Raw genomic sequence first — 106,280 nt, forward strand, 5'->3', positions numbered from 1 at the left:
GATGCTGATGGCACAGGCACGGTGGCAGTGCGGAGAGAAGTGGTTCTGGCTAACAGAGGCCGGTCCATGGGGTGAGGTCCACTGAACTTGTTCCATCCTCGAGAGCAGGAAGTGCTTTCCTAGGACCCTCTCCCCGCCTTCACATTCCTTTGCCCTTCACTGCATACCTTGGTTCTTTCTAATTCTCCACCGAAGTCCTGTCTCCAGCACGTGCTGTCCTGTCCTTCTCAGTTTTATCCAGTTTCTGCGACTGCTCTGGTGGTGACAGGGGGCGGGCACTAAGGTCCTCAAGGGGAGGGGAGGAGCAGAGCCCTCATGGGGTCTAGCCCAATAGTGGCACTTATGAAAAAACAACCAGGGCTTCCCTGGTGGCGCAGTGGTTGAGAGTCCGCCTGCCGATGCAGGGGACGCGGGTTCGTGCCCCGGTCCGGCAAGATCCCACAGGCCGCATAGCGGCTGGGCCCGTGAGCCATGGCCGCTGAGCCTGCGCGTCCGGAGCCTGTGCTCCGCAACGGGAGAAGCCACAACAGTGAGAGGCCCGCGTACCGCAAAAAAAGAAAAAACAACCAGACCTTTCACACTGCAGAGATTAACCTTCGGCTAAGGGTGTTCCTTATCCCATACCTTATTATCTAATGCTAAGAGTGGCTGTCACCTTCTCAGCCTTGAGCCGCTTTCAAAAAGTCTCCCTTCTATGACCTGAGCCTGGATGATACCCAGAAAAGGATGCAGCACTGTGAATGAAGGAAAAGCCACACAGTGGGAAAATATATTTGCAAGTAAGACTTCGTTACAAATCAATGAGAGAAAAGGAGATAACCTAATAGAAAAATGACAAATGACTTGAACAGGCATTTCACAACAGAGGATATCCAAAGGGTCAGTAAAGATATAAAAAAGTGCCCAACTTTATTTACTCAGGGAAATGCAAATTAAACTCGCAGTGATTACCAATTCATACACCCACCAGAGGGGCCAAAATGAAATCACTAGACCGCATCAAGGGTTGGTAAGGACTTCCACATACAGTTGGGGGACTTGTAAATTGGTGCAAGTACTTCAGCAGCTCTTTGGTCATATCTAGTAAAACTGATCATACACACACCCCCTACGGCAGAATGATCTAGTCCCAGGTACACACCCACCAGGAGGGAGTACAGATGCCACCGAAAGATGTGTGAAAGAATGTTCATACCAGCTTCATTCATCACAGTGCCAGACTGGAAACCACCCAAATGTCCGTCAACAGGAGAATGAGTAAAGAAATTAGAGTATATTGCACAGCAAGGGGAACAAACTATTGTGACACTCAACAGCATGAATGACTCTCACAGACACACCACTGAGGGAAAGAAGACAGACGTGAATGAACGAATGCATATATACAGACATACACACTGTGTGATTCCGTTTATATGAAGTTCAAAACAGGTTAGCCTCCAGGAGACGCATTATCCTTGCAGGGCAGCGAGAGACTGGAAGGGGACATGAGGGGCCTCGTGGAATGCTGGTCATTTTCTTGGTGTTCATCTGGGGTGTCTGTGTCATGGGTGTGTTCACTTGGTGAAAAATCCATCATTGTCGTCTATGTACTTTGTGTGTGTGTACATATATATGTTAACTTTAATTACGGTTAACTTCAAATATATTAACTTTAAATAACTCTGCAGAAGGATTTAGAGTGAGGAGTATATTCACTCCCTACCCCACCTGACTTTGGAGTGTGACCTCCATAAATTTAGTTGGAATTTTAACGCATATGGGATTCCACTGTATCTTACTGGGTTGTTGTTTTTCATTTCATTACGGGGGTCCTCAGCCTTGGCACCATTGACGCCTTAGGCTGGATCCTGCTTTGTGGGGAGGGCTGTCCTGTGCCCTGTGGGATGTTTGGCCGCATCCTTGGCCTCTACCCACTAGTGCCCTCCTGCCAGTCGTGATAACCAGAAAAGTCTCCAGACACTGTCAAAGCCCCAAGGGTAGGGTTGCCAGATAAAATACAGTACATCCAGTTAATATGCACGATCTGGGACTTTTTTATATACAAAAATTATCCACTGTTTACCTGAGATTCATAGTTAACTGGGCATCCTGCATTTTTACTTACTTAATCTGGCAAGCTACCTGGGGACAGAATCATCCCTGGTTGAGAACCAGAAGTATCCCCTGTGGCTGGTTCCCTTCCTGGGTGTGAGGATCCCCTTCTTCTTTACAACGGCTCTACTGTGTTCCATAGCACAGAAGTGCCCTGATTTGTTAAGCCTTCCCTTCTGATAGACATTTTGCTTGTCCCTCTGAGGTTTCTTGCTGCAAGCAACAGAAACCCCTGCTCGATCTTGCTGTGACCACAAGTACATCCCTATTTCTGCGCAGCAGGAAGCCTGGAGTGAGCTTTGGGCTCCTGGACGCAGGAAGCAGCCTCTTCCCTCATTTTGCTGACCCCCATCTCATTGGCGTTGCAGATGTCACCCCCAAGCTGGCTGTGTCCATGGACTCCGCAGCAAGGTCCGCGCCACTTTCCCTGATGTTTCATTGGGTAGGGTTGGTCACCTGCCCACTCCTGACCTATCACCGGCAGAGGGTGTGGTCCCCCTTAGACCAATCAAGAGCACCAGTGGAGGTGGGAGGAGCCAGAATGGGCTTGGCTACCGCTAGGAAAAAGGCGGTATGGGGGCTGGTGGGCAGCAGAGGTCCCTCTGCTGATTCTGAGTTTGCCTTGCTGCCACTAATACTCCCATCCGCTCCCCGAGCGACAAGCAGAGGGCTCTTTCAAAGCAGATCGTGGTGCTCCCTGCTTGAAGTCCCTCAGTCCATCCCTCTGCTCTTTCTTTTTTTTTTTTTTTGCGGTACGCGGGCCTCTCACTGTTGTGGCCTCTCCCGTTGCGGAGCACAGGCTCCGGACGCGCAGGCTCAGCGGCCATGGCTCACGGGACCAGCCGCTCCGCGGCATGTGGGATCTTGCCGGACCGGGGCACGAACCCGTGTCCCCTGCATCGGCAGGCGGACTCTCAACCACTGCGCCACCAGGGAAGCCCATCCCTCTGCTCTTAGAAGCTAGAAAACCTTCACCAGGGCCTGCTCCCATCTCCCTGCCAGCCAGCTCTTGTGCTTTCTACCCCTGTGGCTCCTCCCCAAACAGGTCAAACGCCACGCAGCCTCAGGGCCTTTGAATCTGCTCTTCCCGATGCCTGGACCATGCGTCCTGGGCTCCTTCTCCTTGTCAGCTCTCTGCTCAGACATCTTCAGAGATGGGCCTCCCCGGAGCACCCCATCGTATGTAACCACCCTGGGATCTCCTTCCCCAGTGTTCCCAGAGGTCAGATCACCTTGTTTACCTACCTGTATTTATCGACTATTTCCTCCTGCTTGGATGTCAGCTCCTTGAGGGCAGGTCCTCAACGTGCTGGTCGCTGCTGTGTCCTCGGGGCCTTCTGAGAGCAGTCCATGGTCCCTGAACATTCTCCACTCACACTGACTGAACCGGGCACGAGAGGGCGCACCTTTGTGTACCAGGCAAGTACAGGCCGGTCCCTTATCCGCAGCCATAAACTCCCAGTGCTCGGCAAACCTTCCCTTTACCTATATGGCAGCAAACCTGAACCAAATTGATGTGAGACTATTTAGAGTCTTTGTTTATCCCACTTACTATGAATATGTAGGCAGCTTGCTGAAGAAATACTGTGTTTCATTAGGGGGTTATCCTGGGCTGGGCTCCCCAAAAGCAGAGACAGGACTTGGGTGCTGGTGGTTTATTTGGAAGGTGATGCCAGGAAGCAGGTGGTGAGGACTGGAGAGAGTGAGCTAGGGACAGGGAGATACCAAAACAAGGGTCATTGTCAAGGTCACTGCAGAGGGGAGGTCAAGTCTTCTGGGACCTCACGAGCAGCCTGGACCTCATGCTCGCCTGAAGGATGGAGGCTGCTGGGCACTTACCCACCTGCCCCTGGGCCCTAGCTGAGGGTTGCCCCAAGGAGCATTCGCTCCCCAGAACTTCCCAGCTGCACCTGAGGTGGGACCTTGTCTGCATGAGGCTGAAATCAAAAGTGGGCTGAAGACCCCAGCACGGGACACCCCCAGACCCTGCGGGAGAGTGACAAAGAATGTGGCATATGCACTAAATTACCTTCCTAAAATCTGGAACAAATCTGGCCCCAAGGATTTCAGGTTCCTAGAAGTAGAATTACTCCATTAGAGGGGACGCTTAGAAAGAGTCTTGCATGAACTTTTAAAGTTTTAATAGATACAACCAAGAGCCCTTTGGAATGGCTGTCTACATGTTACACTTCCTCCACCCAAGTCAACAGCAAATGTGATAGCTAAGGATCAATACTAAGGGCAGACACATTAGTGCCTGCTCTGTATCAGGCACTTTTCTAAGAATTTATTTCTCACGATGGCTCTACAGACTAGTACTGTTTTTTGACAATCATTTTTTTCAGGTAAGGAAACACCTGAAAAAGTCATGAGGCACAGAGGTTACATACTTCATCCAGGTTTCCATAGCTGGTAAGTCCAAGGCAGGAGCCCAACCCAGGTGCGATATTAACCACAGGGCTACACTGTCTCCAGTGACATAATAATCATTTAATTCTTACCCATCTCATAAGTGGAAAGGGACAGTTCATTTCTCATTTTGCATTTCTCTATTGTCATTTTATCAGTTAGGATTAGGCATGGGTACAAATAACAGAGACCTAAGCCAGAAATGTATTGCTCAAGGAAAATCTTGAAGTTGGTAGTCTAGAGCTGGCATGGCAGCTCTACTCCACGGTGTCAATCACTCAGGCTCCTTCTCTTGTTACTTTGCTGTGTGTGATCTCTGTTCCCAAGATCTCTTCACAGTCCAATATGGCTGCTGGAGCCCCAACCATCATGTCCCGTCTTCCAGCCACAGGAAGAAAGAAGGGATAAAGAAAAAAGAGACAAAAAGCACCTACCAGCTGTCTTTTCAGGAAGGTTCCCAGAATCTGCTACTTCTCATTGGCCAGAACTTGGGCACATGGCCTCACCTAGATGGGAGACAGGGGAATGCCTTTTTTTTTTTTTTTTAAATTAATTAATTTATTTATTTTTGGCTGTGTTGGGTCTTCATTTCTGTGCGAGGGCTTTCTCTAGTTGTGGCAAGCGGGGGCCCCTCTTCATCGCGGTACGCGGGCCTCTCACTATCGCGGCCTCTCTTGTTGTGGAGCACAGGCTCCAGACGCGCAGGCTCAGTAGTTGTGGCTCACGGGCTTAGTTGCTCTGCGGCATGTGGGATCTTCCCAGACCAGGGCTCGAACTCGTGTCCCCTGCATTGGCAGGCAGATTCTCAACCACTGCGCCACCAGGGAAGCCCAGGGGGGAATGTCTTTATTCTAGATGATCACGTGCCCAGCCAAAAACCAAAAGTTCTTCTCCTATGGAAGAAGGGAAGGTAGACTGGAGAACAGCCTGTGATCTCTGCCACACTGGAGGAGTATTTTTGCACGGGTTTCTTGGCCATTTTTAGTTCTTCACCTGAGAATTATCTTTTCATCCTCTTCTTTCTCTATTGCATTGGTCGTTATTTTTAGTGATGCTTCTTGTGGGGAACTCACTACTGTAACAACGATGCTTGGCTCTAAGGATCTGTGTCCAACTCAAATGGGAGACACAGTGACGGGCCGAGCTCAGCACCTGACTCATCTTAGGCACCCCACAAATAGCGTCCTTCCCCTAAGTCAGGGGTCGCCCATGTTGGCGTGTATCACAGGCCCCTGGAGGGCTAAGAACACAGAGGCCGGGACTCATGAAAGAAGACAGGGACTGGACCTTGTGGCTTTACCAAGTTCCCCAGGTGAGAATGACACCTGCCAAAGTTTGAGTTTGCCCTAAATGGTTAGCAAACCTCTTTCTGCTGTCATTCACTTCCTCTTCATGGTCCGGAGCAGCACAAACAGGGCCGGTGTCTCCTCCCTTCAGCAGCCCCGCACACATCTTGAACAGAGTAATGAGGCATCCCCGAGCCTTCTCTTTGCCAGGCTAAAACCCCAATTTGCTCACGTGTCCCTTGTCTGACAGGATTTCCAAACCCTTCCAAATGGTATTATTCTCAGGAGATGGACCCCAGTGGGTCCTGGAATTGACCACAGCCTCTCCAGATGGGTTCTGGGCAGTACAGAAGAGCAGAGAACCCTCACTTCCCCCAGCCTGGACCCTATGTTTCTACGAATGTGGCCCGTGGCCGCATCAGCCCTAGAAGCAGCTCTGTCACTCTGCGACTGACACGGAGCCCAAATCTACCACAACCTCCGGAAGCAGGAGCTACACGTTGATGGTGTCTATCTGCAAACGGCGGCAAGTCACACAAAATCCCTGCTCAAGCAAGTTCAGGCTAAAGAGACGTCATCTCACGTGAGAAGCAGAGGCAGGCAGGTCCAGGCCCAGTGCGATCCTCAGCTCCACCGTTTCTTCAAACATGACCTTTGTTCTCTTTCCATTTGGCCTTCCTAGTGTGTCAACTTTGCTCCCAGAGAAGGCCCTTGCGGCCACAAGGCTGCAGTGGTTCCCGTATCCGCAACCCAGTAAGATACAACAAGGGCATCCTGAGGAACACAGGAGACCCTTCCCCCCAAAGCTCCCTTATAGGTTTCCTTCCCTTGGTAGGAAGTGGGTCACGTGGCCATTCCTAAACCAATCACTGGCAAGGGGGGGGTAGGGCCACCATGATTGGCTCAGCCCAATCCAGATTGGCCTGGAGCTGGGGGCAGGGCCATGTCCAGTGGTGTGTGTATGTGGGGAAAGCTCTCCTGAACCTAATGAGGGTTCTTTCAGGGAAGGTAAAGGGGAGACATGGGGGTTCGGAGGGAAACCCCCAGCAGACAGAACAGCAGGTGCAAAGGCCCAGAGGCGTGATTGGATGAAGGGCTTTCTCAGCCTGGCTGAAGGAGGCGATGAGATTATTTAAACAGATGAGGAACACAACCACATGCATGCCCACCAAGGTTCCTTTGGCTGCTTCAAAGAGAGGGGCTGGGGGGCTTCCCTGGTGGCGCAGTGGTTGGGAGTCCGCTTGCCGATGCAGGGGACGCGGGTTCGTGCCCCGGTCCGGGAGGATCCCGCGTGCCGCGGAGCGGCTGAGCCTGTGAGCCATGGCCGCTGAACCTGCGCGTCTGGAGCCTGTTGCTCTGCAACGGGAGAGGCCACAGCGGTGAGAGGCCCGCGTATCGCAAAAAAAAAGGGCTTATGAGAAGGATTGCTGTGAATCCGAAATGCAATCTAGATGTTCTTCAAGAGAGCAGAGAGTGGCATTCCTCCTTCGTTGCTATTTGATGGTGGGGCTGTGCTGTTGGGAATGGTACTCACTTCAGAGACTGAGCCACATGAGGCCCCATTATCTACTAGGGTTACATTCCCAGTATTCACTCCTCACCTGAAGAATGTGAAAGGAACTTTATAAATAGTTAAGGGATAATCACATCCGGCAGCTCCCATGCCTGGCCCTGGCCAGTGTGCTCCTCCCAGGAGCCAGAGGCCATGTCTCCTTTAGGTTTCTCCACTGCAGATGCCAGCCAGGGCCAGGGCCCCAGACGGCACATAGAGCAAGGCTTGTGGGTCGGCCCTCAGAGTTAGAAACTAGGAAAACCACCTGTGCTGGGGATTCTGCGGAGCTGCAGAAGAAGGAAGAAAAAATAGGTGTTTTACTCAGCTGATAAAGGCAAAGGGAGGACACACCCCAAATGCAAATGGCCTTTCTGACCTCCCCTTATCCCTGCCATCGCTCCTCCCCCAGAAGCCAGTTCCTTCATCCCCCCTCTCCTCCAGGAGGTCAAAGTCCAGCACCCCCCAACTCCTGGGCCCGAGCTGTGCCGTCTCTGCTCCCATCTCCTCCCCTCTTTGCAGTGTCATCTCCTCCTCTGTGACTGGCCTTCAAGCCCACCCTGCTCCGGCCCGGACACAAAAAAGCAAAACCATTTCCTCATCCAAAGCCATTTATTGAGCTTTTTCCTCCAAACAGTGGGTCCCTCCCCCAACCCTTCCCCGAGGGCTCCCTTAATCCTGAAGCCCAGCCCCTCCCCGCCCCTCCCCCAGTGCTTGCAAGACCTGGGCAAGCTCAAAGGGAAGCTCAAGGGGAAGCTCAAATACTGTAAGTCTAAATATTTAAGGGCCACATCAAGCTAAGAAATCATTAGCACATCCTCCTGCTTTGACAAACATGCCTCATAATGACCTACAACAGATCTGAATTCAAATTCTTGGACTCGTTGAGTGCGGCAGCCCAGGGAAAGCAAGCCCCTGTTTTCTGGCCCACCGCACACCCCTTCTCTTCTCACTCCAGCGCTGTCCCACAACTTAAGGGGTCTCACGTGCATGCACGTAGCCCCCCAGCCCACACATCTAGGCTCTGCCCGCACTTCCCACACACGGCTACCCCTTGGCCATCTCTTGTGCCCACGTGGGTGGCCCTGTCTGCCCTTGGAAAGACAGATCCTGGAAGCAGACCTAAGGCCACCTGGGCAGACTGTCCCGGGGATCCCAGGTATTTTGAACAGGGTCTAGAAATGAGGAGGCCCTGGGCATGCACATGTCGCCCTTGCAGACTCATCGCCCTGCAGGGAGAAATGGGGGGCGGGGGCAGAAGCAGGTCAAAGTAGGCCCTCTGATGTGCACAGCCCAGGGCAGGGCCCCTCTTGACCCTGGTCCCGACCTCTGCCTCCTTTCCTTCCCATGTCTGGGGCCTAATCGAAATATTTTAAGGCCCGGCCTCCATCCTCCCAGGTCATGCCACGCTCCCTATGACCGGAAAGGCTCTCCCCATTCCCTGTTTTCTGGACTTCATTTGTCTCATCTTGAAGTGAGGAATTTGTAAGAGATAGCTTAGAAGTAGCCAGGATTTTAACAGCAAGAATCGGAATGCCGGGTCTGACAGAGCTTGGGACATCTTCACATGAGTCCGAGGCTCAGGACGGTCACAGGCCCTGGGCCTCTTTCAAAGCTGGCCTTCTGTCTGTTCTCTGCTGGACTACAGGTTGGGACATCCTGCCATGTCCTAAATGGGCCTCAGGCCTTTGGACGTTGGCCTGAGGGGATGTCTGGAAGAAACCATCTAGAGGAACAGGTAAAGCATGGGAGTCAAATGGGGTGGCATTCCCTCCCAGCTGCCCCTGGTGAGCAATGCCACTTCAGGGAAGTTCCTGTTGCTGACTCTGTTCCTCAAATGCAAAACAGAGCTAAATAAAGCACCTACTTCACAGGGTTGCTGTGGGAATTAGATGCAACTTGGTCTGTGTGATGGATACGTGGGATTGGCCCATCACCCTGCAGAGGTCCTCCTGGCACTGTGGATGCCAGAAAGCTAAAAATGGACCACCAAGCAAGACCCTCCTGAAGCTGAGTGTCACAGGCGGTTTCGGGTCTGCAGATCGGTTACTCTTTGGAGAGACGCGGAAGGAGGCAATGAGGCCGAGGGTATGCTTCTGTGACCAGCCCCTGCCTTAGCAGAGCAACCTTCAGCCCATCACCAGCTTCCACGGGCATCCACTGGGCTCCTGTGGTCCTGGCGCCAGCAGCCCGGGTCCTGCTAATGGACCAAGGGGCAGCAGCCTGCTAGGTGGTCCAGATCTGCGCTGTTACTTAGAAAGTGAGTCCACAAAGCACAAGCCTGAGTCTGGGTCTTCAGCCCTCCAGATGAGTCTGTATGACTCCAGTCTGGGTCTGGGTCTTCAGCCCTCCAGATGAGTCTGTATGACTCTTGGTCCCCTCTCTAATCCTTCCCCAGCTCAATTAGCTATAGAGAATTCTGTTGTCTGCAACAGAGCCCAGGGCAAAGTAGATCAGTTCACAGCTATTGTGCCTCACTAATAGAGGGGGGCCAGAAATATTGTTTGCAAGAGCGACTGGAGGAAGGGGAGGGTGGGCGGGTTCCTTACAGGTTCTGGTAGCTCTCCAAACGACAGGAAGGGGCAGTTGTTGGAGGAGGTCAGGAAAAGAGAAGGCAAGACTCTTGAGGACAAGGACTTTCAGAGGCTACAACTTCCCATGTCTCCACCCGTCACCATGACTCCCTCACACATGATCTTGCTTGGTTTGGCAAGAACCATGAGGACCCAAGACAAGCTGTCGGGGACTTTGGGGAGGGCCGTTTCAGCCCAAGAAAGGAGATTCGGGGCGGGGCTCCCAGTTCCCAGGGGAGCTAGGCAGGAATGGGTGTGGCAGACTTGGCACTGAGGAGAGAGGACAGACCAGCCGGGGTTCCAGGCCTAGCGGAAGAGAAACGGGACCCAGGCCAGGCAGAGAGGCAGCCCTGGACCTCATGTGGAGGATGGAGATCCAGTCACAAACCCCTCCAGACACCAGTGCGAGGGGACGCAGGTGAGCCCTGAGTTAACCAGAGACCCTGCCATCCAGACTCACACATCAGGATGTGTTGGTACCAAAGATAAGGGTGAAGGGGAGGACACGCCGAGAGCTAAGGGCCCGAGGAAGGAGACAGTAGCTGAGTTCCCCTAAGAGCAAGGCGGAAAGCAGAGCTAGGAATGGGGACCGGGTGAGCCACGGGAGGGCGAGGGGAGAACAATGAATGTGCACAGAACCTTTGCCTCTGACTTGCGTCAGGCACAAGGTCTCCTTTCTTGCAGGTAAAGAGCCCTGAGAAGGTGGCTCCTGGGGGCTGAGACCTTACCCCTGCAGGAGACTGCAAATGCAGAGGCTGAGAAGCTGACATTGGGACCTGTAACCCAGGGAAGCGGGGTGCGCTGGGGCCAAGAGAAAGTTCAGACTCAGAACTGGATTCTCCAACCCCACATTCTGGAAAACATTGAGGAAAACACCTCAGCTGCTGTGAAATCACCTTAAGTACCCTACTGTCAGGGAGGAGAATTTGAAGGCTATCCTGGAAGAAGGGGTAGCAGACCCCCATCCTCACAACAATGGCATGGGGAGGCCTCGTGGATGGCAAGGGGAAGGCAGCTGGGCTGGGTGATCCTGAGCCTGAGCCAGGCTGGGGGACCCTAGGCCAGTCCCAACTGCAGGCCTGAGATGACAGAACTTGTGAGATTCCAATACCTGCTCCTCTGAACCCTCCCCCACAAACCTGCCCCCCACCCCACCACGCTGCAAGTTCACAGCAAAACTTCCCTCAGGAAGCAGGACACGAGCTGCTTGGGAAGAGCCAGTGAGCAGAGGGAGACCACGGCCCAGGCTGCGGCCACCTTGGGACAGCAGCACTGAGGCGGCTTGAGGGCAGCTTGGAGGGGACAGGAGGCCAGCTGAGGCTCCAGCCTGGGCCCTTCCAAGGAGCCCCTCCCCCCAGTCCACACCAACTCCCAGGGAGGCAAAAGGTATCAGGAAGGCTCCATGGGCCGAGAGCCACCAGGGCCACAGGGACTGCTGACCCCGGGGCGGGGCCTGCCGAATGCCTCCGTGTGGCATCACTCGCGGGGGAAGAGCTCAGTGCCTGGGAGGCCACTCCAAGTGCCCCTGTAGCAATCCCGGCTGAACCCAGGGGCTGCCCAGAGGAGGGTTTGCAGCGGTTGGAGAGCAGGGGTCTGGGAAGAGAGGGGGAGGGGCTCTGCCTCCTGGGAAGTCACGGAGGCTGGGGCTTGGAGGTGGGCTCCGGGCTCCCCCGGCCCGAGCGAACGTTTGGCAGTTCAGCCTGAGGTCACTAGATGAGGGCCCGAGCTCCGTGCCTGCCCAGAGAGACATCTCTGGATCCCTGAGAAGGCGCAGGGGTGGTTGACAGCTGTGGAGAAAAGGGCAGCAGACTGGTGGCGCGGGGAGGGCGGGGGACAGGCAGGTAAGGGGGCCAGGTCAGGGGCCCAGCGAGGAAAGGACAGCAGACGGGTTGGAAGAGGCAGGCAGTCTGGAAGTTGTCCTCGGCAAGGCCAGGGGACCTGCTTAGGGTCCTCCCGCATCACCCCAACCCTCTGAGGGCAGTTAGAGGCAGGCGTATGAGAAACTGGGGCCCTCGGATACTGACTAGGTGGCGTAATCCCATGAATCAGCTGAGACTTAAGTGATGCCCCAATGCCCCTCCACCCCTAAGGTCTGGATACAGTGATGGAGGCCAGGACACCAGGAAGGGGAGCGGGGGCACATGGCATACGGGCTGCCAGGTTTCCAGCGGGGAGAGGCCACGAGGCCCCCCAGCCGGCTAGGCTTGGCGGTGAGAGGCACACTGACACTTCAGTTCCCTGCTGGCCCACCCTGTCTGGCGGACACACTTCTTTTTTCCTTGACCGGGGCGGGCATTACCATAACCCTGAGTGTGAGGCTCTGGTGAGAAAGGGAGACGGAAACCAGGCACCAGAAACTGGAGGCGCGGAGACTCCAACTCGCCGAGGGAGGGGTCGGCATTCAACAAAGACCTTGGCCCTGTTGTTTTAAATAAGAAATTTATTGCAAATATAGAAATTGATTCTCTCCATACAGGAATCTCCGAGTTGAGGAAAACAATTTCGTGCCATTCGGTTTAAAACAGGAAATCGGGAGGAAGGGGAGGCAGATATAGGGAAGAGAAAATAAATGAAGTTTCCCCCCCCCCGACCCCGAAAAGAAGAAAAGGACAGTTCAGGCCCCACCGAGGGAGGAAGGGTCCACACACAGCTAGGGTTCACAGGTTCGTAGCCCGGGGCCAGGAGCCCAACTCTGCAGACCCAAACCAGGTGCCAGGCGGCAGGGCAGGGCCGAGGGGCTGGCGGCTCCTTGGGGAGGGAGGAACCAAGAGTGGGCCCCTCGGCCCTCCCCAGCCCTGTGCTTGTTTGGCGAGAGGCAGGGGAAGGAGAGGCCGCCCAGACCCTCTCCCCCCACCCCATTCGACCCCCCTTCCTCTCCCTACTGCTGGGCAGCAGAGGTGTACCTTTAACAGGGGGGACTCTGGAGCAGGCGTGAGAACAGGAGTCTAAACACTGGTTCTGCCTTAAAGGTGGGAGGATGGACAGGTGGCCGTGGAGCAGAAGTCTTGGCAGAGAGGAGATCAGCGTTGCGGTCAGGCGAGCCCCAACCTTCACACTGGCCTGGCGGGCAAGCTTCAGCCCTGCCCCTTAAGCCCCATGGGGGCCGGACACCCCAGGGCTTCCCCATGCCTTGACCACCCAACCCCCCCCCCGGAAACAGAGCCCCGCTCCCTCAGGAATGGGGTGGGATGCTGCTAAGCCGTGGGGTCCTCGCAGGGCAGGGCCAGGGGAGTGGGGGGCACCCGAGGAGGTACTTGGGGACACCCAGCTCCTCCTACCCTACTCCCTCCCGCTCCCGTCTCATCCTCCCACAGCCGGCAGTCTAGTCCTCAGACTGTCGTTCAGAGAGCTCGGCTGCCGGCCACCCCTGCCCTGAGGGCTCCCCAAGGTCCTCGCCCTCCGTCGCCCTATTTTAATTCTCCGTGCAGTGCCCATCACTGGGGAACAGTTTGAGGTTGTCCCGTCACTGCATGTAGGCCCCTTATAAGCCAGGACCTGTCACTCTTGTCTCCCATGCCCGGGCCCCTTTCCTGGCCTCAGTCTGTCTTTAACTGGTTTCGAGACCTTAGAAGCTTTCTTTCCTTCCCCTTCCTGTGCCTCTGTTTCCCCCTCTGTTAAATGCCCAGGACGTGGAGTGGGGCAGGTGAGCGACTTCCTGCTGGGAACCATCAGAGCCCCTCGGCCAGGCCCAGCCTCTTCACCCTGCCTCTCTAGGGCTCTCCAGACCTACTCTCCCCAAGCGGGTCTTTCCACTCCCACTGCCCCGCACACAGTCCTTTCCTGGCCTGGACACACGCCACCACCGTCTTCCTGCTCTGTCCCCTAGGAGGGGTCAGAGGCGAGGGGCCTTCGGGTGGCCAATACAGGCCCCTCCTGCAGAGGGGAGAAACAAGCCTGGGACCCCCAAGGAGGCGGCCGCCCCAGACTAAGCTTTCTTCCTGCCAGACCTCCGCTTTTCACTTCTGGAAGGCCATTAGCTCCAACAGAGGGTTCGCAGCCCCTACCTGTGCTCTCCAGGACAGCATGGACCCACGGATGCCCCTTCCCAGGAACAGGCGCCCAGAAGGCTCGAGAGATTCTGTGATAAGGGATGGCAAGCCTGGGCACGACCCAAGGCAGGTCCCAGGAGGTCCAGGATGCGGCACTCACATCTCCTCCAGCTGGCTCGCCCCCTCCACTCCACCAGGTTCCTCGTTCCTCCTCCCCGGTACCTTCCCTTCTCTCCTGGTTACCTGCCCTCCTGGCCCGCCCAGGCCATGGCCCAGGTCCACCGTGCTCACCTCCATTGCAAACACAGGACCGGGGCCAGCCAGACTCCTTGACATAAATGTTCATTTGACTTTCGTGACTATTTCGCCCTGCCCGCCCCCCGAGGAAAAATTATCTTGAACAGGACACAAGACACAGATGCAGGAAGGCCTCCAGGGTGAGCTACAGTGCAGTGGCCCTCTCCCCAGAGCTACGGCCTGGCCTGGGCAGCTGGGGGACCGTCTTCTTCCTCAAAGATCTGTACGACCTGGGCTGTGAATGTCGGTTCACCTCCTGGGAGTGGAAGACCCTTGTGGTTAAGATGGAGATCTATCCTTTAGAGCGCCCTGAAGCCGGCCTGTCCGAGGTTTTTATAGGTCATCTTCAACCAGGAATGATGGGGGAACGAAGGCGGCTCTGTCTCCAGTGAGGCCAGGCCAACGTCACGGGGGGACCCCTCCGCCTATAGGTTCCTCCCTCAGGGCCCCAAACCTCCCCGTAGGGCCACCCATGAAGCCCCAAGCTCTGGGCTTCCTGTACTCAGCAGTGTGCCTGACCCTCCCCACCCGGCAGCCAAATCACCAGACCCCCTCCCTCTCCGGGGGCCCCGACTTCCTCATCTGCAAAATGGGAGCAAGTGGGACAGAGGAGAGGTCCCCCCACGCCCCCTTGCCCGGGGCTGTCCTTCCCGAGCAAGGAAGAGGCCAAGGGGCGAGGCCACGTGGGAGGAGAGGAGGCGGCACTTGTGGGCCCAACATCCGGAAAGATAGGAGGCGGGTGTGGGGCGGGGGCTGTGTTTCGCTGGTACCTGTTTTGGGTCTTTTGCAGAGCTGGCCCGTCCCCACGTTTCAAGAGCTGCTTGTCAGATCACAACAGAGGGACTGTGGGAATGGAGGGGTGCGGCGGGGAGGGGGGCAAGGGAGTCTGGACAAACTGGCACATACACGACAGATGTTTGCTCAGAAAAATACAGTAAAATCGTCATGCAAATATAACAGGGAATCTGCTTCCTCACATCACTGGCTTCTCGGCCTGCTTGCTTTTCTGTTTTCCCAATCCAGTCTGAGGAGGGGCTGGGGGGCAGGATTTGGGGAGCCGGGGGAGGTCTGCTCTGCACATCCATGCTGGCGCCCTCCCCTCCACTCCCCAGGAGAACAGTCCTTTCCTTGCAAACGTCACCCCCAAAGTGAGCCCCGGGCTTGGTCCGTGCCCCAAGTAGGTGTGAGAGGGGCTGGGTTGAGCCCTGAGGTCCCCTCGCCCTCCACGGTCCTCCCCCAGATCCTACGGGAACGGCACTATAGCTTCCCTGTCAGAATGCCCCCCGCAGTGCAGGTCTGGTCCCCTCCCAGCAACCACCCTCACCCCACGGTCACACTCCCCAAATCTCAAGAAACCCACTGGGTGACAGGCCAAAGGCAGGAGGGTGGGGAGAGCCAAGTGGGCTCCATCCCCGCCTGCGGTGGGTGAGGCACCAAGGGGCACACTGGCAGGTGGGCAAAGCTACAGTGTCTCCGCCCCCCACGGGCCCACCTCCCATCCACAGGGGAAGGGACAGCCGACTCCAGCCCCTCAGCACCCTGACAGTGTTCGAGACCCCACGGTCTCAGGAACCCAGACCCACCCCCTTACAGCGCCCCAGGAAGCCCCTAGCTCTTGAGAAATCCAGCCACCCCCTCTGGCCCTGCCCTCTCTCACCGCCCTCTACCACCCACACTGAGAGAGAGAACCCCCAAGAGGCCAACGGTCCCAACTGCCAGGCTCTGGGTTGCCATGGCGACAGAGGCTGGCCAGGGACGGGAGGGGCCCCGGGAATCCAGCCTGCTCCTTCCCAGCAGGGGTGAGGTGGGAGTGCTCACCATTTGTGCTTTGTTCGATGTAGGATGGGGGTCAGCAAGGGAGGAATGGCCATTTTCAGGGAAACATGGGAGCCCCTCAGGCCAGGAGGGTGGGGCAGGGATGGGCAGCCAAGAGGGGGTGAGTGGAAAAGCTCCGGAAAGCCCTCCTTCCTCTGGGCAGGCTGAGATGCTGCCCCGAGGGCCGTGGCGGGGAGGGGGAGGGGGGATCGGGCCGGTGGGAGGCCAGGATGCGGGGGCAGAGGCAGGAAGGCCCCCGTTAGATCCCACCTCCCCACTGCTCCCAGGCATCACAGTTTACTGCTGCCCTTCTGGGACGAGCAGGGCTCCTGGAGGCCCAGAGAGGCTGGGGGGCCAGGGCATGGGGCCTGCACCTGAGACGCGGTGGCTGCTGGCTCAGCCGCTCTCCTCAGACCCCATCGGCAGCTCTCAGGCTACTTGGAAGACACTTGAAGGGGGCCGGTGGACCGTCCCCGTATCTGCTCCTCCCCTGTCCACAGGACCTCCCACCTCTCCTGGGTGCTGGTGGCGGGGGTTGGGGGGGAGGGGGGAGTGTGTATGGTGCAGAGGCCCCTGTACGTGATGAATCACAGCTCCACGCTCGGGAAGGGGGGGACATGGCCATGGGGCTTTCTAGAAAGGAAAAGCACCCGCCTGATTCTCACATGCCACAGCCCCAGGAGACCACAGCTCTAGAACAGGTAGTGGGTGAACCGAGGGTGAGGCCCCGGGAGAGCTCCTGGGGCTGGGGGATTGCACTGGGCCGGGAAGTTGGGAGACTGACTCTCGCCTGCCACGTGACCCTGGGGTTAGCAATTCCCTTCTCTGGGCCTCGGTTTCCCCATCCACAAAGGACGGAAACGATGCCCACTGTCCATCTTCTACTAAATCTCCACGTGACCTGTCCCCCAGCCGGGGGGACCCGCTCCCTGCCCCAGGGGGGCTTCGGCCCATCCCCGCCCCGGGCTCCTTTGCCCCCAAACCTGTCCCTAGTCCCAGAGCCCCAGACCCCACACCCTCTTTTGGCTTCCTCGCCTGCCCGCCGGCCCCACCCAGCACGCACACCCCGGCAGAGTCCCTGGGCAGCACAGTAGAGACGACTGGTTTCAGTATCAGTGTGTAAACTTTAAGGTGAACATGTCTTTGTTTTCCCGTCCGGTATTGTCGGGTGGTGGTGGTTCACAGTCAGGTGGTGGTCAGGTGTGTGCGTGGGTGCGTGCGTGCGGGTGTGCGTGTACGTCCACTCCTTGGCCTCGGCCCCCAGCGCGCCCCGCCCGGGCCCTTCCCCGCGTGCCCCTGGCCCTCCCCCTCCAACCTCACCAGGGAGGAGAGGGTCACAGCTTCTGCTGGGCCGAGACCCCCTTCCAGTAATCGAGGATGTCGTGCAGGTCCTCGTCCTTGGCGAACTGGACCTTCTTGCGCAGGGCGTGGCCGGCGGCCATGTACACCTCCTCCCGGTGGTGCTTCTTGTAGGGCCGGAAGCGCTCCCAGATCTTGTGCGTGCTCTCGGATGAGTACTCAGGGCTGGAGGAGTAACCTGAGTAGTAGTGTCTGGGGGAGAGCTGCGAGTAGGTGGAGTCCCGCTTGGTGCGGGTCAGCGGCTTGAGGAAGGACACGCGCTGGCTCAGGCTGTCGGCGCCCTCCTCGTAGTACAGGGCCGGGAAGCTGTGCCGGTGCTCGCTGCAGTGGTAGGCGGGTTTCACCTCCAGGTGGTGGATGCCGCCGCCGCCGCCGCCGCCGCCCCCGCTGCTGCTCGCCGGCACCAGCGGGAGCCGGTCCAGCGGGCTGTTTAGGGGGCTGCCCTTCTCGATGTACTTGGAGTCGCCCTTGGCCAGCCCCGCGGCGGCCGGATGATCCGGCACGTCCAGGCTGAAGACCTTGGCGCTCTTGACGGAGCCGCTGGAGGAGACGCTGCAGGTCTTGCGGGCCACGGCGGCATCAGCGCTCAGCTGGCGCTGCAGCGGGTGATGGGAACTCTCCTTGTAGGGAGGTGAGAGGAAGCTGGGCCGCTCCAGCCCCCCAGGGGTGGCAGTCGAGGAGGTGGTGGAGGCCGCAGGGAGGGACTGGCATTCGAAGGCCATCTCAGGGTCCCCGCCGCCGCTGCCACTCCCCAGGAAAGAGGCCGAGTCCAACTTGAGGGCATCGATGCAATTGTTAATGATCTGGTTGACCTTGTCCACCTCCTTGGCGATGGTGGAGATCTCGGCGGCCGAGCCCTGGCCGTTCTCCAGCTCCGGGAGGTCATCCTCGGGCCGGGCCAGGCCATCGCCGCCCGTGCCCGTGCGCACCTCGATGTAGTTGCCCTTGGTGGCCACCTTGGGCGTGTCCAGCCCAGCTTCCAGCCCCTTGGAGGTGGTGGGCTTCTCCCCGATCATGGAGGGGATGGAGGACATTCGGGACACGGGCAGCACAGGGGGCTCGCCCAGCTTCTGGGCGGCGTGGACGACGGAGCCGGCATCCACGTCGGCCCCATAGCGCATCTCCAGGATGGTTTTCTTGACCTTGACCGACTTCTGCTTCTCCTCCTGCATGCGCCGCTTGCGCAGGCAGTAGTAGACGGCTCCCAGCACGATGACCATGCCGAAGAGGCAGCCCAGGATGGTCATGATGTAATGGGTGGTGGTGGAGGTGCTGGGCGCCAGGTCGCCCGGGACCGGGTCCCTGGTGGTGAAGGTCAGGCAGGTGTGGTTGAAGCGGCGGCTGTTGCGCAGCGAGGTCACGCAGAAGGTGTACTCGGTGTGCGCCCGCAGCTTGTCCAGCGTCACGATCTCCTTCTTGTTCTTGAGCGTCATGACGTCGGAGAAGTAGCTGTTGTTGTACTGAACCAAGACGTACATCTTGCTGTAGGGGTGCGGGATGATGACCACCAGGGTGGCCGAGGTGAAGGTGACGTGGTGCAGCTTGATGGCCGGCCCCGCCGAGGCGTCCGTGGTGGACGAGGCCGGTGGCTCCACCGAAAGGATCTCGTCGGGGCTGAAGCCCGAGTTCTCGTCGGGCTCCCTCTGGGTGTCGGTGGAGTAGGGCGTGGGGTGGCTGGCGGGCCGGGCGGGCAGCGAGCCGTTGCGGCACTTGGCCTGTAGCACGGTGATGGCGTTGAGGCTGTGGTAGGGCCGGGGCACCAGCAGCGGGTAGCCGGCGAACTCGCGCGGAGACTCGCACTGCAGGCGGTCGTAGTTCTTCGTGACGTTGTTGAAGACCACGAGCCAGGCCAGGAAGCCGAAGAGGTCGCACTCGCAGTTGAAGGGGTTGCCGGCCAGCTCGCACACCATGAGGCTGGCCAGGCTGGCGAAGGTGGCGCCGTCGAGGCGGCTGAGGCGGTTGGAGGACAGGTCGATGCTGATGAGGCTCGGGCACTCGGAGAAGGCGGCGGGCGTCACCACCTCGATGAGGTTGTGCTGCACGAAGAGGAACTGCAGGCGGCCCATGCCGCGCAGCATGCCCTCGGTCAGGTTGCTCAGCTTGTTGTAGCCCAGCTGCAGCACCTGCAGGCTCGACTGGCCCAGGAAGGCACCGTCCTCGATGTAGGAGATCTCGTTCTTGGTGAGGTTGAGGTCGGTGAGGTTCCCGAAGCGGTTGAGCGAGGAGTAGAGCACGGCCTTGAGCTTGTTCTCGTTGAGCCGCAGGTCGTGCACGGTGCTGTTGATGTGCTGCGGGATGGTCTCGTAGGGCGGCTGGTTCTGGCTGCAGATGGCCAGCCACACGTAGCCCTTGTCGCCCTCGATGAGCCAGCAGTCGGCGCGTACGGCGCCCGGCCGGCACACGCACAGCAGCGCGGCCGCGCACAGCCCCAGGCGCAGCATGGCTCCGGCCGCGGCCTCCTCACAGGCCGGGCTTGGGGTCGGGGGCCGGGGCGCAGGTGGCCTAGCGGCCAGAGGCTGGGGCCGGCAGCACAGTCCTCCCTGGGGCCGCCACCATCTTGGGGGCGACCCCCAGCTTGGGGGCCCCAAGCGAGGCAGGCAGAGCCGATGCCAACTGTTGGGGGCCTGCCGGAGTGCTACCCGCAGGAGCCGGGCGCCACGGCCAGGCCAGGGCCACGGGGGCTACAGGCCCCACAGTCTGCTTCCCCGAGGTGCTCCTCTCCTGCCGGGAGGGTGCCCGGGCTCTCAAGGCTTGCCTTCCTCTCCCTCCTCCTCCTCTTCCCCCTGGGGTTCTGGGCTCAGAACTTCAGACGATTCCCACGGGAGGCTGGAGACTGGAGCTCTGAGGGGGGAGCGCGAGAGACGGGGACAGGAAGGAAGAGACCCATCTGTCACCTGGTTCCTGAAAGGCAGCACCAAGAGGGGGTGAGAGATCAGTGTGAAGGCTCAGAGCAACCCCACTATGCTCCAGTGCAGGCCCCCAGTCCCTTTTCCACCCCCTCCCGGGGGTTCCTGCGCCAGCAGCACTCTGGGTCCCTGTTACATAAAAGAAGGGGGGTGGTGGGTGGCAAGAGGGGGAAGAGGGGGCCGCAGGACATGGAAGGAGGGAGACCAAAGAAACGGGAGGGGGAGGGAGGAGGGGATAGAGTCTGGAGCCAGTGGGCAAAGGAGACTGGAGAGTTAACAGGCCCGGTGCATACACACACATGCGCGCACACACACACAAACACGCCCCAGCACGCTACTGTCCACACTCGTCCACCTGCCTGCACAAAGACCCACAGGCCCCCACATGAGCCAGAACTCCACGGCACGCTCACGTCGACAGGTGTATACACACACGCACACCTAGTCTTGTGTACGACAACAGGCCCACAGACGCATGGCCACGTACCCAAGCAGCCACCCTCCAATCCAGAGAAGAATTAAGATGCCCAGCAAAATGCCTCCTCTCCTCCAGGCCCAAAGATAAATCATTCATTTGTTGTGTAACTGCTGCTGTTCCAAAAATAATTCCCTTGTCTCGGCTTCCATGGGGGAGGGGGAGCAGAGCAGCATGGCTGTGGGACCCCAGGCAGGGGGATGCATAGAGGCTGGGGTCTCCCGCAGTGGGAGGTCACAAGATGAGCTCATCCTGCAGGCGAGAGCAGAGCCAAGGGAAAGAGAGGCTGAGAGTCTGGGAATCCAGACACACCCTCCACAGCCCCTCCGCAAAGTGCTTTCCGGTAGGGGGTGCGGATCCTGCAGGGGACGCCTCAGGCAGAAGAAGCCAGAGGCCTCCGGAATCCTGTGACCGAAGCCCGGCAACCCCTCAGTGGCTGGGAGAGTCAGAGGCCCAGAGAGGAGCAGTGACTTGCCTAGAGACACACACCACAGCCTGGGCCAGGATGAAGGCTCCCGAGCCAGCAGGAATCCGGAGGCCTGGAGCCCCGCCCACCCTGCCTGATTGGCCAGGTGGAGCACACCACCCCTGAGTCTGTTTCCACAACTATAAAGTAGGGGACCAAGCCCCTGCCTGGCCATCTGATGGGGGGAGAAGTAAGGTGAGCCATGCTGCCCGTGCTCAAGATGAAGAGGGTCAGGGGAGGCAGTGCAGGGGTCCCAGCCCACAGACCCTCATTTTCCAAGTGGGGAAACTGAATCTCAGTCTGGGGTGGGCTTGCCCCGGTCACCCAGCAAGCCAGACACGGCCCCTCTTCCAGATCACTTTCTAACTCACACCCAGTGCTCTCCTGACCGCGAGAAGAGCTCGGTCCTCCCTCCCTCCGCCCTGGGCACTGGCCAGGGATGTGAAGATTAGGCCAGAGAAATCCATGTTTGGATAAAGAAAGCAGAAGACTGTTCACAAGGCCCACCTCTGCGTCCTGCTCCTCCTCCCGGGAAACTCCAGGAAAAAAAGCACTTTAAGAAAAAATGTGAAACCTCTGCTGTTAAAGCGAAACCAATTTACAGCCCTGAGTCCCAGAGGGCTGGAACAGAGGAAAGGGAAGTGCAGAGGGAGAAAAGTCCCCAAAGAAGCCCAGGCAGGCAGTTTTTGTTGAGGTGGCAAGTGAACAGGGCGTCCAGGTGACCCCTCAGGTGAAAGGCTGATGCAGCGTCAGAGGCTGTGATGATCAGGACCTCCGGGGGGGCCCGCCTCACACCTCCCCGTACCCTGCAGGACCAGCTTAGGCTGAGAGGCCGGACGGGGGCAGGGGAGGGGGCAACCACGAGGCTGTCGGCCAAGAAGGGGGCAAGGACAGGCAGCAGAGAGCGTTTCTGTCCTTGGCTGTGCCACGAAAATTCTCAGGGCTGCAGTCGGGAGACCAGGGCTCCCATCCGACGTGGCCGCTGGCTCCTAGGGGGCCTCAGGCCAGACCTACCCCTTCGGTGGCTTTAGTTCCCCTCCCCCTCAGGCAGCGAGGCTGTAATGGAAGAGGCTGAGTTGCCAAGTTTGCCCTATCAGAGAACCCTGTCTGCCCCTCCTCTGGCTGGGAATGTCTGGGGACCGCATTTGTTTGCAGGTGACGCGCAGGTGTGCGCTGGCTCAGAGCACTGGAGCAGGGGCGTGCTGACGTGTACGAGTAGACGGGTGTGCAGGCCGGCGGCTGTGCACACATATGTCCGTGTGCACAGGATGTGTGCCTGCCGGGCCAGCTACAGGAGTGAACATAGGAGTGAACGAGGGCGTGCCTGTGTGTGGAGGGGTGGGAAGGGATGCATGTGGAGCGTCTCTGGGGAACACAGGCCCGCACCTGCCTGTATGTCGACATGTTAAGCACATGTGTGGCCCACACGAGTGCGTATGTATGTAGACGCACATGAGTAACTTTAGCCGCATCGAGCCCCCTCACCCTCAGATCTGAGTTGCTCAAACCGTCACCTGCTTGGCCAGACCCAGCAGCTGTCAGGCTAAGCTGAGCTGGCCAGACTCTTGGAAAGCCCAGCCCATGCTGAGGGTGTAAGAAGAGGCGAAGGGGAAGGGAGGGGAGTAGGAGAAGGCGCCCAGACTTGGAGAGGCTGCACTAGTCCAGTCCTGCCTCTTCCCTTCCCAAACAGTTCAGGGGGTACAGTGGCCCCCAGGCCCTCTGAGCGCTGCCCAACTGGGCCCTCAAGGTGACCCCGCCCTCTCTCCGGCTCCCCCCACTCCCCCCCCATGACTCAGAGTGGGGAGGAGGCTCCCCCTCTCCCCATCCCGTGTGCGTCAGCCGCCTGTCCCTGTCCCTGGGCTGCCTGCCCACCACCTGTCGAGGCCTGACGCATCCAGGGACGGGGGACAGCAAGGCCGCAAAGGCGCTGACAGCAGCACTTGGCCCCCCGCCCGGCTGCACACCCACTCCAGGTGTGGGGAGGGGCGAGCCGGCCGCCGAGCTATCAGACCTGGGGCTGAGGGTCCTGGGGGTCAGGCCTTCCCCTGCTCCCACGGGGGTGATGCCCCAGCCCAGACAGCAGTGGCAAGAACAGGGCCCTACCCACCGCAGCACACCTGGGGGCTGGGGAGAGAGAGAAAGGAGGTGAGGGAGCTGCAGACAGGAGGCGAGGGCTGAGGAGGAGGGAAAAGCCAAAATCTGGAGAGAGCTGAGCAGGGAGAGGCAGAGGAACAGAGATAAACGGAGAGGGCGCGTCGGAGACAAAGGAATCGATCGGCAGAAAAGCACAGCAAAGCACAGTGAGATGACAAATACGGGGGGTGCGAGGGAGGGGACACAGTGCCTGCCGCCCCCCGCCCCATCCAGGGGTCAGATGAGCACTGGGTCTGGCTGAGCCACCGAAGTACGGCCTGTGAGCAGCCGAGGAAGGGGGTGGGGAGCGGCTGGGAGCAGGTGCTGGAAGCAGAGGCCTTTTCTGCCTAGGACCCAAACGGTGCTAAACCTGGGAGGGTGTGGCCACCCCGGAAGCAGGCTGTGGGCCAGTGGCCAGGGCACCAGGGCGTGAGGGGGCAAAGAGCAGTGCTCCCAGGGGACCTGACCTCAACGGACCCCTCCCCCAGGTGTCAGGTAATGAGTGAACTCTGGCCAGAGCGGGGGCCGGCCCAAAGTGCCCAACCAGCACCTTTCCAAGGGTCCCCCTCTCCTGCCACCACAGAGAGGAGGAATGTGGTGAAGTTGGGGGGCAGCGTGCCGTCGAGGGATCCCCGTCTAGCAGGCTACACACTGCATGATGTCCACTCTCATGGGGACACCCTTGGACAGAAAGGAGGGAGAAGAGTGGGCAAGACCATACGGGTCTGAGGGGCAGAGCTGACGGGAGGTCTCTGTTCAGAGCTCGGTACAGCCGAGGAAAGTCTGAGTCACTCTGGGCAAAGGCCCTCCCTCTCCGGGTTTCATACCCGCCCCCTGACATCACCGGTCGATCCTATTGGATTCTGCACCCTCCTCCAGGGGCCACGAGGTTCAGGGCCCCTCCGTGGACTCAGAATCCCAGAGCCTCAGAGCAGCAGGGACGAGGAGCCCTGGCTCTAGCCCAATCCCAGCCACTGTCAGAGGGGCAACCGAGGCCAGCACTGGGGAAGGGACACGTCCAGCTGGTGGGAGGTCAGCTCAGGGGCCAGGGTGGCAGCGAGAGATCCTGATCTGCCAAACTCGAGTGCCCTCTGGGAGCTGACTGCCCCTGGACACGGCCCACTCAGCCACCCCAGGACACTGGGCACAAGCCTCCTCCTTTGCCGAGGAAGTGGGCCAAACGATCCCTACCCGCGAGGCTGCAGTGAGCTGACGTGGCGGGTGCGGACGCAAGGCCTGGCACGTAGCAGGCAGCATCAGAAGACGTCAGCTACCACTGTTCATGAGGTTTTTCTCATTATTTCCTCACAACCCTCATCACCTAAGAGTAGGGCTCCCCGGGACTCAGGCTCCCTAACCCCCTGGGCCACAGACCCCTCCACTGCAGGCTGACCCCCAAGCTCCCCAGTCAGAGGGGAGCCTTGACCTCTCCGCCCCAGGCTGTGGGGCTGTGAGGGCCAGGGGGTCATGGGGCTGCTCCCCCTGCCTGGGCTGGGAGAGAGGATGGACAGGGTGAGGTCTGCCTGTGTGTCCCCCGGCTGAGGGCAGATGGGGTGGGGAGTGGGGAGGCAGAGGTCAGCAGGGAAGATGCGGGGCCGGCCGGCTCTGAGACCTTGGGTGAGTTGCAGGCCCCCTCCAAACCTCAGTTTCTCTACCTGTGTGGCAAGGTGAGTGCCTCCCATCGCCCGGGGCTCCCATGAAATCCCAGAACATAGTGGAGACAAACACGCTCTGTATAGGGCAGGAGGCCCGGCAAATGCACGGCTCCCGCTCATAAGGTCCTACTCCCGCAGGATGCTCCCAGGGTCCAGGGAGTGGATGGGGGAGGTGAGGCCCGTGTTCTGACCTCCCAGGAGTGGGACATGAGGCTTAGCCAGGGAAATCTCATTTGCAGCAGCTGATCAGCCCTGGCATGGGCTCCTCCCTGGGCCAGGCTGGCCAAGGCTCTCTAAGGTGCCATTGACCCTGTCCGCGTCAATGCCATTACCCAGGATTACGAGGACCGAGGACTCCTGGGTTCCAGCCAGAACTCGACAGGCGGGCAGCCACCTCACCTCTGCTGGAAGCGCAGCACCAGGCCAGGGGTTCCAGAGATGGGCTGCCACCACTCCACCCTCCGGGACAAAGCCCGCCACCCCCTGGGAACTGGATGCCGGGTCTTGTAGCTGCCTCCACCTCACCAGGGCTCCTCGGGCAGACTGCTCTGGGCCTCGGTTCCTCATCTGTAAAATGGGATAATTATACCTTCGCCACTGAACTACTGTATGGTAAGTGAACCATTTGGATTTCAGGTGCAAAGAGCTCCAGCTGCAGGACAGAGAGAAAAAAGCATGGATGTTGGAGATAAAGGGTCCTGGTATTGAATGCTGAGCTGTGTGACACAGAGCACATTAATTAACCTCTCAGGACTTCAGTCTCCTTGTCCGTAAGATAGTCGCAGCTACCCTTTACTCAATGGCTCCTTTGTGTCTGACATTTTACATTCCTTGAATCTTAGCCCTGCATGGTGAGTGCTGTTGGCTTCATTTTACAGATGAGAAAACTGAGGCCCCCTCCTTCCCCAGCTTCCTCCAAAGAGCTGGGTCCGTTGCAGGGACTGGACATGCACAGGCCATCTTGTGAGTTTCCTGCCCCTCGGGTAGGCACCTCCCTCCCTATCAGGAAAGTGTACAAGAGTGGACCATCCATAAACCGAGAGAGAATTCAATTCTACCATCAGTCAGGAAGTACTCAGTCCAGGTCAGCTGTGTTCCTCAAATATCCCCAGGCACACTCCTACCTCAGGGCCTTTGCACCCGCTATTGTCTCCTCTTGGAATGCTCTTCCCCCAGTATCTGCACAACCCACTACCTCACTTCATTCAGATCTCTGTTCAGCTGCTCCCCACAACCCCACCTTCCCTGACGCCAAATCTGAGAGGACTCACTGGTCACTCCACCCTGGCTTTGGTCCCTTCTGATCCCTCAACAATACTAGACATCACTTCGTTCCTTATGAGCCCCTCCCTGCCCCCATAATAAAGTCAAAACAGGCTTTATCTCGAGCTAAACTGCAACCTCCATACCTGGAACAGGCTCAGACATTTAGCAGGTGCCCAGAACATGATGGGTGGAATGAGAGCTCAGGGCTAGGGACAGGGATGGGGCACAGAGGGAGATCCTGGGGTCCGTGACTCCACCGAATCAGGACTTTATATAACTATCAGAGGGAGGGCCTCCACCACTGATGAGGTGCTCACGGTGTGCAAGAAATGTGCTGAGCCTTCTTCTTTTTAGCCCCATGACCCACACTTCCCATTTTTCAGATGAGGAAACTGAGGCTCAGAGAGGGGCTGTGATCTGCCCAAGACCACACAGCCAGGAACTTGAACTGGCCTGAGATCTTAGAACTACCAGACTTTCCAGGATCCCTGCAGATGTGACTTCCCCCAACTTGCATACCTCCAGTGACAGGGATCTCAGCACCCATCTGAGGCTTATTCCCTTCCTGAACAGCTCTGATTATTAGAGACTTCTTTATATTACAAAGCCAAACCTAGCTCCTGTACCCGTGTTCATTCACTGGTCCCAACCTGCCACTGGCCAGACACGGCCTGTCTGGAGCCACTGCAGCCAAGAGTCCTCCGCAAAGGTCCTTCTGATATTCATCAGTTATCTCATGCCCCTGCAATCCGCGTATCCAGGATGAACAGCCTCACGTCCTCTACTGCTCTTCCAAAGCCACGGTGTCAAGTCCCACACCCTTGGGTCCAGCTGCCCCGGGTCATGCTTGCTGTCAAGATCCCTCCTAAAAGGTGTCACCTGGAGCTGAGCCTCAGCGCCAACATGGTCCGAGCAGTGACCGGCACCGGGGGCCCTCTGCTTCCCTCGTTCGGGCGCCACACTTCCGTGAGAGCAGCGTGGATATGCAGAGCAGTGTGTCCTCACCTTGACCTAGATGTCAACCAAAGCCCCGGGCCCCTTCACATCCTGCCAGGCAGCCCCGATGCCCTCAGAACGTCCTCAGGCAGCTCTGGGAAGTATCTCTTTGGGTTTCACCCGAGGTGCTAGGTTTCCATCCACTCCCATTCCATCACGTCTTGTTAGTCTCAGCCCTCCGTGCCAGCTGCTCCACATCTCAGGGGAGCTGGCTCCTGCCCCTTGATACTACGGCACCCGCTCCCAGCTCTGTGCCATCCTGCGCTGGGTGAGCAGGCCGTGGCTGCATCCGTGTCACGGGCCTGCAGCTCACCACTGGGGCAGGTCGAGCACGCTGTGCCACCAACCACACGCTCACCTGCGCTCCTTACACATCCGCAGGTATTTACTGCACACCTACTGTGCGCCTATGATGTGCGGTATTGCAGACAGATGCACCCTGTCTTCACCGAGTTTCTGACTTACCCAAAAGAGCTTACTAAGAACATGGCCACATCGACAGCAGCAACAGCTGACAGTTATTGGGGGTTAATTGGGTTGGCAAGGCCCCGACGTACTGGGCATCTGTCTCCAAGCCAAGTAACCTTGGCCAGAGAAGGGGGCTGGGCTAGTCTGCTGTGCCACGAGCTGTTATGACACACAGAGGGCTGGCTCACTGTGTGACCTTGGGCAGGTCAGCACCTTGCCCCCTCTGGGCCTCAGTTTCCTCATCTATTTAGGGGGAGAACAGCTGAGCACCTGTGTCTCTCTGGTTTGCTGGGGCCCGCCCCAAGCCCTCTGTAACTGCTCACTGGGTCATCTCCCAGGAACTCAACTGATGCCTGGGCCTCCCCTGCTCCCAGGGGCGTTGGATCTGTCATTAGCACCTGCGCTGTGTCCAGGCCTCAGAGGAAGGAGGTAGGGAGGAGGACGGAAGGGTTTTTAGCAGAAGGTCTTGGCCCTGGGAAACCACCCAGCAGCCTGGCAGAAGAAGCCCCAACACTGGCTCTGGGGGCAGCTCTTCACAGACGGCCCCCTCACACGGCCCACTCCCTGGTACCCACTCCCCAGCCCTAAGCAGCCCAGCATCCACCCCACCCACCGCCGGTGCCGTGTAGAGCATGGGACCCTCCTGCTCATGGCCAAGAATGATCTGTATTAAAAGTCCATCTCCTAGTCCCACCCCAGGAGTTATCTCTGGCTTTCCCAGAATCCTCCAGGCTATTCAAGGGACTGCCTCCTCCATCTGACCCCTGACTTCTCCCACCTGACCCCTGCATCCCCACCTTGCCCCTCTCCCCCGACACGACCCCTGCCCTCCCCCACCTGGCTCTGCCTCCCCCACCTGACCCCTGCTGGTCCCTTGGCCTTGGCTTCGGCAGACCCCAGGCCCCACTCAGCTGCAGCCCCGGGCACTACTCACCAGTCTCCACGGGACCCGCTCTTTCACCAGTGCCTGCGCACGCGCGGCTGCCTCTGCCTGCATGGCCTCCATTCATTCATTCAATAAACATTTATGGAGCACCTACTATGTGCCAGGCGCCGGCTAGGCCTCCCTCCCAGCTCTGCTCCCTCTCCAGGGCCCCAAGGGGTGAACGTTTCCCTGCCTTCCCACACCCTCAGGGCTGGCCCAAGGCAGAGTGGTGTGTCTGGAGCCCACGGGGAGCCGTGGGGGCTCCCGGTGGCAAAGCGCACAGCCCACACGGAGGCAGCCTGGCAGGGGAGGGGCGGGCAGCGTGGGGCAAGGTGAAAACAGAGTCATGGGCTGACACGGGCTAGGCCTAAGCACTTCTCATGTTAACTCGCTGAATCCTCTGCACAACCTCACGAGTCGATGCTGCTGTTCCCACTTTACAGAGGAGGAAACTGAGGTCTCACAACTACTACATAGTGGTTTTGACCCTCCATGGCACCAGGCTCTGGGTCAAGAGATGCTGTGGGATCCTGTTTCATCTGGACAATCTTTTTTTAAAAAATTTTAATTAGTTGCCAATGATGATAACTCTGGAGATTTTATTTTTAAAATCCTCATTTCTGGAATCCACTGAAAAACCTGGAAGAACTGGCTGCCCAGGTTCTGCATCCCTGCAGAGACAGAGCAGGTGGCACAGGCCTAGGTGGACCCATCCTCCTCCCCGCCTCTCTGGCTGAGGCTCCCACTGACCCCTGGGCAACAGAGGGAACCCCAGAGTGGCGACAATTAGAATCCGGACCTGTGGGGGGAATCCCACGAGACTCCCGGTTGGGACCCGAGGGTGCTACAGTACCTGCCTCCCTGGTTCTGTGGCTCTGGGACACTCTAATGGCACGGGTCGTTTTCTTTGGGCGGGGGGAGGTCTCTAATTATGAATTTGGGATGCAGGAGTTCTACAGTGTTTCTACAAATCCCTTGATCCTAAAAGTCTACTGAGTCTTGGCCTCTGTGACACCAGTTCTACAGGACTTTTAGCTGCCCTGGCCCATCCACAACCCTGCTTGCCTCCAAGCAGGCCCACTGGAGTGGGGACCCCAAACCAGGAGAGCACCCATACAGCCTCCGAGACCTGCCTGTCAACCCGTGGGGTCCCTGGCTCTCCAACCATGCTGCTTGGGTTGCCGGGTCAAGTTTGGGGCTCCTGTTGGGGTTTGAGGGTTACTTGCTCCCAAACAGGATTCCCACTCCGTAAAACGCTGCCAGCCAGGCTGCGCTGAGGTTCCAACCAAGGCCGCTGTGAACACCAGGAGGCCTAAGGCCTTGGCGGCTGAAGCCACACCCCGGAGGACGGCCTGCGGCAAAGGGCTCCCTGGCCTTCTGGAATGGCCCCTTGCTCGTGCCCCTCCCCACAGACCTCAGGATCCCCTCACTCTGCTCACCTGGGACTCCTGCCCACCCTCCCCACTGCCTCTCCCAGGCCCCAGCACCCGGGGCCCCATAGCCAGCCAGCCAGGGCCAGGCTGAGACCCCTCCCAGGGCCGCAGCCCATCACAACCCCAAACCAGGCGGTCGTATGGGGTCCCTCTTCTGGCCCTGAGACTAGCTTCTCTGGTGCGGATGGCGGTGGGGGGGAGCTTGCAGGGGCCTGCAGCTGTGGCATCAGAGAACAAGGAAGCCCTGTTCGTGCAGAAGGAGCCCCGGAAATGCCCGGGGTGGGGGGTGGGGGCTACCCCATGGACTGCCGGCTGCACTGAGACCACAGCCCAGGACATGTGGCCACCAAGCCCGCATGGCCAACCCATGGGGACCGGCCCTCCCTAGCGTTCTCGTAGAAGGACAGGCCACATTCAACTCAAATCCTGGCTCTGCCACTGAACGAAGAGCATGGCCCTGGCAGGCAATTTCTTTCCTCTGAGTCTCAGTCTCCGCTTCTGTAAAATGGGACTAGAAGGGCACTACCTCAGAGGGTGGGAGAATGAAAGCTTCAGAGCAGGGTATGGCACATAGTAAGTGCTCAATAAAGTTAGCTGCCTCTAGAATGGTTATGGTGGCCTGGCTCACAGGCGTGGCACAGTGCCCGGCACACAGCGGGTCCCCGTCACCCACTGCTGCAACAGTGGTGGCAAGGAAGGGATGAGGCCTGGCCCCTGACAGTGTCTGCCTTCCTGCCTGTTCCTGCCCCCCAAAGGCTCCCACCCCTGCCTTTGGCCTGTTCCTCAGCCTCGGTTTCTCTCCCATTGCCAGAGCACAATGGCTGTTATAATTAACAGATTATCTCAGTGCGACAGCTGTGGTCCTTTGAAAATTGGGTTGAATGACAAGATCCCGGCGGATGGTAATTTCTTTTCATCCCCTGCTCCCTCTTTCTCTCTCCCTCGCTTCAGCCTTGCTCCACACGCAAATGTTTTTTCCCCTTTCCCTCCTTCCCAAACACCTTCCTCCTCAGAGCCTCCTCCTCGGGATGGCAGGGGACAGACTACGGTTCTGCTTCCCAGCGAAAGCCAGGTGGGAACTGACCCTCCTGGGCCCCTCTGTGAGCCTGGCACTGGGCAAAGTGCCCGCCACAGGTGACTTCTGTCATCTCCCGGCAGACCTAAGTCCCTATACCTCGGGATTCCTCCCACCTGCCAGGCCGCTCCCCCTTGGGCTACTTTGCAGTGACCTTCTCTGAAGTCCTGGTTCCGGTCCTCTGCTCTGCCCAAACCTGCTTCCCCACTCCCACCCCCCAGCATCTCCATCCCTCTCAGGGTCTCTGTCATCAGCTTGGTACTGACCGCCAGCTGCCTTTCGGACCCCTCCCTGGCACCTGAACCCCACAACTGGACTCGCCTCCCACTGCCCACATGCTCCCCAGCCCTGCTTCTCTGCCCGGTCCCTGAGCCGGCTCGAAGCGGCCCCAGCTGCCCACATCTGGAAGGCCTTTGTACCCTCCCACTGCTCCTGCCCTGCCTCAGCCTCCTTCCTCACCCCAAATGAGTTTCTCAATCAGCATCCTCACTGGGCTCCCGGCCTCCGATATTCCCGTGCTCAAAAGCCTTCCCTGGCTCCCTACTGATCTGGGAAATTTCCAACAGACATCTGAAGCCCAGGCCCTGGGGTCCTGCAGAGCTGGTTCCTGCTTTCCTATCCTGCCCTCCTGCCTGCCCTCACCAGTTTAAATGGTCTGCTTGGGGTCCCTCCTGTGGGTTCCCACAGCCCCCTGGGCTTCTTCCATCACAACCGAACGAAAACTGCTGCTCTTACTCCTGAACTGAGTCCTCCAAGGAAGGGACTGAGTCTCCATCAAAGCCCAGCACCAGGAACCCGGCAGGTGCTGAACGAACGTCTGTTAATGACTGAATGAAGGAGGTCTGCGCTCTCCCTTTATAGACAAGGAAACTGAGGCTCAGAGTAATTAATGACTTGCTCACAAAGATCACACTGTTTGTGCGAGACAAAAGCAGGATTTGAACCCAGGTCTGTGATTCCATGCCAGTCTTTTCCACTGCCTGGGGAGGGCTGTGTGGGTCAGCTTCGGCACAGATCTCGGAGGATTTGAACCTCCCTCCAGCCTCAGCTGGATGATAAGAAAATGGTGCTCCCTGCCCAGGCTGTCATTGCCTCGACCTTGGACCCCCAGGGCCTCAGTCTGCTCATCTGTAAAGTGGGAAGGAGCCCTGCCTCACCCCCATCTCAGAGGGTGGCCGCAGGGGCAGAAGCTCAGGCCTTGGAAAAAGCCGGTCCTGCTAACAACATCTGAGGGTTTGCCCACCCTCACCTCCAAACTCAACTGTGTTCCCCTTGGCAGGTACTCCTCAGAGCTTGGGGGTTCCTAGCATAGCAGGTGTAACACAGGACAGAGACCCGCCCCCCTCCCAACAGTGACAGCTAGTGGAAGAAGCATGGGGGAGCTGGGAGTCAGATCATAACAGGCAAAAGCTTCCCTCTCAGCCTCGGTGTCCTCATCTGTGAACTGGGCCCAGTAATGCCCACTTTACGGGGTTGCCATGGGGACTAATGTGTAACATGTCTAGGAAGGTACGGGCACCACCATGGCCACATGTTCTACGGGAACGTGATGGTCAAGTGTACCCAGGAGAGAGGGGAGGTGAAGAGGGTGGCACAAAGCAGGACCACTGTTCTTCACTCTCCATCCTCAACAGCTCACAGAACAGAGCTCACACCCCGACATGCAGCCCTTGGGCCCCTCCCTCCCTCTCTAAACTCATACCCCACGACACCCCTTCACAACCTATGGAGTTGCAGAGACACCCCTCTGCATGTCCCCTGGGCCTTTGCTCATGCTCTTCCTGAGCCTGGGGTACCATTTCCACCTTCCCCACCCCCTGCAGCCCAGACCTCATGCCTCCTCCTCCAAGAAGCCTTCAGAGATTTCCTTTCCACAGGGAGAGTGTGGGCCTCTCTACTCTGCCCCCGTGCCCTGATTCCATCCCCATGGACTCCTGGAAGGATCCTAGAGATTGTCTCACCCCACCTCCCTTCCCCCCATTTTACAGATGGGGAAACTGAGGCACAGGCGAGGGACAGCAGCTCTCCAGGGGTGTACTTGAACCTAGGTACCTCTGCTGCTTCCAGCCCTACAGGCAGCTTCTCTCCTGGAGCTGAGCTGTCATTGCTTAGCCCTGGCCTGTCTTCTCCACGCCCCCCAGCCTGGAGCTACCTGAGGATGGGACTCCGTCTTCCTCTCTGTGCCCCCACCCCCGTGCCTAGCCTAAGGCCTGGCGCATAGTAGGCACTCAGTAAATGTCTGTTGAATTGAATTGCGCTCAGGGCGGCCAGTCGTCTCTGCTCTGTAAGAGAAGCATAGAGTTAGTGGAGCCGTTCCCGTGGCGACAGGGGTGGGAACCAAGCTGGTGGGGTGAGGAGGCGGCCTGCCCCAAGGACCCTGAGGGGCTCTGGAAAGGATAAGGGGTCTGGGAAGCTGGAACGTTCGGACTTAGATGAGTCCGAAATCCTGCCCCAACAGGCAGTGTGGCCCTGGCAAATCACACCGCCCCTAGGGCCTCGGTGGCCTCATCTGTCCAATGCAGATGACAATCCAGTCCCTAGGAGCTCTGAGGACAGCTTGTGATGAGGACCAGAAGAGACGTGAGGAGGGTAAACAGTGACTCCAGCTCACAAGCATTGAGGGCTCAGTGCCTGAGACACCAAGTTGCGTGGGAATTATGGCCCATTCTACAGATGAGGAGACTGAGGCTCGGAGAGCAGGGCAGCTTCCCCGAGGTCACATAGCCCAAGTGCTTGAGCCCATGCTGTACTCACAGTCTCCCTGCAGAGGACGGAAGCGAGGAATAACAAACCCCAAAGACACAGAACCCACCAAAGGGTGGCCAGAGCCCAGGCCCAGGCTGGCGAAAAAACTCCAGGCCCAGCGTGAGCCCCGGGGCTGTGCTGGTTCAAAGCCATCCTCAGATCCAGAGGCTGCAAAGGCCTGGGCAGGCCCTGGTGTTAATATAGATCAGCAGAGACTATAAATACACAGCCAGGCTGGGCACTGCAGGGCCAAGCCCGAGGAGCAGCCCAGCGGGCGCTCTAACCCCAGCCCTGCCCCACAGGCCCCTCCCCGGTGTCCCCGTCTGTCAACAGCAGGCTACGCCAGGACCATGACGGCTCAGGTTCTTTACCCAACAACCTTCAGTTCTGTGACCCAGCCAGGCCAGCGGGGGCAGGGGGGCCTTGCAGCCCAGGCTAGAGACCCAGGAAGGAACAGAAAAGGATGTTAGAGAGGCTGCCCTCATCCACCTGGGACAACCCAGGGAGGGCTTGGCTGGGCCTCTGCTCCCTGGCCTGGAGCCCAGGAGAGGCAGGGAAAGGGGCCTAGATACCAGCCGTTACCTCATTCATTCCAACAGCCATTCTTTGACCATCTCCTGCTGGGAGCAGAGGACTCACAGCCAAAAGACACAGCCTCAGGCAGAAGCTCCAGCGGGGAAGACAGCAAGAGAAACAAGCACCTCTCCCCGCAATCCATGTCTGGGCCCAGAGGCCGTCCTCTGGCTCGCATGCCCCATCTGAGCTTGCCTCACCAGACACTCGCTTCACACTCGCCTTGTGCCTGGACCAGGACCTTGTCAAGGACAGGGATGGGGAAGGTGATCTCACTCACCCTGTAAACCCAGAGACCAACACAGCGCCCAGGAAGCGCTACATAAATGTTCACAAAAGGAGAAAAGAATGAATAAAACGCCACAGAGATTCAAAGAAAGGACGCCCCTACACAAGGCCATGACATGGGCGCAGGGGGAGGTGGGGCAGCTGGAGGGAGCCCGCACACTTAATATATCACTTGCCCACTTGAAGAATGGGGAGACTGAGGCTGAGAGAGGCTAGGGGATGTGCCCAAGGACCCAAAGCTACAGGAGTGACCGAGGACCCACAGCTCCCCACGCACAAGACACCAGACACAAGGGCTGGTGCACACAAACTCCCGGTCCAGCTGCTGCGAGCATCGGAGCGATAATGTTTGCAGAGTCTGGGACTCCCCAAAGGCTGAGCACAGTGAGGGTGCAGTGTCCCATTTTATCCCCAAAGCCTTAAAACAGCTCTGAGTGGCAGACAGATCCTCACACTACAGAGAAACTGAGGCTCTGAGAGGGCACGTGGGATCTCCCAACCCCGGGCCCAACAAATACCCTGAAGGCCTTTCCTGGTCAGTGCATCGGCGGGACCCTCCTGCCAGCCGGCAGTCCCACCTCCATCCCCTCTGAAATTCACTGGCAAGGGGTGCAGACCTGGGCCCAGGCCTGACTCTGCCTCTGCCGACCGGGTGAGTTGAGCAGGGACCAGCCCTGAGCCTCAGCTTCCCCAAGACCCATCTCCTCTGCCCCACGCAGCTGCTTCAAGGAGCAGATGAGAGACCAACCCCCCTACAAACTGTAAAGTGCTAGCCATATTCGAGGGAGTTTCATTATTACTGTTATACTTTCCTTGTCCTTCCTCAACCACTCCTCTGCCATCCTTTCTAACAAGGCTGTGACAGTTTTTATCAGATGCCCGCACTATGCCTGCCTCTGGTGCTAAGAAGCTGTCATGAATTTCATCCTCAGGATACTAGGAATCAGGTACTATTTTTATGTCCGTTCTGCAGATGAGGACGTGGAACCTCAGAGAAGTTAAGTGACTTGCTCAAGACCACACAGCAAGAAATGAGAGCACTTGGCCATGACCCTGTATATCTGCCCCCAAGTATCCGTATATTCGCCCTTTGTAGCCACATATTCAGCCCTTTGTAGCCGCTAGTCTTCTGGTTCATTAATGCCCACCTGCTCCCTGGTTTAACCAACTTCGCAGATGTATGCAATATTCATATTTCCATCAGCAGCAGCTCACACACCCCTCTCCAAGGCCTTCAGGAGCCCCATTAATCATTCAGACACACCTGCATATTCATTAACTTCCGAATTAATACAGGCCCCTTATTACTTCGGGCCTGCTGCCTGCATTTAAGATACTTCAACTTCATTCATTATTAAACTCCCCTGATAAATGATCACATCCTTCCTTCACAGAGTGGGGCAACGCCCAGGCCCCCAAGCTGGTAGGTCTGCACCAGCTGCTGTGTGACCTTGAGCCAGGCCCTCACCCTCTCTGGGCCTCCTGCATAAAATCAGGCAAAGGACAGTCTCTAAGCACCGCCTGGGTTTGTCAAAGTCGGCCCGTCCCATCCTCTGCAGACTCTTTCGACCCCTCCCTGCACCTATGCGTCTTTCTTGGACTCACATGACCCTCTGTTCTTCACAAAACAGGAACCAGTCCTCTCTGTAGTTTTCCTTATCCTCCCCCACCAGCAGCCTCTCTCATACCCGGTCCTGGGCCTGGGCTTTGCAGCCAGCTTCATCCGTCCCTGAGCTAAGCTGGCTTGGCAGACCACATGTCCCAAATCAGAGAGGCTAACTGACCCTCGGGGCCAACAAGGACTCCAGCTACCACAAAACAATAATGACAACAACAACAATAATCATAATAGCGCCCAGCATTTCCGGAGCACATACCACGCCCCAGGGCTTGGGCGAAGTCCTGTACTGCCTCATCCTTCTTAGAACCCCCTCCGCTTTACAGATGGGAAAACCAAGGCCAGTGAGGTCATGGCCGTCTCCCCATCTCACCGGGGGTCCCCAGTTCCTCACCGTCACTCAGGTCGGCCACCACCCTGCCTTGGCCCCATCCTTCCCTGACTGCTTCCTCTATACGCCAATCCCTGCCTAATGGGCTGCAGGCAGCACGGAGTGGAACCTCATTCCCTGGCAGATGCCCTGATCGATCTCCATCACGCCTGGCACAGAGCAGAGGCCAGGAACGCAGCGGGAGGACGCCGCTCCACTGCCCTCCCCTCTGCTCCACGGGCGTCTCTGTGGGGGGCCGCCGCCAAGGCAGCAGGCCAGGCCGCTGCCTCGTACGAATGCCGGGCCTGAGGCTTCACTCCCTGGCTGTGAGGCTGGGGGCCCATGACCAAACCTCTCTGTGCCTCGGTCTCATTATCTGAATCACACCTGACTCCGCCCTCTTCCTCATCCCTCATCTCCAGTCCACCCTGACGCCTGCCCGGGCCACACATCTGCGTGCCCAAGCCACTGACGGCCCTCGTCTGGATGGCAACACTGCCTTCCAGCATCTCCAAGTGTCCCCTGGGTTCCTCCCCTACCCTCTGCTTAGCTGCCAGAGAGCCTCTCAGAATAGCCTGCTTATTGTGGACCCACTGAGGGCCCTCCCTTAAGGCCCTTCCAGAAAATTCCGTGGCTCCAGGCTGAAGCCAAAAGTCCTCCTAAAGGTCAAGGCCCTATGAGGCCTGGCCCAACCACCCACTCCAGACCCTCCCTCCTGCGTTCCTCCCAAGGCAGCTCTCCACTCTGCCGCAGTGACTCTCCCGTCTCCTGTCTGACCCTGTGATGGTGTCTGCCCCTCCCACATCGCCCAGCCAGTGAGCATAGGGTGTTCTCCGCTGCAGCTCCAGCCCCCCGCACAGGGAGCCCAGCAGTGCTGTAGGCTGAACGAACACCTCCGTCAAGACGGCAAACCCACGGGGCTGCATCAGTGTCAACCGGGAATCCGGGAAGACCCAGTGACGGCCTCACCACTCTTTTGTCTGCATGCAGACACAGCCCCCACGCAACAGGATGACAAGGTAAATGTCATCAGACCCATTTCTCAAGTGAGAAAACGAGGTTCAGAAAGACAAAGTGGGCTCCTGGGTCACCACTAGTAAGTGGTGGGGCCAGGATCAACCCCTGCTGCCTGGGCCTGAGCGCCAGACACTAACCACACGCCAGACCTTAGCGAGGTTTTACATTAACTCGTTCAACCCTCCCCACAGCCCTGCGAGACGGACATGATTATATACCCATTTGAGAGATGAAGAAACTGAGGCCCAGAGCAGCGAAGCCACTCACCCAAGGGCACACAGCTAGGAAGTGGAAGAGCCCGGGACACACCAAGTTGTGGCCGTGGAGCTAGCCTGTTCCTCCAGCTCTGCTCAAATCTCCCCAGGCCTCCGCTGCCAGAGCTGCCCTGGGTGAGAAGCCCATTGTGGCTCCCTCAACTGGAAGAGGGTGACAAGACAACCCAGGTGTCCCTTCATCAGCGGCACGTGATCCACACGCCTAAGGGCCTACAACGCACCAGGCCCTGAGCTAGCAAAACCAGTCTCTGGCCCGCAGGGGATCACCAGGGGGTGGGGGACCCCGGGTGGGAAGGGGCAGGGGCCTCATTCAGGGTTCAGGGGCAACAGGGTACAAGTGCCTGCCTGCTGCCACCGAGAGCAGCACAAAGCCCACAGGAGGGCAGAAGAGAAGCTGATGGTTAACCGGGAGGGCTCAGGACCTCTGAGGGATCCCCGAAGCGGCTGCACCCTGCCAACTAGACACTCCACGTCTAACGAGCGCCTGCTGTGCGCCTGGACTAGGATGGCGCACGGTGGAAGAAACAAAGATGGGCAAGGAAGTCAGGGGCCAGTAGGGGACCCACTGGCAAAGGGACACCCGGCACCCGTGCCCGGGGGACTTCTGCTATTTAAGGAAACCCTCCTGCAAACTAGTTTGGAAAACAGAGAACCAGCCTCCAATTTCTCTCATGAAGAATCTGAATTTTCACAGATCAGGGTTGCTCAAAGCAGGGTAACACGCGTGGATTTCCAGGTGCTTCCTCACTGCACTCTCAGTGTGAGCGCTGAGGGTTTGGGGACCATGGCCAGGGTCCGCTCTCCGCCCCAGGCCCCATCTTAGGGGTCTGCACGCAGAAGGTGCTCAGTAATTCTGGCCAAAGCAAACTGTTAGTGCATAAGTTCCGGACCCCGGTACCAAGGCGGCACCATGTGTCGCTCTGTGCCCCCAGTACCAACAAGAGGCCTGGCACAGAGGAGGTGCCTGGGGCATAGGGAATTGAAAAAGCATAAGAACCACACAGCCCCCAGGCATGGCATCCCCAGCTGGCCTCTGCCCCCACCCACCTGCCCACCGCCCCCCTCGCTGAGTGGGCCCGTTACTACTAATGACGACAACAGGGCCTCCCAGCTCCTTATCATCAATAATATGGCCACTGAGGCCTTGACCAGTGCTGAGGTTCCCACGTACACTCTGACCCCAGCCCGCTCAGGGCAGTGTGGTCAGGCAGGGGCGGAGGAACACGGGAAGCAAGGGAATGTGAATGGAGCGCCTACTGGGAGCCTCACCTGGGCCAGGGGGCTGACACAGCTGAACTTGAAGGAGGCCCAGAAGCTCTTATCTGGGCACATGGGGGCCTCTGCTTACAGATGAGGAGACTGAGGCTACGAGGGCAAAAGCAGCTGATCTGGGGCCTCACGGCCAGTGGCAGCCGAGTTAGGGATCAGAGCCTGACTCCTGCCTACTCTCCTTTCACCTGATCCAGGAGCTCTTGAAGCCGAAGGAAGGGAGCGATTTTTCACCCAGTGTCCAGGGCTGTTACAGGCATTCCAGGAGGCCACTGGCACTGAGGACAGAGAATCAGGGGTCCCAAACAACCTGGATTCAGACCCCAGCTGTGTGGCCTCAGGCAGGCTGAAGAGCTTCTCTGAGCCCATTTCTCATCTTTTCCCCGGAGATGGGAGGCTGCCCTGCGGGCCTGCTGTGAATGTTAAATGAGACTGAAATGACCACAGCCAATAACTACAGAGCATCTCCCAGGCTGGGCAGCAGGTGGATTAACTCCCCTAAGCCTCGCAATGACCCCACAAGAGTCAGGTTCTAACAATATCCCCATTTTACAGACAACGAAATGAAGGCACAAAGGACCTACCCGAAGCCTTGCGGCTGTACATGAGGAGCTGGGCGTGCAGCCCTGGGCAGAGAAGGATCGCCCCGGGGCGGGGGGTTGGGGAGGTCCTCAATAATGATATTCCTTTCTTTCAAAGGCATTCTGAATAGACTGGTCTCTCCCACCTCCACTGCAGCCACCTGCTGTGTCCTCCTCCCCACCCCCACAGAGCCGAACCCTCTCACCATCTCCAGCCCGGATCAAATGCCACCTCTTCCACTGAGCCTTCCCTGAGCTCTGCCACACTCCCTCCACTCCATGCCAGCCGGTAAAGCTCCCCGGACCAGACGGGTGCAGCAGTCTCCTAAGGAGATGCCCGGACGACCCTGCCTCTGCCCAGCCTCTGCACAGCTGCCGGAGGAAACGTCCCGAAGCAGGCTCATGGGGCACGGCTCTGCTTGGAAGCCTCCGGTGCCTCCCTAGTCCTTATCCCGCATTCAAGATCGGGCTTGGCCCTGTCTCTGCAAATCTGTCCTCCAACACGCCTCCTGTAATGAGGGTACAGTCAGAACAAACGGCGCCCCACTCTGCACACACATGCCCCTCCCACCACCCTGCTCTGGGCCACCCTGTCCTGTGACTCCTCCCTTACTTGTGTCTCTCCCTCGACCCTCCTCTACCACCACTAGCCTCCCAGCCCTCAACCCGACCCCAGAACAGAGAACCTCTGAGAACTCCCCTCCCCAGTTCCTCAGCTCTTGCCACTCCCTCAGTCCTGGATGGCATCATGTGCAACCCTGTTTCTAAAGCCCCGGCGTGAGCCCTGCTGCTGGAAGACGCACAGCCTGGACTCCTTCCCCTGGCCTGCAGGGAGCTCACAGGCCTTGCCCTCCTCCCCAGACTCCTGCGTCCTCCTTCCCCACGCTCAGGCCCTAGCACGGGAGCGTCACCCTTCTCACCCAATACCTCTGGCCTTTCCCCTTGAAATTCCCACAACCTGGTATGCCCTACCCCCACCTCCTGAATGCTACTCCTCAGACTCAAAGCTGCCTCCTACAGGAAGCCCTCCAGCCTACCCAGGCATCAGTCAGCCTACTCTGCCTTCCCCTTGGCTGTGGGATCCCTGAAGGCAGGGACTCTTCTCATTCACCCCCAATCCCCCAGAACCCTGCAGGATGCTTGGCCCATACCAGATGCTTGAGAACCGTCTGCCGAAAAAACACGCTGCTTCCCTCCTGAGCCTTCCCAGAGCTCCTGGCGGCAGAGGGAACAAGTTCATTAGCTAAGCGCGACCAGTGTGAACCCACCCGCTTCTCCCCACCTCCACTGGCCTCCAGCTGCACACCTGAACTACTGCAGTGGCCATCACCTTCCTCCCTGCCGACACGCTCCCCTGCCTGCTGACTCCCATCACATCTGAATAAAATCCACAGCCCTCCCTGACTTCACGTCTTCACCTCTCTCCTCACTCACGTGCTCGCCCCACCAAAGGCCACCTTGCTCCTCTTGGGTGAATGAAAGAACGAGGATTTGCAGCTTCCTGATCCCTGACCCTCACTGTGTCTGAATGCAGCCTCAAAGCCCCTGGAGGGCAGGACCCTGTCTTACTCCTTATAAGAAACTCCATACCCAGCACAGAGAAGGAGTTCAGAAGTTTCCATGAAAAAAAAACAAATGAATGAGTGCTGGGTTCAAATCCTCACGCTCCTGCCTGGGCGGGGGAGCGGGAAAGGGAACGTGGGGATCAAAAGGTAGAGATCAAATGACAGCAGCAGCCTGAAAGTGTTTTAAAACCACGAATCACTACACACCTGGAAGGGACTTTTCATTCCAAAGCAGTGAGAACAAGGCTGAGGTTAAGTATTTCACCCACTCATTCATTTAGTACCATGTCTCAAGCCCTGGGGCAGGAGCAGGGCCTCGCAGTGACCAAGACACAGGTGGCTCAGCCCTGAGGAAGTTCACAGCTCAAAGGCAGTAGTGCAGGAGACCAGTTATTTGGGGGAGAAAGTGGGGGTGCCGTGGGGCTTCAAGAAAAGGTGGCCAAGGCCCATGGGGGGTGTCTGGGAAGGCCTCCTAGAGAAAGGATCAGCTAGCTCTCAGTTCATGCAGCTCCACCGGAAACCAAGGGACCCAAAGAGCCATGTCAACTAGCAAAGGGGGCAGACCATCCCCACAAGCCAATGTCATCTCAGATGAGCATGTACTGCTACTGTCCCCATTTCACAGATGAGGAAACTGAGGCCCAGAGAGCTAAAGTTGGGTCCCCCAGCTCTTGGGCAGCAAAGCTGGTGGTCCCTGGGCCTCCCGAACCTTCTGTAGCCCCTGGAGAGGCTGGAAACCGTATCTAGAATATTCAGCCTCTGAACGAAGGGCCAGGCCGCTCTGACGGCATCCAGGTCAGCTGCTCCCAAACACAGCAAGGACAGCCACAGCTGCAGAAGGCTAGTGCCAGGCACACAGTAGGCCATCCAGAAACAGGTGGATCTGAAGAAATCACAGAAAATAGCCAAAACAAATCCTCCTTACGCGGGAGCAGCTTCCTGTGGGCTGAGGGTCAGCTGCCCTGGGAGGCTGGTGAGGTTCCAGGTACAACACTGGGCCCAGGGAACCCTCCCTTTAATGCATGCAAATGAACGGCATAAATATCTGCTTACTTAACTTCACAAATGTTAACAAGCTCACAAAAAACGTTATTCTTCCTCAGCCCCACGACACCTTTCATCTGTTTAATTCCGTTTTCCTCCCTCTCCCAGCCTCCTATGAGAGAAACAAAAAGCCACAGATTTGGGTGCTTCTGTGCCAAGCAGATCTGCCCCCCCCCCCGCCCCCACCACTCTGCCCCCATGAGGCCGGAGGGGAAAACCCCCAATAAGGAATCCAAAGTCCCAGGGTGGGCCCTGCTCCCTCCCCCACAGCTGTGTGACCTTGGGCTCTGACTTAACCTCTCTGGTTTAACTGGCTCATCCACAAAGCAGGAATTGCACTTGCGCCCTGCGGCCCTCCGGGTCCCTTGGTGTGAGGATCAAACATGGTAATCCGAGTGAAGTGTTGAGTTTGCTCCTGGCACAGAGGAAGCCCTCAATAAATGTTAGCCCTTGTTCTCATGTAAAGTAGAGTTAAATATCCCCCTCCCAGTTAATCCATTTGTAGAGCCTGCCTTCTGGGGCAAGCCGGCAGCTCCAAACGCAGCCCACAGATCACTTCTGTTGGCAGTCTCGGTATTGATACAAATCCGAGTTTGATGCCATTAGGCAGAGCCTGAGCGCGGGCGTGTACCACGGCCCCGCCTCACCCTATTGCCTTCCTCTGCCCGGATGCACACTTTTCGTGACCCGGCCCCTGTGGGCATCTGAGTTTGCCACCCCTCGTTTTTGCCTCTCAAAAGCTTTTAGGGACTTCCCTGGTGGTGCAGCGGTTAAGAATCCGCCTGGCAGAACACTCTATGACATAAATCACAGCAAGATCCTTTTTGACCCACCTCCTAGAGTAATGGAAATAAAAACAAAATTAAACAAATGGGACCTAATGAAACTTAAAAGCCTTTGCACAGCAAGGGAAACCATAAACAAGATGAAAAGACGGCCCTCAGAATGGGAGAAAATATTTGCAAACGAAGCAACTGACAAAGGATTAATCTCCAAAATATACAAGCAGCTCATGCAGCTCAGTATCAAAAAAACAAACAACCCAATCCAAAAATGGGCAGAAGACCTAAATAGACATTTCTCCAAAGAAGACTTACAGATGGCCAACAAACACATGAAAGGATGCTCAACATCACTAATCATTAGAGAAATGCAAATCAAAACCACAATGAGGTATCACCTCACACAGGTCAGAATGGCCATCATCAAAAAATCTACAAACAATAAATGCTGGAGAAGGTGTGGAGAAAAGCGAACCCTCTTGCACTGTTGGTGGGAATGTAAATTGATACAGCCACTATGGAGAACAGGATGGAGGTTCCTTAAAAAACTAAAAATAGAACTACCATATGACCCAGCAATCCCACTACTGGGCATATACCCTGAGAAAACCATGATTCAAAAAGATACATCTACCACATTGCATTGCAGCAATCTTCATTGCAGCACTATTTGCAATAGCCAGGACATGGAAGCAACCTAAATGTCCATCAACAGATGAATGGATAAAGAAGATGTGGCACATATATACAATGGAATATTACTCAGCCATAAAAAGAAATGAAATTGAGTTCTTTGTAGTGAGGTAGATGGGCCTAGAGTCTGTCATACAGAGCGAAGCACGTCAGAAAGAGAAAAACAAATACCGTATGCTAACGCATATATATGGAATCTAGAAAAATGGTACTGATGAACCTAGTGGTAGGGCACGAATAAAGATGCAGACTTTGAAAAGAGACTTGAGGACACCGTGGGGAAGGGGAGGCTGAGACATAGTGAAAGAGGAGCACAGACATACATACACTACCAAAGGTAAAATGGATGGCTGGCGGGAAGCTGCTGCACAGCACAGGGAGATCAGCTCGGTGCTTTCTGGCCACATAGAGGGATGGGACAGGGAGGGCGGGAGGGACGCTCAAGAGAGAGGGGATATGCGGATATGTGTGTGCTTACGGCTGATTCACTTTGCTGTACAGCAGAAACTAACACAACATTGTGAAGCCATCATACTCCAATAAAGATGTATGAAAAAAAATAAAATAAAGAATCTGCCTGCCAATGCAGGGGACATGGGTTCGATCCCTGGTCCGGGAAGATCCCACATGCTGAGGAGCAACTAATCCCACACCACAACTACTGAACCCCGTGCACCTAGAGCCCATGCTCTGCAACAAGAGAAGCCACTGCAGTGAGAAGCACGTGCACAGCAACAAAGAGTAGCCCCCGCTCGTCGCAACTAAAGCCTGCGCGCAGCAGCAAAGACCCAACGCAGCCAAAATAAATAAATGGATAAATAGATAAAAAAAATTTTTTAAAAAAAGCTTTTACAACGGGTGTTATCATTGATTGCATCATTAGGCCCAGCTCACAGATGAGGAAACTGAGGCTCAGGAGGGGCAGCAACTTACCCACAGTGCCTGAGGAAGGGGCTGTGGAGCCAAGGAGAGTTCCATCACCAGTCCTGGCCATTTTCTCTCCAGAGCCCCTGCCCCACCATGCCAGCTTGAGAGACACCTCCCTGGCACACAGAGGAGCAAATGGCCTATTAGACAGATGATGGGAGACCCGGCACTCAGCCTCCACAGGCTTAGGACCAGGTGGGAGGCTGAGCAGGAGCCAGGGCCTGCCCTGGGCCTCATCCCAGCTCACCGCTGAGTTTGCCAAGCTCGGCAGAGTCCAGAACGGGGGACTCCAAAAGATGGGGGCTGGGGGTGAGAGCTGGCATTTTCCTCTCAGGTTCCCTCTATATCCTCCACCTTGACAGCACCGCCAGGAACGGCCCTGGCCAGACACTGCACCTCGTCTGCCCACACTGGCCCCCTTCTGCTAGCACAAAGCCTAAAAAGCCATGACTCCAACCTGCTTCAGTCAGAGTTACCACCAGCTACACCCCCATGATCTCCCATTTCACAGAAGAGAAAACTGAGGCCCAAGCAAGAGAAGCACATTCCCTACGGTTACAACAGAGGGAGACTCAAGCTCCGGCTTTCAAAGACCTGGCTTGTGCTACCCTCCAGCCAGCACCAGCCAGCAAGATCCAGAAAACAGAGCCACGCTAGAAAGGTCAGCCCCTGAAGCACCAGCTACAACTGCCACCCCCACCCCCACCCCGCGCCGGCCTTGATTTCCCCATCTGCAATGCCATACGGCTGAGCCTGACACGGTGAGCTGGTCCTAGAGAGAAGAGTGGTAGGGCTGGGAGCCTCAACGACCCAACAGTGTGGCCATGGTCACGACCCTCGACTTCCCCGAGAGGAAGGTGGGACTACTGTCCCCTGTGCTCCCCACAGCCCCTCTCACAGGGCACCCCCTGGCCTGCGGCCAGCAGCGGCACAGAAGCAACCGGGTGGTTAGCACAGACTAAACACCACGCAGGGGGCTTTCCACGGCTCCCTGGGTGCGGGCTCCTAGGCCCATTTGTCAGACAAGGAATTGGAAGCACAGAGACGCTAAGTAACTTGCTCAGGGTCACCCAGGAAGAGACAGAGTGGGGTGGACTGGTGGACAGACCAACAGACAAGGATGGAGAACACGACCCTGGTTGCTGGTGTCCAGCCAGAGGGGTGCAGGCTCAGAGGATAAAAGGAAGGTCGAGATGGAGGAGGGGGAACTGAGTCAGAACCTGTGGCCAGGGGAGGCGGCCCCATTACTGCCGTCAACTGCAGCTGTAACAGTTCCTGTCACTGGACACCTGCTCCTGCAGCCCTGCACCCCCACTGCTGGTCTCAATGGTATCACCAGTTCAGGCCACTTTCATTTTTCCTCTCTCACACATCTCTCAAATCCCCCGGTGGTGTCCCTCCCCAGGTAAGTAGAGTCATAGCGTGGTTCCCAGTGGTTCAGGGCCTTGCCCACGCTCCCACGCTCCCAAGAGTGGCTGAGTGGGTTCTTGAACCCAGTTCTTAGATACCCCTACCCTCTCCGTCCTCGACTTTGGAAGAGTCTCCCAGAACACCAGGGCACCACCAGCTGCTGGTGGGGGAGAGGGTGGGGCCAAAGCCTTGAGGGGTGGGGCCAAGAGAGGCAGGGCGGGGCCTGGCAGGCGGGGGCGGGCTGGACGGAGAAGATTGGATCCCAGTTGCCCGGGCAACAGGATTAATTAATTCCAACTCTGGCTCTATCTGTGCCTTGGCTGGATGGGTGGTTTGGGCTCGCGGGTGTTTGTTTTGAAGGAAGGGGAGAGAAGCTGGAGGAGCCGGGGAGGCTGTGATCTCGGGGCCTAGCGAGGGACTGACACCCCCACACACACAACGTTCACATGTAGCATCTCCACCCCCTACAGGAAGAGACGGGCTCCGGCATCCAGAGGCAACCTCGGACCTCCTCTCCCAAGGTGGCAGCGGCTCATCCCAGCCCAAACACCGCCTGGCTCAGACAGCAGACAACAGAGCCCGCAGTGTGCGCACACGTGCACACACACGCGTACAGACGGGGGAGAACACGGGCTCCATGGCGAGCGACTTGGGTTCAGATGCCAGCTTAGCTTTTTGAGTCTCAGCTTCCCCATCTGCAAAATGAGCAGCACTGCTCCCCTCCAAGGGTTCTTAGGAGAATTAGAAGGCCGTCCTCAGTGCAGAGGCACCTGAGGGGTCTCATCTATCCTGGGGTCAAGGAACGTTTTGCTGAGGGTGATCCTGGTGATCAAACTGCCTACGCAGCACCCAGAAGACAGCACTTTTGAGAAACTGGACCGAGGCCAGGAGACGGGATAATGGTATGTGAGAGGGGCAGGGAGAGGGAGCCCAGAGGCAGGAGCCCCATGGCTGGCCCGAGTCCAACAGGTCCCAGAATCCAGGCTGATTCTGACTGGTACAATTACCAATCGAGTACCATAACTATACAACGCTGCAATTCTATGGCCTCCTCACTTAAAAAGCCAGAATCACCTGTATCATAAATAACCCAATCTCCTGGATTTCAGCCCCAGGACAACAGGAAGCAGTGACATGCTAGGGAGCCCAGGACAACAGAAGGGTGCGGAATGAATTGGAGGCGGGGAGAGCTGGCCTTTGAGGAGGCTGCTGCAATGCTCCAGGCTCTCGATGGTGACTCAATGCAGGTGAGGGCAGCGGAGTGGACAGGTGATGGGACAAGAACAGGACTTGGTGACCTACAGGATGAAGGTGGGAGACCAGGGGTGGAGTTCGGGGATGACTTCCAGGTCCAGATGGGTGGCCGAATGACGGTAGTGCCCACCCTGGAACAGGGAGCCTCAGAGAAGGAGCAAATGGGCTGATATGCAGGAGGAGAGAGGAAGAGTCCTGCGTTTGACAAGTTGAGATTTCAGGGCCAGAGGGACACCCCGAAAGACATGTCCAGTCATCAGGTGGCCACACCCAATGCCCAACAGCCAGAGGCAGGGCACAATGGAGGATGGAGACTTAGGCATTTCCGCACACGGCTGATAAGAGGAGCCAGGGAAGTGGAGGATCAGGCCAGGAGGATCACCCCTGAGGGACGGACACAGCTGGGAGCAGACGCTTGTGCCCAGGAGCCTGCCGCACGGCTGCACTTGGACCCAGACCACCTGGGTTCAAATCCCGGCCCCTTCACCTCACCAGCTGTGAGATCCTGGGTAAGTCATTTCACCTCTCTGAGCCTCAACTTCCCCACCTGTAAAATGGAAATAAAAGTAATACCTACCCCACAGGATATTATGAGGAGGGCTGTCCCCCCTGGACCACTCAGCTAAGCCCCAGAGACACAGGATCTCCAGGAACCAGCCCTTGCAGGAAGGGTGCAGGCCACTGACCTTTGTTGAGCACCTGCCATGTGGCAGGCACCTCACAGGGGTTATACACCACATGGAGTGGCAGTCAAGGAGGAAGGGCCTGGAGTCAGACGGCTCCCGGCTAAATCCTGGGTCCCCGACTTACGAACCGGGACTGGGGCAGGCTCCTTACCTCCCAGATCCTTGGCTTCTGTGAATGTGAAATGGGGTAATAAGGGTGTCTACCCAGAGCTCCCGGATTGCTGCGAGGATGAAATATGAAAACATGTAGAGCATCTGTCACCTGCCTGGCACACAGCAAGCACTCAACCAATCATCACTGTTGCCATTATCACAGCTGTTGTTCCTCCTCCTCCCAACGGCCTGAGAAGGTGGATGGACTGATCCCCATGCAACCGACGAGAAGGACAAGGCCTCAACAACCCTAGTGTCCAGGACCTGGCCTGGCCACCACCTGGTCACAGGCTCCCCTTTCTCCCAGCCCCAATGGCTCCCTAAGCCCAGGGCAGGGCCTCGGGAGACAGCCGGCGTCTGAACCCTGCCCTGGCCACTCCGACCTTAGATCAGTCACCTAGCCTCTCTGAGCCTTAGATTCCTCCCCTAAGAAATGAGGGTCCCATACCTGCACCACCGTCTGAGGACTGAGCAAGGCAATACGCGAACGGCATCCAGCCCAGGGAATGCACACAGCACGTGCTCGATAAATGACAGCAGTTATGATTCGCGATTGGATGCGAAGACCGGAAGGAATGAGCGAATGCAGACGAGCGCTCACAGTGGCGTCCCAGGTGTGATGCCCTCCCAGAGCCATGCAACCACACCCCCAGAGGGCTGCAGCCTGGGGACCTGCCCGCGGGCGCTCCTGCCCTGGCATTCCTCCACCAGGCCGCCCCCCACCTGGGTGCCCCCCACCCTGCCACCCCCTGCAGCGAGCACACAGCCATGCGTGCCCCCACCCAGCCCTGGGACCAACCCAGCAGCCCCTCCCCCTCCCCCACTCTACATCTGCTCAATTAGAGAAACTGGGGAGTGAGGAAAACAAAGACTTAACTTCTGAGCTAATCAGCCTGCCTCATACTAATTACCATCCTCCTGTGCATTAGGGCAGACTTCCTGGCGGAGGCGGAGGGGGAGCCTGGTCCCCAGGAATGACACCCCTTCCCCCAAAGCCTCAGACAGCCCAGTGATGGGGGCAGGGATCAGGCTTGGGCAGGTGGGCTGTCAAGGTGGGACTGGGTGGACGTGGCCAGAAGAAGGGGACACAGAGAATCCGCTGGGCATAGAGCAGGGAATGCACCTGGGGCGGGGTGGGGGTGGGGCGGGGGGATTCACTTGGGCAGGCTGCACCCTCCCAGGTTCCCCTACCAGGACCCCTGCCCCTTCCTGGGGGCAGCCTCAGGCTGTGGGGGAGGCCCCAGAGCAGGTGCCTCCGTAGGTGTCCAGCCCACGGCCTTGGCAGAGAGATGGACAGATGGACACTTTTAAGCTAGAAAATTGAGCAATGATCAGCGTGAAGCTTCTGAATCATGGCGTAGAGTGTGTGCATTTGTGTGTGTGCGCACGGCTGTCTCTGTGTGTTACATATGTTCACAAACGCACAGAGGGCTCAGGGCTGGGAGCCAGGAGGCCTGGCTTCAGTGCCCAGCTCGGCCCTGGGCAGCTCTCTACCCGTCTGAAATTCAGACTTTCCCACGACAGAGTCAGAGGGGATGTTTCCTAAGGTCGCTTATTCCTCAAACAATGCTCATTGAGCACCTACTGTGTATGCACTAGGCTCTGTGCTGGGGACACAGGTTGAGCTGTGAACGGACAGACAAGGTCCCAGTCCTCACGGCTTCCACGGTGGTGGACGAGCCAGGAAACAAGCCAGGAAGTCGCACGTAAGCTGGTCAACAGACCAGCAAAAATGCCCGGCAGGGCGTGGACCCTGCAGAATGTGGGCCAGTGTGGCCGGGACAGGGCCGCTGTAGGCACGGCTGTTGCTGCATTTCTTGGAAAAGGCCCCGCCCACCAATGAAATTTCAGATAATCTGAACCCACTGTGGGTCCCAGTACAAATCTCTTCCCCACTCCGGGCCTCAGTTTCCCACTTGCAACAACGAGGGAGCAGGGTGAGACGGTATCCAGGGTTCGTCCCAGCCCTCACACGCAAGGCTGCTCAGCTGCTTCTCCACTGTGCATGTGTCTGTGTGTGTCCCAGCCTCGAGCCCGGCTGCACAGCGGACGCACCAGATGGACAGGGAGTCCATCACAGGCTCCCAGGGGCACACACTGCCCTCTGCTGGCACGGGGCACCCCTTAAGCTGCCTCCCTCTCCCCCTGCCATGGGGCCATCACAGCTGCCCACCACATGCTGAGTGCCCCGCATACCACATCGCACCAAATTCTCACAACAGTCCTGCCAGGCAGGTACTGTTACCTTGTTTCACACGTGGGGAGACTGAGGCTCAGCTAGGTCAAGTGACTTAGTAAGTGACAAGCTAGGGACTCAAATCTGGCCTGATCCCAAGCTGCCACGCCTACGGTGTGCCAAGACCACCTTCCTGGCCCACCGTCAAGGCTCAGACCAAGGACCAGGCTGGCCCAGGCCCGGCCCAAGCACCACCTTCCACAGACTACCACGGGCCTGCAACACAGCAAGGTGGCTGGGACGGCCCAGGGAGCCAGACGGCCCAGGTTCAAATCCCGATCACATCACTGGCCCGCTGTGTGGCTGTGGGCAGGATCCTTAACCTCTCAGCACCTTGGTTTCCCAATCTGTAAAATGGGGATAATGATATTTTGTGAGGATTTAATTTCTGTAAAGTTCTTAGAACAGTGCCTGGCACTTGGTAAGTGTTATACAGATGTTGTTAAATAGAAAGAATAAATGACTCCCTTAGGTTCTACAGGCCGCCTGAGAACTGGGTCCCACAGAGGGTTAAGGGTAGAGCTGACACTCAGACCCCGAGCCCAGGTCTCTCCCGACAGCAGCGAGGCGCCTCCAACTCAAGCGAGAGAACGAAGAAGTCCCGGGACTGACCAGACTCAGGCCCCAGCGGGTGAGAGTGCAGGCTGGGGGCCAGGCCTCCGGACCCTGCCCCAGACTCCTGTACCTCCTCCTTCTGTGGTTGTCACTCACCCGCCCTCCCCCACCCCCAGCTCCAGAAGGCTTCAGGCACTCTTGTGCCATTCAGGGGCCCTGGGCAGCCAGGTGGTGAAGCAGCTCCCCCTGGCACCGATGGCCCAAGGCCCACTGGTCCTGGGACCCAGAGAGTGGGGATGGCACGGGGCAGCGGGGCCCCCCGGCATCCTGCTCCAGGGGCAGCCAGGGGCTTCCCGGCCCAGGCCCCCCACACCTCACCCCTCCCCAGGCCCCAGGGAGTCCCACAGGCAGGAATCCCATCCAGAATGGGGGTCCCACCTAAAACCCTCAGCCCAGAGCAGCAAGGGGAGCCCAGACGTCCACACTCAGCCCCGGCAGCAGACGCCCACAAACAAGCCCACCCCTGTCACAGGGCGGCCCGTGTGGGTCAGAGGGGTGAGGATTTGAAGTCATGCACTACTGGTGAAAGTGGAAAAATTGTGACCAACCCAGCCGTCCACAACACAGACACAGCCATGCGAGGAGACCCCAGGCCGAGGTGGATGAGGATGGGCCCCGTTGTGCCCTGAGGGGAGGTGCCTGGAAAGCGGAGTCAGGGCCTCCCGGGTAGAGGCCGCAAAGCAAATCCCATGGGGAAGAAAACATGCCGTACAGGCATCCGCCGGTGCCCAGAAACATGGGGAAGGGCCCCCAGTGACAGGGAAGGGGCAGCAGCCTACCCCTCTCTTATTTTATACACAGAGAGCATGTGTCAGGCCCCTAGTTAGAAAGGGGGTGCACACCCTCCAACACACAACAAACACACAAAACCACCCGGGGCACATGTGCTCACACCCACGCACACCCGGCTTTGGTCCCTCCACCTCCCTCAGGTGGCTGAGGGAGGGACACGAAGGCTGCCATAAACAGACAGGGCCAGGCTGTTTGCAGGGCGGGCACAGGCCAGAGGGTGGGCAGAAGGAGACAGAGAGGGAGACAGAGGCAGAGCTAAGAAAGCTGAGCCCAGGCCCTGGGTGACCCTGTCCAGACACAGCCACTTCATCCCGGCCCAGGGGCCACGGAAAGTGAGTGCCTAAGCTAGAAGCCACCAGAACACATTCCACTTTCAGCCCAGCCAGTCGGGGCAGGGTAACCCCGGGCCAGGACCTCTCTGGGCATCAGCATGCCCGTGAGCACAGACCCTGCTGGCTGGGACTCTCCAGTGCTCTGGGGTCCTGATCCCCCATCAAAGCCCAGCTCCCGGACTTCCCTGGTGGCACCGCAGTTAAGAATCTGCCTGCCAACACAGGGGACACCGGTTCGATCCCTGGTCTGGGAAGATCCCACATGCCACGGAGCAACTAAGCCCATGTGCCACAACTACTGAGCCTGTGCTCTAGAGCCCACAACCACTGAGCCTGTGCTCTACAGCCCGCGAGCCACAACTACTGAGCCCACGTGCCACAACGACTGAGCCCACATGCCACAACTACTGAGCCTGCGCACCTAGAGCCCATGCTCCGCAACAAGAGAAGCCACCGCAATGAGAAGCCCACACACCGCAACTAAGAGGAGGCCCCGCTCGCTGCAGCTAGAGAAAGCCCGCGTGCAGCAATAAAGACCCAATGCAGCCAAAAATAAAATAAAATTAATTAATTAATTGTTTTAAAAAAAGCCCAGCTCCCAACCCTCCCCAGGTCCCTCAGCATCTGCAGCTGCCCTGGAGGCCCAGATGGTCCCTGAGGACAGCCCCCACCCCAGGCTCCCTCCTGAATCCAGGACAGAGCTTCTGGGTCAGCTGCCATCTCAACCAGGCTGGGAACTCCGTCTCCAAAGCCCCTTCCCTGCCAGCAACCTCAGCACCAAATCAGAGAGGGGAAGAGCAGAGCAGTTACAGGAGACAGTAGGTACCAACACGCATCTGTACAGAAGGAGCAGATGGGTCCTGCCTTCCTGTATCCTCTCACTTAATCCTCATGAAGGCCCTTGATCCCATTTTATAGATGAAGACACGGAGGTTCAGAAAATGATTTGCTCAGAGCCAGGCAGCAAGGGGATGAATGAGCTGGGATGGAACCCACGCTGCCTACTCCGAAATTCATTGGCTCTTTCCACAGCATCTTGTTCAGCAGGCACTGGGGAGAGTGGGAAGAGCCACAGTGGCAGAAAGCCCCACATTTCCTGGCCCAGCACCCCAGGCTTTGGGATTCCGTAAGCCACAGCCTGTCCTCAACAGCCTAAAAGGTGGTGGCTGGAAAGGCCGTGAAGCCCTGCCTGCCTGCTCCCACCACCAGAAGCAGAGTCAGCGTTTATTGAGCACTCACTGTATGCCAGGTGCAGTGCCAAGCACTTTATAGTTTCCACCTTATGAGGTGGGTACTATTTTTACTCCCATTCTACAGATGAGGATACTGAGGCACTTGTGATGGGCAGAATCAGGAGTTGACCCCAGGCCTGGGCCCACATGCTTGACCACTGTGTCACCCCCTTTTACAGCCCCAGGAGTTTCTCTGCTCTGACCCCAACCCAGCACCCCAGAGTGTCTGGCAGAGGCAGGAAAGGCCTTGCTCCCCCAGGCTCTGCCTAGCTCCAGGGCCCCTGAGCCACCATCGTCTGGGGTACCTGTTCTGCTTTGCTGAGCCCTCTCTGTAGTCTGTCTCTTGCTAGGATGCTCGGGGTCCTTGGCAGGCCCCAACTCCACCCTTGAGGACCAGAGAGAGTGAGGGACTTGGCAGGGTCACACAGCAAGTTGCAGGCAAGAAGGAGCCCTTGTGTCCACCTCACAGCTCAGCCCAGAGTCTGCCCTCCCTCCTATGCTGGTAAAGATTGAAGCTGGGTTAGTTGAGCTGTGACCCCAGGTGGAGGCAGGGGGTGGGGGCATGGGCCTTCGTCAGCTTCTGGAACTCCTCAGGCCTTACTAACCATGCAGCCTCCAACAGCCCTGTGGGCCTACTGTCTACAGGTACTCCTCCCTCCAAGCCTATCTCATCCCATCCCCTCCAGGTGCCCAGCAGTGTCCCCATTTCACAGATGAGCAAACTGAGATTCAGGTGCACATGACCACTCAGAATCAGGATCTAACCCACCGGGCCTTCCTTCCAACCACAGAACGGGCCCTCCTGTAGGTGCTGCCTTGAATCCAACCCCTTCCCAGTCCTCAGGGACTGCCTCTTCCAGGAAGGCTTCCCAGAACTCAGGGAGACTCCACTCAGTGGGACCATCCCCTCCTCCTGCACTCAGAAAGCAGATGGAGCCCAGGACACCCACAGTGCCTCCGCCCTCAGACTGGGGCTCCTGGGAGTTGAGGCTCTATCTCCCCTCAGACGGGGCACTCCCTGGAGTCAGGCTGTGTCTCCCTCAAACAAGGATCCTGATGGCTCGGTCTCTCCCCACCTCCCCTAACACCTGGGGCTCCCTCAGGACAGAGCGACATGCTCTCCTTCCTTCAGACCAGGAGTCATGAGAGTGGGACTCCCACCCCCCTCCTCCTGCACCTCCATCCACACAGCCCCCCCCCCCCCCCCGCCCAAGACTCTGCCCCAGGCAGGACCCCAGGCCACGCCCCAGCCCCCTCCTCTCACTCCCTCCTGGCCCTCCTCCAGGCCTGGCCCGTACCAGGCAGGCTGCCCCCGCCCCGGCCCTGTCCATGAATCCCACCTCTGTTGGGCACCACAAACCCCCCTTTCTCCTCCCCAAACAAATGGGGTCTTGACTGAGACACTGGGATAACCGCACACAAGGCCAGATCTATTCCAGGGGCTAGTGAGGCTGCCAGCAGTTGGGGTGGGGGGAGCCAGGCTGGTGGGAGCGGTCTGCCCATCCGCAACCCCTCAAGGTCCAGCCTCTGAAATCGGGGCCACTCTAAGCGCCATCCTGGTGGGGCTGAGACCAATAGTTCACTCCCTGGGTAACCCCAGAGCAGACCCATCCCGGGCACCTCCATCACTCTCTCCCCTCTTATGAGACAGAGCAGACAGGAGCCTCCGAGCCTAGGTCCAAGTCCCTGCTCTGTGCCCCATGGAGAATTTCCCCAAGCCTGAGTCTGGTCATTTGTAAAATGGGCATAACGAATATACTCTGCAGGGGCTGCTGTGACTGTGAAAGGGGATACAAATAAGAATGGCTCTGGTGCGTAGTAGGTGCTCAATTAAAACCTTCTCGCTCCTCTCTGATCTTCTCTCTTTCTTTAAGGGAGGTGGGGCTGGGGTAGGATAAGAGAGCCCAGACTGCTAGGGCAGAAAATGGCCTGTTCCAAGCACTTAAAATGTCCCCCATTCAGAAGTCAAAATCTCAAATCCCTCAGGGCTGGCAGTGAGGCCCCCCGGGACCAGGGTGATTCAGCAGATGCTGTTCTTTCCACCCTGGGGAGGGGGACTTGAAGCCAAGGCTGCAAATCAAAGGTCAAAGCCCACTGCCTCCCAGAAGCCAGCCCAGATCAGCCAAGATAGTATCCCCATTTTATAGACAAGTAAACTGAGACACAGAGTGGTTAAGTAATTTGCCTAAGGCCACACAGGTAGTGAGCAGCTGAACTGATTCAAGATAGTATCCCCATTTTATAGACATGTAAATTGAGACACAGAGTGGTTAAGTAATTTGCCTAAGGCCACACAGGTAGTGAGCAGCTGAACTGATTCAAGATAGTATCCCCATTTTATAGACATGTAAACTGAGACACAGAGTCGTTAAGTAATTTGCCGAAGGCCACACAGGTAGTGAGCAGCTGAACTCATTTCTTTTGACAATTCTGGCTGCTAACATAAGGTTTTCCTTCAGGCAGGAGTCTTCCCTACTTAAAAGCCTTTCTGTGATTCTGCCTCTGTGTTCAGAGTAAAGTCTAAACTCTCTAACCTAAAATGCAAAGCTCCCCAAGGCGGTGTAGCGCAGCAGGAAAAGCACTTGACCCGTAACCAGCCCAATCTGGGGTCAAACGCCAGGTCTGCCACCTACTTCCAGCTGCGTGTTCACAGGCAGTTTACCAAGCTTCCCCAGAGCCACTTTCCATATGTGTAAAATGGGAATGATGAGATGACTTCCCAGGGTAGCTGGCAGGGTTAGCCCACGCCTTCACCACATATCTACTGAGCATTTACTATGTGCCAGACCCCATTCAAGGCCCTTAGGATGGAGCAGGGAACAAGACGGAAAAAGCTCCTGCCTTCACAGAGCTGATACTCTAAGCTCTCACGGTAGGAGGGTGGATAATAAACAAGCAAATAAACAAAATAGCATAGGTTGTGGTAGGGGCTAGAAGGAAACAAAGAGAGAGGGAAGAACGAGAGCAATGAACAGTGTGGTCAGGGAGGGCCTCCCTGAGGAGGTGACAGTGAGACAGAACAGGAGACAGCCACGCACGCCACAAGCCTGTGGAGCAGCAACAGGCACAGAAGGAACGGCCACTCCTGTAGAAGGAACAGCAAGTGCAAAGGCTGGGGAATTCAATGACACCTGGAGCATGTGGGAAAATGCCTGGCCCGTAGCAGAAAATCAGTAAACAGCAGGTACTGGTATTACTGCTACAAGCCCCTTAAGCTCCTTGCATCTTGCTTTCTTTCCTCTTCTGGAAAATGAGATGCTGTGAGGATTCAAGGGAATCCTAGGTCTCTTCCACTTACATGAATTCATTTAAAGTACCCCTTGTTCTTGGGACTTCCCTGGTGGCGCAGTGGTTAAGAATCCGCTTGCCAATGCAGGGGACACGAGTTTGAGCCCTGGTCCGGGAAGATCCCACATGCCATGGAGCAGCTAAGCCCATGAGCCACAACTACTAAGCCTGCGCTCTAGAGCCCGCAAGCCATAACTACTGAAGCCCGTGCACCTAGAGCCCATGCTCTGCAACAAGAGAAGCCACCGCAATGAGAAGCCCGTGCACCACAACAAAGAGTATGCCCGCTCGCCACAACTAGAGAAAGCCTGCGCACAGCAACGAAGACCCAATGCAGCCAAAAATAAATTAATTAGTTAATTTTTTTAAAATTTTAAAATAAAATTAAAATCTAACTTAAAAATATATATATATATAAAATTTAAAAAACAAAGTAACCCTTGTTCCATTATTATTCCTCCAATTTTGCAGGTGGGGAAACTGAGGCTCCCAAGATCCCACAGCCCATAAAGGGCAACATTAGGACGTGAACCTGGGTCTTGTAATCCCAAACTCTGTGCTCCTGCCAGCCTTCTGTGGTCTCACTGTACTTAGAGTGCTCAGAACCTCCTTCTCTCTATCCCAAGACAGCTCTGTTAGAAAGTCTCTTGTGATGAACTGAGGCCTATGCCTGCTTGGTCCCACTTCTGCCATTTGGGACCACCCAGGACTGCTCTCTATCTTCTCTTACCCAAGTCAGCCAGAAAGGTGAGAAGGCTGACAGGTTAGAGAGAGCAGCTGCCGCTGCAGGAAACTCCTCCCCAGGCACCAGGCCCAGTGCTTTAACTTCATTCCCCTGCCTCACATTGGCAAGGTGAGGTAAGGATTCTTATCATACCCATTATACAGATGAAGAAACTGAGGTCCAGGGACTTCCCTGGTGGTCCAGTGGTTAAAAATCCATCTTGCAACGCAGGGGACACCGGTTTGATCCCTGGTCAGGGGACTAACATCCCACATGCTGCGGGCTGTGTGCCACAATTAGAGAGCCCTCGCACCGCAACTAATGACCCTGCATGCCACAACTAGAGAGAAGCCTGCGCACTGCAATGAAGAACTCACGTGCTGCACCCAAAAATCTTGGGTGCCTCAGCTAAGACCCAATGCAGCCAAAAAGTATACAATTAAATATATATATATATATTTTTTTTTTTAATTTAAAAAAAAAAGAAACTGAGGTCCAGAAAGGTAGAGAAACGTGGCTAGGGCCATCCACCTAGACAGTGGCGGAGGCAGGATCTGAACTCAGATCTCTGTCACTCAAAAGACATCCTGCTTGTCACTCCGCAAATCCCTAAAAAGTCCTCTTTGGATATCCTTTTCAGTCCCTTGCCTGGCTTGTCCCCTGGTGGTGCCAAGGTTGACAGGACAGACTTCCCCTGATACTCCCAGGGTACCACCAGCCAGGGCTGGCTGAGCTGGCAGAACACTGGGCCCTTGGGGAGGAAGCCAGGAGGCTGGGGGCTCAGGCACAGCTCGGGGGACAAGGCCCACATGATTAAAGTGCACACCCAGGCCCCTGGAGCTAGCAGGCAGGGAGCACCGGACAGGGAGCCAGCCACACCTAGTTCTGTCCTGGCTCCACGACCAAGGTGCTGCATGACCCTCCTCTCCAAGCCCCGCCTCCTGCTTCCTTGATGTCAGGTCAATACCTCCGCTGCTCAGTGAACACAGGAAAGGAAAAATGAGGCAGATCTCTGGTGAGAAGGCATCTTGTCCACCCCAGACATGTCAGAAAATCATTTTTTAAAGAAAGTAACGATGATGGTGGTGGTTACCACTTACTGAGAGTCTACTCAGTGCCAGGAACCAGAGCATCAGATATTATCCCAAGTGACAGCAACCTCGAGAGGCATGTGCATCATCTCCATTTTACAGAAGGGGAAACTGAGGCACAGAGTCATACAGCTGTAAGTGACAGAGCCAGGATTCAAACCCCGAACTCTGTGCTCTTCCACGCTGCCTCCTACTGTTACCAAAATGAAATGAATACCTGGGGACTGAGGGAAGAGAGACAACTCTGAACAGCGGGAGGCAGGGTGGGGGGGCCGGAGTCCTGGGGGAGGAGTTAGGCCTGGTGAGTTGAATATTTGGGGAGGCAGGCACCCAGGGTCAAATCCCAGGCCCAGCACATGTATGCTGTGTGACCTTGGGCAAGTCACTTCCCCTGTCTGATACCTCAAAGGCAGGCATCAATGCCAGGCTTCCCAGAGCTCAGCAAACACGAAGGATGGGGACGAAGTCATTTGGGGACAAGGAGGGAACATGCGTCCAGATGGTGGGCTAGTATGCTCCAAGTCCCCGAGGAGGGAGAGGGCTCAAGGAACAGAGGCAGGAGAGCTTGGCCACGAAGTGGGAGGGAAGGACAGGCAACAGAAGGCCATGGGAGGAGGGATGCCAGTGGTGCAGCAGGGGCCCCAGTCTGGCCTGGACAGGGCAGGATGCGCAATGTAAGTGGGGAGCACAGCTCAGACCCACCCAGTGTGCCTCACTGCCCCCACCAAAGAACCCTGCTTCAGCCTGTGCCAGCAATACCAAGTCCACAGCAGTAGCCCCTCCCCCATCACCCCCCACCCCATCCTCCATGGAGCACCCATCACCAGCCCTCCCCCAGAGAACCCCAACACCTTGGCAGCCACGGCCCCTCCACATGGGGACCACCACATCTTAGAAACGGCATCTCCCTCTCCTTAGCAACCACCAACAGCAAGCCCAGACAGCCAGCCTCCTCCCTCTGTTTCCTCCTCTCTCCATGGAGACCACAATGCCACAGAGGCGGCTCCCTCGCCAGGGCAACAGCAACCACCGTCACTCAGCGCCCCGCCTGGACAACAGCTCCCTCCACGTGGCCACCACCAACACAGGCACAGTGACAGCGACAGCCTCGGCCTCTCTTCTCCAGGGCAGCCACCAGCCCCAGCCTGGACAGCTCCTGCCAGTGGCCGGCCTGCCTGCCTGCGGCCTCCTAGTGTCAGACTGCTCCCCTGCCTCCTCCCAAATTCAATGACACTGGATCAGGCCTGGTATTGACTCTGCCGGCACTACCCCTGCTCCCCGCTCACTCCCGGCCCCTCCTTCCGCCCCTCTCTACGTGGAAAGGCCCCACCCGAGACAGAAGAGGCCATGTTCTTCCAGGGCAACCCCTGGAGGCTGGTCCCGCCACCCCCAGCTGGGGCACAGATGCCCCCTGCCCTGCTGGGGTGCAGGCAGGCCAGGCTCTGGCTCTCAGCCGGGCAAAGGGGCAGGAGTGGGGTCTCTGAGCCAACAGGGGCTGCCTCCCTCCCCTCCCCAGTGGACCTGTTCCAGCCCCCCAAAGGCCCACCACTCTGCCAGCTGCCTCAGAGGCCCTGTGGAAGGGAAGCCGGGGGGGGGGGAGCAGAGTTGGGGTGCCGGCAGCTGGGGGCAGGGGTGAGGCAGGGCAGGAAGGGACAAACAGGAGGCAGAGGCTGGGCTACATCACGGGTTTTCAAGGCCAGGTCACGTGGGCCGTGCTCACAACAGCCACACACTCACACACCGTCATAAGGACCCTGTCCTTACCAGATCTCTGCGGGCAGAGGGAGCCCCTGCGGCCAGCGAAGCCCTGTCCCTGGCCTGGTCTCAGCAGCGGCGGCAGCGATGGAGTCTCAGGTCCTGGTCCAGCTCGGGCGGCAGCAGCTCCTCACCCAAGTCCTCTCCTTCTGCGGGGAGGAGGCGAGGGGGAGAACGGGGAGGGAGGAGGGAAAAATGCTGAAGTCTTGAAGGGTACACTCACTTTTTTCTTAGGTTTCCCATGGTAACCGAATATACCACAAATGAATATCACTGTGAGAGAGAGGAGGGAGGCAGAGGGAGGGGAGGAATGGAGGGAGATGCAGAGAGATGGAGACAGAAAGATGATGGGGCAGGAAAGAGGGAAGGGAAGGGCCTCAAGACCCAGAAGAAAGGTTGGGGACTCCCCACCCTACCCCCCAGGGTTCTCGGGTGAGGAGAGGGGAGGAGCCGGGGCCGCAGGGCTTCTTCCAATCCCTCCACGGCCCCTGGGCAGGAGGTGCAAGCAACAGATGGAGAGATTTTCTGGGAGCTAAAGGGCCCCCACTCCCACCCACCTCATCCCATCCGTGCTCTTCAGCCCCTGCTGGGCCTCTCAGCCTGGACGGTCCTCCCAAGTCACTGTCCCAGCCCCACACCTCACTCCCGGTCACAGACACACACTCAGGTGGGGATGGCCACACACACCCTCACGCTGACCTGATGCCCGGCACCCCCACACACCCCTCCAGCCACGCCGCCCTCCTCTTGGTCACCCCAACACCTGCTCTCGGTCACCCCAACACCCGCTCTCGGCCCACTCCCTCCTACAGCTGGGCCCCATCCCCTCTGCTGCAGGGAACCAGCACCCCTCTCCCCCCCCAGCACATCTCTTATTCAAAACTTTGCAAGGACTGGCACCCACCCCTGGGGCCCCCCGCCCGTGTGCCACTAGGGGTAACACCTCGGCCCCACCACCCGCCATACGTGCTCACACGCCCTTAGAGCACTGTACCTGCCTGACCTCCATGTGCGCAGACACACAGACTCCCAGACTGACGTGCCTCGGCCGAACCTGCCCTCCATCTGTGCGCACACGTGCACACACACACACACTCATCCCCTTCCCGCGGAGGCCCCTCTCTCTGTCTGGCCCCGCACCCCATCAGCCCAGATGGTACTCCTGGCCCTCCCCCGCAGGCAGGGGCTCACACCTCGGCCCCCTCGACATTGCCATTCACAAACATATGTATACCCACCGAGTGCTGGCAGCCAGGGGCAGCGACAAAACAGAAACACACTCTCGGCCACCCCCCAACCCGCCCCCCATCACGCCATACCTCAATCCACCACCCACACCCAGAGGCAGAGGAGGAGGAAGCAGCCAGCTTGCTCCAGGTCCAGGTCCGGAGGGACACCCTCCCCCTAGGTACCCGGCTCACACTTGACCCTGAGCCCTGCAGCAGCAGGGATGGGACGCACCCCAGGCTGCACACTATATGCCCACACACACACACACACACACACCAGCAGCCACAGGGCACACCCAGACAGCAACCAACACACCAGAATTTCACACTCCCTCCGACACACGTGTGCACACAGACTCAGATGCACTGTACCCAGCTGCCCACAGAACCCAGACACAGGGGTGTCTGCTCCAACTTGCAGACCAGCACATGTGCCAACACGCCTGGGGACACTGCAAAGACACATGTCAACACACCCACAGAAATACACAGGCGCCCACTCACTGGGGACGGGCCCCCAACACACACACACACACACACACACACACAGTTTTCACCATACACACCCAGACAAGCATGCCCACGGGCACAGGGGTCCCTGAAGAGACTCACAGGCCAACACATACATGCTCCAAGCTAGCTCCCAAAGCGGGGTACGGCTCCGGACACACATGGCCACGCCTGCACACCCGCCCCAGCTCTCCCAGGGCAGTTCACGGCGGCGCCCCGCCCCCCCGCCGTCCACACCCACCTGACCCACACACCCCCTCGCCAACGACTCGGCTGGTCCTCGTTTCCGTAGGCCCCTCCGTCCCCTTCCCCGGAGGCGCGCGGGCCGGTTTAATATCCCGAGCACCGCGCCGAGCCCAGAGGCCGTGAAATTGGCTGCGAGCGCCAGGGGATGCGGCTGCAAATTCTAAGCACAGGGTAGTAAGGCGGAAACCCAGCCGGGCCTGCCGCGCGGGGAGGGGGTGCAGCAGAGAGGCGGCCGGCGGGTCTGGGACCCCGCGGGGCCTCGCTGCCGCGCGGGCTGGAGGCTGGGGGCCCGGGGCGGAGGCTGTATGCGAGCTCCCGCCCACCCCGCCGCCGCGCACGTGCCCAGCGGGGGGCTGCGCCCGCGTGCACCAGCCCGGGACGCGCACCGGGGACGGATGCTCCCCGCCGCCCGCCAGACCCGGACCTGCCGCGGCCAGAGCGCCCACCGGATGAACAGCCTCTGGCCACCGTTACGGGACTCTGCGTCGCCGCCTCCTCCGGGACGCCTTCCTGGCTCTCCGCCTTCCTCCAGGCTTCTCTGCTCCCCCCTCCACCCCCGCCTCTGGCCTCTGCTCACACGCACAGCCGCAGGCTCAGCTCCACCCGCGCCCTCGCACCAAAGGAAGGGAGACGTAGGGCATCAGGGCATCGCTCTGTCCAAGATGCTGAGGGAGGCCCTCTCCAGCCTCACCTCATCCCCACCGCACTTCAGGCCTTTCCCAGCAGTGAGGCCTTGAACTGTGACCGCACACCCTGCCTCCGTTTCTCCTCTGTGCAACAGGGATGATGCAGAGGGTCGTTCTGAGGATTTACTGAAGGACTTCTTGAGCTTAGAACATCAGTCAGTGAACACGAAGATTATTAGTATTAGTCAGTGTCGGTCTCGGTCTTGCTGCTGTGTCACCCAAGGCAGGGCACCTCACTTCCTTGAGCTCAGGCTCCTCTGGAAACTGGGTTGCTGCCTCCCAGGCTGCGTGGGAGGAGTCCGGAGATCCCCGGGAACACGCAGCAGCCCCCTCAGCTGCTATCCACCCAGCAAACATGGGCGAATTCACCTTCTAAAATGCACTAAAAATGCAGGTTCCTGGGCTCCACATCCAACGTACTGAATCCAACTCTCAGCAGGCAGGGCCCGAGGATCTGCATTTTAACAAACACCCAGAGCCTCTGACACGCTCTGGCAAAGAGGATAATGCTGGATTTCTTCGTCCAGATTTCAGGGTCATTTAGGTTGTTGTGTGGTTGATCCCCAAACTACATGTCCAGACTCACCTTCCCAAAATCCACTCCGGGCTTTCCTACCTCCAGACCTCGGCTCACATGGTCTCCACCTGGCATGCCCCTACCCAGAGGCCGGCTGGACCTCTTCCACAGTACTCCAGCCAAGATTAAACAAGATAATAGAGAGTGCTTCGCCCTATGCCTGGCACGTAGCAGGTGTGCAATCATGGGGGCTCTACAGTGCCCAGAGCAGAAGTCGTCCCAACCTCTCCAGCCCTGCTTACAAGGCTGGCTCAGGCCACAGGCTAACAGGGACCCCCTGTCAAGGAAGCCCTACTGTGTGCAGGCCCCACGCCCGGCACCTGGCAGATGGTCCAGGTATCTCCCGTCTCCTCGGGACAGGAGCTCATCTCTGGGGGTTTCCACCTGAGTCCTGGGCATAGCAGTTATCCTTGGGTGAGACGTGCTTATAATTGTGTGTGTGTGTGTGTGGACTGAATACAAAATACATCAGCCCATCCTCCATAGCACGTAAATGAAAGAAAGTTGTTCAATAAGTATTCTTTGAGGGCCCACTAGTCTCTACCCATTTGGAGCTGACACGCTGCAGGAGAGACAGACAGGAGACCCCCCCACAGGTAATGAGAAGGGCAAGGAAGGGAGGCTGGCAGGCAGGCTGACCCCACAGCCTGTGTCTCCCCAAGTTCGAAGAGGAAGAGAAAAGATAGAAACAGGCCAAGGAGGGAAACTGAGTCAGGCTTGAGCCACGAGGTTGGGCCGTTGAGAATGGCTCCCCGCTTGCCCCTGAGAGAGGTGGTGACCAGTGTGCACACACACGCATAGACACACCCACAAAGCATGCCCTGCCGCCCCCAACCCCTCTACACGCTCCAGCTGTGGGGTACGCAGCTCCCAGGCCCTTCTCATGCTTCCTTGGGCCCCCCAGCCTGGCTCCAAGAAAGAGTTTCTATGCATTTCAGGGGATGAAAGTGGAGGCTAAAAAGAGAGGGAAGGATGGACACACACACAGACTCGCAGCCCAAGCCCCATTCCAGGGAACCAGGAATGCATAAAGGACACAGATGGGAAGGGGGAGGGAAATCATCTAATTGACACCTACTATGTGCCAGACATAATGCTACATGCTTGTCATTCTCTTATATAACTAACCCGGCAGAGTTAGAAATTCGGTACCACTACCCTCACTTTCCATTGAGGAAACAGAACCTTCCGGAAGTGAATTCTCTTGCCCAGGACACACATCAAGGATGAAAAGAGGCAGAATTTGGGCCCTGAGCCCCTCCCTGCTCTTCCACAAGCGAGACAGGGAGAGTGTGGCCGAGTGGCCAGGGGCCCCCGGCTGAGGCCACGACAGACTCAGGCCTGGGGAACATACTGATCCTGGAGCAGCAGCCCCTCCACCTCTGAGGGGAGCCCCCACCGAGCACCCCCTGTACTCCCAGCGCTGTGGGAGAACCGGGGAGCAAGGAGCTACCTTTGGGAACGTCACAGGTCACTATGGAGGGGGGGCGCACAGGAGGAATGCAGAGAGAACTGAGACCCAGCAGCCTTTCTGCTCCTCTCTGCCTGCAGCCACACCCACTGCTGCCCTACACTGCCCCCATTTACAGATAAGCAAAGCAAGGCCCTGAGAGGTCCCTCAGAGAGAGGGGCACCCCAAGATGCCCAGGGTTCCCTAGCAAAAGGGTTCATCAATTAACAATTAATGATGCAAAGAGTCCACCCGTGGGGCTTCCAGTCCTCATTCCACTGCTGTGTGGCTCTGAGCTGGTCTGGAACCTCTCTGTTTCTTATCTGGAAAATGAGGAATAATAGCTCTACTACAGAAGGCTTTGTGGGATTAAATGAGTGCCCCTAAAAGAGCTTCCCACCAGGCCTGGCTCTCAGTACACACTCAATGAATATTAGCTAATATCATTATTATTATCACTATAATTACTGCCGTCAGAAGCATCATGCAGCCAGCGCCCTTCCTTTGGCACCCTGAATGTAAACTTGCCCAGGTGGCTCGCCAGCCCTCAGGGGCTCTCTGGGGACTGTCTGCAGAGCTGGGAGGAGGAGGAGGGGGTTCTATCATTCCAACCCCCCCTCCCCCGACACCATCCCCAGTACTAACGGCAGCGCCTCTGCCCCAGGTGCTAATTGAGCCAGAAGGTTAATTTAATAGAGGATTGGGCTGGGACAGCAGGAGACAGAGGACTGAGTTAACCTGGACTATTAACGCTGTCCCCGAAGAGGCCTGACTTGTTAAGGAGTCTTGGGCTTCAAGGCAATCTGCTTCCTGGCTGTCGTGTCTGCACAGTGCACTGTCCTAGCAGATTTGGTGGGGGGCAGGTGGCAGGAGAGAGGACCTGGCCCAGGGGCACCGGAGCTGAAGCGGTGAGAGTAGCTGTGATGGGTGCACTCCCGACCCTGCACGGGGATGCCACACTCGCGCAGCAAAGCCCACAAGGCAAGCTGCTACCACCTCGGGCACAGACAGGAGAGCTGATCCCCGCGTCACACGCGGCCAGGACACAGCAGAGGTGTCACTGGCACGAGGTCTACTTCCACAGCAGCCACCCCACCAGATATCGGGGACAAGGAGCCACACTGGGGAGCAGGCACAGAGCCTCCTGTGAGCACCCCTGGCTGACCTCACTAGCGGCGGCTAAGCAGCTGGATGCGGCCATTTCTATCAGCCGGGCCATCTCGGAATCTCATGGGGCAGAACAAGCAGACACTGGACCGAGTCAGGAGGCAGCCTGTACTGCAGCCACTGACCTCTCCACCTTGGGCCCCTCACCCTGGCGCCTCCCACTCCTTGCCCCCACTGCGCAGAGCGCCCTGTCCCTCCGTTAAATGAGAGTGCCCTGCCAATCCAACGGGTCTCCCCGCACCCACCAAGCAGGGGAGTTCTCACTAAGGAATGAAACGACAACAGCTTACTTTACCCTCTGGACCTCAGTTTGCTCATCTGTCAAATGGCCACATAATATTGCCAGCCTACCAGCCTCACAGGACTGCTGTGAGGATCCAAGGAGAGAAGAGAAAGTTGTTTACAAAGCCAGACTTAAAGCAAAACACGGGAGCAGCTTCTGGGCTGGGGGACAGGAGGCTAGGGGATGGGGCTCACGTGGACTGACCTTCTATCATGTGCTGGGCATCTGGCCCCCCAGAAGCCCATGAACTCCTGTAATCCCCCCTCGCCTCCCTAACCACTTTCCAGGTGACAGACAAGAAATTGAGACCCAGAGAAGTGACAGGAATGCCTAAACCACAAAACACAGAGAGGCAACATGGATTAGAACCTAAGGTCTCTGGCTCCCTCGCTGTGGCCGTTTTCTGTTGTCACCTGCACTTACACATACATTCACTCACCAGAACACAGTCACCGAAGGGTCTGTGCAACCCCGTTGGGATGGGGTGGAGAACAGGAACTGGCGGGGTCCAGGCAGGGGAGGGGGAGGGGGGACACCACGGGTCGGGGGTAGGCAACAGAGATGTGCTATTAGGGGGGCAGGCCTTACGGAAAGGGGTCCCACGTCCACTCAGGAAATGGGACCTCTTGGGAGGGACTGCTCACCCCAAGGCTCCATCCCTCTCCCCTCCTCACCCCTCACAACACAGGGGATGTGACCACACTGAGCCCCACACCCTCACCGTGACACCTCCCTCACCCTCCCACTGACATCACCTGGTCCTTGGGGGTGACCCCTCACACTGCTGTCCCAGTGACGTCACCGGCAACCTGGAGCTGATGTCACACCCAGAGGTTCTCACTGACGTCACACACATAAACACATACACACACACACACACACAGCTCCCTGATACCCCCTTCAACTACTCCTATTTCTTCCTGCCCAGGGGCCGATGGCCCAGAGGTCCCCACCCATGTACACAGCTCATTCAGGACAGGCATCTACGGACGGTGCCTGTGTGTGTGCGCGCGTGTGCGCACGCGAGTGCGCAGACATTCCTCTCCTAGGACACACGTTTACACACATGTGCAGGCCCCCATGCCCTGCTGATGGCCTAGACACGACACGTCCCACAGGTGCCCACAGGCCCTGAGAACAGGTGTTCGAGCCAGGCACACACACATACACATGCAAATTACTCCCCTGGTGAGGCAGATAAAAATGTCCCTCAGTAACTAAATCTGGCAGCCTGGGGCCTGCAGCTTCCACCACATTCCTCCAGGTGCTGCCAGCACCTCCCTCCTCCCCCCCCAGCTTCTCTCCTCCAACAGCCGCAGCCCGGACACACACACACACACACACACACACACACACACGCACGCACGCACACACAAACACACACACACTCCGGTCCAACACCTGTGTCTCAGCAACGGGATCGAAGCGCCCTCCAGAGGCAGCCCCTGGGGTGGGAGGGGTCCAGGTGGACGGAACACAGCAGGGAGCCCAGAGCTGCAGAAAGTGCCCTCAAGTACCATGTTTCTCCATTTCTCCCAAGCTGAGCCCAGAGAGGGTGAATGCCACCATCCCCCCGTCGTCTCCTTCCTTGGGCACGGCTGACACACCACAGCCTGGCCGCCTCTGTCCTGGACACGAGCTCCCCGAGCGCACACACAGACAAGCACACCAGCACTCTCCGCTCCAAACACTCCGAGGAAACCCTGCTGAGCCACGAAGAGAGAGTGTGTGTGTGTGTGTGTGTGTGTGTACAGACAGAGAGCACGGGGTCCACTCCTGCACACAGCCCCGTGTGCACACACAGCACACACATCCTTCCCCACGTGCACACACTGCCTCACCAGCCAACACACCCACCCCCCTGCCCCTCTCTTCTGTCAGTTGTTGGAGCCCACACATGCAAACACACACACACACACACGCACGCACACACACACACACACACACACACACCGGCAGTGGCCCCGGCCCTGCCAGAGCTGCAGTCTGCAGATTTCTGCCGATTTCTGCTCCTTCCCTGGGCCGCCTCCCTGCTTGCCCCACACCACCGCCACCAGAAAAAGGGGCAAAGCGTTTGCAAGGGTTCCCACCCCCTGGGAGCCTCCACTCCCCAATTCCGGTCCTCTTACCAAACCCATCGCCCTCCTGCGGGGAAGCAGGGGGAAGCCCCACCCTGGCCCCCTCCCGCTGGAGCTGTCATCCCGCACCAATCAAACCCCCCTTACCAGCTATGAAGATGAATCCCTTGACCCGGCAGCACTCCGTGAAAGAGGGGAGCGAGGGCCCCCGATTCGCAAAGACGGGGGCAGAGAGGTGCGCTGTGGCACTGGCTGGCACGACCGTCCACCACCAAGCCTCTGCACCACCCCCCGAAACTGCTCACCTCACCGACCGTCCTCCTCGTCCTCCCACCCCGCCTCCGCCCACCACCACCACCGCCCCCCCTACGCCGCCCCGCATAGGGTGGTCCTCCGGGGGTCTCACGGGGATGCCCAGACCCAGGAGGCGCCGCGGGTGGCTTTCCCCGTCTCATCCTCCCCTGGCTGTGTCCCCCTCCCAAGCCCCACCCCCACTGGCGGAGGGGGTGTCCTCCGGTCCCAACGCCCACTCCCACCGTCTCCGCCGGCCGCGGGCGCTCGGATCTGGAGGAATTCACTCACCTCCAGCCCCAGCCGGGCTCCTGGCCGAGCGCCGCCTCCGGCCGCGGCGGCTGCGGGGCCTGCGCGCGAGGGCGAGTGCGAGTGCGACCGCGGAGCGATGCGCGCGGCGCCCGGCGGGCTTGGCGCGCCGGCCGCGGCTCGGTGCGTGGCGTGTGTCTGTGGCGCGGCCGGTGTGTGTCTGTGAGCCGCCGTGTGCGCGCAGACCCCGCCGCCGCCCGCCGCGCCTCTGCCTCGCCGGGACCCGCGCCCGGGAGGGGGCCGGAGCGCAGCGTGCGTCAGGGCCCGCGGCCGCGGCCGCGGTCTGTCCGCCGCCCTAGCCGCCCGAGCCCTCCGCGCCCTCCGCAGGCCTCTCCGCAGCGAGACCCCTCCCGCCCCCTCTCCCGGCTCGAGGCCGCCACGGACACACGCACGCTCGCAGACACACGCCCGCCGGGCGGGGGCCGCGCCTGGCTCCTCAGCTGCACCCGCGGCCCCGCGGACGGCTGAGCCCCCGGCATGCCCCGGACCCCAGCCCCGCTCACCCCGCGGGGACCGGGTCCCGCCGCCGCCGGCGCGTTCAACAGCTGGAGGCAAACTTGCTGCGGGGCGGGCCGCCGGAGGTGCGCAGCGCCCCCCAGCGCCCGCCCGAAGACGCCCGAGCCCCCTGGTCTTCCCACTACAGGTGGATCCCCCACCCCACCCCATCCCCGGCAGCCGTCCGGCTCGCCCGTCCAGTGCTCAACCGCTGACAACCGGAGAACTGTGGCTGCTGCGTTCCCATTTTACAGGCGAGACAACTGAGGCTCGGTGAGCGCAGTGACTCCTCCAAGGTCACACAGCGTGCTTGATAGCAGACAGTAGTAGACTCCGGGTCTCTCTACCCTTGGGCTAGGGCTCTGGGCTGCCGCTCACTACCTTTCCCCACCCCTCACGGAGTATGCCCAGGGGCACACTGGTCTCTGCTGCTGCCCAGAGACGCTTCCTAAGACCTTTGAGCCCTAGCCTCTCTCTGGCCACCGCCCCCCACGTAAACACACACAGAGGTGGGAGATGCAGAAAGAAGCTCTGACATCCGGGGCCTATACCTCCACCCCCACCCCCACCCAACACACACACACTTGGGCACACAAGTACCTGGTGAGGAGATTTGGCTCATGTCACGTGCAGGAAGAAACAGGCGCCATCTCGGCTCCTGGGACCCACAAACCTTCCCGTCGAAGCCCTGCCTGGGACAAGCCCTATGCGTCTCAATCACTTTTATGGGGCCTTGTGCGCCAGTGCCTGTCCTCAAGTAGTGCACAGCAGAACAGGCTGCAGGAACTCCCAGAAGGAGCATCTCACCCAGGCCAGGAATGGGAGAGACTCCCTGGAAAAAGCCATTGCCTGAGCTGAATCTTGACGGATGAATAGGAGTTGGTCAACTGAAGAAGGTGGAGAAGTATGTCCCAGGCCACGGGAACAGCATGTGCAAAGGCACAGAGGCATGAAACCACCTGGTGTGTGCAAGGAACTCCAGGGAGTTAGGTATTACTAGAGCAGAACCTCTGTTCAGAAATTCCTCCCTCCTGTCAACTGAGAACAGAAAAGCAGGTCCAGGATGAGGCTAGGAGGGTAGACAAGCGCTGAGACACAGGCCACCGAGGTCACGGTTTCTCCGAGTAGGAGACAGACTTGGGCATTCCGCCTCTGCCCTCCACAACTGGACTCCAGGCTACTTGGCACACTCCTATCCACCCTTCAAGGCCCCTTGCTGCAGACCCAAACAAGCCATTATGTTGTCTCTGCCCGCTAAACGGAGCTCTCCTAGAGGGTAGGGGCCACATGGAATACATTCTTCGTCCGCTTCATAAGGCCAGGCGAGAAGCAGGGTCCCAGCCCAAAGTCCTTGCTGGAAGGAACGACTCGCTCACCGCCCCGCCCACCTCAGGCGGAAGCACAACGGCCTCTGCGCCCTCTGGCGGATCTAGGGGGCAACTGCAGAAATCTCCCCAATCTACCCCTGTGGCTGAGGCTCTCCCGTGCAGAGGCTTGCAGAAATGGGCACTGGAGGAGGTCCACCAGTTGTGCTCTGGCCCAAGAAACTGAGCAATGATTCCAAGGAACACCAGGCAGCACGCAGCTAAACAGTCTGTTCCGGTTCAGTTTGCGTGACTTTCCCATCATCTGCCAAAGGGCAAGTCACACCCCTCTCTGAGCCTCAGTTTCCTCCTTTGGGAAATGCGAGTAACAGAAGCAGCCCTGTGCCCAGCACAATGCTGGGGGTCACCGAAAGGGCGCTCCCTTCCCCTCGGAACCTCCAGGCTTGGTGGATTAGCTCGGAGATGGCTTTAAGCTCTGAAACGTTCTTAAGAGTCTCCCTTCGGAGGCTTCGTCCTTAGCAGGCAGACATAACTTGGCAAGGCTTTCAAACTCTTAGTCACCACCACCAGATAGAAGATGGAGTTGACCCGGGCTAACTGAGGATGGTGATCTGGACACCCGACTCGGCTCTCTCTGGACCAGCGCCGTCCAATAGAACTTTCTGCGATGGTGGAAAGGTTATATAGCTGCATCATCCAGTACAGTAACCACTAACCACATGTGACTATTGAGTGCTTGACACTGTGGCTAGTGGGACTGAGGAACTGGATTTTTAATTTTGATTTTATTAATTTAGATTTAAATGGCCATATGTGGCTAATGGCAACCACATGGGTTAGCACAGTTCCAGAAATACAACACCTTTCTCCCCACAATGTAGCCCAGACAGAGCTAATACACACACACACACACACACACACACACACACACACGCACGCACGCACATGGGACCCCGAGCACTCTGGCCAGGCCTGAGAGGTGGAGACGAAGAGACTGCTTGGAATCTCTAGCTGAACAGGTAAGGTTGAGAAAAATGTGGGCAGCAACAATCCATCCCCATTGTCATTGTTCTAGGTTAGGACTTGCCGTCTTTCACCTGAACACCTGCAGCAATCCTCCCTCATCACCCCCCTATTTAAACCCTCCAGTAGCTCAACAGAGCCCATGCAGGGATGCAGTGTGTTTCATTTTGCATGACGATGCCAAGTGATTGGCAGCAGCTACCTGGGTGTTCCCCCTGAAGACAGTGTCATCATGATCGATTGGTGATGTCTGCCTTGGGTGCAGACGCAGAGATGAATGGTACGCCCTCTCTGCTAGGGAATAAAACACAAACTCCTCACCTTGCCCCAATAAGGCCCTCTGCAGTCAAGCCCTTACTCTTCTAGCATCATCTTGTATCACCCCACACATGTTCTGGGTCCCAGACACCAATATCCGTCCTTTCCAGAACATCCCATGAATCTCTCACCTCATAACCCACACACCTTTGTGCTTTTGAGCATGCTGTTCCCTCAACTTGGAAGACTTTCCTCCTTTCATATTCCTTCCCTACCTGTCTACTTCTAGTCTATCATTAGGTACTGCTCAAAGGCTGCCTCCTTGGTGAAGCCTTCCCTGACCACCCCTAAGCTGAGCTGGCCAAGTTGCTTATTCTTCCACCAGCCCCCAAAGCAGTCAGTGCAGGCCTTAATGACAGCACACATCACATTGCATCGTTCATTCTCACATGTGTCCTCCCCCGAATTATTTCTCACTCCGTCACCTCTCTCATAGTAGCTAGCTTGTATGGGGCTCACTCAGAGCCAGGCACCGTGCAAGGCCCTTAACATATATTATTCTCATTAAAAAGTCACAAAGCGAACATTAGGGGGTTTTTGTGGGAACCCAGCATCTCTCCTCCCTCCCACCAGCCTCCCAATTTCCTCTCTCCCCACTGCCATGTACAGTCTTGGTGGAATTTGAATCAAGGTGCCTCCCCCAGCCCCCAGCTGGGCTGAGTCGTGAGTGGAGTGGCGCGTGGACATGAGAAACAGCCGAAGCAGAACCATCCCAAAAGCCTCGGTGCCAGAAGATGGGCAGGCATTTCCGGCAGCCTGGACCCCTGTCCTGAATCCCAGACCCTGGGATCTTCCGGCAGTGCCTGGGAGCCGCTCCTCACAGCCCACCCACAAGCGCCCTTTGTCCTAAGTTGACCAGATGTGGCTCGCACCCAAACGACCCCACTGCCCGCGCCGTATCGCCACAAGGACATGTCTCAGGGAGATCTTCCTTTCTGCAGCCTTAGGAAACGGAGGAGTGAGAGTGTGAGGAACCCATAAATTGCTGAAAAGCTTCATGGGCTGTTTAAGGTGAATAACAAGACCTACCCTTTGTACTTAGGTGAATTTTTTTTCCCTCGGTCTACATGGCATTTCGAGTTGATGCTAAGGAAATTAGGTTAAGTGGTTCTTTTAGAGAAACACACACACACATTGACCGTGGACGGGGTGTCATATTCCTGTTTTGGATCCAGACCAAAAATCAGATTTTCTGCTGTGCTTCCAATGCTGGAACCAAGGGCTATGATCACAGAGGGTGCGAGCCAGTGATAAGACACGGAACCCAGAAGGACAAATAATGAAGATTCCCCGCTAAAACCCCTGCCCCTTGCCCACCACGGAACCATCCCAAATTGAATATAAAGAGACAGATGCAAGCTGCCTTCTCGGGAAAGTGGGGTCACTTAGCTGAGGGCATTTTGGTTTGCAAGGCCCTGTGAAAGGTCAGCGTGTGCCGCGTTAAAAGTAGGGCTTAGGGAGCAGGTAATCGCTGGGTGTATTAAGGATGAGAGGATTTGGAGCTGCGGATTGAGGAAAGGTGGGCAATATAAGCCCCTCCCCCAACTTCAGCCTCCCCTACCACCTCTCCCCACCACTGTCTTCAGAAAAGTCTACATGCTTGTCATATAAATCATCTATTGCTATGTAACAGATTACCTCGCGGCTCAGTGGCTTCAAACAGCAAAGGATAGTTATTATTTCACAGTTCCTGTGGTCAGGAATCTGGCAGCAGACGATTCTGGCTTGAGATCTCTCATAAGATTGCAGTCCAGATGTATGGCTGGGGTTGTACTCATCCGAAGGCTTCACTGGAGGACCTGTTTCCCAGATGGTTCATTCACACTGGCTGGCAAGTTGGTGCCGGCTGTCGGCGAGAGGCCTCAGTTCCTTGTCGCATGGACCTCTCACCAGGACTGCTTGAGCGTCCTCACAGCACGGCGGCTGCTTCTCCCGGAGTGAGAACAGGGAGGAAGCCACAATTCTCAGATGACCTCTCCTCAGAAGGTACACACTATCGTTTAGGCAATCTCCTATTGGTTACACAGATCTGCCCTGTTCACTGTGGGAGGGGACGACACAGGTGTGAATTCCAGGAGAAAGGTATCATCAGGAGCCGTCTTGGGGGCCAGTGGGCTTGAGGTCGATCAATTATATTTGGAAAAATTGGGGAAGTTCCGTGTTCTGCAAGCACACTAGCAAAGGTAAAAACAGAACTAGGGGTGCGGATACAGGAGCTGGAGGATTCTCTGCTTCTGAGAGTCTATCATCCTCCATGAATCAAGGGCAGCTCAAGGCCAATGGAGCTTGAAGAATGAATATAAAATTCCTGATGAGGCCAGACAAGAGTTCCGGGTGGCTGCATGTGTGACGCCCATGAGAGGGTGTCTGTGAGGGCCAGAGGCCAAGACCACACCCTGGGGGATATTTTGAAATGTCCAGGTGGATACCCTTTGGTCCAGAGATCCAGTTATGGGCGGGGCCCCAGGGAACCTCGTTAGGGGTGCCGACAGCATCATGCTTGCCCGGCTTGGAGCTGAGATTCCTGGGGGCTGAGGTTGGACAGCCCGCCTCCCTGCCAGTCCTGGTAGAGCAGGCCCGGAGCGTACCCTGGGACAGGGAAGGACTGTGAGTCCCCCTGTTGATACACCTGGTGCCTCCACTAGAATGCGAGCAACTCCCAGACGCCACCGTGTCTGACCTGGTCGGTACCCTGGGTGCCCAGCCCCTCGCCAGGCACAAAAGTGGCCCCACCCAATGGTGCAAGGGTCAAACCAAGGAGAGCCGGCTCCAACACAGGGGGGGTCTGCAGGCATTACAGCCCTACGACAGACCACCTGCCCCCAGCTTTCTGAGCCAGGGGTCTCCTCTGAGACACCCGCCAGGGAGAGCTGGAGAGGGTGGGGGATGCTCAGGGCTCTGTGCGTCTATCTGACTTCCACTGCCCACTAGCCGGAGGCCACTGAGCCCTGCACTGTGGCGGTGTCTGCCATTTGGGTCTAAGCACCCTTACGTGGGGCTCCTGAATTCTGTCGGGCTGGAGCCTCAGGCCTGGGCCCTGTGGCCACAGCGTCGGGGCCGTGGGGGTGGCTTGAGTCTCAGCTGGCTCAGTGAGCCGGGCTCTGCCCGGAGTGATGCTGGGGGTGGGGGGTAGACTGGCTTCCACTGCCTGGGTCCAGAGGTGGGGCAGCTGGAGGGCTCTGGGAGCTGGAAGTCACTGGCCCTGCGGCCGGGCTTGTCACCGCTGACCTGTAGCCGGTTCCAAGGCTCCGGATGCTGCAGGGACTGGAGAAGCGCTGACTGTCTGCTTTCCTTGTGTCCTTCCTCTGCTCAGAAATGTTCAGGCTCTGACTCCATAGGGTAAAACGCCAACTCCTTACACCAGCATCTGGAGTCTTCTGCAACCTGGCCACATTCTGCCTAGAATCATAATAATCACTTAAAATGGAGGCATTTACTGTCTCATTCAGGCTGGATCCAAGTGTTCCCCATGAATTAAAGTCTCAGTGAATAACGACAGCAATCTTACTAGGTACTTATTGTTAGTATTCCCGTTTTACTGATGTGGCTCAGAGATGCTGAGTGATTTGACCAAGATCACACAGTGAGAAAGAGGCAATGCTACAATTCACCCAGTTTTTCCTGCCGATGGAAGCGTGCTGTGGCCACGGGAATTCTTGGGGTATTTTAGGCAGGTAGCCCCATTGTTAGCCCCCATCTGGCTCGTCATTCCCAGCACCTTGCCTTTATACCTAATGTCCTCTCAGTCTAGAATCCAAGTGTGGGGGTGGGTTAGTTTTAGCGTTAGGGTTAGGGTAACTGTGTGTTCCCCAGGCTCTGTGGGGAAAGGCAGGTGTATGCGGCTGCTTCAGAGTTACTCAGGCCCAAAACCCAGATGCCTCCTGGGCTCCCCTCAGATCTGACCCATCAACAACTCCTACCCGCTCTGCCTCCAAAACGTACCCTAAACCCAGCCCCTTCCCTCCCTCTCGCTGCCACAAAGGCAAGGGCGGGGTCCGTCCTATTCACCTCGGTTCTCTCAGGATCTAGCATGCAGCCAGCACTCCAAAAATATTTGTTGAATAAAATGATCAAGTTCATGCCTGAGTGGACAAACGAAGGAAGGAAGGAAGAGTAAAGCAGATGAGGAAAGAAAACGTATGGGGACAGAAAGGCAAGCGAATTCAGTTCTGCCCTGAAGGCCGGGTGGGGGAGGGGGCGTGGTGGGCAAAAGGAATGCTTCGCACAAGAAAAGATGCTCCAATCCAAAAAATACAACAAACTAGTGAATATAACAAAAAAGAAGCAGACTCACAGATATAGAGAACAAACTAGTGGTTACAGGAGGCGGGGCGGTGGGCAATATAGAGGTGTGGGAATGAGAGGTAAAAACTCTTGGGTGTAAGACAGGCTCCAGGATGTATTGTACAACACGGGGAATACAGCCAATATTTTGTAATAACTGTAAATGGAAAGTAAAGTTTTTAAATTGTATAAAAATTTTTTTAAAAATTAAATCACTGGGCTTCCCTGCTGGCGCAGTGGCTGAGAGTCCGCCTGCCGATGCAGGGGACACGGGTTCGTGCCCCGGTCCGGGAAGGTCCCACATGCCGCGGAGCGGCTGGGCCCGTGAGCCATGGCCGCTGAGCCTGTGCGTCCGGAGCCTGTGCTCCACAACGGGAGAGGCCACAACAGTGAGAGGCCCGCGTACCGCAAAAAAAAAAAAAAAAAAAAAAAATTAAATCATCGCAAAACAAAAGAAGAGAGAGAGATGCTCCAGCTACCTGTCAGCCTGACAGGTGGAAGGGACAAGGCACAGATGCACGAAGTGGCCAGGACAGCACGGGGCAACTGAGGCTCAGGAAGGCAACCCCAGGACCTGCCTCGTCCCTCCTCGGGCTGAGCAAGGTCCTTCCCAGCCCAGCTCCAGGGCAAGGTGGCTGCACACCCTCAGTACTCGCCCTGGATTTCCCTGGTGGTGTCTCAGCCTTCCTGGCCCACAGCCCAGACCTGAGATAAAAGAGCGACTTCTGCCCTTTCTCACTCAAATCTTTCTGATTGCTCTGCCTGTGGTTTCTCTAAAAGCTCCCCTCACATCTCCTGCTCCCCGCAACCTCACACTTGGGGCCCATGGAACTCCAGTCTCCACAGCCCCGTCATTTCATTTCCAGAACAAGCACTAGACAAACCTTGGCATTCGAACACTCAGCTACACCTTGATTTCACTGGGTCTGGCCAGGCCAGTGTTGGGATTTTGCCCCCCACTTCTGAGCAGGAAATTTTCTGCCAGAGGCTGAGTTCCATTTCTTCCTCCCTGATACCCTTCCCAGAGCAAAACCCAATCTCAGCTGCAAACTCAGCTCCCAACACCAAGAGGAGGAGGCCGGGATCAGGGCTTGGAGAGGGGAGGGCGTGTGAAGCCAGATGGGCTCATCTGAAGCAGGATGCCCAGCAGGGTACGTGGGAGCCAGGAGAGGAGCAAGGCAGGTGTCAGGGCCATAACCAAACGAGCGGAAGTGCAGGGCAGGCCCCAGACTCCTTGCAGAAGAAAACATATTCCTCACCATTTGCAGGTGACTGCCGTGTACCAGGTTATATACAAACGCCATCAAATCTTCACACAACTTGAGAAGTTATGTTAGGACTCGTTGGTTGCAAGTGACAGAAACCCAGCTCGAGCCCAGTTTTAACTGATTTAAACTCAAAAGTGGATATATTGGCTCACATAACAGGGAAGGGCAGGAAGGGTCTGCCTGAGGAAGACTGGGAAGGAGGACGAGGCCACCTTGAAGGCTGTCATCATTCTGTCTCTCTCTCTCTCTCTCTCTCTCTCTCTCTCTCTTTCTCTCTCTCGGAGGCTTAGTTCTTTTGGGTCACCGTCCCCACTCAGTGAAACAAGGAGACCCCAGGTTTACAGCCTTACATATTCATGGCGAGAATGGGAAGAGATTTTCATCCAATTCCAAGCTGAACAGTTCTAGGGAAGGACTCTGACTGGCCCAGTGTAGGTCACATGCTTACCCCTTGGACCAAGAGCCAGGGTGATGAGAGCAGATTATTGGCCCAGGCTGGGTCAGGTACCCACACCCTTGTAGCCAGAGAAGGGCCCGTCAGCAGAAGAATGGGGGAGGGACACGGCAGACAAAAGCAATAGCAGTGGTGCAGGTTTGTTGTTTTTTTAATAAACATCTTATTTTGGAATAATTTTAGATTTATTTTTAGACAGATGCACATAGAGCCCAGAGAGTAGCTATGTACCCTTCACCCAGCTTCCCCTGATGTTTACATCTCACATCACCACAATGCATTTGTCAAAATTAAGAAATGAGCACGGGTATATTACAATTAACTAAACTCCAGATTTCATTCAGTTTCACCCATTTTCCACTAATGTTCTTTTTCTGTTCCAGGATCCTATCCAGGATCCCACGTTGCATTTAGTCATGTTTCTCCTTAGCCTCCTCTGATCTGTGACAGCGTCTCATTCTTTCCTTGCTTTTCTTGACCTTGACAGTTTTAAAGGGTACCGATCAGGTATTTTGGAGCATGGCCCTCAGTTCGGGTGTGTCTGAAGTTTTCTCATGATTGGTCTGGGACATGGGTGGGGAGGAAGAGCGCAGAGGTGTGGTGTCCTTGACATGGCTGCATATCAGGATGTACAGGACCAGTGATTAATGTGGGGTCTAGGCCCACTTAACAGATTGGGAAACTGAGGCTCAGAGAGGCTAAGGTGCTCATGCTAGTCAGTGGTGGGAGGAATGCGAACCACGCCTGATTCCCATTGCCAATTCTTTGGAGTTGCAGCCTAGCTCTAGGAATGGGAAGGTGACAAAGGCTTCACCGTGGAATCTACGTGAGCTTTGCAGCAAGAAGACTGAGCCCAAGGCTTCTTCTTGGGAGACAAGGTCCTGGAAGGATTGGCCCGGGGGCCTGGAAGCCACAGTAGACGCTAGCCAGGAGGGGCAGGGAAAATAGACAGGCTGGCACAGGCTCAGCCAGGTAAGAAGGATGAAGGAAGGGGGGAATGGCAAGCAGGATGGGTCATAGCAATCCAGGAAGGCTCCCTAGAAGAGAAGGCTGCAATTTGTAGGAACAGTCAGGAGGCTGGCTCAAGGTGTGAGTTCTGTCCCAGGAGACAGGAGAGCAAAGTGTTTATGACCACGAGCCTTGGAGTCCGACAAGACTGGGTTCAATTCCTTGTGCTACCTCTTCCTGCCTAGATGGTCTTGGGCAAGTAACCATTTCCCAAGCTGATCTGGGGCTTTCTAGCCTCCAGGCTTTGCCTGTCCTGCTCTCTCTGCTGAAATACTCATTCCTGAGGCAGCTCTCAGACCTCCCCAGCCTGGACCAGCTCCATAATTTGTGAGACCCAGTAAAAAATGAAAATGCGGGACCCCTTATTCAAAAATTATTAAGAATTTCAAGACAGCGATGCAGAGCATTAAATGAAATGTGGGGTCCTTTAAGGCAGGAGGCCCTGAGTGACTGCACAGGTTACATGCCCATGAGGCCGACCCAGTCCCCCGCCCTCAGGGACCATCCTGACCCTGTGCTCTGACCCTGCCGTATTTCCTCTGCAGCTCCTTGGACATTGACCACAGCTACCTACCGATGTCGCTCAGGCCACTGTATCAAGAGGTTGCTTTGCTCTCCCATGGTTTTTCCTTCTCTTGCCCTGGGTGGAAGGTTGGATGAGATGAATTCCAAGGTGTTTCCAACAGTTAAATTTGATGTCCTCTAATTTTATGGCTCTAATATTTTCTTCCAGGAAGCTTCAGAGCTCCCGTGCCTAAGATACTATGGGTCGAGAGGTGTGGGCTTCCCTCACGTGGTCTCAAAACCCTGACCTCCCTGGGCAGTTGGAAGTTTTTAGATGAAAGAGGAAAGGTTGGAAGAATTTCATTCACTTCCATTTGCAAATTTGAAATGGAATATTCATTGTGATTTTTTGCAGGTGCTGTAGCCTTGCTGTCACACTTTTTACATTTTGTGCATTTCTGCTTGTTGGTTAACTTTGCTTTCCCCCATTGTTAAGAGGCAGAATATTAGAATCGGACTACCTGCACTCATCTCTTATCTCTGCCATGAAAACGTGTGCAAGTTGCTTCCTCTCTCTGGGGCTCAATTGCTTCAGTCGAAAAATCGAGATGAGATGAGTTCTATATCTTCTGGTTACTATTGCTGCTAAAAATTCTAGTGGTAAAAAAAAAAATCCCACACACAACCATTTTATTCTGCTCACAGTTTTGTGGGTCAGGAATTCTGGAAGGGCTCAGCTGGGCAGTTCTCGGTGGGGGTTCTCACGCAGGCACAGTCAGATGCCGGCTGCGGCTGCCATCAGCTGATGCATCATCTGGGCTGCACTGGACGTCCAAGATCGCTCACTCATACGGCTGGCATCTGGTGCCTGCTGTAGTTTGGCAGCTCTGCTGGAGCTGGTGCCTACATCCAGCATGGCAGAATCAGGGGAGTTGGCGGCTGGCTTCCTCCAGAACAAGGGTCGCAGGAGAACCTGGTAGACACTACATGGCGTTTTTGCACCTGAACTTGGAAAGCAGAAAGCATCACTTTCACTGCCTTCTATTGGTGATAAGCGAATCAATAAGTCCAGCCCAGATTAAAAGGGAAGGGATGGAGATTCCAGCTCTTCACAGGAGGATTGTCCAAAAAATTGGGAGCGTGCTTTAAAATTGACACAATATATATAAAGCACTTAGAATACTGCCTGGCACACAGGAAGCCCTCAGACATGTTTGTGTTGTATTACAGCCCCAAATAAAATGGATTGATGATGCAAAATGGTTTGCTGAAACATGAAAGTAGTGATGAAAATATTAACAAAAATTCTATGATTCAGAATAAGGCATAACCATCAATAGTGACTAGGATTTTTGTTTTGTTTTGTTTTTGTTTTTGTTTTTGTTTTTGTGGTACGCGGGCCTCTCACTGTTGTGGTCTCTCCCGCTGCGGAGCACAGGCTCCGGATGCGCAGGCTCAGCGGCCATGGCTCACGGGCCCAGCCGCTCCGCGGCACGCGGGATCTTCCCGGACCAGGGCACGAACCCGCGTCCCCTGCATCGGCAGGCGGACTCTCAACCACTGCGCCACCAGGGAAGCCCATGACTAGGATTTTGATATGCCTGTGGAATGCGCTGGTTTGGAGAGGTATGATTTTGCACCAGCAAAGACAAACAGTAAAAATAGAAAGTACAACCCTACGTACCTGCCAGTGGATCTGTGTCATACCTGTGACCAGTGCGGGGTCTCTCATGTCAGGTTGTCCGGTGGTGGGTAGGAGCCTTTGAAGTTTTCACATCTGTTTCCCCAGAAAACAATCAAGGCATCACTCTGGGAAAACATTGGAGTGTTTCTAAAACAAGCACAAAATAAAGCTTTCCAGTACAAAATTGATGACTTCCATCACTAACGGCAGAGAAGAGACCAAAAACACAGAGGCATTAATCAAGGTGGCTGGCCTCATAGAAAAGCCAGGTACAAACCACTCTGTTACCAGGACCATTATAAAGCCGGCCACATGGTGACTAAGTCAGAGCAAACAGGTTAAGCTATTGGCAAAATTATTTTATCTTTTATCAAATACCACTATTGGAGTTGGGGGTGGTGGTCCATGAAATTAATGGCCAACGATGTAGAAGACTTGTAATGCTCACACACGCACAGTGGCTGATACTTCCCTTTCTTTACAGACGCACAAAACCACTGGCAGGCAGAGCATAGCAGACCTTGGCACATGTATGGGAGGGCGTGGCAGACAATCCCTCTTCCTTCTCTTAGCTGAACCCTGGCTGCATTTGATGAGGCAGTGTGCCCTCCTCTCAGCCAATCTTGAGAATCCTGTTCCTGATTTCCCAGCCTCCCTTGCAGCTAGGGGTAGCCATGTGACTCAGTTCTGACCAGTGAGATCTAAGCAGAAAGCAGCTGGTGGGTTTCTGAGGAAGCTTTTCTTTTCTTTCAAGTAGAACAACTGGTGGGGCCCCACCTTCCTTCCACCTTCCTCCCACCTGGAATGCTGGCATAACGCTGGAGCCAGTGGTGGCAGCCATCTTGTCCCTCCGGGAGGCTTCTTGTCACGTGAGGAGAGCAGCCCCTTGGTAGCAGATGCGTAACTTCTCCTATGTCCCCAATCCTCCAGTCTCTCCTCCCCACCTTCACCCAAGCTACCGATGACCTTGTTTCTTACCTCACTGAGGAAGCAGAAGTAATCAGACAAGACTCCACCAATGCCCACATCCCTCCTTCTAAGACCAAGCCTCCATGGTGCTCTAGACCCAACCCCTCTCATCTCCTCAAGGATGCTCTTCATCATTTCCTCCTCGTTCTCCTTCATCTTCATTTTCATTTTTCCCTCTCTAAGATCATTCCCATCACCACACACGTACTTATTTCTCCATCTTAAAAAAAAAAGAGAGAACAAACGTATGGACATGAAGGGGGGAAAGCGGCAGGCGGGGAGTTGGTGACGGTGGGATGAATTGGGAGATTGGGATTGACATATATACACTAACACATATAAAATAGATAACTAATAAGAACATGCTGTGTAAAAATAAATTAAATTAAAAAAAAACTGTCTTGACTTCACACCCCCATTTCTCTCCTTTTTTTTTTTTTTTACAGAAAGAAAAAACACCCAAAGACCTGTCTCTATTCGCTCACCCACCCCAGTGCCTCTCCAGGAGGCCCTGCAGTCAATCTTTGTCCCTCCTCTCCACTCCTTGTCAAGGTCACCAGGCTCTCACCTCAACTCTGACTTGTCTGGTCAGCCACCTTAGACACGGCTGACGACTCCGCCTTGAAACTCTCCCCTCTTGCTCTTCTCCCACCTGACTGTGAGCTCTGGGAGAAACAGAACATTTGCCGTCTTGTTCACTGTTCCATCTTCACCCCCACAGGAGGTCAATGCTATTTAGTCACTGAGTTAATGAAGAGACTGCTAGTTATCCCCCAATATCCACGCTCCCCTTCCTCCACAGTACTCATAGAAGTTTTGCTGAATACGTACATAGCTGCCCAGATAAAGACTATATTTCCCAGTTTACCAGGCTGGTAAGTGTGATCCTACGACTGGATTCTGGCCAGTGAAATGACAGCAGAGAGGAGTTGTGCAGTTTCCTACTCATGCCCTCAAAAGGAAAGATGCATACCTCCATTTATTTTTCTGCACTTCCAATAGGCTGGAATGCAGATGCAGTGGCAGGAGCTGGAGCAGCCATCTTAAACCAGATCGTGGAGCCACCTGTGGTTGAGGAAGGCAGGTAATAAAATAAAAAGCTGTAGCCTATCTGCACTGGTCACATTGTGCTCAGACTGTTAATCAAGAGAGAAGGAAGCTCAGACTTACTGAAACCACTATTATTGGGCTTTTGTTATAGCAGACAGGCCGATATTCTCAGGAATGCACCTTTATTTATTAAAGTACTTAGAGCTGGATTTTTTCCATCACCTGCAGCCTGATTGGTACATATATGAGGGAAATGTGCTCCATGATTTATTTGGGTCCTGTTCATCACTCAACATTGATGCTGCAGGAGAGAACTTTTTTGGTTAAGTTGATGGTAACACTGTGAGCCACGATGTGGACTGGAAAGTGACACGGAGATCAGCACTGACTCTCGGCCACCCTGTGGGTGGCAGGGAAGGGCACAGCTCCGTGGATGCAGGCGCTAGCTCAGGCATGCCAGCGCTCAGCGCTTGTTCACCGAGAAGCTGGCAGGCAACAATGTACCTCCCCATCTTCATTCAGCACCGAGAGAAATGGAGAAAATAACAAGTACAATCAAACCAAGGCCACTGAGTGGATGTCTTTTCAGCATCTATCAGAAGAGATGGGCCGAACAAAAATCTGTGTTTGCAACCTGAGCAACGCTCGCTATTGAATAAAGGTGCACATCAAGTTTTTTTGAAATGAGAGACAAGATTGAAAGTCTTTCCCCACAAAACAATGATGTCAATGAAAAAAAACCAGGGTTTTGTAAGACTGAATGTGGGGCACGTGCCTTTGATTTTAAAAAACATGACCTGGCTATACGGTCAGCACCTCGAATAATCTGTCTCTGTCACCTGGGGGCTACATCACAATGTTCACACTTGATAAAAGATACCAGGGTTTTGTAAGACTGAATGTGGGGCACGTGCCTTTGATTTTAAAAAACATGACCTGGCTATACGGTCAGCACCTCGAATAATCTGTCTCTGTCACCTGGGGGCTACATCACAATGTTCACACTTGATAAAAGATACCAGGGTTTTGTAAGACTGAATGTGGGGCACATTTCTTGATCCCCAAGAGCCTGACTCTGTCCCAGCACTTGATGATTTTCTCCACTTGCTCAGGGGGAGAAATCGATTACACAGCAACAAACATATTAAAAGCCACATCGAAGAGCTCCAGCTGAACAAGAAGGAATCCTCTCCGGTGTGAAATGCAACAAAAGCCTGGGCCTGGCTGTTTGTCCCCACGTTTTCCAGCTCGCAGGGGTGGCGCCTTCTCCTCTGATGAGTGCTAAAGAGAGGCCTCCGTGAGAAAGTGCTTCTTCCGTCACCTGGGGCCGTGTCTAATCCTCAAAGCCCAGAACCACCTAATCGCTACCAGGCACTTGTCCCCATCCCCGACCACCTGTGGCTGATTCATGGGCTGTAGGGTTTGGTGAAATCAAGAGGGAAAGAGAAACAGCTGCCTGGACCAGGAACCCTGAGCCGCTGGTCAAGCTGGCGCCGCGCGGGGCCAGACGGGAAGCCTGGCTCGTTCATCCGCTCTGCAAGGGATGAGTGAGGGCCTGTTGTATGCCGGGGGCATGGGGGCCTGGAGGATCGGTGGTGGACGTTAAAAAGTAAAAATAAAAGAGATAGAAGGATTACAAACAAAATCATCTCTCTCAATGAAACCTTTTATTGTGCTAAGATATACATAACAAAATTGACCATTTTTAAATGTACAGTTCCGTGGCATTAAGGACATTCATACTGTGGTACAACCGTCACCACCATCGATCTCCAGAACTTCTTCATCTTCCCAAATTGAAACTCTCTACCCGTTAAACACTAACTCCCCATTCCTCCCTCCGCCAGCCCCTGACAGCCTCTATTCTCCCTCTGTGTCTATGAATTTGACTGTCCTGGGGACCTCATGTAAGTGGAATCATACACTTCCACGAGTGTATAATATGGAAAATCGAATTTGACTGGAATCGAATTTGGAAATTTGATTGGAAATCAAATCTGTCATTTTGTGTCTGGTTTTCTTCACTTAGCATAATGTCTTCAAGGTTCATCCATGTGATGGCATGTAAATCAGACTCTTATTCCTTCGTTAAGGCTAATATTCCATTGTATGTATTTGTGTTGTATCTTTATACCTTTATATATGTTATGTATTTTGTTTATCCATTCATCTGCAGGTGAGCATTTGGGTTGTTTCCACCTTTTGGCTGTTGTGAATAATGTCGCTATGAACACTGGGGTACAAGCTGTTTGAGCTTCTGCTTCATCAGAGGATGTACTTCCAAACTCCTCTGGGTCTGTACCTAGGAGTGGAATCGCTGGATCATATGGTAATTCTCTGTTTAACTTTTTGAAGAACTGCCAAACTGGTTTCCACAGCGGCTGCACCATCTTGCCTTCTATGATTAATTTTAAACTTACTTTATTTCGACTTTTTAAATGTTGACCAATCTTTGAGGTGGTTGGGGGAGGGACAAAAGTTCCTGCTCAGCATCGCAGCTGGGCTGTGCAAATGGAGAGGAAGAGGCAGAGATGGGACAGATGGTCGAGGAGAGAGAAAGTCCTGGGGATCCACCTGAGAGAAGCCATGTGTCCCAAATACACTAAGCTGGCTGAGGGCTGCCTGGGGCTGGCATCGTGTTTGGGAAGAGCTGAGAGAAGAGAGAATCACTCATTCATTCAACCAACATCCTCCGAGCACCGGCCCCACCGCGAGCTGACCTATGGAGAAGGGAAGACCCAGTCCCCTGTTGTGTCTGTACTTTCACCATGTCTGACCAACCTGCTACTCATCTCCCCAAAGGACCCACACAACAACAGCAACCAGTCATTAGGGGTTCACCAGGTGCCAGCTGCAGCCTAAGCACTTCACAGAAGTTAATATTTAATCCTCACAACAATCCCCATCTCACAAGCGAGGTGATAACTGCAGCTCAGAGACGCTGAGTAGCTTCCTCAGGACCACACAGCTGGGAAGTAGAGCAGCCCACACTCCTCTCTCCAAACGGCCTCCCCCCAAACTGCCTCTCTCTTCAGTCTTTTCTGAAGATGCTGAAGGTGACACCAGCAAGGGGGTTAACATCACACACTCCACGGAATCCGATATTCTCCAAAGTCCGTCTTGGAGGCTGGGACGCCACCAAGGATTTCTCCCTCCAGCCCTCTCCGGTGTCCCTGGGTCCTCCTCCCTTCTGCCAGATTCCTGCAGTGCCCAGCCCCACCCTACCCATGGCCCTCTGCGGTGACACACTTCTCCTCCTTCTGGAGAGCAGGGGTGACACACCCACTCCACCGTGGCGGCCTCCACGGAAAGGCGGGCCCTCCAGATAGCAGCCCCACCTCCCCAAGCGCAGGCAGGACTGCTGAGAGCAAACATTTTTCCCCTTTGTCACATAGAGTAACAGACTCTTGAAAAATCACACACTCAGAGGATCACAGCTGAATCTTATAATCTGAGGCTCTCCACCAAAGAACCTTAGAACCATCGACTAATAGAATCTTGGAGTCAGTGACTGGAGAATCCCAGGACACTACAGTCTCTCCGTCACAGACTGGGCGGTGGCTGATGTCATGGAGGGGCCCAGGCCAGCAGGCTGACACAGAGCAGGCCAGGAGAGTGAGGGGGTCTGGGAGGAGAGGGAGGCCTGAGGGTGCAGAGGACAGGGTGTGGGTGGAGGAGGGAGGCTCGGCCTGTCATGCTAGAGAAAGCAGTTGGGGGGTGAGGCCAAGCTCTTGTTACTGATGGTTTTAATTATGTAAATCAGCGCAGGGCCTGCGGCTGGCACAGGCTTGGCCTCTAGCAGCTGGTAGCAGAATTAATCAGTAAATAACCAGCTGGATGGGGCCTGTGAATAAGCACCCCCCCCCCACCCTTCCAAAGGGGTCCTCTCAAGCTGGCGGGTGGAGGGAGTACGTGAGAGCTTCAGCTCACAGCTGTCAGTAGAGCTGCACGCACATACGCACACGTGTCCGCACACACACATGCATACTCGCGCATGCTCCGTACATGCAGCTGCAGCTTTGGACGCACCGTGTATACGCACAGGTGTACACACCTGCACACACAGACCCTCGGCGGCGGCAGCCCTGTGTGCCCAGCACACATCTCCCCACGAAGAGCCCAGCACATGCCCAGGAACATAGCAGTAGGAGGCAGGTTCCTCATTCCCACCTCACACTTGTCATCTCTTGGGTGGGACAGAGCTTTGCAGCTCATGGCCACGGCCTTTCTCCTCCACTACCGCCCTGTGAGGATGGCCAGCTGGGCTGAGGCCCTGGTTTTACAGATGGGGAAACTGAGGCTCAGAGAAGGCACTTGCCCAGGGTTGTATCCAGAGGTCTTTCCTCCCCATCCCACGCCCCAGTCAAAGGTTCAAAGAGGTTACAGACCCAAGAGAACTGGGGAAGAGAAGTGGGGGGTACTGGGAGCCCCAAAGATATGTCCTCTCTCACTGAAGCAGGGCGGGCTGGGCAGCCCAGTGTGGGCCGGGCCAGTGGGGGTCCAGGCGGTGGAGGCTCTCTGCTCTCCTAGAGAGCTGTGATGAATTGCTCTCTCCCTGCAGCCGGTGCCCTCACTCCCACTGGGGTGCAGCGCTCCCCAGCGCTGCCCGGATACATCTCAGCCTTGGCTGTCTGTTGATCACGTTCCCTGATGGGGGTTGGGCTTTGGCACCATCCCTAGCGGCAGGAGGGGACTCGCAGGGAGAATCATAAAATTAACGGACGGGTTTCCTCTTCCCCTCTCCCTTCTCTCTGCCTCCGGCTTTCTGCTGGCCTCTACTTCACTCTGGTCGGGGTCCCTTTATAAACACTGATTGAGGGAATGAACTGAGACACGAATGAATTTCTGAGACGTGGAGCCGCGGGTCCCCGTCTGTGGGTCTGGCTTACTGTGCAGCTGACCTCAGCTCTCGGCACCAGCTTCCCTCAGCCGCAGCGAGGGGGCTCCCAGCAGGAAGAGGAAGCAGGAAGGTGCCCTTTGTGGTCAGCGGGCCGTGGGGGAAGCTGGGAAAGGAACTCGCAAGCCAGGGGCCCCCAGGGGGTCAGCCTTTTGGAGCCACCACTCCCTAGAGCAGCTGACAAAAGCCGGGGGCTTCTGAAAAGGCCAGGATGCACAGCACGGTTAGTGGCTTGGCCTCTGGAGGCAGCCTCCTTGAGTTCGAGTCCAGGCTCAGCCGTTTAGTAGCTGTGTGACCTTGGGCAAGCAGCTTCACCTCTCTGTGCTTCAGTTCCTTTTGTGTAAAGTCGGGTGAGTAATAGCACCATAAGTGAGTGGGTACATACTCTTTTAGAAGAGTCACTGGGGAGCACAGTTAAATACCCTAAAAATTAGCAATTGTTACCATAAGTAAAGGCACTGGTGCTCAGACATTCATGTGCATCAGAATCCCCTGGAGGGCTTTTAAAACACAGATTGCTGTCCCCCCTCATCCCGCAGAGTTTCTGCCTCAGTAGGTGTGGGAAGGGGCCTGAATCTGCATTTCTAACACTTTACCAGCTGATGCTGGGACCGCTCGTCGGGGGTCACACTTTGAGGACTCACTAAAGCCCATGTTGGTGCTTAGTATCCGGCTCAGCCCCCCACCCCCTCTATAACTTGGGGACTGAGGCCCAGAGAGGTGAGCTAGTGCCCAAGGCCACACACGGTGAGAGTGGCCCAGGCTTCAGCCTTCCAGGGGTGCGGCTCTCAGCAGGAAGGGGATGGCCCTGGAGGTGAAGGCGGCTCCATTACTACCACCCCCCACCCACCCTAACTCTCCCCCCTCCCCCTCATGGCTCTAGGAGCAAAGAGGCAGAATTTGCCTTCCCTGCCAGAGGTAATCTTTTAATCTCTTTGGCTTTAATCTTGCAGCCCAGCATCAACTGAAATCCACACAGGGGAAGGAAGGGGTGGGAGACACAGATCTCTGTCCTGGGGAGGCTTTAACCCTGCTCCTCCCCACAGATCTCCCAGCCCATCTCTGCCTCCCTCACCCCTTGCTCCTGGGAGGCACTCCTAATAGAGGATGAGAAGGCAGAGAGAGTAGCCAGATGGGGCGGGGCCGGGTGGAGTCATATGTTAAAAAGACTCCTTTGGGAGGCAAAGCTTTCTTAAACAGGACGCAGAAAATATTAATCATAAAAGAAAAAAGTGTAAACTAGGCTTCATTATGATTAAGAACTTATATTCAGCAAAAGACACTGTTAAGAGAAGGAAAAGCCAATCCAAAGATGCATTAAAGGGCTTCCCTGGTGGCGCAGTGGTTGGGAGTCCGCCTGCCGATGCGGGGGACACGGGTTCATGCCCCGGTCCGGGAAGATCCCACATGCCGCGGAGCGGCTGGGCCCGTGAGCCACGGCCGCTGAGCCTGTGCATCCGGAGCTTGTGCTCCGTAACGGGAGAGGCCACGACAGTGAGAGGCCCGTGTACCGCAAAAAAAAAACAAAGATGCAGAAAAGATAATTCAATACATATATCTGACATAGGACTAGTATCCAGCATATATAAAGAACTCCCACAGATCAATAAGAAAAAAACCCACACAAAACAATTTTTTAAATAGGCAAAGGATATGAACTGGCAGCTCGCAAAAGGGAATATCAAAATGGCCAATATGCACATGCAAAGATACTCCACATTAGCGACTATCAGAGATATGCAAACTGAAACCACAATAAGCTACCATTCACACTCACACAAATAGTCAAAATTAGAAAGACTGATAATAACTGAGACACAGATGTAGAGAACAAAATTAGTCATCTTATTGATGACTAATAAGAACCTGCTGTATAAAAAAATAAATTTAAAAAATTCAAAAATAAAAAAACAAAAATAATTAATTCATTTAAAAAAAAAGACTGATAATATCAAATATTGGAAGGAAGTGAGAATCAACTTTCCTACGTAGCCAGTGGGACCGTTAATCATTCAACCTCTTTGAAGAACTGTTTGGAGTTTCTTACAAAGTTACACCCATTGATCACCCACTTGTAGGGATTTACCCAAGAGAAGTGAAAGCATGTGTCTATACACGGAGACTTGAACATGAATTCTCACTGCAGCTTTGCTTATTACACTCTGAACAGAAAACAGCCCAAATGGTCATCAACAAATGAACGAATAAGCAGATGGTGGTATATCCCCACAATAGAATATTACTCAGCAAGGAAAAAGAATCAACTACTGATACACATGCCACAACCTGGATGAATCTCACAGGCATCACGCTAAGTCCAAGAAGCCAAAAGAAAGAAAACACGCTCTAAAAAAAAAAAAAAAAAAAAAAACACGCTCTATGACTCTGTTTAAATGAAGGGTAAGAACAGGCAAAACCAGTCTCTAGTGATAGAGGTCAGGGTAGTAGCTGCCTTGGGGGAGGAGGGGTTAGTGACTGGGAGGGAACATGAAGGAGCCTTCTGGGGTGCTGAGAATATTTGATAAACATGTAAGTCCATCAAACTATACATTTAGAATCCAGGCACTTTCTTTCCTTTTCTGTATGTAAATTATACCTCAAGTTTCTCTTAATTTAAAATAAAAAAGAAATGAGGGAATTCCCCCGGCAGTCCAGCAGTTAGGACTCAGTGCTTTCACTGCCGGGGCCTGGGTTCAATCTCTGGTTGGGACAGCCAAAATAAATACATAAATAATAAAATAAAAAAGAAATGAAGAGATAGTACATTTGGAATATGTACTCAGACCATCTCTCACCCACTTCAGAATCAAAGAACCTGGGACCCATCCCAGCTTGACCACGGTGTGACTTTGAACCCATGGTTTAGCCTCTCTCAGCCTCAACTTCCACATCTGTAAAATGGGGGTGAGACTCTCTGTCAACCTCACCAATATGTGAGAGGATCAGTGAGGAAATGGAGGAATGTGCCCTGAGCAGTTAAATGCTCCCTCGGATGGTCAGGGCCCAGCAGAGATGGAGGAGCATACACTTGGCCGCTGGGTCTGGGTTGCGGGGGGCTGGCTGGGCCTGCTGGAGAGGGTCAGGGGGTCTTCCCAGACAGGGCACCCACATCCTCAAGACACCGGACTAGGGCTTCCCTGGTGGCGCAGTGGTTGAGAGTCCGCCTGCCGATGCAGGGGCACGGATTCGTGCCCCGGTCCGGGAAGATCCCACATGCCGCGGAGCGGCTGGGCCCGTAAGCCATGGCCGCTGAGCCTGCGCGTCCGGAGCTTGTGCTCCGCAACGGGAGAGGCCGCAACAGTGAGAGGCCCGCGTACCAGAAGAAAAAAAAAGACTCCGGGCTACCCCATCCTGCCCTCCCAGGTGGATCACCTGGACCTCCCAACTCAGGGCCAAGCTGTACCATAACTGCTGCTTCACAGTTCCTTCTGGAACATACCTGCAAGGCACAGAGCCCCGAGCTTGGACGCTTCCTCCCTCTCTCCCCCAAACCCCTCCATGGTTGTCCAGCAGAACCTGCCTCTCCAAGGCTGGTACCACTACTGGATACTATAAAGGGGAAATAAACCCCCGAACTAGTAGACCTCTGGAGGGCCTGGGAACTGGCACTCACTGCTGGGGCTCCTTCCCCTCACCCTGTCTGGCTGTTTGGTTTGAAACAGTCACAGAACCTGGAAAAAGAGATGGATTTCACCCTGGGGCGCACAGGACTCTGCTGTAGCCTGTGGCAAAGACTTACAGTATCCTGTCTCCCATTTACCTTAGTGACAAACACTCGCTTGGGCCCAGCCAGAAAATTCCATTTCCCAGCCTCCATTGAAGCTAGGAGAGGCCAATGAGGGAGCGAGCCTAACTTGTTAGGTGGGACAGAGGGGGACATTCAGCCAGTCTGTGCGCACCACACCCAGATAGTAGATGTGATAGTGGAGATCCAGCAACCTTCTTGGAGCGTGAAGTGACCTTAAAGATGAAACCCACATGCTAAAGTTGGCGGGACTAAAAGAGAGACGGAGCCCAGGTTCCTGATGACACCGTTGAGCCCCCCACTAGTCCTGGACGCTTTTCTCCTGACATCCTTTATGTAAGAGAGAGATAAGCCTAAATCTGGTTTAAGCCACTGTCGTTTCCAGTCTCTATTATCAGCAACAGGAAGCAATCCCAACTAAAACACAAAAGCCTTGTGAGGTAGATATTACTGTGCACCCTCATTTTCCAAGTGCACCCCCGGCCTCCCTGCCTCCCTCTCAGATTTCCATTATGCCCAAAAGACTAGCATTCAAATCCCAGCTCCCAGACACTGTGAATAAGCCTTGGCCTGGGGGCTTCCCTGGTGGTGCAGTGGTTGAGAATCCGCCTGCCAATGCAGGGGACATGGGTTCGATCTCTGGTCCGGGAAGATCCCACATGCCGCGGAGCAACTAAGCCCGTGCGCCACAACTACTGAGCCCGCGTGCCACAACTACTGAAGCCCGCGCGCCTAGAGCCTGTGCTCTGCAACAAGGGAAGCCACCGCAATGAAAAGCCCACACACTGCAACGAAGAGCAGCCCCCCGCTCACCACAGCTAGAGAAAGCCTGTGCGCAGCAATGAAGACCCAACATGGCCAAAAATAAATAAATTAAATAAATAATTTTTGTTTAAAAAAAGCCTTGGCCTGACCTGGAGGGCGCCCCACAACTCAGGGTGAGTGGTGCTCCACGCTGGTCACTGCATCTGGAGCTGTCGAGACAAGTGTAGTTGAGAAAGCAAAGCACTGGGCTGAAACTCATGCCTGTTGTAGAAATAAAGGAGAAGCTGGAGGATATTCGCAAAGAGCAAACAAACAAAACGAATACTAGCCAGGTGGGGTAAAAGTCTCTTTTAAACTTGTCCTCCCCTGTCTTTACCATGTGAAACTAAGGTTTGTGGGTCTCCTGCAAGAGGGGAAACCATTAAACTCACACTGAGACCACCTTACAGGGCTGTCCTACAATTCATGGCCTAGCGGCTGGGTACTAAGCAAGGGTACCAGCCAGCCTGGGCTCAAGTCCCTGCTCCATGAACTGTGTGATCTCAAGGCAAATTCCTTACCCTCTTTGTGCCTCATCTATAAAATGGGCACCATAGGTGGCTTTGAGGGTTTTAGCAGCTGACCTTGGAAGAGCTCAGTCCTGATATGTAGGAGGAGAGATTAAGTATCGGTCACTGTTGACATGTTCGTGCTGAGAACTTTCTTTCTCGTGTGTCTGTTACAGGAAACTGAATTTACTCATCAGTTTTGGAACATTTCATTTGCAGACTTCACACTCACTGCTCTGATCATAATTAACCCTGTGTAGAGTCTCCGGGCAGCAGGAAGAGCAACGCAAAGCTTTCCCTCTTGGTTAAGTTTATGCAAGTAAAACTAAGTGGTGGTTATACATGGTTCATTTGTCAAACACAGGGTCAAGAATCTCAACTTGTCAACTGTTACTAAGGCAACACCAGGAAGCACCCTATGTCCCAAACCGTGGCCCCCTCTGACACTGACTGAAATGCCACCATTAGAGCCAGAGAACCCCTAGGAAGAGAAGCAATTTAGGAACAGAGCGTCTTGGAGTAAACGCACATATCCAGGTCAGGGGGAGCGAATCACAGCAAGGAAAGGGAGGGAAGGAAACACCATGGGAACATTTTTGGAGCGTCTTTGGGGTAGGTGAGCTGTGAGCTCAGTCTCACCCACCTACCTAAGCGTGTGTGCGTGCGCACACACACATGCACACATACATGGATAATCGCTTTACCCCAGCAGCAGGGGCTTAAGCTGCTATCTAGGCTAGCACCACCCCCCCAAGCTGCATCAGCCACCTCTGTCCCAAGGTGAGGTTCCCAGAGGTTCAGAAAGGAAACCCTGCAGGGCTGGAAGCTGAATCCCACAGAGCCAGCAGCTACCGGTAGTAACAGACAACCTCACTCTCTGTCACACACACACACACACACACACACACACACACACACTCATGCACAGACACACAGTCAGAGACAAAACCCCAGACACAGATGCACACTGAACTGTCCACCCAAAGGCAAGACAAATCCAGAAAGACCACAGGGAATCGTCCTGTCTCAGAGAAAGCCACAACTGTGCACTCCCAGAAACAAGGTGGACACGCACCCTGAAACACACTCACCAACAGGCCTGCTCCCCTGAGGTGTCTCTGCCCTGTGCCCCCACTCCTACCCCTAACTAGCTCTGCCCCCCTAGTCTTCTACCCAGGAGTCAAACCCAATCAGGATTCCCTATCCTCACCCATCCCCTTTCCCAGATACGCAGGCCCCCTAGGAATATCCACCCTCCCCCATGTCCTCCTTTAACGCAGCTCCCAGGAACAGGGCTGCAGGCAGTAGGTGCTCAGCACACCTCCCCCTCCCCCTTGCCTGGGGCTCACTCTTCATCTCCCTTCCTCCCTGGAGCTGGCGACTCTTCTCATTTTCCAGCGAGTGCGTGAAAACATAGATTAGAGCAATTAGAGAAAAATCATCAGAGGGCAAAGCAGGAGCCACCACCGCACCTAATTACCAGCTCCAGCAAGGCGTGGTGAAGCGCAGACTCACTGGCACAGATTACAAATTGGCACAAATTCCAAACAGGAAGGGGTGGGGGGGGGCGGGGAGGGGAGGCTCCAAGTTCCATCTTAGATCCTCTTGTTTCTGTTTAAACCTCTTCTTTGCTGTTTGCAGCAGTTTTCACAGCCGTGCTCCCAAGAGAGGCAGGCAGGGCAGAAATGATTTCAGCCCCATTTTACAGAAGGGAAAACTGAGGCCCAGGGGAAGAACAGTTGTAGAAGGTCCACCTGGACTGGTCTTCCTGGCTGGAGGTGGGGATCAGTGTGGCCTCAGACCCCAGGAATGGCCTCAGACCCCAGGAAAGGCCCCCACTGACCCCCATCAGCTCTCTCCTCTCCCTGGAAAGAATCAGCAAGGGGTTGAGGTACAGGGCAGGTTCCGGATCGGCCACAGGCGTGCTTTCTGGTGCTCATGGTGGGCAGCGTCTGCACATGGGGTAGCCTTGCCCTTCACCAAATGGCAGGATTATTTAATTGTTGGCTGCTGTCCCCAGGTGCTCCTGTGTAAAAAGATGTACTGTGTGCTCTTTTCCCCTGACGGGGAGGAGGGGAAACTTCCTAGAATCTGAGTGCAGGGGCCCCATTTCTATGCCTCCTTATCCCACAAGGGTCTTCCCAAGCCTGGCCTGGTCCCCGCCCCCAGCAGCATCCCAGGCATCCTAACCTTCCAGCTGGGGCCCACCTTGCCGGTCCCTGGCCTGGGGGAGAAGCCAGCAGTGAGGCAGGAGTGCCCCCTGGTGGTAACAGCCTACATTGCCCACTGGGACTCCACCCCCAGATCTAACATCTGGGCCTGAAGACATGGCTCCATTCCTGTTCCAGCCGCAGGGAGCTCGGGAGGCTCCAGGGTGGCAGATGGACACTAGGTATGGTCAAGAAAGAAAGCAGGGGAGGGTGCCCAGTATCAAGCATGACCCATCAGAGGAGCTCAGGCAACGTGGGATGGATGAATAAAAGAATGAGTGAACAAATGCGGAAATGAATTCATTATTTCCTAAAAGGTGGTGTAAATATCACTAGTAATATACAAGATACCTTTTAGATAGTAGTGTACTTTTTAGATAATAATTCTTGTTTATTTTAAGAATTATATACTTATTTTGATGTATGTTAGATATAATAGATCTGGCCCATCAAATCCATTATATAAACTTTCTGTTTAAAACAAAGGTCTTTAGGTACAAAAAAAACCCATTAAGTAAGTAACATATGGGTATTCTCAGGACCTAGCGTAGAAAGTGTTCAATTAACGCTAATAAATGAATGAGGAGATGACCAGCAGATTATGATGCTCTTTGTAGAGCAGAAGGTAGACAGTCCCAAACTTTGCTGTAAACAGATCACCGGGGGAACTTTCTAAAAAGAATATGTCTGGGCAGGTATGTGTCTTTGAATCTCCGGTGGCTGAGGAAGAAGCCAGTGTGTCCTGGACAGCTCCCAGAGGAGGCGAAAGACACGAACCACCCGATCTAGGTGACTTATAAGGAGCAGCATGGCTTCGCTACCATTTGAGATAGTAAAACTCATCACTGGAGGAAGCAGGCTGTGCTTGAGTGACCTGGGACTCCTTTGCTGAGTAAGAGATTGGACTGGATGAACTTGAAGTTATCGTGCAAGGAAAGAGAAGTGAGTTATTCTTTATGTGAACTAGCTTCTACATTGACACACAGTCCAAAGTTAATGTGTGTTCACTATGGTTTTTACATACTAATTAAGTATTTCTCATTTATTCCCCCTGCACATCATGTTTTATTTGACATATGTCTTTATTATCAGTTAATATAAATATTACATGAGTTGCTGTACAGGGGATATAGAATTTGCTGTCCTGAGTTGATTTACAAGTTAGTCCATTTACGGGAGTTTTCTCTCCTGAAAAAAAAAATCCCCTTCTTCTTGAAAACTGTGTCTAGTTAATTATGAACATATATTAATATAATGTAGTTAATGTGGCTACAGTCTGTTTATCTGTTTTAATTGGATCCCGGTTTGATCACAACATCTTTCAGTTACTTTCTTAATTAGAAGTTGGAGGAGTGAGGTGTTTGGCGTTGGCTTTGGAAAGGGATGCTGTTTGCTTCTAAATCCACACGTCATCTAAAAAGCGCAGGTTGAGTTAATATTTGGTGTGTGAGTTGTTCCATTATCTTGTTAGATACCACTGATAACAGAAAAGAATTTCCCATCATGAATTTTCATGGCTATACCTCTGGGAAAATATTGATAAAAATAAATTGCATCCTATTTGGAAAGATTGGCATACCTATTGAGATTGAATCTAATTTTTTATATCATTTTAATAGTATTAAGGAGCAGCTTTTTAAATTTGAATAGATTTTTAAAACATAAAACATGAATAGGGCTTCCCTGGTGGTGCAGTGGTTGAGAGTCCTCCTGCCGATGCAGGGGACGCGGGTTTGTGTCCCGGTCCGGGAAGATCCCACATGCTGCGGAGCGGCTGGGCCCGTGAGCCATGGCCGCTGAGCCTGCGCGTCCGGAGCCTGTGCTCCGCAACGGGAGAGGCCACAGCAGTGAGAGGCCCGCGTACCACACACACACACACACACAAAAACCATGAATAGATTTGTCATAGCACAGGGTCAAAAATCAGTTCTGTTGTTGGCAAGTTATTCGATATTAATTCCATTTTATGAACAAATGCAATTGAGTTGCAAATCCCTTAACAGAGGGCAGCGTTAGGCCAATGTTTTAATCGGTATCAGGAAATGTCAGACTAGCATCCCCAAGGAAGAAGAAATCTTTGGCACAATGCCGAAAACATATGTGTTAGTTTTAAAGCTGCACCTTGCTCTCTTACATAGCTACAGGGAATATAAATCCGTACATCCTCTCTCAAGGGCAATTGGACAGTATCTACCTAAACGATAAATGCAGCTTCTCTTTAATTCACCGATCCTACTGCTAGGAATTTATCTTTCAATATACTCACACATGAGCATAATAACATGTGTACAAGAAAATTCATTGTTGCATTGCTTGAACAGCATATGATTGGAAACAACCCGAATAGCCATCAGCAGAGGACTGGTTAGTAAAAGAATTTTATAACTCTTCTTTGAAATGCTACCTGGCTGCAAAAAAGAATGAGGGCTCATCTACAACAAAAAACAACCCAATTTAAAACTGGGCAAAGGACTTGAAAAGACATTTCTCCAAAGAAGACACACAAATGGCTAATAAGCACATGAAAAGATGCTCAAAATCACTAACCATCAGGGAAATGTAAATCAAAACCACAATGAGATGGTTCCCACCCATTGACGAGACCTCACATGCATTAGGTTGACTATTATTTTTTAAAAAAACAGAAAACAAGTGCTGGTGAGGATGTGGAAAAATTCGAACCCTTGTGCATTGCTGGTGGGAATGTAAAATGATGCAGCTGCTATGGAAAACAGTATGTCAGTTCCTCAAAAAAAATGTACACAGAATTACTATGTGATCCAGCAATTGCACTCCTGGGTATATTCCCAAAAGAATTGAAAGCAGGAATGCAAACAGATATTTGTACACCAGTGTTCATAGCAGCATTACTCACAATAGTCATAAGATGGAAGCAACCCAAGTGTCCACGGATGGATGAATGGCTAAACAAAATGTGACATATACAGACAATGGAATAGTATGCAGCCATGAAAAGGAATGGAGATCTGATCCATGTTACAACATGGATGAAACATTACAAAGAAGTTTTTGTGGTGATCGCACAACATTGCAAATACAATTAATGCCACTGAAGTACACTTAAAATGATTAAAATGGCAAATTTTATGTTTTATATATATTGTAACACAATTTTTTAAATTAATAACGTAATTTCTTAAAGGCAAGGGTGGGAAGTCTAAATCCCCTCTTTGAATATGGGCTGGCCTTGGTTGATGCTGTTGGACTTCCTAAGCTGGGTCACAGGGGGCAACCCAGCTTATACCTGGGACCCTGAGCCAGCATGTAAGAAGTCCCTCTACCCCGCAATGTCATACCAGAGAGGCCTCATAGAATGAGAGCAGCAATTTGAGTCTTCCCCAGTAGGTGTCAGACACGAGGAAGAGCCTTCAGATAATCATAGCCCCAGCTGGAGCTGCCCCAGCTGACACCAAGTGCAGCAGAGACAAGCTTTCCCACAAAATCCTTCCCAAATCTCAGATTCATGAGCAAAATAAGTGGTGTCACTGTTCTAAGTCACAAGTTTTGGGGTAGTTTGTTATGCAGCGATGGGAAATGGAATGGTAAACATATTACTTATGTATTAGAATTTATTTCAATTTAATTTAAAAATAATCACATACAAATAAAACAGATTTGGACTACATAAATATCTCTTGCAAACCAACTGGTAAATTGGATGTTTTCACTCTCATGGTCTGTATCCTGCCTCTGTAAAGTCATTAAAGGTGCAAATATACTTTCTCCCAAATACTGAACAAAGCTGGGGTGGGGGGAGGCTCGGTGGGCTGGAGAGGTGGGAACACAGGTCCATCTGGAGACTCTTCCCAGAAGGCCAGGTTACGGGAGAGAGAAAGGTCACTGGAGCTATGTAGCATGAAGGGACAGGTTTCTGACCCAGCAGGGCCAGACTAAAGACAAAACTTGGTCAGCAGGTCCTTGAAATAAAATCCAGAAGGTGGAGTTATGAGTGACATACATCACACAAGATGGGGTTTCAGGAGGCTTGAGAAGGAAGTTATATAGCCAAAGCTAGAGAATTTCAGACCTGGACCATTGAGGGGCTAAAGGTTTATTTTTTAAGCTTAGAAGAACTTAAACATATATCCATAATGTATCCTGCAAACATTCCCCCACTGTCTCCTTCCTGTGTGTGGCTCTCCTCACTCCATCAGCTTCTAGAACTCCTGCTCATTTGTTTACTTGTTTGCTGTATCTCCCTGTATTATTAGCCAGGGTAGGCTAAGTGCTGTAACAAACATCCCCAAACCCAAGGGCTCAACTCAACACCAGTTTGTTTCTGGTTCTTCTAACACTTCAGTGCATCTGTCTGATGGACAGGCTCCCACGAAGAGATTCTGGGACCTGGGCTCCTCCCACCTCCAGGCTCCTACAACGCAAAGTCCTCCCCATCCAGCCAGTGATGAGGACAGAGAGAGATCATCTCATGGGGGGCGGATTTTATGGGCCAGGCCTGCAAGTGGGGCACATCCATCAGCCAGAACTCAGTCACATGGCCACCCTCTCACTGCAAGGGAGACTGGAAATGTAGTCTCACTGGAGGCCAGGAGTATGGCCCTACCCCCCAGTTTACTCCCCCTGTGTGCCAGTTCTCATGCCCCTTGTTCACAGTGACTGTCACCATGCCTGGCATAAATGTGGAGTCTATGAGTGAATGAATGGTCCTGGGGCTGCACCGCTGGAACCGGGCTGAGTAGGCATGTTCCTTATAAATGCCCTGGGAGATGGAAGGACGTAGTCACTCCCATTTCTCAGATTAGGAAACTGAGGCTCTGGAAGCTAAACAGCAGGCACAAGGCCACACAGCTAGTCGGTGCGCCAGGGCCAGGTCTGAAATCCAGGAAGCCTCTTCTGCCACGTGTCTGTCCTCTCCACTCCCCTGGCAGCCTCTCCAGTAAGCATACTCACTGACTCCGGGTCTGGTTATCTTCGAGGCAGCTCTGCTTTCTAACAGTCAATGAACCATATTTGGCAAGCTGCTGGCTCCTGAGGGTGGCAGCTGTATCTCACCCATCCCTCTGCCTCCTGGCTACCAGCACAGTCCTTGAACACAGTAGGTGCTCAAACCACGGTTGGGGGATTAATTTGTTCACACCGGCTCAGGCTTCATGCTTTGCCGCTTGCACAGTATGAGGGTCGCTTACAACTTACAAAAGAAATAGAGGGAATATTTATTATCCTGCCTCTCCCTGTGCAGTCAGAGCTGTCTCCTGCAGCAGGACCAGTGTCCACTCCGAAACGTGCTCCTGAAGCAAAGACAAGGGCTGTGTCACTTGAGGGCCAAGGCCACAGTTGTCTCACGGCCTCCATCAGGGTTAGACCATTAACTCCCGCCGCATACATACCTAGAATGCCCTCGCCCCATCTCGTCCCAGGAAGGAGAGTAGATAAAGGCAGCGGCGTGAGGCTCTGTCCATGGTGCTGAACGCGCCTCAAATCCTTGTTCTCTAACCCAGCAGCCACTTAGATCCTCTTGGGAAACCAGGTAAAAATGCAGATTCCCTGGCCCCTTCTTTGGAGACTTGCATTCTGAGGACCTAAGATGGGGCCTTGGAATCTGTTTTTACCAAGCACCTGTGATGCTAATACAGTCAGGTTGGTACTAGCCTGAGGTTGACTCACCCACCTAAATAGTCATTGGTCTTCAGGAAGCGCCTGCTATGCGCCCAGCACTGTGCCGGACACTATAAGGCACAGAGCTGCATCGAGCAAGGTCTCTGTTCTGGGGGGAGTCTACAAAGTCATTCAGGAGGAGATGTAGGGAGGGAAGGAGGGAGAGAACTTGCTGTGTTTTACGTGGACACGGTGCCAGGTACGTACTTCATCTTTGTCCTGCAAAGTGAGATAAGTAGGCATGTGAAAATAGTAATCATAACCGTAATTAACATTTATCTTTCCTTAGGGTCTCCCTAGACCCATCTTCAAGGCAATATATGATGCGTTCTGTTCCTTCTCACCTCCTCATGGCTCAAGACCCAGATCTTCCCGATTCCTGCTGCCCCTTCTGTCCCATGGTCACAGTTCCTCATCGATTACATGATACACCATGTTTTCAATATTGTCCCAACTGGGATTCGAGTTCCCTATTGAGGGTAGGGCTTACCCTTGACTCCCCTGTGTAGCCTCTACCACCGGGACCTCCCCATGCCCCCACCAGAGGAGGTGAACAGTAAATTCCTATTGGATAGATGACTAGGGGGAGTGATAAGTGGGCGGAGGAATCTGCCCAGTGACTGTGCCCGAGGAAAGTGCTGCTGGGTTACGAAGCAGTTGGGACAAGTGCTCAGAACCAAAAGAAGTCAGGATGGGCCTCAAGGAAACCAGAAAACAGGCAAAATGCAAATCAGGCAGGGGTCAGCTTCTGGTCAAGGCCTGCCTCTCCTTTCTCTGGGTGTTTGGGGAGAACAGGAAGTAGACTCAGGACAGCAGTGTCTGATGAGAACAGATGTTCTCTGGGCCTGAATGTGGGGCATGGAGGAGGGGACAGGGGAGAGAGAAAGGGGAAAAGCAAAGGGGGAAGGCCATAGCTAGCAAAATGGAATATCCACAGGCCCTCTTATTTATTTAATTTTACTTTTTTTAATGGAAAATTTCAAACACACACCAAAATAAAGGGAATAGGAATAATGAACCCCCATGTGCCCATCACCCCACTTCAACAACCGTCCCCATTTTGACATCCTTATTTAATTCCTTCCCCCAAGCATCTCTTTAAAGAAAATTCCAGACAATATATCATTTCAGAATATATTCAGAATGTATCTCTCACACATTAGAACATTTCTGAAAAAGTAACCTCATTATCATACCTAATAAAATGAACAATTTCTTAATACCATATAATGCAAAGTCCACATTCAAATTTCTTCATTTTTATCAAAAATGTCTTTTTAACACCCGACAGGAATCTGGGTTCATTGTGACAAGGGACACAAACCTTGTGGCCTTCCTATGAACAAATACCCAACACATATCCATCCCCCTGCACCTCCACGTGGCTGCTGGGCAGGACCAGTGAGACAGGGCTCAGTACTGGAAGGAAAGCTACAGTATTCAGTGGGGGAGTTTGCCACCTACAGCCTGTCCTGTCCACACGTGGGTGAGCCATGAGTGGTCTTATAGGCATATAGGCTTTGAACCCCTCCCTTCAAAGGAAAACGAAAAACAGACTCCAACTATATGCCATTCTGGAAAAGGCAAAACAATGGAGACAATGAAAAGATCAATGGTTTCCAGGAGTTTGAGGGGAGAGGGGAGATGAATACACAGAGTGTAGAAGTTTTTATGAGCAGTGAAAATACTTTGTATGACATCATAATGATTTTATGTCATCACACTTTTTTTTTTTTTTTTTGCGGTACACGGGCCTCTCACTGTTGTGGCCTCTGCCGTTGCAGAGCACAGTCTCCGGACGCGCAGGCTCAGTGGTCATGGCTCACAGGCCCAGCCGCTCCGCGGCATGTGAGATCTTCCCGGACTGGGGCACGAACCCGTGTCCCCTGCGTCGGCAGGCGGACTCTCAACCACTGCGCCACCAGGGAAGCCCTATGTCATCATACTTTCGTCCAAACCCACAGAACGTGCAACATTATTCACTTCATAAAGTGAACCCTAAGATGAACTAGGAACTTTGGTGATTATGACGTGTCGGTGCAGTTCAGCCTTGGTTTAAAAAACAAAAAAAGTCTTAAAAAGAATTAACACTGAGGGTAGACGTTTTTGGCAAAACTTTTGTTTCACTTTTCTATATGTATACATATTATATATGTGTGTTTGTTGGATTGTGATGTAAAATGTACTTTTTAGATTAAAAAAGTTTGCAGGCTACTGTAGTTATACTGGCAAATAAAAGAACAAGTTAATCTAAAAAAAAAAATGTCTTTTTAGGGTCCATTTTTATGAACCAGGATCTAAACAAGCTCCGTGCACTGCATTTTGTTGCTATGACTCTTAAATCCGTTTTAATCTCTAACAGTCCTTCCTCCTTCCCTTTTTTATGTCATTTTACCTGTTGAAGAAACCAGGCTCTTTGTCCTGGAGAATCGTCCTCATTGTTGATTTGGTGGATTGAGCCCTCCTGGTGTCCTTTCACATGTTCCACTGCCCGCGCCCCGCCCATTTCCTGGACAGTGATATTTAGACCCAGAGGGTTGATCTGTGTAGAGTCAATTATTCTGGCAAGCAGACCTCCTGGGTGAAGCTGTGTCCTTCCTAGTGCACCATATCAGAAGCAAGTAAGGTCAGATATTCCTTTCGTGTGTGACACTAAAAATGATCAATGTTGCCAGCCTGATCCTTCCATTATAAATCTTCCCCATCACCTGGTCCCCAAGGGGTTTTAGCACCTTTCGTAAAATCTTAAAGCTGACAAAGCTGGAATAGCTCTGAGAAACTCATTCACTCGTTTTTCAACTCATCCACAAATATTTGTTGAGCATCTACTATGCACCAGGCAGTGAGCAGGAGTGAGAAAAACCACCACAATCCCTGGGATCACAGAGCCAACAGTCAGATGGGGGCGAACAACAAATACACGAGCAAGCAGGCACACCAACAAGAGACGTTTAGAGCTACCCCAGAGCAAGGTGATGGTGGTCAGGCAGCCACTTTGTGGTGGGTGATCAAGGACAGCCTCCCTAGGAGAGGGCACTGGAGCGATCCAGTCGTGCATTCCAGGGAGAGGGAGAGCTGGGGCAGGCAGAGGAGCTGCGCACCCATCAGCAGTCACGAGGAGGCGCGTGTGCTCAGCACCAGTGGGCAAGGGTGAGTGGGCCTGAGGGGAGGCCAGCGAGGAGGCTGCTATGGTAACACAGGAGAGACTGACCATGACCCAGACCAGATGGCGGAGTGCAGGTGATGGCCAGCACCCCTTCCACCCCCTTTTACAGCCGAGAACACGGAGCTTGGGGAGGGCAGGGAGATAGTGGTTATTGAGTAACTACCCGCCACAGGAGCTTTCTGTGCAGTGTCTCAAAACTGCCCCTGCACACTAGGTAGAGGTCTGTGTGCCTATTTCCCAGGTGAGGCCAGTGAAGAGTAGTGAAGTCACCTGCCCAAGGGCATAGAGGCAGAGGGGGAAAGGAGGATAGAGCCCCGGCCTGAGGAGGCCCTCTGACCCTGCAGGGTCATCCCACGCTGTGATGACCACTGTGGAGTCTCAAACCTTGGCCCTGGCACCTGAAAGCCCTGTGACCTGGACCAAGGGCCTTCTCCCTGTGCCTCAGTTTCCTAACCTGTAAAATGGAAATAATACTTGCCCAAGGTGCACAGCAAAGCCTAGACAAGGTGGTCCAACCTTGCTCCCAGTCCCTGCCTGTGGGGCCCACACAGGTCACCTTAGCAGAGCCTACAGGCAGCTTCACACCCTCCCATACGGACCCACAGAGGGTTAAACTCAGCCTCCCTCCTTCCTCCATCCCAATTCTGATCCTTGCTGACTCTGCTCCCCGCCCTACAGCAGCTATTCTGGGACAATGGAGGCAGCAGATGGCCCGAGTCCTATTCCCTCCACCCGACCCTCAGAATCTGGGAGCAACCTGCAAATTTGCTGCTGCTTCTAAAAGCGGTCCAGCCAGCAGCCTTCCGCGCGCAGGGTGGAGAGGACAGCGGCAGTGCAGCACACTATCCCATCCCCACTGGGCTGTGGGCCCAGGGCCCGCCCCACTCGGCTCGCATCCCACAAACCCAGCATTAGGTCAACCCAGAAAGAAAGGAAGCCCTGCGCCTAGCATGCACAGAGCGGCCTCCCTCTGGGTCAGGCTCCTCCTTGGAAAAGAAGGTGCTAAGACTCCAGTGCTCGGCGGTTCCATCAGCCCAGAAAGAGCTGCGGCAGGGACAAGGTCCTTCAAGGGCTGGAGGACGTGCTCCAAAGGAGCCCCCAGCCCCAGCTGCCTGGGTCAGAGCCCCTTTGTCCTCCCTCCCTCCTCCCCTCAGCCCTGAGCCCCACTGTGACGCCAATTACACAACATCTCTGAGCACAATGCTGGCGGGGAGCAGACAACTTCCCTTCTTAGCCCTCCCCACAGGTACCATCAGGCCTGAAATTTCACCATGATCACTTTCATTCAGTCATGCAACCTCTTTGGGACATGAAATTCTAAGGGCATTTACCTTTACTCAGCTCCTACCTGGGCTGTCAAAGTGCCCTTTTATCTGATACCAGAGGCTGAATCCCTTAGCTCCATTCAGCCTTCCTTATTCTCTGGCCACACCAACCCAGGCCCTGAAGACGGATAAAAGGAAGAATCGTCCCCAGCGAACCAGCACCTCATAGTACACAGATATTCACACGCGTGCACATCACACACACACACAGGTGTGACACAGGCACAAACACATCCATACACCCCACATATGTCCTTAGGCACAGAAGAGCGTAGAAGGGTGTACGGCACATGTGCAC

The 106,280-nt window shown here is 55.3% G+C and overlaps 1 protein-coding gene and 1 pseudogene across 3 annotated transcripts; one reads left to right on the forward strand and one right to left on the reverse strand.

Annotated features, from left to right (window-relative positions):
• Positions 1-12,331: 12,331 nt before the first annotated feature.
• ELFN2 (extracellular leucine rich repeat and fibronectin type III domain containing 2) lies at positions 12,332-69,483 on the reverse strand. 3 transcript variants are annotated; one of them, XM_049694689.1, is made up of 4 exons: positions 69,293-69,483; positions 60,494-60,633; positions 28,671-33,451; positions 12,332-20,272 (listed from the first exon to the last, which is right to left on the reverse strand). In XM_049694689.1, the coding sequence occupies exon 4, from the start codon at positions 19,810-19,812 to the stop codon at positions 17,347-17,349; it is 2,466 nt and encodes an 821-aa protein (XP_049550646.1). In that variant the 5' UTR covers positions 19,813-20,272; positions 28,671-33,451; positions 60,494-60,633; positions 69,293-69,483; the 3' UTR covers positions 12,332-17,346. The 3 variants fall into 3 exon arrangements, with proteins under 3 accessions (XP_049550646.1, XP_033260892.1, XP_033260893.1); XM_033405001.2 differs by lacking the exon at positions 28,671-33,451; XM_033405002.2 differs by lacking the exons at positions 28,671-33,451; positions 60,494-60,633; positions 69,293-69,483 and adding an exon at positions 20,765-22,367.
• Positions 69,484-102,757: 33,274 nt separating this feature from the next.
• LOC117196509 (uncharacterized) lies at positions 102,758-102,850 on the forward strand (annotated as a pseudogene).
• Positions 102,851-106,280: the final 3,430 nt, after the last annotated feature.

Source organism: Orcinus orca, chromosome 11 (assembly GCF_937001465.1).
Source record: "Orcinus orca chromosome 11, mOrcOrc1.1, whole genome shotgun sequence".
NCBI lineage: Eukaryota > Metazoa > Chordata > Mammalia > Artiodactyla > Delphinidae > Orcinus > Orcinus orca.

Excerpts from the sequence above, each read along its gene's own strand:
- ELFN2 (XM_033405001.2), bottom strand. The coding sequence starts at position 19,812 with ATGCTGCGCCTGGGGCTGTGCGCGGCCGCGCTGCTGTGCGTGTGCCGG.